Source organism: Aulonocara stuartgranti (assembly GCF_965226115.1).
Source record: "Aulonocara stuartgranti genome assembly, chromosome: 12".
Lineage (NCBI taxonomy): Eukaryota > Metazoa > Chordata > Actinopteri > Cichliformes > Cichlidae > Aulonocara > Aulonocara stuartgranti.
This window is the reverse complement of record NC_138948.1, coordinates 37,973,186-38,087,865: the sequence shown is the minus strand read 5'-3', so window position 1 is coordinate 38,087,865 and position 114,680 is coordinate 37,973,186. Positions and strand designations below refer to the sequence as shown.

General features: G+C 43.9%; 3 protein-coding genes across 9 annotated transcripts; 1 reads left to right on the top strand and 2 right to left on the bottom strand.

Moving 5' to 3' along the window:
• Positions 1 to 3,778: 3,778 nt before the first annotated feature.
• On the bottom strand, positions 3,779 to 75,737 carry LOC309718541 (whirlin-like). Of its 2 annotated transcripts, none has more exons than XM_082553900.1 (11): positions 74,655 to 75,737; positions 41,738 to 41,914; positions 37,294 to 37,419; positions 28,880 to 29,154; positions 26,996 to 27,032; positions 18,050 to 18,235; positions 17,755 to 17,946; positions 12,705 to 13,413; positions 10,490 to 10,665; positions 9,793 to 9,924; positions 3,779 to 7,845 (listed from the first exon to the last, which is right to left on the bottom strand). In XM_082553900.1, the coding sequence occupies exons 1-11, from the start codon at positions 75,354 to 75,356 to the stop codon at positions 7,669 to 7,671; spliced, it is 2,889 nt and encodes a 962-aa protein (XP_082410026.1). In that variant the 5' UTR covers positions 75,357 to 75,737; the 3' UTR covers positions 3,779 to 7,668. The 2 variants fall into 2 exon arrangements, with proteins under 2 accessions (XP_082410026.1, XP_082410027.1); XM_082553901.1 differs by having other exon boundaries at positions 9,793 to 9,921.
• Positions 75,738 to 81,251: 5,514 nt separating this feature from the next.
• On the bottom strand, positions 81,252 to 101,315 carry noxa1 (NADPH oxidase activator 1). 6 transcript variants are annotated; one of them, XM_082555466.1, is made up of 17 exons: positions 101,152 to 101,315; positions 99,915 to 100,040; positions 98,745 to 98,919; positions 98,285 to 98,367; positions 96,837 to 96,945; positions 96,203 to 96,337; positions 95,530 to 95,637; positions 94,809 to 94,868; positions 94,695 to 94,732; positions 94,446 to 94,584; positions 93,270 to 93,338; positions 92,893 to 92,980; positions 86,812 to 86,900; positions 85,636 to 85,796; positions 85,342 to 85,450; positions 82,166 to 82,289; positions 81,252 to 82,025 (listed from the first exon to the last, which is right to left on the bottom strand). In XM_082555466.1, the coding sequence occupies exons 2-17, from the start codon at positions 100,010 to 100,012 to the stop codon at positions 81,916 to 81,918; spliced, it is 1,695 nt and encodes a 564-aa protein (XP_082411592.1). In that variant the 5' UTR covers positions 100,013 to 100,040; positions 101,152 to 101,315; the 3' UTR covers positions 81,252 to 81,915. The 6 variants fall into 6 exon arrangements, with proteins under 6 accessions (XP_082411592.1, XP_082411587.1, XP_082411590.1 ...); XM_082555461.1 differs by lacking the exon at positions 101,152 to 101,315 and adding an exon at positions 100,582 to 100,661; XM_082555464.1 differs by lacking the exon at positions 101,152 to 101,315 and adding an exon at positions 100,420 to 100,575.
• A 231-nt stretch (positions 101,316 to 101,546) lies between these two features.
• dpp7 (dipeptidyl-peptidase 7) lies at positions 101,547 to 109,797 on the top strand. The gene is made up of 13 exons (XM_082554692.1): positions 101,547 to 101,732; positions 103,662 to 103,782; positions 103,862 to 104,001; positions 104,244 to 104,407; positions 105,021 to 105,156; positions 106,350 to 106,431; positions 106,636 to 106,802; positions 107,288 to 107,348; positions 108,043 to 108,161; positions 108,684 to 108,840; positions 109,258 to 109,322; positions 109,400 to 109,470; positions 109,555 to 109,797. The coding sequence occupies exons 1-13, from the start codon at positions 101,562 to 101,564 to the stop codon at positions 109,664 to 109,666; spliced, it is 1,566 nt and encodes a 521-aa protein (XP_082410818.1). The 5' UTR covers positions 101,547 to 101,561; the 3' UTR covers positions 109,667 to 109,797.
• The last annotated feature ends 4,883 nt before the right edge of the window (positions 109,798 to 114,680 follow it).

Here is a 114,680-nt window from a genome sequence, read left to right as displayed (position 1 = left end):
TTTTTCTTTTCATACCGCGCCCCCCCCTGCAATGGCTCTGCGCTCCCCCTAGCGGGCGGGCCCCACACTTTGGGAACCTCTGTTTTATACAGTCATTGGTCTGAATCTGCTGAATTTGAATTCACCAATCAGGAGCAGCTTGTGTCTACTCAGATTAAGCTGTTTGGTTTCTCCCACCAAAACACAGAAGAATTTGCTGCTGAGATACCAAGAAACAAATGGTTGCCACGCACAGGTCCCACTGTCAACTTTCTCCACTTCTTCTGGCACAAGGATAGTGACGTCAGTGGCATTTTTGGCTGTCTCCTGCCGTGCAGCCTCCAGCCTACGATGAGCCATCAGAGAAGCAGCACAGAGGCATGGTGTTGATACAGTTAACTTTGTGGAAGGCATGTATACGTGGATGATGGTTTAGTGTCTGTACCAGCTAAAGATGATGCAGCTGACCACTTGCAGTGAACAAAGAACTCACTTGCTGATTCAAACATCTGTCTACACAGCTTTGTGTTGAATAGACAGTCAGTTACAGAAGAGTTTTCTCTGGAGGACAGCTTCAGTGACCAAGGATCTAGATTTCAAAACAGAAGCAACACTAAGCCGTACCAGATCAGATTATTAAGACTCTCTTTCGTCTCCTATTTCCAGTGCCACCACTAACAGTCCTCTCCCTCTGTTTCAGAAAACCACGCTTGAACCTCACGCACCACACCTAAGTGTGTAGCTCCACACTTGAGTATCCCATCAACCTTATCCCCCGTGACTCTTATTATGTTCTGTAATAAAGTCTTGTTGAATTTAAGAACAGGCTTGCAGGCCTACCATTGACAGTGCGAACTTGAATGAATGCACCCAGATCTAGATCCAGCCCGAGCAGCCATCTCAAAACAGGATTCTGTTCTGGGCGCCCATGAACAGTCTATTCAGTTTCTAATGATGCGATGGTCGAGAGAAAATTCTCACTTCATAACAAAGCCTTCAACCCGTTTCTGTCCCTAATGCCATTCCTTCCGCACCATTGTCCCTCCCGTCTTGATCCCCCTCAGTTATCCAATTCCACAGAGTCGCTATGGGCTTTTCTTTTTTGTTTTTTTCTCCACGCTCATTTCCCAGCAATGACGCAAAATTATCTTACCTGGTGGGCAAGTTGAGGGGGAGGGCATTGACGTGGGCCAAAGCTTATTTATCCACTCAGTTGGTTCTCAGTCACACCAGAACCCATGCTGATTGGCCGCTCCTGGCTCACTCGCGAGACACGTGAACATTTTCACGCATTTGAGTGATTTTATTGTGGGTCCTCCGGCCATTTCCTGGCTAATTGTCCCAAATGTCTGCTGTTGTGATGATTGTGATGTGATGGCTGCTCTTAGACCCACTAGGCACTAAGCATTGAAGTGTGCTGCCCCTCCCTTCCTTCCCTCCCCATCTCCAGCTGCCTCCCTCTTCCCGCTCCACCACAACCACCCACACATGCAGGACCTTGGAGTAGGGGTATGTCACCAGGGTGCAGGGGAGGCATCCCCCCCCCCTCTGTCCCCTTCTGGCTGCCTCTGCCTCAATTTTATCCCACAACTTAGACATTCACATTACTCACACTCTCATTACACATACATATAGGATCTTGGGGGTGGGCACAATCACGGAGTCCAAATTACCATCAGGGTGTACACCTCACCCCTGGCATCGTTGCCCACCTCTCAATTTTAAATACACGTAGACATTGAGGGCTAGCAGGAGGGACCATGCGCTTACCTGCTGCTCCTTGGCAGGTAGCTCCATGCCCTCCTGGGTTTTAATTGCACCTTAGAACACACATGCATCAACACTACAATGAGCGGGTGGAGGGAGGTTTGGAGTCTTCTCTCACCCCCGTTCTCTGCGGCCTGCTGGAGCGGGGGGGCTAGGAGGAGGAGTTGGCCGTCCGACTGCGGTCTGGAGTGTGGGGCCTCCCTGCTGCTGCGGAGTCGGGGCGGTCTGCCTCTCCCCACCGCAGGGAAAAGGGTAACACCACCTGGGTCTGGGTGCAGTTCCCCCCTCCAGGGGCAAGGGTACCTAGACCCGGTTTGTAGAGTACGCTTGGGGAGTGTGATCGTGTGTACAGCGTCTCTTTATGTCTGTCTCCACGTTGGTTGAGTGTGGAGTAAGTGCATATGAGAGCATGAGGGTGGGAATGGATGTTTGTGTCTGTGTGTGCCTGTATGTCTGTGTCTATATGTCAGGTTGGGTATCAGACGCCACCTCTCTGGGGACATCTCAGGCCCTCCAAGGTTTGGAGGCCTATCTCCCCCCACCACCACTTCCCCTGCCAGTGGCGGACTCCCTCAGGTGTCGGTGCGTTGGTGGTTCTTTGTGTCTGGGGGTGGGCGTCCAGGTACACACCGGCTCACTCCTTGGCGGCCGCTTGTCGGGGCCTGGAGCCTGGGGCTTGCTCGGGCCACTTCGGAGGCGGGGTGCCCCCGGCCTCTCGGCCTGGGGCTCGGTCACTCAGGCACAGCTGGCTGCCGGCGGAGCTCACGGGCGCGTCACTGCAACCCCCCTGGCTTCTGCTCCGCGGCTGCTGAGTGAGCCCTCATCTGGGACTCTCCTCAGCTCTTTCTGGGACAGTGGCTGCCCCTCTGTGGGTCTTCCTTGGTCTCTTGTGTTCTGGGGGCCTCTGGATGTCTGGAGTCTTGATCTCCTCCACACCTGCTTCATGCCCTGGAGGACGGGGCTGTGGCCCCCCCACACCCTCTAGCAGATCATTACATGAAGGAACCTTTTAAAAAAACAAGCGCGTCCATGCTCACAGGTGTACACATGGGTGATCACACCCACAAACTACACCCTTTTTGGCTCCTACCTCAAAGCACACTGTGTTCTGTTGATCTTATGTGCTGCACAATAATGTTTAATATTTAGTATTTACTGTCATATTCCCATATATCATTGTGATGTTGTTTATTCTATTACTCTTGTTCTCTTCTGCTTGCTTTCTTTTTTCTTTCTCAGCAGGTGATCCAGGTGATTGATATATGCATTTTTTATTTCTTTTTTTTTTCCTGCCCGTTCTGTTGGTTTTTGTCTTTTGCCCTTCTCCCCCGTCCCTCTTCTCAGCTGTTTCTCTTTCCCTCTTTCTTTCTCCCCTTCTTTCCTCCAGTCAAGTCTGTCCCGTATTCAACAAGTGAAAATAAAATAAACAATAAAAGGTGAATCAAATGGACCATTACGGCAAGGCTGGGATGGTCAATTTGGTAAAGTAAATCCGTTGGGCATCTTTCTTTGCATTTAGACAACAATTCTGATGCAAAAGAGCCAAACGGGACAGGCAAAAAAAAAAAGAAAAAAAAAAAGAAGTGCGTCATTAGCTGCTAGCTAACTGGGTAAGGGCGTCATGGGTCTGTGGGTCTGTCCACTGTTTTAGAGAACGTTTTAAAGTAAGTAAGTAAGTAAAGTGACTCACTGATGTGAAGGAAAACAGACAAACAGAGACACCACCTACAATCAGGGAGAGCGTGACAGAGCAGAGGGAAACGTAGCTGACACTAATCAGAAAACTGAACATAACACACATGAAATAGACTATCAGAATAAAACAGGAAGTACAAACACAGAGCCCAAGACCAAGATACATGGGCTTGACACAGGAGCTGGGGAGAACACAGACAGACATGGGTACATGACTGGGAAGGCTGGAAGATGCAGAGATGTGACTATGGAAGACTGAGGTCAAGAGACACCAAGTAGAACATAAACCAGGACCATGACAGCTTTTAATCTGTTACCTTAATTTTATTAAGTAAATAGGGTGTATGTTTTATTACAGTGCTTATTTATTAAGTCTTCAAGATAATTTAAGAGTATTTCAATCATTTTCACAAAGAATACTGCGAGATCCCTTATAGACAAAAACAAGTGAATTGTTTTAAATAGTTATTGATGGTGTAACAGCTGTGATTGGACAAGGGCAAGAAAACTTAGAAGGGATGTTAGCAGTTACATCAGCCACAAAGTAATTACATAATTGTGTATATAAGTCCTTTATCCTTTCATCACTTACTCCATATACACCTTTATAAATATATGTGAAGTCTTTTCAGACAACATATACATATGTATATGTATATGTTGTCTGAATAGTTTGCGCTCATGATTAAAAACAAGCAAACAAAAACACGATTTTTATACGTTATTCAAATTGCACAGTATTCTAATCAACACTTCATTGATAAATCCAGACATTCAAACCCTACACTCGCAGCAGATCTTATCACTATACTACTGTGATGGGATTATAAGATTACAAAAATACAATAAAGCCATAATAAATAGCACTGGCCAAGACCACCATGTCTTATGGAATTAATAAACACTTTAAATAGAACATAGCAAAGTCCCAGATCTGACTGAGTCCTCTACTTTTTTCTACAACAGAGGTTTACAACCACTGCTCCAAAACTATACCAACTACGGTGTATTGTTAGTGTCAGCTAAATTTATAAAAACTGGAAGTTCCTGTTGAATCATCAATCAATTGGTTGAATCATTTTTGTAACTGAGAGACTATAAAAGGTAAGAATGTAACCAATATGAAAGCTTTCCTATTTGAGTGCTGTCTGAATGCCACTACTGTATAGGCCATTTATCCTCTTTTCTCACCTTTGGCAATAATAATAATAATAATAATAATAATAATAATAATAATAATAATAATAATAATAATAATAATGATATGGACATTTTCATGTCAAGCACTCCTCCTCCCCTAAGGTCAAGTAACAATAGGAAACAGCAGATCTTTTACAGGAAAATCAGCCACAATCACCTTTTTCTACAAAGGTTGAACACTGTGTAAAATGTCTTTAAAAACAGTATAAAGTCAATATACTTGAACTGAGACACAGTTTGCTCTCAGTTCATTTTGGTTTCAACACACACACACACACACACACACACACACACACACACACACACACACACACACACACACACACACACACACACACTTCATGACATCTGTGACAGCAGCAAAACCAAACCAAGCCAAGAGAACAACTGGGATATGTGGTGCTTGTTTGAAGAATCTACGAGTTACCTTTTCTTAACTCTTTCCGATTTAATTTTTTATTAGCTCAGGACATAACAAAGTCATTTTGTGTCTGGCAAGTTTTAAAATTAGGTCATGATTTTGCAAAGATGTGCAAATCTCAAAAACCCATATTTTTCAATCTTTAAAACAACGGTTTTCCATCAGGACCAGACCAGATCTGAAGGCATCCATTAAGCATGTACCAAAGTGAAAGCGAAACCTTTCATGTTTCACAACTGCTTCTTGTCTGTTTGCTTCCATTGTTCACATTACTACCATTTTCTAGCTGAGACTGGCTGTTGTTGCTGAAAGCTGCTCTTGCCTTGGATCCCATTTTTAAAATAAAGTGTTTCTTGATTTCACAGGTGTGTAAGTGTCTCCTTAACAAACACTGGAACCTGTCAAGCTGAGAAGGCTTTTTCTGGTTGTTTGTGCATGCACATTGTGGATAAACCTCCGGTCTTTGATGGTAGACTGATGGGAGATGAGTGTGCAAGACAAGCTGCCACTGACCTTTTGTTATGGAAGGGCGTACATGTTTCAGCAACACAATGCTAAGTGGCACACTGTGTCTATTAAAACAGCAAGGCTTTATAATAAAAGACGTCTGTGTATCGGCTGCCTGAACAGGTTTTCTCTCCCAAAAGTCCAACAACTAGTTTCCTACGTTCCCAGACATTTATGGACTCAATCATTTTGGTACAATTCTCATAGCAGAAAAATCACTCATATTGCAGTTTTCTCTGCAACTCACAGACTCAACAAAAGACAGCAACAATCGAAAGCTTCACCATATATGTCAAAACATGAGTCAGTCAGTCCCTTCAACTGATGAATGATTGAAAACCTTTCACAACCATTTTAAGACTAAGACATTGAAATGATTTTTACTTTTTCAGAAGCATCACTCTTTTCTGTAGCTATTTCATTATACAATCATTCAATATTTCATAGTATTTATCAATGATAAGAACAGGGATGATTTTATCTTTTATAAATATTAATCAACTTTGTTAGTATCCCCAGTAAAGCCAAAGCACTTTATTTCAACAGTTTTGCAATAAATCCATGTAAACTCTAATTAGGAGTGATGCAGTTCACTGTTGATGATGACGTCCAGTGATTTTATATCATTTTTAGATGATTTTCAGCAACAGCTGTATGGGCAAACTGTGAGTTCCTCCATTCAGTAAGTAGTTGGTCAAACTGCTTTCTGTATAAACATGAATATCATAATCATATATGGTGATTCATGTCAGACTCGCACTGATATCTACAGTATATGTGTTTGGACATGGTTTCATGGTGAGGATGGCACAAACATATACAGCTGGGTGAAAAAAAAGAGTTAAAGGTGGAGTAGGATTATAATAATATAATAAAGTGTTATTATAATATTTATTAGAATTAAACTGTTTTAGTTTTTCATGTAATATGTACAAGATAGTATTCCATTTGTATTTGTGTGGAGCTATTAAATACTGTAAAACTAGTGTCACTAAAAAAAGAAAAAACACTTATTACTTATTAGTCTGCTTGAGTTGCTTGGTCATCTTTAATTGTAAATTGGCTTTTATCACTAAATCCTGCCAGTTGTGATCACGTGGTACTCATTATGTTTATTACTGGAAATCTTAGAAGCAATTAAAATGGACCAAAATGGACTGAAGCATTTTTCTAGTCTGACTGACAGCTCAGTAAGCTTTCACTCACTAAACAACAGCTCGCTATATAGGAATCAGTTCATTCACCATTTACCATAATGCAAAGTACAGAAATGCATGATTGGTTGACATACAGTGCACAGAACCCCAACCTCAACCCCATCAAACACTGTTGGGGTGAACTAGAATGGAGATTGTGACACAGGTCCTCTCTTCCACCATCAGTGGCTGATCTCAGAATTGCTATTCTAGACGAATGGGCAAAACTTCACACAGACACGTGAAAAACCTTGCAGAGAGGTTTCCCAGAAAAGTGGAAGCTGTGGAAGCTCAAAGGACAGACCGACTCCATATCAATGCCTATAACTGTGGAATGAGATGTATTAAAAGCTACTGAAGATAAAGTGTGTAGGTGGCCCAACATTTTAGTCCATATAATGGATCTTCTAATTAAGCAATTAATCTGACCTAACTGTATGCTTGTATTGAAGTTCTACATGCTAAGTTGGTAAGTGCAATAATACTGTTGCTCTTTGCCATAAGAGACTGTAAACAGTTCTGTTTCTCTGGATTCTCTAAACAATGAAAAGCATACAAAGACCAGGTTCACTCACTTTGGCATGATTGGCTGTTGTCAGTATTACTTGCTGTAGCATCAATTAGTGCTAATAGCTCTTCTAGTGAAACAAATAAAATGAAAAAAACTAAACAACTGCAAATAGCACAGGTATTTATAACAATTGTTATCATACTACCTACTTTAAATTGTGCAAATTTCTGTAGAGTGCAATCAACAAGTACCTGATACATCAGTCCAATAATCCTTTCCCTGAAAATAAAATATGAGCCTTGATTATAGGACAACACCATATGGAGTTTAGCATCATTCACGTAAAACAGTGTTTTCTTAAACCAAGCTGCATAAAGTGCAAAGTTCCAATACTAGAGCCCTGGCTCAACTACCAGGAAGTCAATGTGTCCCTTTTCTTTTGTCTTGAAGGCTTCAGCGATGATCCTGGCAGCATCTTTGTGTTCCCGGCCTTGCAAGGGGATGCCATCAACCTCCAGAATGACCTGGCCAGTTTTCAGCTGGCCGCAGTTATGAGCCGAGCCTCCTTTCTGTCAGCGGGAACATGAGAGAAGAATAGAAAGACAATAATGTTAGCAGGATTAAGGCGCTCATGGACAGAACAGTTTGTTGTTCTTGAAGTTACAGTACAGTCCAAGGCAACTATAGCTTGAAACACACTTGGACTGAATTTAAGATATAAATAAAAGTTTATGATTAGTTCAATAAGGCAGATGTGTAATCACACATCTGCCTGCTTCCCTCGTGTCTGGTGACTAATTCATGCGTCACGCTTTCCCATGCTTTCAAACTCGTTGCTGACATCACTGGTCCAGTCAAATCATCTTTCAGCCTTCTTCAGCCTCCACTCTGCGCACTTTAAATCTCACTGTTCATCTGTTCGTCTGCCTTGAAGATGTCTCTCCCATATAACTCAGGCTCCATTCAAGCCTCCATCTTGATCTCCACCACCTGCATCTAGACGCCAGGGTTTCCTGCGCTCATTCCTATCACTGCTGGAATTCCATTCTGCTGTGACGGGACATTACTTGCCAGTGAAAAGTTTGTTTATAAGATTGGGGAAACCTGCAGTCAGCTGAGACTGAAGAAGTCACCTGGGTGAGTGATGAAACGTGACTATGGTGAACCATGTCGGGGCTTGGTGCTGTCCAGCTCTTCACTCTTCATCTGGGATGTCTGCCACTGTGATGATTACTGGGCCCTGTTCAGCGAGGTTGCTGTGGTCTGTTCTTAGATCCACTAGTCACTCAGCATTGCTGTTATGGGTTGCGTCCTTCTCCCAGCACAACGAAAATAAACTCCACCTAAACTTGGTTCATATCTGACCCAGATAGACTGCAGGTCATAACTTCTTACCTGAAGTTCAGTTCACCTGACACTCGGACCGGCGGCCGCCTCGCGTCTCTCCTCCTTCTGCCTCCCCTTCCCTCATCCACCCACTGGCCTCTGTGGAAGCTCCGCTACAGCCACCACCAAACAACTGACTTATTTTTACACACCGGCCAGATCCTGACCAATCCACCACCTTTTATTGTTTATACCACTACAAAGAAAAAACCCAAACCCCCCAAAACAAAAAAAATCATCGGCCCATAAAAACAAAAAATCACATCGCAAATGCCCGGTGGGCCGATTGCCAGTCCAGCTTTGGTTGTACCATCAGTTAACCCTTCACATGTCAGCTGTGGCACACATGCCCAGGGTTGCCAACCCCTGGTCTCCAGCCTTGGTGGTGCTGTTCTCATATTGTTACCTGCCACTGAGAGTACACCTTGGCTGCTTCTGTGAAGAACGGCTGGTTTATTCTGCAGCCTTCTATTTTTCTGGTGTATGTCTTCAAGCGGCTGGCCAAGGCTGTGAGACTTTGCTTTGCAGTTTCCAAGGCCTCAGTTATGGACAGCTTGCTGCACTTCTTGGGCACCTCCTTTGTTGCACCTTTCAGCAGCTCCGATAGTTGGCTACCCCCCGTTCTACCTTGATCCTGGCCTCTAGTCTCCTTCTGCATGCAGGGTACTGCTCCTTGTTCAACTTGTAGCTAAGCTTCTCACTGATTGCTGCTGCCATGCTGTAGATCAGCTTGTTAGTCTCAGTAATGGTGGTGGTAGATATCTTCCATAGTGCTGCATTCACATCATCTACTAGATCTTCTGAGGGTACATAGCAATACCGAATGACAGCAACATCAGGAAGAAGGAACACAAGAAGCTTGAAAAGGGCTCAGAGAAGATAAGAGGGTGGAGGTAACAGTGGTCCCAGTGGTAATCGGAGCACTCAGTGCAGTGACTCCCAAGCTAGATGAGGGGCTCCAGCAGATCCCAGGAACAACATCTGAAATTCACACTTGAAGGATGGATCACCCACAAGGGCGAGAGAGGATTTTCTTTTTATGTTTTACTGTTTTTTGCAGTTTCAGTACATTTTGTTGCTTGGAAGACTTTAAACAGTGACTTACTTGAAACCTTCTAACGCTTTCTTACCTGAATGGAGACTATGCGAGGCAAAGGTTGGCGTGTACTTCCTCCACCCTCTATTGCGATGCCCAAGGTGTTTGAATTTTTCAACACTCGCACCAGCACAGCAGTAGGCACTGGTACAGGTGAAGGAGACTGCTGGGAAACAAAGCAAGGAGAGCTAAGAAAAATATATTTGTGAGCAAGAAGTAGCATCTTACTGCATGCAATTTAGCCACTAGCTTGTAGGTGAACATCTGAAAATCTCAATATAGTAAACAACATTTCATTTTCTTCAGGTGATGGAGCCTTATTTACACATCAATGCGTCTGAGTCTAATGTTACTGTGTTCCCTTTGTTTTCCCTCGCGTGTTCTAGCCTAATGCTAATAACAAGATTTCCTTTGAATTCAATAAAGCTTTTAAGAGTTTTGTTTAGGTGCCCACAAAGTAACTTCAGGTCTTAAGATCACAATCATAGACAGCTGTATAAACAATCACCAAGGAGATTACTTTAATCTCCCTCTGCTTTTGTTGGTAAGAACTTGTGGTTTTACTTTGCAAACTTGACCGATTAAAATAGAAATTAAAGCAACAAAAGAGGTGATCCAGTGAATTCTGAAATCACAAACTAAAACTGGGTTTACACCAGCACTAATTTGCTTGTTTTGAACACATTAAAAGATATGCTACTGAAAGATTGCTTAGTAATGAAAACCCTCACTTGTCTGCCAATCCCTGGAGAAAGTGCATGAAATCCTGGCTGTTCCAGATGGGTCCGGTGAGTTTTGCTAGGTCGTGGGCTGCCATCTTTACTGAAGCCTCCTGCCTCTGCTATATCCACCCCGCTGTCCTCACTCAGAGTCTGGCCGCTGTCTGACAACTGTGACAGGGTGGCCCCTGGGGGGAGGAGTTAGCTAGCATACACTGAATTTAATTCAAATTTAATTATATAGAAAAAAAGCGCTTTGGCGACAGTGGGAAAGAAAAACTCCACAGGAAGAAACCTCCACCAGCACCAAGCTCGGGGAGGGGTGGCCATCTGCCACAATTGTTGGGGTGAGGACAAAGACACACCGTGGAAGAGAGCCAGACATTAATAGTAACTAATGTTTATATGCAGAGAGGTTTCTAAACACACAGTGAGTGAAAATGGTGACTGAAGAAGAAACACTCACTGCATCATGGGAATCTCCCAGTAACCTACACCAGTTCCAGCAGAACTAATGGAGCATTGAGGATCATCGGATCCAACCTAAACTCTGTGCTTTATCAAACAGGAATGTCTTAAGCCTAATTGTCATGGTCCCTGTGTCCCCGGCTGGCTCAAACAGGCTACAGGTATTTGTTGTTGTTTTTCCCCCTCGCTCTCTCTAGCGATTGCTCACTTGTGGCTCATTATTCCCGCCTCTCCTGGCCAGCATTCAAGACGTTGGCTCGGTGTTTCTCGTCACTGGAACGTTAAGCAACTATCCTAGTGTTGCCCGGCTGTAAAATTATCTCCAGTGTTTCCTTCGTGGCTTTCCTAGTGTTGATTCTCTCATCTGTCTCCATGACTAGATTCCCTGGTTTGTTTGTGTTTCCCATCCCTGGACTACCTGCGCGTGAGTGTGTGTGAATTACAAGTGTGGCGGGGCAGAAGAGGAGTGTGTGTGGAATTTCCCTCACCATTGCTCTGCCTCCCATTCTACTTTTAAATACTCTAGGAACAACAAGTAGGCCTGCAGCGTGAGAGCGAAGTGCTCTAATAGGGTGATATGGTACTACAAGGTCATTAAGATAAGATGGGGCCTGATTGTTTAAGACCTTGCAGCCAGGGAGGCAGAAGAACATCAAGAAGGCCCTGAGTAAATGTGGTTATCCCAGCTGGACTTTTGTCAAAGCTGGGAAGGCTCCTACAGAAAGCTCCAGCCGATCCAGGAGAGAAGGACAACCGCTGCCCAAGCGAAAACCTGTAGTGATCCCGTACGTGTCAGGAGTATCAGAGCAGTTGAGACGCATTTTTTCTAAACACCGGGTCTCTGTGGCTTTTAAACCCCAAAACACGCTGCGCCAAAAACTGGTCCACCCCAAGGATCGGGTCCCCCGACACAAACAGAGTAACATAGTGTGCGCTGGTAAGTGCAGGAGGATTGGCAGGATTTATACATCGGGGAAACCAAACAACCTCTGGCTAAGAGGACGCCACAACACAGCAGAGCCACCTCGTCGGGCCAGGACTCTGCAGTCTATGCACACCTACAGGCCAGTGGACACTCTTTCAAGGATGAGGATGTATCATCCTGGACAGGGAGGAACGCTGGTTTGAGGGCCGAGTCAAGGAGGCCATTTACGTGAAAAGGGAAAGACCATCTCTGAATGGAGGAGGGGCCTAAAGGTACATCTGTCACCATCTTACAATGCTGTGATTGCAGCCATTCCCCAACTCTCTGTGAATGGGACTCATGGCCATTGATCAGAGGTACATTGTGCAAATGTACTGTTTATAAGGTTGTGTAAACCTGCAGTCAGCTGAGACTGAAGAAGTCACTTGGATGATGATGAAATGTTTCTCCCACTGAACATGTCCAGATGAACAGAACCAACTTTTGGGGATTTCCTCCCCTGGATGATTGAGCACGCATCAAGATATAAGCAGGGCAACCGCCTACATGTTTCTAGTCACAAAACATGTGTTGTTCTGGTTATTACTAATACATTTTACAAGTTGAGTGCTTCTCTGTACTGAGAAACAACACAAACACACAGAGACACAGACTGTGTACCTACTTAACTCCAAGTTACCCCCAATGGATCCATCAGAGAATGTTGGTTAAAAGTGCTTGGGCATAGACAAAAGCTTTTAAACAAAAGTGTGTCTGAATGGGTGAATGAGACAAGCTTTAAGAACATTTGTGTGCTCAAATACAGCAGAAAAGTATTACATACACACCATTTACCTCTTTGCTGTGGTCTGGCATCTGCTGATAGCCGGTTCATTTCTGTTACAATGACTTTCTGTGTGAGAGCAGGTGAGCAGCGTTGGTCAGCGCTAAAGGATGGAGCAGCAGGCGTGATGAGAGAGGGGCACGGGGACGGACATGGTGAGGGATGATGAGATGGTTGAGGGGATGGCAGGGGAGTTGCTGCTTTTGAAGAGGATGCAGACATTGACAAGACGGAAGACTTTTCATAGGAGCGGGATCTAGAAGAAAACTTGATAGATGCCTCTGGTTTAGCAGAGCTGGGCAAGTCCCGGTAATGCAGGAAACCTGGGCAGGTGTGGTGACCTGAAATGGGCTGGCTATGATGGTGGACATGGTAATCAAAATGGGGATTATTGTGGTGTTCAGAATCAGAGAGCTGGAAGGAATTCTGGCAGGTGTGTTGAAGGGAATTAAGGGAAGTGTAGTGGGTGGGACCAGGGCATGCATGGTGGGGGGAGGCTGGTTTTGGCTGGTGTTGGCTGGTGGGAAGGGATTTGATAGGCTTGTGGGGACAGTCCTGGAGTAAATGGGTGGGACCAGTGACGAGCAGGCAAGAAATGGGCTGCACCACTTTGGCTGAAGGCTTGCAATTGAACTCTTTCTCCGGGAATGGTCTTCTTTGGGCCTGGACAGAAGCAGCTCTGAAGGGTGGAAGAGGTTCACTTGAAGCCTGCGTTTCATCCTGTCATTCAGAAAAAGGCAGTGACATACAAAAATCCAACATGAATAGTGAATGTTGCCTCTTTAATCATTATCTTTAAGATTTTAGATCTTGTATATTTAGAAACACAGCTTGTCACGGACTAATGACTTTTTCAGAAAAATAAAATGAGAACATCTGTAGCCATCACATGGTGCATGTTGAGTACAGAGAGTCAGAACAAGGTTAGATTAACGTAAAGACAGAAAAACATGTATTTAAGAACTGTTAATTATGTAAAGGCGGATAAACTGTTAGATATTTGTACAAGCAAATGCAGTGATGTGAAAAAGTTCTTGATTTCCTGTTTTTTTTTGTATGTTTGTCACACTTAAATGCTCCAGATCATCAAACAAATTTAAACAGTAGACAAACATAACACAAGTAAACACAAATTGCAGTTTCTAAATGAAGGTGTTTATTATAAAGGGGAAAATATCCAAACCTATGTAGTGAAATCTAAACTAAAAAAAGGAACAACTGATTTCCACCTAAACCTAATAACTGCAACAACCTTAGCGGCAACGACTGCAATCAAGCGTTCGCAATAACTGATATTGGATCTTTTACAGTCCTATGGAGGAATCTTGGTACACTCATCTTTGCAGAATTTTTGTAATACAGCCACACCTGAATCTGATTGAGATGTTGTGTCATGACCTTAAAAATGCAGGTCAGGTCTTTGACTGGCCACTCCAAAGTATTTATTTTGTTTTTCTTAAGCCATTCATAGGTGGACTTGCTGGTGTGTTTTGGGTTATAGTCCTGCTGCAGAGCCCAAGTGCACTGCAGCTTAAGGTCATAAACAGATGGCTGGAGATTTTCCTTTAGGATATTTTGGTAGGCAGCAGAATTCATGGTTCCATTTACCACAGCAAGTCTTCCTGGGGCATCAAAACAGACACAGACCATCACACTACACTTTATATATGTAACGTTAAAGTATGAAATCTTCACATTAAAGGATGTATTTGAAATGCAGGCATACACAAAACTGTCCACCAGCATGAGTTAACCATTCATTCATCCATCCATCCATCCATCCATCCATCCATCCATCCATCCATCCATCCATCCATCGTCTTCCAATTATCCAGGGTCAGGTCGCGGGGGCAGCAGCATAAGCAGAGAAGCCCAAACCTCCCTCTCCCCAGCCACCTCCATCGTAACTGGGGGAACAAAGATGTTTCTAGGCCACCCAAGATATAGAAGCTCTCCAGCATGTCCTGGGTCCTCAGGGGCTCTTCCTGGTGGGACATGCCTGGTACACCTCACCAGGATGTGCCCAGGAGACAATCCTAATCAATTGGCCAAACCATCTCAGCTGGATTCTTTCGATGTCTAGGAGTAGTGGTTCTAACTCTGAACCTGCCAGACGGATGAGTTCCTCACCCTAAGGGAGAGGCCAGCCACACTTTGGAGAAAGCTAATTTCCATTGCCTATATATGCAGTCTTGCTCTTTCAGTCACTACCCAGAGCTAGTGACCATCAGTGAGGGAAGGGATGTAGAGTGACCAGTAAATTGAGAGCTTTGGTTTTACGCTCAGCTCTCTTTTCACCACAATAGAGCGATAGAGCGTCTGCATTACTGCAACTGCAGCACCAATCCGTTTGTTGATCTCCTGAAGCACTTCCCACAGTATACTCCAAGCGACACAGTCAAATGCCTTCTCTGGGTCCATAGATCACATCTAACTGACTGCACGAACTCCAATGCAACCTCATATATCCTTGAGAGGATAAAAAGCTGGTCCAGTCTTCTGGGACCAGGACAAAAACTGTTGTTCCTCCTGCATCCAAGGTTCAACTAACAGACTGACTCTACTTTTCAGCACCCTGACATAGACTTTCCCGGGGAGGCTGACAAACTATAGTAGGAGCCTGCCTCCAGTCGTTCTTGGGAACCACCACCCCTGTCTGCCAAGTCAGAGGTACTGGCCCTGATGTCCACACAACTTTGTAGAGGCATATCAAATAAGACAGCCCTACAATATCCAGACTCTTCACCTTTCATTGGGAACCTACCCACCCCAGGGGTCCTGCTACCAAGAAATTATTTGACTGCTTCAGGGTGGTTTAATCCCTGGCTGCTCCAGCCTACATGCCAAATATCCTTGCACAAGAGTTTAGTAACAGAACAGCTTAGGTTCAGATCAGGCAGGCCTTTCCTCCCAATCACACCGTTTCAGGTCTCACTGTAGGCACAGCAGGACAACAGCATTTCCAGGGCGAGCACCCTCGAGTACCCCACCCAGGGACTCTAAGAAGGCCAGGTACTCTGAGCTGTTGTTTGTTGTGTAAGCGCAGATGACAGTCAGGACCTGTTCTCTGATCCGAAGGGTCTGGGGCACCTCTCAACCTCACGCACCTGCTCAGGCTCCTTCCCCACCAGAGAGGTGATGTTCCATGTCCTAATTGCCAGCCTTGGTAGCCAGGGATCTGTCCACCAGGGCCTCTGCCCTTGGCCACCACCCGGCCCACACTGCACCCAACCCCTAAGGCGCATCCTGCGGGTGGTGGGCCTATTGGAAAGGTGGCCCATGTCCCTTATTTGGGCCACACCAGGCCAGGACCCATTGGCTAAGGCCCTGCCAGCAGGTGCTCTTCCTTGGGCACCCTCCCCAAGCCTGGCTCCAGGGGGGTACCCAGGTAATTCTATCTCGGGCAGAGTGAACTGTTCCCTTGATTGTGTGCACATAATAGAGATGGACCGATCCGATATTACGTATCGGTATCGGTCCGATACTGACCTAAATGACTGGATCGGATATCGGAGAAAAATAAAAAATGTAATCCGATCCATTAAATATCACGAAAGCACCTCACAAAACTTGCAACACGCCGTAACTCACCTCAGAACGTTAGCACGTCGGAGCAGTATGCATCACGTGATAGAGCAGCTGTGGCATGCGGGACCTGTCGGTGGTCTGGATAGCATGTGGAGCTTCGCTAGCAACCCGGCATTTCATCTCCGACAAAGTTATCCCCGAGAGAAGTAAAGCAAGTGTGTAAGTCCATCTCTGAATGTTTGTAAAGCATTCCTGCGTTAAGCTTAACAAGCGACTGCCTCTCGCTCTCCGGCTGCTACTTCAATCATGAAACTGCTTAAATGATCAGCTGATCGGCTTTTCTGTCGCGAGTCCGTCTTTGTTTTTGGCCCACTTTGCACCAGAAAGAGGAAACCAGCGGCTGAACAACAGCAGCACGTTTAAGCTTGATCAGCTGTTGTTAGAATTTATTTAATATTACTTTCTACTCGAGGATCTTTTTCTACGTAGCTGACGGCTGGTAACTGTGCAGGGGCGGATCTAGCAAAGTTTAGCCAGGGGGGCCGATAGGGCATTAACTGGGAAAAGGGGGCACAAAGACATACTTTTCTTTCTTATTCTCATTTAAAATGTCTAGCTTTTAATAAATAATTATCTGACACACAAAGTTTTAATTTGATGTAAAATGAATAGAAGTCAATTACTGTATATAGTAACTATTAAGTCTAATATATATACCCTAGTAAGCTATAGTACTTTTTCCTTTGGGAAGGTACCATCTGTGCAGTCTGCAATTTTGTTGAAGAAAGATGTTGAATCTATTTAATATTTCTTGAAAAATAATTGATTTCTGTGCATTTTTTTTCACACTGCATCAAATTAAGGTTGATTACGTCGATTAAGCATCATGAGGTGGAGCGTGAGGGGTGGTTCCCTATTTTTTATTTATTTATTTTTGTTGTTGCTGGGAGTTGGAACCCTATTAGTTAGGTTGCTTAATATTTACGCTAAGTACTCTTTAAAATACCAGAATAGGGAGGATGGTGTAGGTCTAAGTTTATTAGATTGATCAGTATTGCTGAACTATGAAATATTTTTTTTGTATACAGGTATAACAGAATAGCTTTAGTGTAGTTGTCGTTTTAAACTTGAGTATGAACTTGCAGACTTGCAAAATGCAGCAAGATATTTTAAAAAACAGTTTTGTTGATTAAAAAACACTATATCGGATTCATATCGGTATCGGCAGATATCCAAATTTATGATATCGGTATCGGTATCGGACATAAAAAAGTGGTATCGTGCCATCTCTAGCACATAAGGGTCTAGTGAATCACCCTTTGTGTGGTTCCTCATCCAAGACCAATTTGCCATGGGAGAGACCCTACCGAGGGGCAAAAGCCCCCTATCGACATAGCCCGGGGGATTCCTGGGACACACAAACCCCTTCACCATGATAAGGTAGCGATTACTTCACTTCACTTCAAGACAAATCAAAAGATTAAAGGCATTACACCACACAATGTACTTAAAATAAATAAATAAAGGACCAACCATAGCAGGGATGGTTTGCTCTGCATCATGGATCACAGGGGCTATATGGCTACAGTGGCCCTGAGACTGCCACACTTCTAGGCCTCCACGCCAGGACTGGTGAGACTCCCTTCCATGTTGCAACACCAGTCTATCATACACGTCCAGATCCTGTGGCGCCACCAGTCTCCTCATCTCAGACAACATGGACAACTGGCAGAAAGAAGAAGACAAAACAAAAAAAATAAGATATGATTATAGTACAGTGAAGAAAGGATTATACAGACATGGAGTCAGGTGATGTGTAGCGATGTACCTTTGCATGTGTATTGAAAAGCTCAAACAGAGCCATGGTCAGAGACTCTACTCCTATATGTCCTTCTTGGTACTCCTGCAGGTAGTAGGCCATGGTTTGCCTCTCTGGATCTGTCAGCAACATGTAGGCCTGCTGTTCCAGTGACACCTGAGCACTGGGTGGGCCCACACCTCTGTATCCTGCTGGCTGGATGGAGCAATAGTTTGACAAGTGAAAAATGATGGAATCAAATATAGGAGAGATGAAACATGTTGTCATTGTGTCTAATACTACAAGGACTGTGACATGCAATGGAAATTCTTCATATACTGCTGAGTTATAAGAAATACTGTTTTCAGAGTGTCATCACCTTATTTGTCTTATTAGAAAAGAACAGAACAGACTGCGCAGGAAGCCAAGGTCATAACTCAGGCTCACTGAGAGAGAGAAAGAATGTGGATGTTTAGGTTTTAGGACGGGGGGGGGCTGAAGCTATAAGAATGTGAGGAACGCTCAGACACTTCGAGATCAGGCGGACACCCTCCCGCGCTCCCGGATGGTTATTGCGCAAAAGTGTTGTATGGAATAATGAGAATTGTATGGAATAAAATGATTGTGGATTTATACACCGAGTGTTGTCCTTCCTTCAGCCCAAAGATGAAAGAATTGGGAGGTTTTAACAGAACAACACAGGTTGACCAAATGTGCTTATAAATAAACTGATTGATTGATAAGTTCAGTTCACCTCAATTCAAGTTGATTTGATTTATACAGCACAACAGTATACCAACATATGCCTCACAGGGGTTATTTTCCAAGGCTCTATAGATTGAAGGATTTGTTGTGACCAGTCATCAGTACTTGTCATGACCTAATATCTTTTAGATGATATTAGGTCATTATTAGGTCATAATTACAATGATTTCTTAACCTCCTAAGACCCAAACTCTTTCATGGCATTTTTAATTTCTCTTTGCTATTTGGGCTGATCTGGACCTGAAGAATATAAATAAAAGAAATTACCAGATTATCTTATTTTTAAAAATGGGATTTCGATAATACAGTAGCAGTATAATATCAGGCCCTTGTAGAGCAAAATTTTGTATTTTGGTCTAGACAACCCAAATTGTGATGTCCACATATGTGGACGCCAGGTCCTAGGAGGTTAAAGAAGCACCCAATCATTGCTGGATTCTGCCTGCAATTATTGTCCTCCAAGGGCTGCTGACATGGAAGTGGTTTCTCAAAAGGCAAATATGGCAGAATACACAACAACACTATATTAGTGAAAAGAGTAAAAGTGCATTCCTTTATAGAGGGAATAAAATATAGGAGAAGGTATTTTGCTCTTTTTTTATCCACTTTCTTCTTATTCTTCTGTCAGCTAGGGTTGCTGACAGAAGAATATGAAAGGAAGCAGATGATCTGCTTCCATCTCACCCTATCCAGAGCATCTTCTCTGTTACACCAACCCTCTACATATCCTCCTTTACTAGATCCATGAACCTCCTCTGACGTCTTTTTTCTTTTAATATTGACTGGCGACTCTATTTCCAAATTCCTTTGTCCAACATATCCACTTTCCTCCTCCTCCATGTCCAAATCATGTCAGTATGCTTCTCTAACTGTCTCCAAACCACTGAAACTGAGCTGTCCCTCCGATATGCTCATTTCTAATATAGTCAATACTGGAACTCTTGATCTTGAGATTAGCCACCTAAAACGTAACTCTTTGAAGGCCATTTATACCACTTATTTTTGTGTAAAGCTAACTGAGCCTTGCATAATATAATATAATATAATATAATATAATATAATATAATATAATATAATATAATATAATATGGGCTGTCAAAGTTAACGCGATAACAATGTGTTAGTGCAAAAAAATGTTAACGCCTTCTTTTTTTTTTGACGTGGAATTAACGCACTCACACACCTGCGGTCTGTGACCTTTGGCACAGTTACCTTTTACCTGTGACCTTTGGCACGCCCAGTTTTTTTTTTTTGGAAATCAGGAAGCGACGCATGCAGCAGTTGTAGATGTGAGCAGAAATGGATAAAGAAAAAGGTCTTTTGAACAGCAAGTTCAATTTTAAAGCAATGCCATATGGTTGTCTTGACAAGACCAAAGTAATTTGTATTTACCGTTGATGTGAACTGTGTTATCACCGCAGTACGTCCAGTCTCAAATACCGCTTGCTAGCCAAGCAAACAGCTAACGCAGAGAGCCCTCCTCCCTCTCGCCAAAGGCAGACCACGCTGGACAGCTTTCAAAGGAGACGTCTGGACAATTCTACAACTAACAAACTTTCAACAGCCACAGCAAAATGGGTGGCTACAGCTTGCAGGCCGATTAACATTGTGGAGGAGGAGGGGCTACTTGAAATAATTCGCATAGCATCCAACAAATCCACGCATGAATTGCCTTCAATAGCTACCACTGTAACCAAGATACACAACTTGTATGAAGATGAGAAAGTCGAGGAGGCTTTGGGGCAGACCAACACGGTTGCACTCACCGGAGGCCATTGGACTTCTCTAGATATTCACAGTTACCTTGGGGTAACAGCGCATTATTTTTCACCACAGAGGGAACTTCAGTTGCATGCTTTGACTGTTATAAAGATGGAGGAGAGGCACTTCACTGACACGTGCGCTGAGCACTTTATGCAGCTAGCTAGACAGTGGGGAATTGAACATAAGGTCAGCACGCTGACCACTGACAGTGCACGCAACATGGTCGCAGCGGCAGGCAGCTGCCGTTTGAGCACATGCCTTGCATCACACACAGCCTCCATCGAGCTGTCACAGTTTCTCTACAGAACAGTCCATTTAACAGCACACTGACAAAATGCAGAAAGGTCAAAGGCCATTTCAAGCATAGCCCACCAAACGTACTGGAACTTGAAAAACAGCAAATTGCACATTTTCATAAGAAAGAGTCACTCAAGAGTCACACAAAGGCTCTAAACAGTACCCTGGAGATGATCAGGCATGTTTTAAAAAATCAAAAACCACTGAGAGATGCACTGGCACTACATCCAGCCAATGTTACAATGCCAACAGCAGCTGAGCTGGAGAAACCGAGGAAGCTGGACACTGTGCTGGAACAGGTAACTTATTAATACTTACTCTTACCACTTCTGACATAGGAAAGTGTGTGTGTGTGTGTGTGTGTGTGTGTGTGTGTGTGTGTGTGTGTGTGTGTGTGTGTGTGTGTGTGTGCGTGCGTGCGTGCGTGTGTGCGTGCGTGTGTGTATAAAGCATTTTACCCTTATGTGAGTGAATGTAGCAAATTCTTAATGAAGTGTATTTCTCTATAACTGCAGGTATATAACTGAACTTTTGGGAGAAGTTTGTCTCCTGCTCAGTGGTGCTGCCAACTTTGTGTCACCTGTCGCGAGTGATGGAGGTCTCTGAGGATGACCCAGCTTAAGCTGGGCTACACTGTGCAATTTTTTCAGCCGCGTTATTCAGCTTCTGCTCAAACTGTACGATTGACTCGCAGGGGTTAGAAGTTTGTAGGTCACGATGCTCTGATGCAACCCGAGTGCTCACACTGTGCGTCCATAAAAATGAAGGTAATCTGTCGCTCACTCTCCCTCTCAGTCTTTCACTCACACAGACACACCACCACCATCAACTTTGCTAAATTGCTAATGAAAAACATGATCAGGCAGCTGTGATTGAGCAGCAGTGTAAATCCAACTATTTTCACGGTTGTTGTGGTCGTGATCATTTTGTGAGGCCACATCGAAAAGGCTCGGATGAGCTTTCCAAAGTTCTACAAGTGCCTCCATCGCTTGTGTCCAGATCACACGCTGCACTGCCGTGCTGCTCCGTCTTTTTCACCGACGTTTATGTGTTTACATGGTTAAACTCGAGGAGACCTTCAAAGCAAAAATGAAGAAGAGCAAGGAAAAAAGTAACATCGTACGGCTCAGGGTTGCGACAGCTCTGGATCCTCGGTTTAAGGATCTTAAGTGTCTAAGCATACCTCACAGGGCTGAGGTGTGACGCTTGATCAGCGCGTTGCCGAGGGAGAAGCAGAGGCCTGCACAGCCTGAACAACCAGCAACATATAAAGGAATAAAGGCTCACTTTTCTTTAAAGTTTAGCTCCACCTCGTTCGTCTGCATTTGGGTACGCACAACGCAACCTCCACGCAGTCTACCATGGCAGATCATGACAGTACAAACTGACCAGAATGGAGCCAGCAGACTCTGCATGGAATCTGCAGCATGCGGTTTCAGACGTTTGTCTCTGTGAGGGCCTTCACACGTCCAAACTGGGAGTGCTGCAGCTGTTCCTTTGTTTTCTCTTTCACTGGCAACAAGTCCTGAGGTCTCCAGCTCTCTGGCCCCGCAGGAGGGGTGCGTGGCAGGAGAATAAGGATTGTGTGGCTGAATTCTGCGGGCTTACTCTGCTGCAGTGCTTCACTCTCTTTTTGGGATTTCCAAGCTCAACTGCCATGCTGCCACCTGCTCAGACACCTGATCAAGCGCCTGCGGCTACCACACCACCATTTGGTCCTCTATGCCAGAGGTCATCACAACCGCACAGCCTGCCCGTCCACGTCCTGACTGTCCACGGCCTGCATGCCCTCATACATCCACCAAACCACACCAACAACAGCCCTTCTTCGCCACTGTTGCCCTCCAGCCCTGTTTTTCCTGTGCTGCCACTGCTTCCCATGTGGTCGGCCCTCATAACTGTTTCGGCGCAGTCACCTTCCACGTGGTCGGCCTCCTCAACTGCTGTTTTTGTGTTTGGACTGAGTTATTTTAGATCCAGAGTCCACTACAGCTACAAGAGAAACTGATTTATAATCACCACAATTCTTGGAAGACATCAAATCTGGAAGTCAGGATTCACTAGTAAATTCTATCAGGGTTCCTACTTCAACTTGCAAGCCTGGTTGCCATAACAAGTGTCCATAAAGTGTTGCATCTCTCCACAATACAAACACTCACTTACCACGATTCTTCTGTTATGCTCATTGAGCGGCAGGTGAGCTCAGTTTTAATAGTAGGTCTGGTGGAGTTGAGTTAGGAAACCCCAAGTTTAATCCGACTCACCCAAGAAGGCAAGGGAAGGGATTTCTGCCGACTCCAGAGGCTGTGTAATTGATTTTCAAATGGTTTCAGTTGAATTAGACCACTATCAATTTTCAAAAATATAACTTCATGATCTATAATAAAAAATACATCAGCGATAGAACAAATGTTCAAAAATGATATGGAAGTTCCCTATCAGATGTTTCTTTGTCTCAGTAATTGTAATGTTCTAATTGTGACAATTGTGATTTGGCTAAATATAGATTATATCAGTAATTTGCTTATAATTCAAAAATTGATTTTGGGGAAACTGTAATTTTAACAAATCTAATCTATATGCAGACAGACTTCAGGTCGAAGTCACTGAGATTTGAACTTTTCAGTATCTGCACCCTGATTGACTTCCTCTCTGCATTCACAAGAATTTCAGAAAACTCGGCCTCTGACTTTGAGATTGAGGTAAATGAGAGTCAAACTTATCCAAGATTTTTAGTAGATATAATTATGGTACCAATTTGAATCTCCTTGAGTTACTGCGTTCACAATGTAGGTGTCCACCCCAACAGCCTTTTACGGCTGAGGGGTAAAAATCGAATAGGTGATGAAAACAAAGATAATTAGCGTGATGATCAGTGTCATTTCCTATTAGATGAAGTCATACAAGTGACCGATATCTACCATAAGTCACGACTTAGCACTACATACAGTTCGCGTGAGGATGGTGCAAGACGCTTATGTTAAGTATGGATCTAGGAACATGAGAATATGAAGACAGTGGTGAAGTGTGCAGAAAGAGGGACAGATGGGTTTGAGGTGTGGGTAGGATTACACCATCAGCTCTGAGCCCTGTCTTGTTTGCAACGGTGATGGGCAGACCGACAGTTAAGGTCAGGTTGGAGTCTCCATGCACTGTGATGTTTCCAGACGACATTGTGATCTGTGACGAGAGTAGGGAGGAGTACTGGAGGTATAAAATGAAGATAAGAGGAATGAAAGTCTGTGGACAGATTACATGTGTGTGGATAGAGGGAGACAGAAAGGTGAGGATGGAAGGAGTATTCAAAGCAATGGACAATACACAAGAAAGGTGAAGTGGCAGGTTAGAGTGGAAGTTCATGGTTTCAGTGAAGGAAGACAGAAAAGGGTGAGATGGAGGAAGATGATCCACTGTGGCAACCTCTAAAGGATGCAACTAAAAGAAGTACTGATCATATCTCGCTTGGTAAAATATGTTGTGCCAATATTATTTCAAGGGTGTGACAACCTATACAAACCTAAGAGTAAAGAATATTTTTCTTGGGTAAAAGTTAAATGTCAGGGCCTTCTATGGCTGTTTATTTTAGTTGGACCGTGCCGTACACTTCGTGATGTGCTAATACAAGATCAAATTGAACCCACATAAACCATTTTAAACAAAGAAACTCCAAACATGTCTTACATACACTAATTTTAAGTGGTTTTTTTAACTTATAAATTGTAACTTAAACCTCACTGGGAGGCAGTGCAGATGCTTTAACAATGACATGAGATGAGAAAATGTATGAATGGATTAAAATGTTGTAACAGCATTTTGAACAGATTGAGGGATTTGCAGCTCCTACAGACAGACAATATGAAAATAATGCCCTGATTTCCTCCTAGTTGGATTAAAGTAATGCACTAAGTTCACTATTTGAGATCATGCTCTTGAGTTTAGCAATATTTCTTAAATGAAAAAATCAAAAGCTGGCTGGAACTTGAAGTCAAGGACTGATCGAAAGAAAGAAAGAAATGGTTTTAAAACTACTCATAATGTGACTTAACTGGATAATGTACACTGAAAATAATGAGGGACCCTAGGGGGGCCGCAGATGCTGTGGAGGAAGCACACTTGGAGGCAGGGATTCTCTTCACCCAATGTGCCATTTATTTACAAAAAAAGCCAAGCTGGGGGTACGAACAACAAAAACTAAACTTGTACAACCAAACTTAAAGCAGGTCCAAACGCTAGGCTCATGCCTAGTGGGATGCTACCCAGCCTTTAGTCTTACAGCACCACCTTGAACTCAGCATTAACTCTGCTTTTAAAGCTTAAACCCCTCCTCAAGAACAAGCCATGCAAGGCCTTCCTCTCTTTCTCACACTACACCACAAATCCTGCCAATGATTCACTTCCTTATAAACATTGAATCAGGTACTGAATCAGTGACATACTGAATGAAGCTTTGTCCCTGATCATGTGAATCTGGCTAGATGAACCAGACCACAGTGCTTCTGAAGTGGTGTGATGTTTTTTTGACACATGCGCCGGAGCTTCAGGTTCAAATGGACCAGCACTAGCAACATGAAACAGAGAAACCTCCAAACATTTTGGTAATACTGATAATCTAACAGTAAATGGTTTTGAATACATGGGCCCACTGCATAACTATTTCATGGTATGAAACTTAGGAGCATTTTATTTCACTTCCTTAGGACATAAAACAAACTAATGAAGGAATGGTCCACATCAGCATTAGGCTCACATTCATAACTAAAACAACTCTATGAGGATGGTGAGGAGTCTGCATATCGACAGGAAGTTGAGCGGCTGGTACTCTGGTGCAGTCAGCACAACCTGGAGCTGAACATGCTTAAGACTGTAGAGATGACAGTGGACTTCAGGAGACATCCCTCAACACTGCCCCCTCTCAAAATATATCAGACAGCCCTGTGTCGACTGTGGAGATCTTCAGGTTCCTGGGTACCACCATCTCCCAGGACCTCAGAAAGACCCAGCAGAGGATGTACTTCCTGAGACAACTGGGGAGGTACAGTCTTCCACAGGAGCTGCTGATCCAGCTCTACACTGCAGTCATTGAGTCTGTCCTGTGCTCCTCCATCACAGTCTGGTATGGAGCAGCCAGTGAACAGGACAGGAGCAGACTGCAGTGGACTGTACGGGCAGCAGAAAAGAATATAGGCGCCCCCCTGCCCTCCATCCAGGACCTGCACCTCTCAAGAACCAGCCAATAAATTCGATTCTGATTCTGCATCTGGAGCTCATTGAGCCTTGGTCCCTCTAGGACACTGTTATTGAGTATGGGGGGACTCCCTCTATGCTGCTCCCGACTAGTTGTTGTCCCCCCTCCCATGGGACTTGGGCACTTGGTGGCTCTGTGGGTTAGCTGACTTGGACCTCTTCATTGTGCAATGGGGGCTCTGCCAGGTGTCAGGAAGTGAAGGAATTTCTAAAGAGTTCCTGAAGAATGGATGAAATGACTTGTTTGAAATCGAGTGACGGTTAGACGCAGCCATATTGGCAATGGCAAAGCAGCTCCAGTTAATACAGTAGGGACTCAGTTTCAGTGAGTGAAGCACACTGCTTCACACCACTAAACTGTGAGATGATAATATAATCAATAACATGTTCTGGAAAGATGAGCCTGAGATCAAACTTCCTGATGAGGCCAGTGAACAGAACAGCAAGACTGTTCCAACAAACCCTGGTTGGTGTGTCCAGGAAGTTCCAGCAAAATCTTCGACTGTCACACTCAACTCGGGATGAATCAGAGCTTCAATTATGAAATTATACAAGCTCAGTTGTATTTGTTCTATTTGGCTTGGCTTTATTCTGCAGTTTGTTTGTTTTTAATTTAAGACAGGTTTTCTACAGTTCATGTTCATTTAACCACTTTTGCAGTAAAATACTTTTACAGATTCATAAATGAGTGAAACAAAAGACCTTAGAGAATATGAAAAACATTGTTGTGATCTTTCTACTTCTGGCTGGGACATCTTGAAATTTCGGTAGCATTTCCAGTGTGCCGTTTTCCTTGTTTGGATGGAGAAATAGGATGTATGCGTACGCAATGCTTCAGTGAAGCAGTGTACAATTTCAGGTAGACCGTGTTTACAATAGGCAGTAATGCAAAGCTGCCATTCTTACCTTTCCTAATACAGGTGTAGCTCTGGCTGAAGACGGTCTGATAGAAAGAACACAACAAACAACAAACAATGCTTAGCATATTTAAAAAGTAAACACACAAATGATTAGTTATGCTTATAATTGGACTGAGACCAACACAGTCAACTTGTTAAAAACCACAACGTCAACAACATCATCATGAAGTGACGAGCTGAGAGTCTCCGTAATCTTCTTCTCTGTCGTGACGATGCACTTCCTCATGTTTTCCCATGAAGAACTATAGTGAGAGCTCAGGTTGGTTTGTGGTTTGGGTTACATGCACTTCCATATGTTAACCACATATGAACTAAAAATGTCTCGTCACATCTATTACCACCCCAAATTCATAAAAATTGGAACACTGTGGAAAATGTAAATATGCAATGATTTGCAAATCTAACCCCATCAGAACATGTAACACACGTTTTTAAATGTTTTTACACATAATGTTCAAACTGTGACATATTACTATTGCATGAAAAGTATTAGCCATTGGTACAAAAAAAGCCCAATTAATCAAGTTAATTGGGTAAAAAGTCCCCACAATCACCTCCACACTTCTGCCTTTTCTTCTTTCTAGCTGCGTGCACCCTGTTCCTGTGTCTTCAGCCATCAGCAGCACAGTTTCCATCTGACTGATCTGTTAGGAAATCTCACCTCATGTCTGATTCGGCAAAGATTTTATACTGGATACATACAAATGTTGTGTGTATCCAGTTTTGTAGGGTTACATGACTTTGCCACAGTCGTGTAAACCTGGGCCTGGCATTAGGAGTATGGTTTGTGGCACCGCCATAGCTGGAATATATACTTTCAAGGGTAAATCAACCTTTCCATTTCTCAAGGCTCATTCATGATTTTTAACATTGTATAGATTTTACAGTAGTTACCTGCTGGGAGCAGGTTGTGATGTTACTAATATTAGGCATTACAGTGAATAACAGCTTAAGAAGTTAGTTGTCAGTTTAATTAGAAATGGCGATAGTGTAGAGCAGCGGTCTCCAACCTTTTTTGCGCCACAGACCGGTTTATGCCCGACAATATTTTCAAGGACCGGCCTTTAAGGTGTCGCGGATAAATACAACAAAATAAAACTAGTACCGGTACCGAAAAAAAGAAGATTTATTCATAACACACGTGAAAAGACCCAGGAAAACAGAGTAAACGATAAAAACGATAACAAAATAACGCTGACAACCGATAAAACCCCTGAAAACCAGACATTTCACACCTGAGCCTCAACTCTCGCGGCCCGGCACCAAACGACTCACCGACCAGTACCGGTCCGAGGCCCAGGGGTTGGGGACCGCTGGTGTAGAAGCTTCAAGGTGGAGGGGCATTAAGTCCTATGATAAGGTGGGTAATGAGGACCACGTGAGACAAAATAATATGCAGTATCTCAGCCAGGGTTGCCTTCATGGTCACTACAACAACATTAGGCTGGGTTGGGACCAGTGAAGGGAGAATTAAGTGTAAACTACGCTTTCTCCTCATCAGTTTGAACAAATCAGACAGACGCACATTCTCATATAAAACTTTGTATTCTGCTAAGCAGGGTACTCGCTTGACTGCAGCTGTTTTACAGCATGTGGTTTTCTGAACAAACGGGATCCACGTACATGATGCTTTATAATCAGTCAAGGCCTTGTAAATAAATGTATCAACAGAAGAAGTGTTTTGGCTGCTGCTTCCTCGAGGTGGATAAACAAACACGCTAACACAAACCAGCGCTCAGTACAATTAAAAGGAACTATTCAGATGATGAAATAAGAACAAACTGGTTATCAATTAAAAACACTCTAATTCCACACAGGGACAAGTATTCACATTTCTAATAATCATTCTCAATCGCTCTCATATACTTACCTTGTACAACAGTTACTGGAACTGCCACTACCATGGATGCCACTGCTGATAGTGGTGTTGGGGACAGAACTGGGGTTAGCAGGCGCACTGGACTCGATTATTCCCCGACCGCTGATACATTTGGGCTCATCCACCACTGTGCATGCGTGAGGTAGACGGGCAACATCCCTCACGTTCATCAGCAAGTTGTACCCTGTTTTTAGGATATGAACCGCCTCATCGTGGGAGATGGTCACAAAGCTCTGACCGTTGACTTCCAATATCTGATCACCCACCTGCAACAGAGAACTCTGGTTATGCACTACATGCTTATCTATGTCTCATAACACCTTCTGTACATAGTTCCTACACGCCTGCATCTGGGAAGTATTCACAGCGCTTCACCTGTTCCACATTTTGTCATTTTACAACCCAAAATAAATGTAATTCATTTTTCACCTCAAATTTTCTACACACAACATAATGTGTGTAACATTTTTGCCATAATTACAAAGTGAAGAAATTTGCCTGAAATTCTTGCAAATTTCTTCAAAAAACAAAAGGCATGTAGAGAAGCATTCACAGACGTCCATAAATGGAACAAAGCTGGGACCCTCAGGAGTCTTCATAGAGGTGGCCATCTGCCCACCTGTCGGTAAAAGGTTTGGCAAAAGGCATCTGAAACAAAGTTCTCTGTTCTTCATCATCATCACCTTCATTTATAAAGCACTTTAAAACAACCACAGCTGACACAAAGTGCTGTACATAGGAACTATATAATAAAAGTACATAAGATATAAATAATGTTGGCCCTGCGACAGACTGGCGACCTGTCCAGGATGTACCCCGCCCCTCGCCCTATGACAGCTGGGATAGGCTCCAGACCCTGAAAAGGATAAGCGGAAGCGAATAGATGGATGGAAGATATAAATAAAAGCAAAAGAAAAGAAAAAGTAAAATAATTAATTAAATAACTAATTTCATTACAAGAGAAACTAAGTCTCACTGAGGTTAAAAGCCAACAAATAAAAATGGGTTTTAAGACGCGATTTAAAAGTGGAGAGGGCTCTCTAACGTGCACGCGCAAATTATTCCATCATTTAGGACCCACGATAGTATAGGCCTAGTGGGTACTTTGCTAGTACAAACTAACACAATGAATATATTTTATAGAATAGAATAAACAAGGGGAAATTTGTGTGTAACAGCAGCAAAAACAAAACACAACACATGTATGTACCACCATGTGGACATCGCTGTGTGATTCTGACTATTTTTTCAATTCAATTCAGTTTTATTTACACAGCACCAAATCACAACAACAGTCGCCTCAAGGCGCTTTATATTGTAAGGTCGACCCTACAATAATACATACAGAGAAAACCCAACAATCATATGACCCCCTCTGAGGGGAAGAAGACAGGATCAAAGACATGCTGTGGAAGAGAGCCACAGTGTGTCTCTGATTAATAATAAGAAATGATTCAGCGCAGAGAGGACTCTATCTATGGGCGAATTTCGATCCCCGGGCTCTCTGTCCTGATTCCTTGGGCAAGACACTTCACCCTACCGCCTACTGGTGTTGGTCAGAGGGGCCGATAGCACGATATGGCAGCCTGGCTTCTGCCAGTCTGCCCCAGGGCAGCTGTGGCTACAACTGTAGCTGCCTCCACCAGTGTGTGAATGTGAGAGTGAATGAATAGTGGCATTGTAAAGCGCTTTGGGTGCCTTGAAAAGCGCTATATAAATCCAATCCATTATTATTATTATTAACACATAGTGAGTGAAGAAGAAACACCCAGTGCATCATGGGAATCCCCCAGCAGCCTACACCTATTGCAGCATAACTAAGGGAGGATTCAGGGTCACCTGGTCCAGCCCTAACTATATGCTTTAGCAAAAAGGGAAGTTTGAAGCCTGATCTTAGGAACAACAAGTCAGCCTGGAGTGTGAGAGTGAAGTGCTCTAATGGGGTGATATGGTGCTATAAGGTCAGCAAGATCCTGATAATAATGAATTACAGTCTATTATAGAAGTAATGGCAGATTTTTTTTACTCATGTCAAGCAAAAATATCTTGTATTAAGTGAAAAAATCTGCCAATGGAACAAGTGAAAATTCTCCAGATCCAAGATGCACCGTCTAAAAACAAGCTCATATATGTCAGTGAAATGTTACTATGTAGCTGACTCTGTCTTATTTTAAGTGTGGTGAGATATGTTTGACTAGAAATGAGAGAAATATACTTGGTAAGATTTTGAGTTTTTGCAGTGAGGCAGAAGAAAGAACAAACAACAAGAACAAATACAGGCCTGCGGCCTACTACTGCCACCCTCACTGCTGATGAGGCCCACAAGCCCACACTAAGGCAACAACAACCCCAAACTGCAGCACGGAGCGTCACACCACAGGACCTCCCCTCCCTGGACAGCAGTGCAAGGACAAAGAGACAGACAACCCACACCACACAGTTCTCCCCTAACCTACATAACATATGAGGGCTGAGCAGGTGCAGACTGAGAGAGAGCAGCACCCACACACTCCCACAGCCTCACAGGATGGAACAGTAAAATGATCCCGAGCCTGTATAACTGGGAACATACTTCACTGCATGACAGAGTTAGAAAAGCCACATCAGCTTCCCTGCAGCTGAGTGTTGGACATCCTGAACCAACACTCATGTCAGTTACATCCCACTTGGTGTCGTGTCCTGTGGACTGTTTTGAGTCCAGTGAGAGACACATTTCTGGGAACTTAGCAGAGCTGCTGCTCAAAATGGCAGAGTGGGCTGAGGAAAACAGTGCAGTGGTACTGACAATGCAGCTAACACGATACCTTAAGCAACAAACATCCTGCGTTACTTGTACATCCTTCATCTTTTTGTAAGAGACGTTCTGACGGTGATGAAGCCCACTGTGGGAGCACAGCAGTCACAGGGGAACGACACATGGGCATGCCTCAGTCACTCAAACAGGAGTGTATTACAAGCAGGAACTCAACGTTTCATATTCTCAAACATGGATCCACTCATCTCTGCGCTGGCTGTTATGAATGCACTGATGATCTTTGGGAGACACTGCAGCCATGCACTGTTTGGAGCCATTTGAACACAGCAGTGCAGACAGGTGTACAAATGTTTTATTATTGTTATTATTGCATCATTGCTATGAAAGGCAGAGCAGACATGAGTGGAAATAAGTTTTAAGAGAATATAACAACAACCACCATGCTTGACCCAAGAAAGGGGAAAAAACGCGACCTTTAATGAAAACAGAGCAGCTGATGAAAGTTTTCTGAGAATAACTGCAGCAACAGTAAAATACAGCCAGCCAACTCCACTGCCAGGAGGAGAGGAGGCAACAGAGGAGCAAGAGGAGTCACAAGCTTCTAATGTTTGGAGGTTCAACTGGAGACACTAAGAGAAGGAATCCCTCAGCTGATGCAACGCGTGAGAAGCTTCTATTCCACTGACCCGCTGAGCCCAAGGCTACAATCCATCCACGTCTTACACTGACATGAAGACTGTGCGTGGTATCAGTCCCCTCTGTTTTATCTCCTTTAAAACAGAGAAGAACCACGATTAACCCCTCAAAGCTGAGGTGCACGGCTTTTCTTAATGCCAATCGTCACTAAAAGCTAAATCTGTTACCTGCTGTTTTATTTGTTTTACAGATTTAAATGCATATTTTGTAATGTGATTCTGTTTTACTGTAAATAGTTAAAAGCGTATAAATATTAAAGATACAATCAGAGACTGAATCTTTTGTCACTTTGAGATGGGTCTTTGTTTTGTACTATTTCTTTTTCCCAGCACTCTGTTCCATGTTTAGTGTCATAACTCATAGAAATAATAACATTCGTTATAATATGTGGTTTGTACATTAGTCGTTTATTTTATACAAACATTTACTTAAATCCATCCATCTTCATCCGCTTTGTCCGGGGCCGGGTCGCGGGGGCAGCAGCCTAAGCAAAGAGGCCCAGACCTCCCTCTCCCCAGCCACCTCCTCCAGCTTATCCAGGGGAACACCAAGGCGTTCCCAGGCCAGCCGAGAGATATAATCTCTCCAGCGTGTCCTGGGTCTGCCCCGGGGCCTCCTCCCGGTGGGACATGCCTGGAACACCTCACCCAGGAGGCGCCCAGGGGGCATCCTTGTCAGATGCCCGAACCACCTCAGCTGGCTCCTTTCGATGTGGAGCAGCAGCTGCTCTACTCTGAGCCCCTCCCGGATGGCCGAACTTCTCACCCTATCTCTAAGGGAGAGGCCAGCCACCCTTCGGAGGAAGCTCATTTCTGCCGCTTGTATCCGCGATCTCGTTCTTTCGGTCACTACCCACAGCTCGTGGCCATAGGTGAGGGTAGGGACGTAGATCGACCGGTAAATTGAGAGCTTCGCTTTTACACTCAGCTCCCTCTTCACCACGACGGACCGGTGCAGCGTCCGCATTACTGCAGCTGCAGCCCCAATCCGTCTGTCGATCTCCGGCTCCCTTCTCCCATCACTCGCGAACAAGACCCCGAGATACTTGAACTCCTCCACTTGTGGCAGGAACTCATCCCCGACCCGGAGTGGGCACTCCACCCTTTTCCGGCTGAGAACCATGGCCTCAGATTTGGAGGTGCTGATCCTCATTCCCGCTGCTTCACACTCGGCTGCGAACCGTTCCAGTGCGAGCTGGAGGCCCTCACCCGATGAAGCCAACAGAACCACATCATCCGCGAAAATCAGAGATGAGATTCTGAGGCCACCAAAGCGAAAGCCCTCCACCACTTGGCTGCGCCTAGAAATCCTGTCCATAAAAATTATGAACAGAACCGGAGACAAAGGGCAGCCCTGGCGGAGCCCATCACCCACCGGGAACGAGTCCGACTTATTGCCGGCAATGCGAACCAAGCTCTTGCAACGGTTGTATAGGGATCGAATGGCTTAAATCCTTTGTAATAAATTGATCTGAAGAGCTGCTTGGGAGCCAACAGAGCCGACTCACTGAGCCATAAGAAGCAGCTCTCTTATTAAAAGAGCCAGAATTCAAATCACTAATAGTTTCCATCACTGTTGAATGAGCTGGCAAAACGTTACAGAGAAGCACTGTGTGACTGTCCAACAGTTGCTAATGGTTTGAATTTACACCTAATATTCACTGAGTGATGTTAGGCACCCACAGTGACATATACACTGTGTCTGTACTGGAAGCGAAACAAAACAAATACCAACAACAGCTTTGCAACATGTACTTCTGTCCATATACTGCCAGTAGTTTATAGTACAACAGTCAGTTATTCTGTGTATCCACAAACACAATCAGACCTCCTGCAGGACAAAGGGTGAAGATGAAGTCACGGCATTAGATGCTGAGTTTGAGCAAAGAGACTAGAAAACTTTATGTTTCATTATTCTGATGCAAATTTGAAATTATAAAAACTGTTCATTTATTTAACAATACAAATACTTACATTTTGAATTGTCTTTTAATATTTCTTTTCCAGGGTTAGAAAAGTGACTCTAACTGAATGAATTTAACCCTTGTGTGGTGTTTTTGTTACTCAGCCGGTGTTCATGGGTCTGGTGGACCCGCTAGAGTTTTGGCTTTCCAATTAACACTATCAAACAATTTTATGTTAAATTACTCAACAGATGTTTACTTCATCCCAATTACGAGCCATGAGAACAGAAAACATGGTTAATTTTTCCCTTCACCTTTGTTCGATCACATTTATGAATTAATGTGCTTCTCATTTTTTTAATAAAATGTTAGAAAAAATAAAATAAAATCAGTTATAATCAAGTGTAAATATCTTTATACCATATTTTGCAGGTTTTGATGGTATATACTGCCTAAAGGGGCAGCGGCCTCCACTTGGCATGGGTCTCACAGACCACCATACAAGGGTTAAGTAGATTTCTATCACTTTCTAATGCATATGTAAAATAACGAACAGGCGACACAATCGGTCACACATGTAAATACACATATACACACATATAAATGAGTCAGGTCCTTTCATATGGAGCTGTGATGACGACTCTGCTAGTCTGAAAACCACAAGTTTAAACAGTATCTGAGGCTACGCTGCCTCTGGTGGCCACTAGCTGTATATGCCATGTGATCCAGTTCACTAGCCAAGCCTCCATCTTATTAACTGCAAAAACAATTTCTGACAGGGACGAAGGATGGATGCACAAAGAGGAGGAAGGAAAGGTTATCGATTGATTGATTGATTGATTGATTGATTGATTGATTGATTGATTGATTGATTGATTGATTGATTGATCATACTTTATTCATCCTGAGGGAAATTGGGTTAAGGCTGCCAGCTGTGCCAGCGCCATAATCCAGCCTCTTGGTCCAGCTGCTGATCCCACTATAACTGCAGGATCACGCAGTCGGCTGCTGCGTGACCAGCACAGCAGACACACACAGATCCACACACACTAGCAGCTTATTACACAATCAATGAATCACTGCAGAGTATCAATGAATGAGCCTTATCTCGACAGTGAGGACGGAGCTTCTTCATACCTTTATCAACATCTTCTCTGTTGTTGTGGCTTTAACACTTTTTTTCATAGTGTGTAAAGTATGCCAGTCCCAAAAATAGCTCTTTATCTCTCTGTTAAAGTAGTGCAGCAATATCTCCCACCATGCTTCTTTGAAAAGTTTTAAATTTGGCTTTTTCTCTTGTTTTTAGCTGTCCCAATTATTTCAACACGTAATCTAGAATGCTGCTTTATTTTTATCTCCAAGTCAGACGTGGTGTGACAACATCAAGAAAGCCATGTTGTTCACAGGCAGGAAGCAGTTTCTGTTCTCCTCCCCTCAGGCAGGTTGAAAAGGCCTGAGTCAGAAGACTGACCTGAAAGCACACAGCGACCTGGAACATATATATAAAAATAAAATTCCCATCTCGCCCCTGCGGGCGGTTTATCCTTCAAGCTCGGGTCCTCTACCAGAGGACCCGAGCTTGAGGGTCCTGCGCAGTATCTTAGCTGTTCCCAGGACTGCGCTCTTCTGGACAGAGATCTCCGATGTTGTTCCCGGGATCTGCTGGAGCCACTCGCCTAGCTTGGGAGTCACCGCACCTAGTGCTCCGATTACCACGGGGACCACCGTTACCTTCACCCTCCACATCCTCTCGAGCTCTTCTCTGAGCCCTTGGTATTTCTCCAGCTTCTCGTGTTCCTTCTTCCTGATATTGCTGTCATTCGGAACCGCTACATCGATCACTACGGCCGTCTTCTTCTGTTTGTCTACCACCACTATGTCCGGTTGGTTAGCCACCACCATTTTGTCCGTCTGTATCTGGAAGTCCCACAGGATCTTAGCTCGGTCATTCTCCACCACCCTTGGGGGCGTCTCCCATTTTGCCAGTCTGGTCCTGCAGTCTCGGCTGACTGCTTGGTCTGCCAGTAGCTGGTGTTTTGCGCCTCTGGTATTCTTGGCTCCCCCTTGCCGTAGCATTTATGTTGTACCTCGTCAATCTCTAGCTGTGAGAGCAGTCCCTTCTTTCGAATGTTGGAACACTGAGCTACTAGTTGTTTCGCCGTCATTGTGGATGTTGGGTATCGAAGAATCCATAGGTCCCTCATCCTATTCATGTAGCCCCTTCCGCCGGGGTTACTTGCGTAGTAGCATTCCAACAATGCCCTGTTTTCGTCTCTTGCCCACCGATGCCTTCTTGTTCCAGTAGCCCACTTCTCATCACGGTGCCCTGGTTCCTCAACACCTGACGTGGACCTTGTTGATCCGGGCGACGTCCGAGCCGGCATGCCTTCATACTTATCTGTCTCGCTTGCTTAGCATAGGGGGTCTAGCCTTAGGACCTTTACTGGATACAGACGCCCCAGGCAGGAATCGAACGCCTGGGGCGTGTATATATATATGTGTGTGTGTGTGTGTGTGTGTGTGTGTGTGTGTGTGTGTGTGTGTGTGTGTGTGTGTGTGATATTTAGTGTATAATTTCTAAGGAGTAGAAGGTGGAGTAGAAAGAGTAGGTAAGGAAAGGGGCAGACGGCTTGCTGCTTTAACTACCAACAAATTACGGCACATTTCTGTAGCTCACATATTTGAAGATAAAGGACCTGAATCTCAGAAGCGGGACCACGCCTCCAAACATGCTCCTTTCGGTTCTCATCTATACATGTTCCCCCAGTTCTACAAGCTCCTCAAATGAGGACGCGGGCCCAGCAGTGAATGAACAGTTACCACTAACATAACATTCAGAGATGATACTGATCCCACTGCTTACAGAGGGAGTTTACAGACACCATCTTACTGCATCACATTCACTAAACTCTTTCACAGATGTTTGTAAAGCAGACTGAAAGGCTCGGCGCTTGATTTTTATATACCTGCAGTAGTGGGAGTGCAGTGTGGGTTTGTATTGTGTTGTGGTGTAATACAGCAATGCTCTGAAGGACAGATGAGACAGGCTACCTTTAGTCCACCAATGTCTGCAGCAGATCCAGGGTCCACTCCAGTAATGTATATGCCCAGTCCATACTCAGCACCACCCCTGATCATTAGACCCAGAGATCGACCTCCTTCCATGTTCAGGTTCACCTTTAGGAAAGACAGGGTATTCAGATCAATCTGTGTTGTTAGTAAACAAAGACTTACAGAAGAAAAGTTTGGAGGCAGAATAGTCAGAATAATAAACAGAGTTTAAAGAAACGTTCTTTCCTTGGAATCAACACATGAACAGCTGTGGTCAGCCTTTATGAGCCGTGGCCAGAGTTAAGATCTTTATTTGGCTAAAAGTAAGGATTTGTTCACTGGACTGATGGGAACCAGGCATGTTGTATAGAGTGCTTTGAGTACTCCGGGAGAGTAGAAAAGCGCTATAAAAGAATCAGTCCAATTATCATTTACCATGGATTCTGTTTCTGATTGGTAAGAGTTATTCACACCAGTGGCCTGCGAGAGGTCATCCTGCAGGGCGATCCTCATGCTGTTGTTCCTTGCACAAGGACGGTTTAGGTTCTGTAGGGTTCAGGTATCACCTCATACTAGGAGTAGGGACACTGACCCTAACCAAGCACGAAAAAAAGAGTCAGAAAAGAGAAAGGTGGGTAAAGTGTCAGTGGCTGCAACCTGCTAAACTATTTCAGGTTTTGAGGTTGTATCACTGTTGCCTCTGTAGTGCACCTGTTGTTAATTTCATTAACTCCAAAGCAGCTGAAACCGGTGAACAGTTCCCTCTGCTACTGATCTGACTGGGTCACTATCCTGGAAGTTTAATTCACTTCATGCTTTACTTTGATTAAAAAGTGTTCTTTTGTTTTAGCAAAAATATATATAGCACCAATTCACAGCAGTCACCTCCAAGCACGTAATGTTGTACAGACTCTGCAATATTAGAAACAACAACTTTCCCACCCATCATTTCAATACAAGCTAAAACTATATTAAATAATTCAGATGACATTATCTTTCCTCCATTTTGCCCCCTGCTGGTGAGATACCTGATTTACTGGCAGTGGATAGTTTGAGTGCTTAGGTAGAAAAGCTTTATTTAAATGCCAGTCCATTCATCTTTCACACTTGTTACAATGTTTAAACCAGTAATCATTCAATCAAAACATCATTTATAGATTTCATATATGTGCAACATGATGCAGCAATGGGTCTCTATTTGAATTCCACAGGCCACACATACACACACACACACACACACACACACACACACACACACACACACACACACCTGTCTTGTCTATGTATTAGATTTTGTTTTCATTCGGTGTTCAGATTACAATGGTTGGGCATATAGTAAGTGATCAGTTTATTCTGCAAACCAATATAATTTTAGAGACCATAAAGACCACCCAATTCAACAGTCTGCCACTAAGGAAGGGAGACCATTCAAGCTGACACAAGATAAAAAGTGGGGTTATAGTAGAGATGGACCAATCTGATATACAGTATCGGTATCAAACATAAAAAAGTGGTATGGTGCCATCTCTAGTATAAAGGCTGAACAGGTCAAATCGAACATCAAAACTTGTGACAAAAAGCTCACAGCCACACTGCACTGCTGTGCTTCCTGCTACTACTAATACTGCTGCTGGAGGGCAAAAGATTACTCCTTAAAGACGCCAATACTGGACAGTCTGTAGTACTACAGGACAAAAAGAGTTGCTTTTTTCTTTTTTGCACCCGTGTTGATCCAAAACTATTTGAGTCATCTATCCATGGAGGAAAAATGAAGATGGGAAGAGAAACTTTTGAGATTTGTGACTGATATTTTGCCCCAGCAACTTTATTTAAGAATATCAACGTGTTGATTTGAATTACTTACATAGTAATTGTGAAGGTAGGGCTGTGCGATATGACCAAAATCTCATATCCCGATATAAATCACAACAATGTAACATTTCCTGTAAATTCTGTGAATCTCGGGCAGCTCGACTTGCCTGAAGTGTTTCCAGCTCTGCATCCTTCACCCGGAGTCGAGCGTTTTAACAGATGCATGAAACTATACATTTTTAGACATAAGCCGTATTTATTACACAGCGTGCTGCGGGGAAAAGCCTGTTCTAACGTTTGAGTCTAAGGTTTATTTTTTAGCACCTGGCGGCTCTTTTTTACTCTTATTTACTTCTCATCCGTAAATAATCTTTCACGTGATTCAGTTTATTTTGAAAAGTCTTGATGCACGTGCAATCATCCAGGAAAGTAAATCTCCAAAAGTTGATTCTGTTCTTCTGGACGTAGCGTTTTGTGGGAGAAACGTTTCGTCACTCATCCAAGTGACTATTTTGAAAAGTCTCAACAGGATCTTGAGCTTTATTGTGAAAGGTTTATGTGGAACATAAACAAGCGGACACGCGGTGGTGTTACCGTCGTTGTTGCTAACGACAACGCATAAAAACAGGCGCTTGTCTGTCCGTAGTGTGGTTATATTAAATATAAGAGAAAGAGAGAACTTTAAGAAATGAATATAACCACTACAGTGTCCATCAGAACCATGAACAAATATTGCTGTAAACAGTTTATTTTGCGACACCACGAAACAAACGACAGCGTAAAATGAAACGATAGATGTTTTTATATCGTCATCCGATATATATCGTTATATCGAACAGCCCTATGTGAAGGTGATTTCTATTCATCCTCACTGATTTAAACCAAAGAAAACTGAATGACAGATACTCTCTGAAAGGTTTGAATTCTACTGATGCCTCTTACATCACCGAGAGTCCATTTCCAGTGTTTGTCCAATGCAGTGCAGCTTTTTCATCACACTGGTATGAGTTGGTGTTTGGGCGGTGATTCGCTTCTATGGCAGGTGCACTCTTGCACTTCGTGAGGACACTGCGTGCACTCACTCATGAGGACGGAGCAAAATGATCACAAACAGCTCTTCTACTGTCTTTCACCATGATGGTGTTAAAAGCTCCATCCAGCATTTTATTTTTCTGTGGTCTCTGCATTTCTTGTATTCACGAATAATTCCCATTGTGGAGAATGTAATAGTCCAGGATCCTTCCAGACTCCAACCGAAGGCCTTTTCTAGGGTCTTCATCAAAAGGAAACAGACCATAATCTGAAACCTGTCCATTTTGAGCTGGTCTCTGATGATCAGTAGGACTGTAGACAGCCTGCTGTCAAAGCAACTTTCTTGACAAATTTTCTTGCCAGGCGATATGGACCTCCACCTTATCCATCCATCCACCTCCAGTTATCCTTTTCAGGGTGGCACTGGGGGCACTGGAGCCTATCCCAGCTGACTTAGAGCTAGACCTTATAGCTGAGAAAAATCCAGCCTTGGATATCTACTGTAATAAATGTAATATTGCAGGATAAATACAGTTGGTGACAGTACAGGTTGTTCTTACACATATTACCAGGATGAGTAACTTGACTGTGAAAACACTCACCTGATGAGTTTACTTTGTGCTCTCAATACATCTTTAGATTTGTTTTGAATTCAGACACGAGATCGTCTTTCACTCTCTGCTGCAGGCTGGATGCTTTAAAATAGCAACATTTGAACTTTGTGACTCTGTGGCTCCAATGTAAGACTTTGAATATCATGTAATCCAAGGTTAGTCCAAGTATGTACATCTTTACTCATAGTGTGAAGTGAACAACATAAAGTAATTTATTTCTCCTTTCATTTATTACGTTTTCTTATATTTCTACTGATTGAGGAACTTTTGGATAATTTGTCTATACGTAGTTGATTTTCAATGCTGCCATCACCCACATGTTGCCTGCATGTGTGTAGACCTGAAGACACTGCATGACGGCAGAGACCAGAGTTCTGAAAGATTCAGTTTAAAGACTTTCAAACATGAATGTCTGTTTTCCCCGAGAAAGCATCTTCAACAATGGTGTTCTCTATAAGCGAGAGCTTTGACAAACATTTAACATCTTTCAGTAATTTCACTGGTTTTCTTTCCAGACTTTGCACATAATTACACTCATATAAAAGTGACATCCTCTCAAATTTGGTCTACTATGGGAACAGCAAATGACAATGTAGAGTTACAATGCAAAGTAACAGGATTGATTTTTTGGTGAGTCATTTTGAGCAAACCTTTTCTTTGCCAGCAGTCACTGGATGAAAGACCTGTGCTGGGTGATTTTATTTTAGGATGAGTCTGTCTTTCAAAATGTCGGCAGCAAAGGTCATGAGGACCTTAGAGGAATATACTGCAGCCCCAAGCTGACTGCTGTCAGACGCAGGAGGAGGACCACTGCAAAAACCTGGTAATAAATCCTTGATGATAAATAGTTCTGGATCTGACAGCTGCTTTAAAAGAACTCTCGCAACATCTTTGTTTCCAGTGACAACAGTCTCAAGTGTTTGTATACTTCAATCTGCTGGTCCTCCATATTTCACCACCAATACACAATTCCACTTTGTTCTTACCGTTCGCTCTTCCATCCTGTGCCCATGCCTTTGACTGTCTTCCTGGCTATCAGGTGGCGGGGAGACACTCCGGCCCTGCGGGTCCACCCAGCTGTACAGATTATTGGTGATGTAGCCGCCAGGAGTCGGTCCCATGGAGCACACAGACATGTTCAGCGTCTTGCATCCTTTTAGCACCTGTATTCCAAGGACAGTGACGTTGCAGATTCCATTAACGTGCAACAGCAGACTTTATACCCTCACATGTGTGTTATTTCATGTTATTTTGACGCTCAATAAACAGCGACCCTGAATGTAATATTTTATTGCAGAGAAGTTTGGCCTCTGATTAATCAGGGCTCCGTATGCTCTTATTTCACCCGTCCAATTCCACTAGTCACCGGAAAAATACATTTTAAGGAATTTGACATCTCTGAAAACATTTGGAGTCAAGTAAGACGAAAGAAAATTGATAATTGACTAATCAGCTATTTGATTTGTATGTAAACAATGCCATACTGTTAGCTTTTTGTTGTTTGTTTGTTTTACTGTAGATTACGCAAAAAGTGGCAGATAGAGGACAAATGAGACCTTGAAGCATCAGTTGAAGAAGTTCAGACTGTTCAAGATGAGCTTTTGTTTGGTGACATTAAAACACACCGACAACTGACAGGAGCTGAGACCAGAGACGGAGAAAAATGGATCCAAAAAATGGATTTAAATGTTCATTTTTATAAGACCTACAAGAAGTTCAAACTCCATGGGCAAGAACACAGTTTGTATAACTGAACAACACATTTGCAAACAGGGCAAGCTTCTCATACACAGTGTGCAGGTGAAAGACACAATAACATGATGCTGTTTGAATATTTCAACAGCGCTTGGTCTGATGGAGGTTAAACTATGTATATGTTTGAACAGGAAACGGGACAAGACCAAATATGGAAGCAAAAACATTAAAGAACAAAACATGCATGTACATGAAGGACAAATAATGGCTTTTATGGCCAGTTTTCCTTGTTTTAACACTCTGTTTATCTTCACTACAATGAAATCTTTTGTATTTTCTGAGTCATGTATTTTCAGTGGCTGAGCACCAACAACACAAATACAGACAAAAGTTTGCATTATTACTATTTTATTCAATATATTTTTGCTACTTTTTGCTACTGTGGACCCTACACAACTAAAAACTGTATACATGGGACTACATGTCTACATGAACTTAATGTTACCAATGAACTCTCTTAACAGGAAGAACCAGGCAGCCATCTGCTCTGACTGATGGAGGTGAGGAGACGTAGACAGCGGAGATTCATAATAGAGATTTACAATAGCTAATGATTCCATTCAAAGTGATATATAAACATGAAGGGGTGAGTGAAGGAGAAACACTGGGAAGCAACTGTTGTTGTGATTTGGAAACATAAACATTACAAAACAAACCATCATAAACAATATAACTTTATATAAAACTGAGCTGAATTCAAAGTCCCCTGCAGCTCCAAACTACTGTGCACTTTTTATGTTTCTTCTGCCTTTTCGTTGCATCCTCCTGCAACGCACTGATCACTTTCAGTCATCGGGAACTAACAGGCATCGTCCTTTGCCTGAACCTAGACTTTACTTCAGATTGGACCGACCGGGCGCTCCATTTGTTATTTCAGCAAGTGATGCAAACAGTGCAGGGAGAGGAAACAAGAGCAAGGATGAAGAGCTGTCTATCCAATCCAGCGGCGAAACCAAACCAGGCCATGTCCATTCAGCGCAGGCGATTTTATCTACCTCATGAGCTAACACTAACCATAGTTACCATTGTTTACATTCGTCCGAATGCTAACGTTAGCACCCAACCACTTCCAACTTATTATAAGTGAACAGCAGAGAGGGACCTGTTGGGCGTCCATGTTGTTGCTGGGAACTTTAATAAGCCATGTTTGAAATCTGTACTCCCCAAATTCCACCAGCATGTTTAAGTGTCCTACCAGTGGGGACAGGACACTGGACTGTGTGTACAGTAGCATCAGTGCAACATCCCTCTGCCACTGTGGACAATCTTACAACCTCTCTCCACTCCTCATCCCTGCCTCCACCCCCTCAAGAAACAAACCTCTACAAGCAAATTAAAACATGACCAGATGATGCTCCAGCTACAGGACTGGTTTGAGCTGACAGGTCCATCTTTGAACATCTTGACCTGGAGACTTTCACTCAGTCTGTGCTCTTCTACGTTAAGTGCTGTGTAGAGAATGTGACAGTGACTAAAACCATCCAGGTTTTTCTTAAACGAAAACCTTGGATGACGAGTAAAGTCCTGGTTCTGATCAGAACACATAACTCAGCCTTCAGGCTGAGGGACAGTTCTCTCTACAGCCAACCTGAGGAGGGCTTCCTCAGAGACAACAACCCCCACCAGGTGTGGAGAGGCATCCAAGCCCCCTAACCCCCGACAGCAGCCTAAAACTCACAGAGGAGTGCAACACCTTCTTTGCTCAGTTTGAGGCTGATACAGACTGGTATAGACATCCTCAACTACAGACCTGTAGCCCTCACGTCTGTAGCCAGGAATTGTTTTGAGCAGATAGTGTCTCAGCATATCAGAGGCTGTCTAAACCCCTCCCACGACCCTCATCAGTTTGCTTACAGAGCAAACGGGGATGCCACGACCATCATCCTTCAGTGAGAGCTGACCTATCTGGAGAACAGGAAGATCTACATGAGGATGCTCTTCGTGGACTACAGCTCAGCTTCCAACACCATAGTACCACCAAACTGGACCATCTTCACCTGTCACCTGCTCCTGAATCAGCTTCTTAACAAACCAACATGTAAATTTTTTGCCTCAGAAACTTTTCTTACCACACCTTTTCTCTTCATTCAAGTTTCCACTAATGTGTTTTGATACAGGACTCTGTGAACAGCCAGCCTATTCAGCAGCGACCATCTGTGGGTGATGGAGGGTGCTGATGTTTGTCACCTGCACAGCTATCAAGTTAGCAGACTTCCCCGTGATTGCAGATGTGTTTACTGAACTAGGCGAGAGATATGTGGTATTTATACTGTTGATTTGCTCTGACTGGGCTATATAAAAGCTTTCCTTTTTGAAATAAGTTACAGAGAATTATTTTTCTTTTTTTCCTTGTGCATTAGTATTGTAACGATGGTTAAGTGTTACTGAACAGTGACATGTTGGTTTTCTCTGCACACTGTTGTTGTTCCTTTAAGATTCATGTTTGGTTGGGCTGCAGGAAGTAGTGAGGGTGGTGTACAGGAAGGGGTGGGGGGACCTGGTTGTTCTGTGTGTGTGCCAGGCTGAAGAGAGGTGTAGTTCGAGAGCGCTTCCCCCTGAGTTAACAACCCGCTTGCTTATGTGCCGAATAAACGGACAAACTGAGACCCCAACCGTCTGGTTCTTGTGAACGTTACATTGGTGTCAGAAGTGAAGAAAGAAAAAAGAACCCCAGAACGCCCGAGACCCTGTTGCCGGCGACGCTTGCCGTTACGAGACGAGGATGTTGCCGGGCAGGATTAAGAAGGAGACGGAGGAGAGGGAGGTTCGTCCGCGCTCGCCCGCCCATGGAGTGAGGGAAACGGCGCTGCGGCTGTCTGCCGAGGCTGGATTTTCTCCAGGTTTGACTAGGCTCGGGAACTGTTCGCACAGCGGCCGCGATTCCGGCGGGAAGGAGTCGACCTCGCTTGGTGCGCCGTCACGTGATGTAAACAAACATGGCGGCGCCCAGCAAGCTGCAGCGAATATAAAAACGCCTAAGTTCAGCGGCAAGACGCCATGGGAAGTGTTTATCGCACAGTTCGAGCTGTTAGCTGTTGCAGCTGGCTGGTCTGAGGAACATAAAGCTCTCCAATTGGCTTTGTGCCTGTGTGAGGATGCAGCTGCATGCCTGCTGCTGCTGACCGAGGAGCAGAGGGGAGATTATAATGCTCTGGTCGGAGCACTTCAGAGGCGCTTCGGGCAGTATAACCAACCAGTGCTGCTGAGGTCGGAGTTCCACAACAGACGCAGATTGCCAGGTGAGCCCCTCCGCATTTTGGCCCATGAAGTCGAGTGCCTTTGCCGGAGGGCGTATGACAGCATGCCACCATCAGTGCAGGCGGAGTTAGCTCGGGACCAGTTCCTGCAGGCCCTGAGCCCTAAAGAGCTCCGCATGCAAACTCAGCTTGCTCGGCCGGCCACACTCAGTGCAGCCCTGGAGCTAGCGTTGGAGAGGGAGATGCTTGCAGGATCCTCTGGGGGCGCTGACGACGCACACGTGGTGAGGGCTGTGTCAGCACCTGTGGAACAGATGGAGACGCCAGCGGGCCTGTGCAGTTTGGTGCAGACAGCTTCGCTGCAGTCGCCTTCCCCTCGGGCTGGCCCACACCGCCGACCTCAGAGCTGCTGGGGATGTGGACAAGTCGGACACCTCATCAGGCAGTGCCCCAAGCTTGCAGCGGTTCAGGGAAATGCCCACGGGCCCGTGTAGGCGGGAGTACACGGGCCTGGGAGAACGACATCCCCACACCACCGCCACCTCCACCCGGTGCGGCCATCGCTGTGGGCTGGACCCAGGTTGGCGGCTTTTGCCATGTTCCAGTGACGATTGCGGGGGTGTCCTGTACGGCCCTGCTGGACACGGGATCCAATGCAACGCTGGTCCGACCCGATATTGTCCCAACCGGAGCTGCTGTACAACCGACTAACGTGCAACTTAAGACTGTGACCGGTGATCTGGCCCCAATGAGAGGGAAGGGAGTGTTCCAGTTCAAGGTGGGGGACCTCGGTGTGTCTTATGCTGCCTGGGTGGCTGACGTGCAGGACGCCTGCATCCTTGGGCTGGATTTTTTACGAGCCATTGGTGGTGTACTGGACTTAGGCAAAGGCCTCCTCGTACTCCCTGATGGGAAGAAGGTGCCGCTTATTCCTCCCCCGGTCTGCACAGCATCTGCCGCGGCGTCCACCTCCACCGCAGAGACCCCTGCAGACCCGCCAGCAGAACAGCGAGCGGAGGAGGAGGAGGAGGAGAGGCTCTCAGCAGTGAGGAGTATCTGGTCAAAGAACTGTGAGGGGCTGACTCCACAGCAGCAAGAGAGTCTATGGCAGGTACTAAAAGAGTTTAGTGACATTTTTGCCCTGAAAGAAAGTGATGTTGGCTTGACACACTTGGTAGAGCACGTCATTGAGACCGGGGATGCCCAGCCTATTAAAGTGCACCCCCGCCGCCTGCCCCTGGCTCATCAGGAGGCTGCAGACAGGGAGCTGTGTGAAATGATGAAGGCGGGCATCATAGAACCATCTGATAGCCCGTGGGCCTCCGCGGTGGTGATGGTGCCTAAGAAAAAAAGTCCTAGGATGCGTTTCTGTGTGGACTACAGACCACTCAACAAAGTGACGAAGAAAGACTCTTACCCCCTTCCCAGGATTGATGAGTCTCTCGACTTAGTAGCCGGGTCCTCCTGGTTCTCCACCCTGGACCTGCGGAGTGGCTACTGGCAGGTGCCACTGTCCCCGGAATCCAGACTGAAGACAGCCTTCTGCACTAACAGGGGACTATGGCAGTTCAAAGTCCTGAGTTTTGGCCTTTGCAACGCTCCTGCGACCTTCGAGAGGCTCATGGACAGTGTGCTGGCTGGCGTCCCACGGCAACGGTGTCTGGTTTACCTGGATGATCTTCTAGTGCACGGGAGCTCCTTTGATGCTGCCCTGGATGCCCTGAGACAAGTGTTGGAGAGGGTGGCGGCTGCAGGCCTGAAGCTGCATCCCGACAAGTGCCACTTCATGAGGAGGGAGGTGGAGTTTCTGGGCCACAAGCTGGGTCGTGAGGGCATCAGCACTTTGGAGGAAAAAATTCACACCATTACCGAGTGGCCCACACCAGCAGACCAGAAACAGCTCAAAAGCTTCCTAGGACTGGCGTCTTATTACAGGAGGTTTGTGAAGGGCTTTTCCTCCATAGCCGCACCACTCTTCCACCTGCTGCAGAAGGACCGTGACTTCATCTGGACCCAGGACTGTCAGCAGGCGTTCGACACCCTCCGCAGATCGCTGACAGAGTCCCCAGTCCTTGCCCCCCCTGACCCCGCCCTGCCTTTTGTCCTGGACACTGACGCAAGTAATGTGGGGCTGGGAGCGGTGTTGTCGCAGGTTGGACCGGAAGGGGAGAAGGTGGTGGCGTACTTCAGCCGGGTCCTGAACAGGAGCGAGCGGCGCTACTGTGTCACACGACGAGAGCTGTTGGCTGTGGTGGCGGGGGTGAGACACTTTAAATACTACCTGTGCGGCACAGCATTTGTTGTCAGAACTGATCATGCTGCCCTTCAGTGGCTGATGTCTTTCAGGGAGCCAGAGGGACAGGTGGCTCGCTGGCTGGAGGAGCTCCAAGCCTTCAATTTCACCGTGGAGCACAGAGCAGGGACGCACCATTCTAACGCAGACGCCCTCTCTCGCCGCCCATGTGCTGCAGCTGGCTGCCGTTACTGTGAGAAGCGAGAGGAAATAGAGCGGGAACTCACGACAATAGACGGAGCAGCACAGCTCGCCTGCAGGGTTCTTCTGGTGGTGGATGCAGCGGAGTGGAGGGCACGGCAGGAACAAGACACAGACCTGCTGCCGGTCCTGCAGTGGCTGGAGAAGGGGGAGCAACCCCTTTGGGATGAGGTCACTGGGTTTTCCATCTGTACCAGGGGGCTGTGGGCCAGGTTTGCAGCTCTCAGGCTGAAGGAGGGGGTGTTGGAGCGTGCCTGGAAGGATCCTGCCACGGGGGAGGAGAGGTGGCAGGTTGTGGTGCCAAGGTCGCTGAGGTCAGCTGTGCTGGGAGCCTGCCATGGGAGCACTGGCTCTGGCCACTTTGGGGTCTCCAAGACTCTTCGCCGCCTCCGCCAGGGCTATTACTGGGGTCAACAGCGGAGGGATGTGGAGGACTTTTGCCGCAGCTGTGATGCATGTTCCTCACACAAAGGGCCACAAGACCAGTCCCGGGCTCAGCTTCAGCAGCAACCAGCAGGAGCCCCAATGGAGCGAGTAGCTGTGGACGTCATGGGCCCATTTCCTCGCACAGACAGAGGAAACCGCTATGTTCTTGTGGCCATGGACTATTTTACCAAGTGGCCGGAAGCATACGCCATCCCAGATCAGGAGGCTGAGACGGTCGCTGATGTATTAGTGGAGGGGATGTTCAGCCGCTTTGGAACAGCAGAGACCCTCCACAGTGACCAGGGGCGTAACTTTGAGCCCAAGGTATTTGCTGCCATGTGTGAACGCCTTGGGACTAAGAAAACCCGCACCACCCCACTTCACCCCCAAAGCGATGGGCTGGTGGAAAGGTTTAACAGGACGCTGGCCCAGCAGCTAGCCATCCTTACCTCAGAACACCAACGGGACTGGGACTACCATCTTCCCCTTACCCTCATGGCCTACAGGTCGGCAGTGCAGGACTCCACCCAATGTACGCCTGCCCTGCTCATGTTAGGGAGAGAGCTGAGAACTCCTGCAGAGTTGGCTTTTGGGAAACCCCCGGACGCGCCAGAGGCACCACCGGGCCGGGACTACGCAAGGAAGCTGCAGGACCGGCTGGATTCTGCACATTCCTACGCCCGAGAGCAGCTGGCGAAGGCAGGCCTGCGCCAAAAGAGGAATTACGACATCACCACTAAAGGGAGGCACTTCCGTGCTGGGGAGCTGGTGTGGGTCTACAGCCCAAAGAGGAAGAAGGGACGGTGTCCTAAACTGGATAGCAGCTGGGTGGGGCCTTGCAGCGTCCTAGAGCGAGTGGGGGAGGTTGTTTACAGGGTGCAGTTGCCTCCTAGGGGGAGGATAGTAGCGCTGCACAGAGACCGGATGGCCCCCTACAGAGGACAGTCCCTCCCCTCCTTTCCAGAGGGACGTGTACAGAGCGTCCATGACCCTGCTCAGAGGGGCCCCCGACCGGGGCTGCGTTCCCCCCCCTCGGACTCTTCACCCCAAAGCCCCGAAGCTCCTCGTCCTCCTCAGGGGCTCAGGAGGTCAAGGAGGGAACGTAGGCTACCGCCCCGCCTCAGAGACTGTGTCGTTCCCTCGGGGACGAGGAACTTATTGCTGGGGGGGCAGTGTAACGATGGTTAAGTGTTATTGTACAGTGACATGTTGGTTTTCTCTGCACACTGTTGTTGTTCCTTTAAGATTCATGTTTGGTTGGGCTGCAGGAAGTAGTGAGGGTGGTGTACAGGAAGGGGTGGGGGGACCTGGTTGTTCTGTGTGTGTGCCAGGCTGAAGAGAGGTGTAGTTCGAGAGCGCTTCCCCCTGAGTTAACAACCCGCTGGCTTATGTGCCGAATAAACGGACAAACTGAGACCCCAACCGTCTGGTTCTTGTGAACGTTACAGTATGTTCACACTAACAGAAATGACTGAATAACACAACACAGGTTAAACTGTTATACTAACGGGGCAGACCATAGCAAAAAAAGGTAATAACAGTGGGGGGAACCATAGCCCTGCCCCCCATGACACAAAGCTGACGTGTACCGTAAACCTACGCATACAGGTCAGGATTTAAGGTTTGACTCTCATCATCCACTGGAGCACAAACTGGGCGTCATCAGGACGCTACAACACAGAGCGAACACCAAGAAGAAGAAGAAGTCACTTCGATAAGTGATGAAACTCCAGACGTCCAGATGAACAGAATCTATCACATATGAATACACTTAATGTTTCATTCAGCTCATGCAGTTTATCTTCAGATTTGTCCTCACTTCATTCTTACATGAACATCCATGTCCACATAATTTGGTTTTAATCCAGTTGCACAGAAATGCTTTCTTCGACCCTTTCTCTTCAGAACTCCGTGTCTGCTGATCAGAATATAATCAATGCAATTTATTTTATTAAATCATAACTTTAAAGTCAGACATTCTTTTAGATTAGTGGCTTCTTGGTGTTTGCACATGCTGCACTCTGTTTTAGCACTCTGTACCACTTTTAACAACAAGGTTGGATGTTAAGATCTTTTAGTCTCTTTCAGGTGCGATAACAGGTAAGCCATGGGTGCTTCAGTCTGTCTGTTATATGGTGTTTCATGGCTTGCAATGTTCTGCTAGTCCTAAAAATGCTACTACCTTCAATCAACTGTTCATGGAGCTGTTCTCTTGCTTGTAGACTGACAGTATACGCCTACTTCTTCGACAGTTTTTCAACTTGACTAGATGAGTAATTAAGTATTCTTAAAGCAAAAAAAGAATATGTTTTCAGAAACTTTAGTTTCTGACACAAAAAGTAATTAACCAGGGAGGCAAAAGGAACAACTTTGTTTTCCCTTATGTGATAACTTTATAAGATAAACTCGAGAATTTTCTCCAAGTGTCACAGTGAAGTTCAGAACCAGCAAAGCCCTCAGATGAAACCCGTTCCTCTCCAGGACAAAGCACAACCTAAACCATATAGTGTATGCTGTGCAACACAGTGGACCCTTAAAAAGATCAAACGCTAAGACCTTTTACCCTCTCTATAAACTTTCATAGACATGCAGGAGACCAGGTCAACAGGGCAGTACATCAATGCCCAAAGGAGAAAGGACACTATTTCAAGCATGCTAATATTCCCATTAGGATCCAGTGGAAAACAGCCAGTGGAAACTGTGCCACCACTGGCTGAAGACAAAGGAAGAGGAAGGTTTGTTAAGTGGGAAAGGACATTTAAAGTCCCTGATGATAGGAACTATGACTATGATAAAGGGAAAGGGTTGGCTTACATGATGGAGAGAAGAAAACTAAATATACTGTGTAAAACCAGATAAACGGGAGGTAAGGCCAGGAGCACTGGAGGCAGATTCAAGCTGTTCTACCATGGTGTTGGTAGAAGAAAGAGGATATAAACAGGATTGTGACGAGAGTGTCCAAAAGGCTCATGAGTTTGAAGCTGGAAATTGAAGGGATAATATTAAATGTTGACAGTAAATATGCCCTTCAGGTTGGATTTGTACCACAGGGACCACCGTTGCCTTCAAATTCCACATCATCTGTAGGTATTCTCTAAGCCCCTGCAGTTTCTTCTAATGTTCATTTTTCCTTATGTTGCTATCACCTAACTGTCGCTACGGCCTTCGTCCTCTGCTTGTCCACCAACACTACATCCTGTTGTTTAACCATTAGCAGGTTTTCTGTCTGTATCTGGAAGTCCCTCAGGATTTTGGCTCGGTCATTCTCAAACACCCGAGAGGTTAGTCCGTGGGCCATATTTGGCAGAGATGTTCCTGTACTATGCTAGTCACTTAGTTCCATGTAACTCCCTGCTAGCATCTTGCACCTTGTTTTTATGTGCTGGATTGTCTCAGGGGCATACCTGCACAACCTGAACTTGGAGTCTTGCCTGGTGTAGTAGCCTCTATTAATCTTGTGCTTAAAGCTTGTTCCTGTGATTACTCTCTGCTGTCGTAACTTAGTCTGTATCTCAGTGTCAGTAGTTTCCCGTTTTATTTTGGTATCTGTTCTTCCCTGTATCTTATGTCTCTATTGCCTCAGCCTTCCCTTGCTTTTTGTCACATTCTCCTGTGTGGTTGTGTCCTCCCTCCCAGTATGTTTTCCTTGTTGAGTTCTTTTTAAAAATGAAAAATGTCTTTTTCATGAGTGATCTGGGCAAGAGGGAAGAAGATAACCGTTCTATGCAAATATCTGAAATGGACGAAAATTACTGTATTGACTATAATGCAGAACAGAAAAGTAGGTGCAATAACGGGTTATAAAAATATTTGCAAAACAGGTAATTTTTTTATAAGCGAACCCCTTCATAACTTCATTTTCTTCATAACCTTTATATAAGCTAAGCCCTTCGTCTGTTTGAGTACAGGCACAGGAAACATAAGCAAAGACATTAGAGATAATAAAAAAAACCCAAAGAAATATCTGAAATTATTTTTGGCACACATTAACTTTTTGGCAAAGGTGAGTGTGTTATCGCTGGCTGTGCTGTGCAGCTGAACTGGGCAGATGGTTCAAAACGCATCTAAACATTAAATAAAAAGTGAAGGCCTGAAAAGCAGTGCGGAGGAAGTAAAGGGCTTTAAAATGTGTTTCTTCTGTTTTTGTAGCCAGCTGTGAAACTAGTTTTATCATTACAAACTTAACCTCTTCAAAAAATGGTGTCTTTGCCATTGCTGCACGTTACAGGTCCGGGTCAAAATGAAACCTTCTGGCAGTGCTAGTGTTAAATGTGTTATCCTGTTACTGTTTATATTAGTCTGCTTGAAGCATCTCACATCTCCTTGTAATGAGTGAAGCAGTGGTAAAGATTGGAATCAGTCACCTCACTTCCAGTTTTTCATTGTGACATATTAGGCCTCAAACGTTATCAGTCACATGATCACAATTTGATACAAGCCGCTAAAAAAGCGCGAAACAGGCTTCGGAGCCTCAATGTCCCATCGATAATAAAACCTCTTTTTACTTTACTCCTCTTGTTACTCCTCGAGTCCTGCTTTCTGGGTCCAACTCTCCCAGCAACACAGCCAGCCCTGACAATTAGACTTCTCCACAGACAATAAAATAACTGACCCAGTTAAGCTACAGAGATTGATAGTGGTCTGCAACTAGAGCTTCACTAACAAATGGCAGACAGAAAATGCTGGATAACAAAGTATGTCACCGCGGGCGAGTCACTTTTCTTTGTTCAGCCTTGCATCATAGCAGTGCTGAGGCAGAAGTAGCTGTTCTATTCTGAGCTCAGTGTTTCTGCAAGCTCAGAGCCATCCAGAGCAGGAAAGAATCAAAGATGGGTGCTGTAACAAGCAGAGACAAGTGGCACTCAAGTGCAATTTGAGCTATATATGCTTCCCCACAATGCTTCAACTGTGAGGGAGTGGGTGGAAGAGGAGCTCTTAGCAGCCCTTGCATGGGGCTGGATGGGTAGGTGGTTAAAGAGAGAAAAAGAAGGGAAATGTTTCTATGATAAAATGGATTTATTTTTATGCTGGAGGCGAGGTGATTCACAGGACAAAATGACAGTGCCGAGGTCAGCACTGGTCACTCAGATTATAAGGGCCACAGTGAGGGCCCTTAATTGTGACTGAATCACTACTTCTGCCTCTAAGCATTGCTCATGCTTAAGTGTCGGTTTGTTTTCTACTCTTTCTGCAGAATAAGAAATCTGAAACGGTCCAAGAAAAGTCCAAATCATTTAAATCCTTTTTTCATCAGGTTTCATGGTTGATGGTTTTTTCATGCTAGCCTGGAGAAAACAAAACACAACAAATAAACAACTTGATTCATGCAGGATTTAATTATTTTTAAATAAATCTATACCAGTATTATTTCATTCATAATTATATCGATTCGCTGGCTCAGCTCAAGTTGTTACTTGCATGTTAAATTTAAAGCTTAATCTAATGAACATTAGTAAAACATGTGTAGTGTGTTTGTGTGTACCAACAGCAATACACACACATGTGTAAATCTTTCTCAATAGTCTAAATTTGTAGTCGGCTGCTTTGATTTGGTTTTCTCTTCTGCTACGTGGCACTATCTGTTTGTGTGTCTGTGTGTGTGTAGATGTGTCGACTGTCATCTCTAATCTGCCATGCCAGCTGTTTTCCTGCACTTCTTCTATCATAGTTGCTGCATCTGAATTCTCTTTCTCTTGCTGCCTCAGTCTCTCTGAAGCCCACAGACATGTATGTGTACCTGAACTGCAGATTCAATTCAATTCAATTCAATTTTATTTATATAGCGCCAAATCACAACAAAAGTCGCCTCAAGGCGCTTCATAGATACAGAGAAAAACCCAACAATCATATGACCCCCTATGAGCAGCACTTTGGCAACAGTGGGAAGGAAAAACTCCCTTTTAACAGGAAGAAACCTCCAGCAGAACCAGGCTCAGGGAGGGGCGGGGCCATCTGCTGCGATTGGTTGGGGTGAGAGAAGGAAGACAGGATAAAGACATGCTGTGGAAGAGAGACAGAGATTAATAACAGATATGATTCAATGCAGAGAGGTCTGTTAATACATAGTGAGTGAGAAAGGTGACTGGAAAGGAAAAACTCAATGCATCATGGGAATCCCTGGCAGCCTACGTCTATTGCAGCATAACTAAGGGAGGATTCAGGGTCACCTGGTCCAGCTCTAACTATATGCTTTACCAAAAAGGAAAGTTTGAAGCCTAATCTTGAAAGTAGAGATAGTGTCTGTCTCCTGAATCCAAACTGGAAGCTGGTTCCACAGAAGAGGGGCCTGAAAACTGAAGGCTCTGCCTCCCATTCTACTTTTAAATACTCTAGGAACAACAAGTAGGCCTGCAGAGCGAGAGCGAAGTGCTCTAATAGGGTGATATGGTACTACAAGGTCATTAAGATAAGATGGGGCCTGATTATTTAAGACCTTGTATGTGAGGAGCAGGATTTTGAATCCTAAATATTCAACATTCGGACACCACGGCGCCAGCTGCAGGCCCAAGGCTGGAGCCCACCAAAACAACTCCCTGATAAGGACTGTGTGATGACTATTCTTCCCGTCCCATGAAGGCCACCTGGGTTGGCTGGCAGACTGTTTACTTAGCCTGATAGTGCGAAGGACACTGTCTCCGCTGAACTCTGGACACACACACACACTTACACTGATATGTACACACTCATCCCCCCTCCCTTTCCAACGCCTTCGATGCTTGTGCCCTACCGGGGAAGATAGCAGTCAACTGGACCAGCGCAGATGCTGCAGGACCGGATGCGCTGTCTACGCCGGCTCTCTCTTACCCTTTACCCGCCCCTGTTGCTTGTCTCGTGTTTCTATGGTGTATTGATAGTCATGTGCTTTTGTGCTGAGGTGTTTTTTCTTTTATCAAACTGTTCTCCCACCAGGAGCTCAGTCTGAGTGGAGTTTTTTTTCTCCTCCTCTTACCTCATGTAGTGTATTTTCGTTGTTTTTTCCTATCAGCCTACCTTTCTGACATGTCTCCCCAATGTGATGTTTGTGTAAAGTTGGTCAGAAGGTTCCTTTGTGAGTGCGCATGCGCCATTAGCGTGCTGCCTGCTGTAACCCTAATTTCCCTCGGGATGAATAAAGTATTCTGATTCTGATTTCTGATTTCTGATTTAACAGGAAGCCAAAACAGGAGAAATCTGCTCTCTCTTTCTAGTCCCTGTCAGGACTCTTGCTGCAGCATTTTGGATCAGCTGAAGGCTTTTCAGGGAGTTTTTAGGACTTCCTGATAATAATGAATTACAGTCGTCCAGCCTGGAAGTAATAAATGCATGAACTAGTTTTTCAGCGTCACTCTGAGACAGGATATTTCTAACTTTAGAGATGTTGCACAAATGGAAGAAAGCAGTCTTACATATTTGTTTAATATGTGCATTGAAGGACATGTCCTGGTCAAAAATGACTCCAAGGTTCCTCACAGCGTTACTGGAGGCCAAGGTAATGCCATCCAGAGTAAGAATCTGCTTAGATACCATATTTCTAAGCTTTTCAGGGCCGAGTACAATAACCTCAGTTTGATCTGAATTAAGAAGCAGAAAGTTAGCGGTCATCCAGGTCTTTATGTCTTTAAGACATTCCTGCAGTTTAACTCATTGGTGTGTGTTATCTGGCTTCATGGACAGATAGAGCTGGGTGTCATCAGCATAGCAGTGAAAATGTATGCTATGTCTTCTAATGATGCTGCCTAAGGGAAGCATGTATAATGTAAACAGAATTGGTCCTAGCACTAAACCCTGTGGAACTCCATAATTAACCTCAGTGTGTGAAGAGGACTCTCCATTTACATGCACAAACTGGAGTCTATTAGATAGATATGATACAAACCACTGCAGTGCAGTACCTGTAATACCTACAGCATGTTCTAATCGCTCTAATAGGATATTATGGTCGACAGTATCGAACGCTGCACTGAGGTCTAGCAGGACAAGCACAGAGATGAGTCCACTGTCAGAGGCCATAAGAAGATCATTTGTAACCTTCACTAAAGCTGTTTCTGTGCTGTGATGAGCTCTGAAACCTGACTGAAACTCTTCAAATAAACCTCTGCAGATGATCTGTTAGCTGTTTGACAACTACTCTTTCAAGGATGTTTGATATAAAGGAAGGTTGGAGATTGGCCTATAATTAGCTAAGACTGCTGGGTCTAGAGATGCTTTTTGAGTAAAGGTTTAACTACAGCCAGCTTGAAGGCCTGTGGTACATAGCTGATTATTAGAGATAGGTTGATCATATTTAAGATCGAAGAATTAATTAATGGCAGGACTTCTTTGAGCATGACATTCCCAAACAAATATTTCTTTGGTACGTTTTCTATAACAAATAATATATAAACTAATAAATATGCATTCACACCTAGTCTGCTGTGAGAGTGCCGGCTTGCTGCTGCAGTTCCTGCAGTTTCTTGTGTTTTTCTACATAGTTTCTTATAGTTGTAGATAATGTTTTTAAAATGTTAGTTTTTAAAAACTATGGACCTTAGTCAATTTTTCTGTGCTTTTATGGTGCTCACAGGCTTTTTTCATGGGGGTGGGGGGACCAACAGCTGATGAAAACTGACTACAAGCTGACTCTGGTGCTACTCTTAAAAAGCCTTTGAAAAAAGGTGTGTTTTTAAAAGTGATTTCAAGTGTTGGGGCCAGCCTAATATGAAGGGCAGTTTATTCCATAATTTGGGGGCCAAAACAGCAAAAGCTCGGTCCCCCCGGTGTTTCAGTCTCAACATGGGGACAGCAAGGAGTGACTGGTCAGTTGATGTGAGAGACCTTTGTGGAGTGTATCGGTGTAGGTCTGACAGGTAAGAAGGAGCCATTTAAAACTTTAAAAGCAAACAATGAAATGTTACAATTTTAAAATGATTCTAAAATGGACAGGCAGCCAGTGTAAAGACGCACTGATACCAAATATAGTATTAAAGTGACATTAATACCATCCAACCACAAGGTGCTCAGGATGGGTGTCACCACTTCTACTGTCTCCTGGATTGCTGACTGTAAGAGAGCCCTCAGTTTGTACAGCTGGGGGAGGGGGGGGGGGCATCATTCTACATTCCTAAGATTTCATACGATTTCCAGTGCAACAGCAGAACATCCTACCTGGAGAATTTCTGTGATGATACTGCAGGTGGGCAGGAGTTGAAATACAGGGAACTGGTGAGAAACTTTAGTGAGTGCTCCAGCTACAGGACTGGTTTGAGCTGACAGGTCTATCTTTGAACATCTTGACGTGGAGACTTTCACTCAGTCTGTGCTCTTCTACATTAAGTGCTGTGTAGAGAATGTGACAGTGACTAAAACCATCCAGGTTTACTCACAGAGGAGTGCAACACCTTCTTTGCTCAGTTTGAGGCTGATACAGACTGGTATAGACATCCTCAACTACAGACCTGTAGCCCTCACGTCTGTAGTCAGGAATTGTTTTGAGCAGATAGTGTCTCAGCATATCAGAGGCTGTCTAAACCCCTCCCACGACCCTCATCAGTTTGCTTACAGAGCAAATGAGGATACCATGACTAGGACTGTGCGATATGACCAAAATCTCATTTCCCGATATAAGACATCTATCGTCCCGATAACGATATAAATCACAAAAATTTAACATTTTCTGTAAACTCTGTGAATCTCGGGCAGCTCGACTTGCATGAAGTGTTTCCAGCTGGGCGTCATGTAGCTGGAGTCGAGTGTTTTAACCGATGCATGAAATGATACATCTTTAGACATAAGTTGTAACGGCCGCCGTTTCTTTGTGAGTATTTATTACACGGCGTGCTGCGGGGAAAAGCCTGTTCTAACGTTTGAGTCTAAGGTTTATTTTTTAGCACCTGGCGGCTCTTTTGCTTCTCATCCGTAAATAATCTGCTCTTTCACGTGATTCAGTTTATTTTGAAAAGTCTCAACAGGATCTTGAGCTTTATTGTGAAAGGTTTATGTGGAAAATAAACAAGCGGACACGCGGTGGTGTTACCGTCGTTGTTGCTAACGACAACGCATGAAAACAGGCGCTTGTCCGTCCGTAGTGTGGTTATAGAGAACTTTAATAAATGACTACAGCCACTACAGTGACCATCAGAACCATGACACAATATTGCTGTAAACAGTTTATTTTGCGACACCACGAAACAAACGATAGCGTAAAATGAAACGATAGACGTTTTTATATCGTCACCCGATATATATCGTTATATCGAACAGCACTAGGAGAAGTGTAGTCGGATGGTAACGAAGAGAGGGAAGGTAGTCAGAACTGAGGGGATCGAAATACCAGAAGGCAATGTTGCAGACATAGAGGACAGCTACAAGTACCTGGAGATCCCACAGGCAAATGGGAACCATGAAGAGGCCGCTAGGAAAGCTGCAACCACCAAGTACCTGCAGAGGGTCAGGCAAGTCCTGAGGAGTCAGCTGAACGGTAAGAACAACATCCGGGCCATCAACACCTACACCCTGCCCGTGATCAGGCACCCTGCTGGGATAATAAGGAGGCCAGAGGACGAGATCAAAGCTACTGACATCAAGACCAGAAAACTCCTGACTATGAATGGAGGGTTTCATCCCAAGTTCAGCACCCTGTAGGCGAGTGGCTCCAGCAGATCCCAGGAGCAACATCGGAGATCTCTGTCCAGAAGAGCGCAGTCCTTGGAACAGCTAAGATACTGCAGGACCCTCAAGCTCCCAGGCCTCTGGTAGAGGATCTGAGCATGAGGGATAAAGACTACAGGAGTGAGAGGAGTATTTTTTCTATATATATATTACAATAAAGTTGTCAGATGGTGGGTCTGTGACAGAGAAATCTGCAATAGATTGCTTTTTTAAGCATAAAAATTCAAACCTACAAAAACATTTAGTTTTTCATGTCTAATATTTGAAATAAGTCCTACAAAAAATGTTCTGTAGAAAACAACTGGATCCTGGAGATCACTCCGCCTGTGCTGATCACACAATCGTGCAATACTGTGACCACGGTCCTGCTCTCCGATCTCTTGTAGCAACAGAACATGATGTCAGACTGCTGCCTCTCTCTTCAGGGAACTGAATCAATTCGGTTTCTCCCACACACTGATGTCTGTTACTTAGAATATGTGCTTTGCATAGAGAGCTGCATTCAAGGGCCCTTGACAGTAACATAACTTTGGGCTTATCAAGCTGACAGCAAAGGATAACTTACTCCTCCTCCTCCTCCATTTGAAAAGCTGCTATTTTGGGAGCTCATCGAAGGCCGGTGCCTGTGAAGTCATCTGATTGTGATTATGTAATGTTATTTCTCCACATATAAGTAGAATGAAAGAGTCATTGTTTAAAAATAAATTCAAACACTTGCCAAAGTTAGACATGCTGCTGCTCTCAAAGATCACTACAAGCTGAACACACAGAAAATACTGCAATAAAGACTCAAAGTGCTTTTCACAGATTTCACAACATCTGATCTGCTGTTAACGTATAATAGTTTTGAGTCCACAAAAATGGATTCCCTCTGATGTTTACTATGAGATATACAAAACCACCACAGCATGTTTAAACCAGCGAAGAACAGTAATAAATGTCAAATAAATGTCAAATAAAATAGTGGTTTTATTGTGTGCAAACCCTTTAAGAAAATGCTGAATTATATAATAAAAAACAAAACAAAGCCTGAGTCACATACTTTTCTGAAATTAATCTCACTTAATAGGTCAAGGTCGAGTTTATTTATATAGCACATTACCAGCAGTCTATGCTGCATAAAGTGCTTAACAATGTAACATGCCACTAAAATAAATAAAATGCACAACAATGATGCAGTAAAATATAGATAAATAAATAAAATAAGTAAATATAAACAACTGAAACAAAAACAACAAATAAGGCTTTTAAAACCAAGATGTTTTATTACCAAAATATTTAGGACGTGTGTTAAAAGCCAGAACATAAAATGTAAATAGCCTGTATTTATATAGCGCTTTACTAGTCCCTAAGGACCCCAAAGCACTTTACACCACATCCACCCATTCACGCACACATTCACACACTGGTGATGGCAGCTACATTGTAGCCACACCCACAGCACTGACAGAGGCGAGGCTGCCGGACACTGGCGCCACCGGGCCCTCTGACCACCACCAGTAGGCAACGGGTGAAGAGTCTTGCCCAAGGACACAACGACCGAGACTGTCCAAGCCGGGGCTCGAACCGGCAACCTTCCGATTACAAGGCGAACTCCCAACTCTTGAGCCATGATCGCCCCAAAATGTGTCTTCCGTAACAATTTAAAACGGTCAAGTGGTTGTGCAGATCTAATAATGAGGGGAAGACTACTCCACAGTCCAGGGCCTGCCACAGAGAAGGCTCTGTCACCACGAGATTTCAGTTTACACCGTGGAAAAGTTAAGGTTAGTTTTTGACCTGGACTTCACCGTTCTTCCTGGAGCATAAATAAATAGGAGCTGAGACAGGTACGAAAGGGCTCGGCCGTTAAGTGATTAAAAAAGTAACATTTTAAATTGGACCCTGTGCAGAACAGGAAGCCAATGTAGAGAAGCCAAAACTGGGTAATATGCTCCTTCTGTTGTGCCAGTTAGCAGATGCTAAAGACGATAAATAGAGGCCTGGTCCAAACCCAAGCACAGAGAATTGCAGCAGTCCAGTCTGCAGTTAATGAACAGATGAATACTGTAGGTGGGAGTAGCTCAGGAGATGGAGCAGGTCATCTAATGTTAAGATGGTTGGTGGTTTGATCCCTGGCTCCCCCCAGTCTGCATGCCAAATATCCTTGGGCAAGATATTAACCCCAAGTTGTTACTTACTAACTATCATTCACACTCTGAAGCATCCATCAGAGTGTGAATGATAGTTAGCACTTAAAGAAAGTATAGAAGGCAGTGCTTGTGTGAATGTGGCATGTTGTAGAGCACTTAGAGTGCTCTGGGAGAGAAGAAAAGCACTATATAAGAATCAATTCATTTACCATGAATAACATGTTCAAACACGTTAGCTGGAAGCTATGATTTTACCTTGGCTCGATGTTTTAAATGAAAAAAGCTTGATTGAACTACTGTGCTCACCTGCTTACACAGTTTAAAGGAACAGTCAAGGTTTTAACATTTGACTTACAATAGGAAGATAAAGGGCCAAGAGCGCTGTCAATGTGATTATTAACGAAGGTGCCAAATATGACAACTTCTGTTTTGTTTTAATTTAAATAAAAATTTACAGACATCCACATGTCCCTGCGTTTAAAGATGGATAGATCTCCAAGTCATCTGCAAAACAGTGAAATGAAAATTTTTTACCGTGAGAAAATAGACCCCAGTGGCAACATATACAGTGCAAATAAGGCAGGACCTAAAAGAGAGCCTTGAGGTACACCATAATTAAGAGGGGCTATTTTGGAGCTGTGGGGGCTGTCAAGGGTAGTGTCGTGGATGAGAGAAGGAGGACCCAAACGCTGGACTCACAGGCAGGTAGGTGAAGGTGGATGTTTATTGCCGAAGGAGTGAGCAAACAGTACAGAGGGAGGAAATGGCTGGCTGACTGAATGAATGAACTAAGGACTGACTGACTGACTGGACATACAGACGACATCAGACATACATCATTAACATCAATGACACGACAGAGAACTGGTGAAACCGAGGAACTTAAATACACAGGTTGAATGATGACAATGATTGGAAACAGGTGAGTACAGGGCTGAACATAATCTGACTAATGACACGGGAGACAAGCTGACACGGGAAAAAACAGGAAGTGAGAACATTAATGTGGCGAACCAAACTGAACATGAACAAACTGAAATCACTGGGTCAACGACCCAGGAACCCTGACAGTACCCCCCCCTTCAAAGGCCGGCACCCGACGGCCAAAAGAGAAAGAAAAAAAAACCAGAACAGGGCGGGCGGAGGGGGCCCAGGACGGAGGGACGGAGTCCACACCAAGACAGTTCAGGTGGGCGCCCCCGTGGCCCGTGGCCGAGACGAGACAGTTCAGGTGGGCGCCCCCGTGGCCCGTGGCCGAGACAGTTCAGGTGGGCGTCCACGCGGCCCGCGGCCGAGACGAGACAGTTCAGGGGGCCGACCGTGCGGACGGCAACGGCGACAGCACTGGTCCGGGGGCCGACCGCGTGGAAAGCAACGGCGGCGACGTGGGCACAGTTCGGGGGGCCGGCCGTGCGGAAGGCGACGGCGGCCACTCAGGCGAAGAGGGTCTGTGGGCCGCCCACGACGGCGATGGCGCCCGGCCAGTGGCCTAGCCAGCGGTCTAGAAAATGGCCGTTTAGCTCCAGACCCAAACGAGGCTGGGCCAGGCGAGGCTGAAGGCTCTGAGGCTGCAGCGGACGAAGGCTCTGAGGCTGCAGCTGAGGCAGAGGCCGGGCCGGGCGTGGGTGCAGCTGAGGCAGAGGCCGGGCCGGGCGTGGGTGCAGCTGATGCAGAGGCCTGACCGGGCGTGGGTGCAGCTGATGCAGAGGCCTGACCAGGCGATGCAGGCGCGGAGGCCTCTGGCCGGAGACAGGCAGGGCCAGTAGGCGCGGAGGCCCCTGGCTGAGGAGCGGCCGGGCCAGCGGGTGCGGAAACCCCTGGCTGAGAAGCAGGAAGGCTCACAGCTGGCTCTGGGTGCTGTGGCTGCAGGTCCAGGAACTGGACGGGATGGTGGACAGGTGACTGGGAAACAGGAGGCGACTGGACTACAGGGCACTGGGCGGCAGACTGGACTACAGAAGAGTGGAGGACAGGTGGAGACTGGGCTACAGGTGACTGGAGGACAGGTGGAGACTGAGCTACAGGTGGCTGAACTGACTGGAGGGCAGCAGGAGACTGGACAGCAGGTGAGGGAACTGATTGGACTAAGGAGACTGACGGATAAACAGAGGCCGGTGAGGCTAATGGCTGAGCTAAAGAGTGAGCTAGTGACGGAGATAAAATTACGGCTTGGGCTCGTAAGGCTGGTGCCTGGGCAGGGGACAGTTCAGCTAGTCTAACCAGTGATACTGCGAGGGCGTGAAAAGCTGGATCAGGAGGTGGATGAAAGGGTGAAGTAGTAGGTGGACCGGTTAGCTCTTCCAAGCCTCCAGGGAGGTCAGGCTGGGTTCTGGCTGCCCTCAGCCTGGGCGCTGGGACAGGCACAGAAGGTGGCTGGACACCAGTCACCCCCACCCGAGAAACAGGAGCGGGTGTGGAGGTAGACTGGGTCGCAGCTGCCCTCCTCCTGGGAGCTGGCACTGGAGTGGGTGTAGGCTGACTGATAGGAGTGGAAATAACGACTGGGTGAGTGACACTGACAGGTCTATCGGGTTGTATTCTGGTCTTTCTGCCACCACTATTTACAGTTTTTGACTGAACAGTCTTTGGGGAGCCAGAGCAGAAAAAATCTTCCCAGTCCACATCATCCTCAAGGAGGGAAACTCCCCATGAATCAGAAAAGAGTCTGTTGTGTGTTTTAAGTGGATAATCAGATGAGGGGTGTGGAAAACAGTCACTGGAACTCACCACCGGGAGTTGCTGAACAGAGTCCGTTTTATGGCGGCGTGTGCGCCGCTTTCCCCGGGAAGAGGAAGCGGGCCGGGTAAACGGCTGAGCCTCTGGCGCGGTAGCCTCCGCTGAGCCGAGATGGGAGGTGTAGCCGCTGTGCCGTGGCGAGGCGGAAAGGCTGGAGAGTGAAAAGGCTGGCGGGCGAGCGAGGAGCGAAGCGGCGGGAGAGCGAGCGGCCGAAGCTTGGGCTGTGACGCCCACTCTCCGCGGCGAATGCTCCGGTGCAGCTGAGGCAGCAGGTGGGGGAACGTGGCGTCTCCGAGGCCCGCCCAGAGCCAGGCGAGTCCCCTCGAAGACGTGCTCTCTCTCTGCGAAGAGCCGCTGTTTTCCCCGAAGCCCCTCCGTCCAGCGAAGGAGCGCTGCCTCCTGCCGCTCGAAAAGTTCAGGGTCCGCTGGGTCCACAACGCGGGGTCGTGTCATTCTGTCAAGGGTAGTGTCGTGGATGAGAGAAGGAGGACCCAAACGCTGGACTCACAGGCAGGTAGGTGAAGGTGGATGTTTATTGCCGAAGGAGTGAGCAAACAGTACAGAGGGAGGAAATGGCTGGCTGACTGAATGAATGAACTAAGGACTGACTGACTGACTGGACATACAGACGACATCAGACATACATCATTAACATCAATGACACGACAGAGAACTGGTGAAACCGAGGAACTTAAATACACAGGTGGATGATGACAATGATTGGAAACAGGTGAGTACAGGGCTGAACATAATCTGACTAATGACACGGGAGACAAGCTGACACGGGAAAAAACAGGAAGTGAGAACATTAATGTGGCGAACCAAACTGAACATGAACAAACTGAAATCACTGGGTCAACGACCCAGGAACCCTGACAGGGGCACATGTTGACATAAAAGGTTTTTCCAGATAAGTAGGACTGAAAACACTGAAGAGCAGACCCTTTTAGGCCAGCATATGATTCCAGCCATGAAAGCAGGATATCATGATCGACCATCAAAGGCTGCTGTCAGGTCCAACAACAAGAGGGCAGCAGGGCTGCCACAATCTAGAGTTAAAAGAATGTCACAGTCTGGCAGACGCAGACTGTATGTGTTGCACTCAAATGCAGACCAAAAACAGAATGTGAAACGTGACATGGATTAACAGAAAACGAGCAGTTTTAGTTCATGGGTGAAACTAAACAATAACCTAAACTGGGGGAACTAAAACATGAAAAAACCTTAAACATGGTGAACTGACATGGAAACCTGAAGTGGATGAGCAGACGACCTGATAAGGAATGAGTGGAAACACACGGGCTAAATACACACAGGAGGAAAATGAGGGAAGTGGGAACACATGGCGAAACAGCTGACGCACATGAACATAATGACATCACAAGGGGAGAGTAAAACTGAACACATTGAACATAGCAACACAGGACCTCTTCAAAATAAAACAGGAAACATAATGAGACACAAACATGAAACACATGAAGGGCGAGGGAGACTTAACAGGGGCTGAAAACACAAGGGGGACTAACAAGCAAATGAACTTAGATAAGCTAATGAACTTAAACAAACCATAAACATCAAAATAAACTAAAACGCTGGGTCAAAAGACCCAGGATCGTGACAAAGAATATCATTAAAAACCCTTAAATGTGCCGTCTCAGTGCTGTTGAGCTGAGCACAGAGCTGCTGCATGCAGACAGGCAGTCCCTGGAGTGGAGCGGACAGGAAACATGCTACTTCTGTGGAATAATTCAATTTGGGGAATTTCAATTTTATCTATACAACGCCAAATGCAACTTGAGACAACAACAGTCGCCTCAAGTTGCATTATATTGTAAGGTAAATAATGCAAAGAAAACAGAAAAAAAAACTAACAATCATCTATGAGCAAGCGCTTTGGTGACAGTGGGAAAGAAAAACTCGCTTTGAACAGGAAGAAACCTCCAGCAGAACCAGGCTCAGAGAGTTTTTCCAGCGTCACTCTGAGACAGGATATTTCTAATTTTAGAGATGTTGCACAAATGGAAAAATCAAATCACTTTTTTATTGTCACATCACATGTGCAGGTACATTGGTACAGCACATGTGAGTGAAATTCTTGTGTGCGAGCTTCACAAGCAACAGAGTTGTGCAAAATACAATAAAGTAAACAAGCAAAATACAAGAATGGCTACATCTGAAACTAATAAATATATGTACAATATATAATAGTATATGCATTTCTGGATGTGTATACTAAATATTTTTCTACGTGTGTGTGTGTGTGTGTGTGTGTACACATATTTTACAAATTAAATAGAGTAAACAATAAATAAAATATATAAAAATATACAGAGTTGAATATGTGCAAAACAGTGGCGTTACTGTACAGTATGGAGTGCATAATGTTGAAGTTCCAGTAGTGAAGCTGAGGTGTCTATGACGTGTTCAGCAGTCTGATGGCCTGATGGAAAAAGCTGTCTCTCAGTCTGCTGGTACGGGCCCGGATGCTGCAGAACCTCCTTCCTGATGGAAGCAGTCTGAACAGTTTATGGCTGGGGTGACTGGAGTCCTTGATGATCCTCCCCGCTTTCCTCAGGCAGCGCTTCCTGTAGATGTCTTGGAGGGAGGGAAGCTCACCTCCAATTATCCGTTCAGAGCACCGCACTACTCTCTGGAGAGCTTTGCAGTTGTAGACGGTGCTGTTGCCATACCAGGTGGTGATGCATCCAGTGAGGATGCTCTCAATGGCACAGTGATAGAAGGTCCTGAGGATGCGGGGGCTCATGCCGAATCTTTTCAGTCTCCTGAGAAAGAAGAGGCGCTGCTGCGCCTTCTTCACTGTTTTGTTTGTGTGTACTGACCACGTAAGATCCTCAGCCAGATGTACACCAAGGAACCGGAAGCTGCTCACTCTCTCCACAGCAGCGCCGTTGATGGTGATGGGGGTGTGTACTTCTCTGCACCTCCGGAAGTCCACTATCAACTCCTTTGTCTTTGCGACGTTGAGGGTGAGATGGTTGTCTTGACACCAGTGGGTCAGGGCGCTGACCTCCTCCCTGTAAGCCGTCTCATCACCGTTGGTGATAAGACCCACCACTGTAGTGTCGTCCGCAAACTTCACAATGATGTTGGAGCTGTTAGTGGCTGTGCAGTCGTAGGTGTAGAGTGAGTACAGGAGAGGGCTCAGTACACACCCCTGTGGAGCACCAGTGTTCAGTGTGATGGGGGATGAGGTGATGCTGCCCAGTCTGACCACCTGGCGTCTGTCAGACAGGAAGCTATGGATCCAGCTGCAGAGGGAGCTGCTCAGTCCTAGATCCTGCAGTTTCCTGTCCAGCTTCGAGGGAACGATGGTATTGAATGCTGAGCTGTAATCTACAAACAGCATCCTCACATACGTGTCTCTCTTCTCCAGGTGTGACAGGGCAGTGTGTAGTGTCAGGGCTATGGCATCATCAGTGGACCTGTTGTGGCGGTATGCAAACTGTAGAGGGTCCAGTGAGTCGGGTAGTGCAGAGCAGATGAAGTCCCTGACCAGCTTCTCGAAGCATTTGCTTACGATGGGGGTCAGGGCTACAGGTCGCCAGTCGTTCAATGAGGAGATGGTGGAGGATTTGGGTACAGGGACGATGGTGGCCATTTTGAAGCAGGCTGGGACTACAGACAGAGAGAGGGAAAGGTTGAAGATGTGCGTGAACACTCCAGCCAGCTGAGCCGCGCATGACCTGAGGACGCGGCCGGGAATCCCGTCCGGACCAGTAGCTTTGCGTGCGTTCACCTTCCTGAAGCACTTCCGCACATCCTCCTCAGACACAGTGTGCGCACTGACGTCATCCGCGGTGCGCACACTGTCCGGTCTCATGGTGTTCGCTGTGTCGAATCTAGCGTAGAATACGTTTAGATCCTCACACAGAGAGGCCGTGGTCTGCGGTGTGCTGGTTTTCCCTCTAAAGTCTGTGTTACACCCCGGCCTAGGCAACCGGAGTGCAACACGAAAAAAGTAAAAATAAAGGAAAAAAAAAACACACACAAAAAAACCCCACTAAAGCTCACCACCAAAATCCCGAAACGACAGTATCGACAAATCTATTTACAACAAACTATTTATTTACAACAAAACACCAAACTATTTACAACACGGGGGAGATCGCGACCATGACACACTGAAACACAGGGTTTAAATACCTAGAGGGAGCAATCAGGAAAATGGACAACAAGAGGGAAACACAGCTGGGGTAACTCAGAACTGACGAGACAGGGAAACGTAAACTGAAAAGACTAAGATAACACAGACTTTCAAAGTAACACAGGAAACACATAACAGTCACGCCAAAAACAACACACTGACAACACCGAAACGTAACAGTTCCCCCCACCCAAAAATCAAACATTTAACACCAAGTGAAAAGTTTGATCCAGACAGACGAAGCCGATGAAGGCTGGAGCGGTCCCACTGACCCTCCAGCAGACGACGAAGGCTGGAGCGGTCCCACGGACCCTCCAGCGAAGGCGGATGAAGGCTGGAGCGGTCCCACGGACCCTCCAGCGACGACAAAGGCTGGGGCGGTCCCACGGACCCTCCCCTCAGCGAAGGCAGACGAAGCTGATGAAGGCTGGAGCGGTCCCACTGACCCTCCAGCAGACGACGAAGGCTGGAGCGGTCCCACGGACCCTCCAGCGAAGGCGGATGAAGGCTGGAGCGGTCCCACGGACCCTCCAGCGACGACAAAGGCTGGGGCGGTCCCCGGACCCCCCAGCGAAGGCAATCCCGGACGAGCCCCCATATGTTACACCCCGGCCTAGGCAACCGGAGTGCAACACGAAAAAAGTAAAAATAAAGGAAAAAAAAAAACACAAAAAAACCCACTAAAGCTCACCACCAAAATCCCGAAACGAAAGTATCGACAAATCTATTTACAACAAACTATTTATTTACAACAAAACACCAAACTATTTACAACACGGGGGAGATCGCGACCATGACACACTGAAACACAGGGTTTAAATACCTAGAGGGAGCAATCAGGAAAATGGACAACAAGAGGGAAACACAGCTGGGGCAACTCAGAACTGACGAGACAGGGAAACGTAAACTGAAAAGACTAAGATAACACAGACTTTCAAAGTAACACAGGAAACACATAACAGTCACGCCAAAAACAACACACTGACAACACCGAAACGTAACATCTGTGATCGTGTTTAGTCCCTGCCACATACTCCGAGGGTTGTCAAACTGTTGCTCCACCCTGTCCCTGTACTCACGTTTGGCTGCTTTGATCGTCTTCCGGAGTTGGTAATGTGCGTGTTTGTAGTCCGATGTGTTCGCGGAGGCAAAGGCGGTGCTCCGTGCCGCGCGAACATCTCCGTTAATCCAGGGTTTTTGATTTGGGAAGGATTTAACTGTTCTGGATGGGACGACATCTTCCACGCATTTCCTGATAAATCCGCAGACTGAGTCTGTGTACTCATCTACTGAAAACTGGTGGCACCAGTGTCCGGCAGCCTCGCCTCTGTCAGTGCGCCCCAGGGTGGCTGTGGCTACAATGTAGCTGCCATCACCAGTGTGTGAATGTGTGTGTGAATGGGTGGATGACTGTGTATAGTGTAAAGCGCTTTGGGGTCCTTAGGTATACAAATACAGGCCATTTATGTCTCAAGACAGCATCCTGGAGAGTCTGACCTCCATACCTCATTTAATGAGGATGAAATTCCAGGCTAGGATACAGTTATGTAAAAGAAGGAAGGGAGGCAGGGAGGAGGAAAGCATGTGTAGTGGTGTAAGTCAGAGAGGGTGAGCCAGAATCTTCTCGTGCACCTGTAAAAGCACACTGTGTTTACATGCGTGTTAGGTTTTCTGCCTGAATTGCTTTGGACACACAGGCAGCACAGAACATGCTCCACATGTCTTACGTTGTCTGCATGTCCTGGACAAATATTAACATAAATGTATAAATTGCCAAACTTTCGGCAACAAAATTAATTTCATGGCTGCAAAGTAATTGTAAGTTACCACAACAGCAGTAGGCATGCTGTTCAGAAACACTGGTGTTTGTGTAGCCATAAACAATTCAACTTTCAATTCTATTCAATTTTATTTATATAGCGCCAAATCACAACAACAGTCACCTCACGGTGCTTTATATTGTAACGTAGACCTACAATAATACATACAGAGAAAAACCCAGCATCTGTCCTCGCTTGAGAAGCTAGTCAGAAAGACACTCTAAGCCCCAGAGGCCTTTGTTTTGCGCGCGATCAATCATCTACCTGGAGCCCCGTTGCTGTCCAGCTGTCTGAACAAACTATGTCGACCAATCATGTTAACATTATGTGTTTGCCTGGGTGCAGCAGTCTTTTGTCTCTGAGCCACAGAGAGCAGGTCCATGGTGCTATGTAAAATTCATTTCAAATTCTGTTTTGATAATAAATTGAGAAAACTGATAATTGGAGTGTGTTTGTCTTCTCTGTCTCATTAAAAAAAAAAAAAAAAACCCTACACCGACCATAAATTAATGTTTCAGTCTTAAATATGGTCAGTCTGTTTCTATTAATGGCCTACAAAGCACAGACCTTCAAGCTGGCAGTAAACAACCATCAGCTGGCCCAGCTGTCTTAGCTACTTGTTGGACAAACTGAAAAACCTTTGAAAGAGTCGTTGTAAACAGCTAACTGATGACTGACTCTCCATCAGGCTTCAGAACTCCAATAATATTATTATGACCTCTGACAGTGGACTCCGCTCTGTGCTTGTCCTCAGTGCAGCGTTCAATACTGTTGACCATAATATTTTATTACAGGCCTTTGTGTCTTTGAGTTACAGCAGTTTCTTGGCGAATGATGAAAACTTGACGTGCCGCCATGAACATGCCGTTTCACAAAACCTTAAAACCTTCGCCATTTATCATTAAATTCAAAACGTCTGACTTCCTGTTGGGTTTAACATGTGGCTCCAAGAGACTGTTTTGCATGTCTTGATATCGTACATCAGGCGGTCAGAGGATGGGCCTTATCTACCAAGCTACTAAATTTAATCCAGTTAGTTACCGAGTGCATCTAGAGGATAGCTGACCGATAGAGCCGAGGGAATAGACACTATCATTTCTGCAGAATCAATTGCTACAGACTTCCGAACTTCATATAAATATCAAACTTGGCTCAAGAACAGCGCATAAATAGCTTCGTGGAATGGGCTTCCATGGCCTAGTGGCTGCATCAAAGCCTTACTGTACATCACCAAGCACAAAGCAAAACATGCAGCCACTGGACTCTACAGCAGGGGATATGTGTTGTCTGCAGTGATGAATCATGCTTCTTGCATGAGTCTTTGCCAGGACAACAATACCTGTCGGTAAAATAAAGTGGAGCAAATGCACTTATATGTGACCCACAATGTTTTAAAATTGTTCCTGTGCTTCTGGGCTGGTTTAACCTTCGCTAGAGTTGAACCAGTCTTTGTGGTTTTAATTTAGTGGAATATGAGCTCGATGGAACAACAGAGTCCAGGACTGCAGTGTAAGTACCATTAAACAATGGATCTTGACAGTTCAGTGTAGAGTCTTGGCTCTAGCTAACAGATCTGCAGTTGTACATGTGATTGGAGCATGGATCACGGGTGTGGCTGTGGCATCAACTTCAAAAACGACAGGCATTGGTCAGAAAAAGTCACATCCTCAACACTACAGCAACAAGATTAGATCAAGCATAAGACCCAGCTCGTGATTGGATCCAGCAACCGTGATATTAACATAATCAAGAATTAAATACTATCACATTTAGACTACTTTAGGCTACGTTCACTCTGCAGGTCTTGATGCTCAATTCAGATTTTTTGATCAAATCCGATTTTTTTGTCTGCTTCTTCACACTACAAATAAAATGCGACAGCAAACGCGCTCTAGTGTGAACGCTCAAAGCAGCGCAAAAGAAGACGTCACACACAACGCGCTCTGTTTAGACCCAGAGCAACAGTGTTGTTTGACTGATGGACCTTAAGACTTGTTTCGGACTTTACGTTTCCCAATTTTTGCTTTAAGTTATAAAGTTATCTACATTTGGCCTAATAATGATCCTTATTGCTGTTTTAGAGGAGCGCTGCTTCAAAGGATAGCTGCAGATTTCTGTCAGAATCTGCAGATTATACAGTACAAATAAAATGTTCACGTTTCTCCAACGTTGTTCCCAACAGTTTCACCGGATGGTCAGGAAGCGTTCGCGATGTCTTCTCCGGCGCTGATAGTTGGCGTCTGTCTTGTGTCAGTGACGTAAAAGACGGATTTAATGCGACGTGACCATCAAACAGCAGTCGCAGATTTGTATCGTATTCAGCACCACATACCAAAGTGACCCAGGTCTGATTTGAAAATATCGGATTTGTGCCGTTCACACTGTCACACCATGATCGGATAGATGGTCGCAGAGGGTCAGTAAAGTCTGATTTGGTGCGCTTTCGCCTGCAGTGTGAACGTAGCCTTAGTTAACAATTCAGAAAACTCCAAGATAAAATTATTATGTCCTTAATTTGGCCATACATACCGATTTGTGAAATTTTAGCTTCATATTTCAAATAGTTTGCAAGAGGCGTGTTTTTAAATGGACCAAATTCCAGCATGTTATTCTTACGTTTTAAACTCTGAAGCTATGTTTGAACATAAGTATCTCAAAAACTAAAAACTCCAACATGAAATTAATACAACTGAATAAGTATCTGTAATTTATGAAAATTCAAGCCGTCCTATGAAGCCTGATATTTGAGGACACACTAATACAGAAAAAAGAAAATCACATTTCAAACGACACCTACTGACAATTTCTGATTGGTATGTATATTTGTATTTTGCAATAATGCAAAATTAACCTTTTAGAATCATTTTTACACTCTGCCAGTGTGAGCCAGGTATACGGTCACGTTGCTTCTGAGCTGTTCAGCCCTTGCTGAAATGATTCACTAACCCTTGCACAGGCAGGTAAAAGTGTCCTTTTTTCTGTTAAACAACACGTTACCCAAGGCCTGAGCCATTTTACCTCCACACAAAAGAGTCGTTTCTTTTAGAAGATATCTGAAAGTAGAGTGCAATTCAAACTTGCAAGGTCATAAAATCATTCATCATCAGCGCATAAAACATGTATGCATAATAATTAAACAGTCCATTAACAGTCCATATTTGTTCATTCAGCTTAAGTAACTTTCCTCCTACATCTTTTCATCTTCCACAATGTGTTTCTGCTGCGTGAAGCAAGAACCAAAATCTTAGAATCTGGCAACTACAAGCTACAGTTTTAAAAGGTACAATGGATTTTAAGTGCTGCAAAGATTTATTTAATATGTTTTTGCTGTAAAGTTTGCACTTGGGTCTGGGTGTAATTTGTGTCCATCTTTCCACTAAGTTCGTTTTCAATAGCATACAAATTATTTTCATCCACATCCATAGGAGCAGGAGCTGGTCAAACTGGGGTCAGTTGGACCAGCAGTTAACCCATTACAGAATAAGTGACTGCAACCGAGATGGTGTAATCAAGAGTCCAATGTCAAACAGACGGAAACAACTCGAGATGTCAGAGATGAGCCAGCGCATTCTATGCTACATTTTGCTCTTATTTCATCCTGACTTGTTCTAATGCCATGCACAGAAAAAACTAATAAGGTGCTTGTTTGTCTGCATTTATTATAGAAACTTTGCTTATGCAAAACTGCCATGGAGATTTGTTTATTATAAACCAGCTGATTGCAAAAAAATCCAATGGCTGCTAAAGTGTTTTTAAAATTGATTTAAAAAAAAAGCTCATAACATTTTTTTTACTATAGCAACCATACCCAAAAGGTTTTTACCCCGAACAGTTTTGTAGGTCTAAGCCTGAGGTATATCCATCTGAAGCTAAAATGATCTAAAACTGAACTAAACTAGATGTGAGAAATATTTTTAGATATTTTGAATTTAAAAAAGATCTAAACTAAAAAGCTTTACTAAACTGCATACTAGTTTAATAAAAAAATCTATGCAAATTGAAATCAAAATCTATAGCTAATATCTTTTGCTGTATTCTTTGGTAATGGGGTTAAATCTGTCAGCCTGCCTGATCAGGCTTCAGTGAATGATCACACAAAGTGTTGTTAGTACTGTATCTAATTTTAGATAATTGTGTGGTGAAGCACATTATCTCCACATGCAGTGTAGTGTTCCCTCAGAATTATCATCATCAAGGATTCCTGCTGTATGGATCATGAAATAAGAACTTCAGCCGGTCTACTTTACATTTTAGTTCATGTTGGTTCCCAGCCTGCAGCCAGATGTCAAGTGGTGTAGAAGATTAAAAAATAAAGAAATAATAATAAAAAGTTAAACTAGAGGTAGTTTAGCATTGGACCCGAGGGCTGGCACAGAAAGCAGCAGTGAAACAACGAGTGTGTTTTTAGGACAGCCGTGCATGGCCCAGTGCCTCCTTAGTAATGTGTGCTTTCTCTGCCTACAGCATACACGGTTTGAATCTGCACAAAACCTGCAGTGCACACACCACAACAGTCGCACTCATAAACGCCAGCATTTGCGTCAAGTCCTACCTTCACCGCCTCTATGTGAGTGACATTGTCAAACAGGATGTCATTAGCGGCCACTATCTGGTCCCCGACTCTCAGTCCTTCTCTCTCAGCCGATGAGCCTGGCTCCACTAGGGACACATAGATGCCTACGCCGTGCTCTGAACCACCTCGAACGCTGAAGCCCAGACCCTCGTGGCTCCTGGAGCGCGTGAGGGTCACTTTGCGCGTATCTCCAAAGGGGCCCACGCAGAACGGTGGGACCACGCACGCAGCGAGTTCAGCAGCTGCGCTTAAACTGTCCGGGCAGCCCGACGACGACAGGACCTGCTCAGGGATGGAACTGGCAGCTGAATCTACCTCACCCGCAAAGTCCTCTGCGATGCCGTTGCTGGGGATGAGGTCCGACTTCAGATAGAGCCCCTCGGACGTGTACTGATCGAACAGCAGCTGGTCGGACCTCGGGATGACCAGGCGCAACATGGGCAAGAGGTGCCGTTTGTCTGGCGTGTTGAGAATCACTTTAAGAGTTTGAACCAAGTCGAAGACGTTGCGCTTGGCGTGGTAAACATTGAGACAGTGGATGAACTGCTCTCTCTCCCGGTCATTGAGCAGAATATTGAGAGCTTTGTGCAGCCTTCGGACGTTAGTCGAGAGCGCACGGCCGCCCAAGACGATCGAGTTCAACGACGTGTTGAGCGAAACGCTCTCGAGGTCAGCGCTCATCCTACAACATAACAGAGCGTCATACAGATACGAGGTTTGACCGTGAATATGATCAAATTCACCTCAAGTCGGCACTCCCCCTTAAAAGTAAAACTTGAAACGCGCATCAGACAGTTTCAGCAAGTGCCACGCACACGATGTGTCACCTCGAAACAAAACATTTCCACAGCCGATGCCCGTATTCATCTGGCTCTGAACAAAGCAATATGTCCCCGCGTGTTTTATTCCATGCACAGCGCGAGCTCCACCGCCGTCCACGGAAAGCTCTCCTTATCAATATACACAATCTAACTGCACCTCATTCCAACATTTGATTCATCTTCCCTGCAGCTCGATCAGTTCCCCCAGCAAACTCAGCGCGCAGAGTGGAGCGCTGAACTGAACGCGCTGACCCTTTATATAGGAAATGACGCAGGTGCGCGCGTGTGTGTTGCTAAGAAACTGACAACACTATTCACCCTTATTTAAATTATTATGTTGGGCAATTCATTACCTAATATTTTAGGCCACAGTGTAGATGAGCCGACCTGATGAACAAAAACAGATCCCTGTTCTGTCCAATCGAGATTTATCCAGACAACTTAAAAACAAAGTGTAGGCTGGATCATCCACATGCATATAATAGTAGGTGTCGACTTATCAGTCTTTAAGCTGATAAAGCAAATATCTCTCAGAGGCATAACTAAAGCTTTTTCTAAGCAGCAGTTTATAGGAGCCTCCTCATGAGAGCAAGACTGTCTCACAAAACATTTGTGTTGCACTATTGTGCTGCTGAGGGGACACTGACAGCACAGCATGACTCCGTCCAGGTAAACAAAAGATCATAAAAGCCCCTTTGGCATGAAATCAGCCCCGGGTTCCCTGTGTGATCCTACAGAATAAATGTGTACCGCCTACTGTTTTCCACATAGTGGCTGATCACGGTAAATTTATTTATTTGTTGAACAGTTGTTTATTAAAATAGACAGCAATAAACGTTTAAGACATGAATAGAAACTTCCATTGGCTGACACTTAAAAAGAAGAAAAAGTCAATTTAACTTCTGGGATATTGATCTGGTCCATTAAGTAGCAGCAAGGGTCGTTAAATCGGTTTCAGCTGCTTCTGTGTTAATGAAATGAACAACAGAGAGACTAGAAGGACAACAGCAGGATGGCTGTAGCTCAGGGAGTAGAAGGTCGTCCACTAATAGGAAAGGAGGGAGCTCAGTTAGCCTTGTATAATATTCAGGCATTTTACAGAGAAGGAGACACAAATTGCAGTGTAAGTCATTCTATGGTGTAAATAATGTTAAGTAGTAATTTCATGGTAATTTAAGGAAAACCAAACAATATTTCCAAATCTTACAGTGTAAGCTGCACTTTTCAGGACACAGGCCATATTATGGAGTAACTTCATCTTGTTATCCAGGTGTATAATGAATATTCTACTAATCAACTGTCTTTTTATATGAAATACAAAATAACACTGTGATGAGAACTTTTCTGCCCTCTTATTTGATTTTATACATTGATACATACAATCAACCTTTGCAGGACTCACCTGAGCATATAATAATACAGACAAGGTGAGTTTCATTAACCTTTTTAATTAAAAACAAAAACATCAAACTGAACAACTGAACTTTGTGAGCGAGGATAGCACACTGAAGCTTTCTCCTTTCAAAGGACAACTGACAACAACATGAAATTAGAGTTTGGCACAGGATCCTTCTGTGACCAGTAAGAAAACAGGCCTGGACCCCTTTTTTCTTCAGAGCTGTCTTAATTCTTTGAAGGTCAGATTCAACAAGGAGCTGGAAACATTCCCCAGACAAGACATGAGATGCCATCTGAATACTAAATGTTCAAAGAACCAGTTTGAGATCTCCTGCTAGAAGCATCCACACCGACAAGATATTTTCCCACAGAGAATATTTTCACACATCCTCAGGGTGGTTATGGGGGAAATGCCAGCATATCTGAACAATCATGCAATACTCGGAGTCCTTGAAGTGACTTTTCTTTCCCATTCTTACCCTTGGTTTGAATATCAATAGGCTGTTTTGACCTTGTCTACATGCATGCAAACACACTGAGTTGTTCCTGAGGTCGTAGGTTAATGGCTCAGTGCTTGGTTAAAACATATTTACATACTACATTTACTTTTGTATGAGAGAAGAATGACAAAGTCAGTAGAAATATTTTTTAAGTAAATGTTAGGGCATTACACTCTTTTCATTTTATGTCAACAAGGTGAATAGGTGAGGTGTTCTCTCAGTGACATAGTGTCCCATGTCTCTCTTGAAACTTAAATTCCTTGGTGTCTGTTTCATTATAGACAAAGCTGTTTTGACTCTGAATCCTGCCAGGGGATGGTGAAACAAATAATAAAACTCACGGCGTTCATTAAACCCTCTTCCCCCACAGAGGACTCGGATAGCTCAGTAGGTAGAGTGGTTGCCCCATGATCGGAAGGTCGGGTGTTTGAATCCACTGAATGGCTACCCTGAGGTACCCCAGAGCAAGGCACCGTCCCAACACACAGCTCCCCGGGTGCTGGATTGGTGGCTGCCCACTGCTTCACTGAGTGAATGGGTAAAATGCAGAGGACTAGTTTCCCTATGGGGATTAATAAAGTATACATTACATCATATTATCCCCCATGGAGGAACTTACAGAGGCAGTAACTGAAAGCTGATGTTGGATGACGCAGCTTTTTGAGTGGCAGAAAGTTGGATGACAAAGCGCTATAAAGCCAGATCAGCTCAATCTACGCTGGAGGCAGCCAGATTACAGAAAATGTCGAATCCTCACGTATTTCTGATCCCTCGCCGCTGTCTTCTGCAGAGTCTCTTGGGGAAGGGACGGCAGGGGAGAAATCTAGAAAGGGGGGGAGGAATTTCCATCTTTAATAAAACCAAATAGAACAAACTGTGCAACATTGAAACATTGAAATACAAATTACCAGGAAAACTGAAGCCAGAGCATGGACCTGAGTGAAGGGAGGGAACTGGGTTTGGGGGTAGGCGGAGCTCCTTCCACCTCTCTTCTTCCCCCCAGCTCACAATCCACTCCTCTGGGAGACCATCCCTTACTGACACTGCAATTCAGTGAGGTGAGAGATATTCCCCCTCTCCGTACGATTTCTCCTATTGTTCCTGTAAATAGCAAACAGACAGCTACAGGAGACCTGGACTCCTTCCGGATCCCTCCGGCTCCACAACTGCTACACATAAGTCCTTCTAAGTCCTTCTTTACCGTCATCCCATCCTCTCACTTCTCTTCTTCCCCCTTCAACCTCCCTTCCTGCGCCGGACCAAAGACAGGGGGAGGGGAAGAGACCTGGGAGGGTGAAAGCTGTGTCTCTAACCTCCCATATGGATTTTGTCCAATAATACACAAAAGAGGCAATGAACCGGGACCAAAAGCCATTCATTAAATCAAATTAAAGGCATTCACTCTAATGTGTCGGCTTTTTTAGGAAACCACCAAAATATCAACCTGCAGTGACGGGTCCAAGAGCACCAACCAGAGTCCTCCTCCTGTAGTCAGAGCTCTGGATGACTGCAGGGGCGCCCCCTGGGGGAGGTCGGGGAATGGACTCAAATCCAAAGGGTGAAAGGAGCTCATGTAGAAAAAGGTGGTGGGAAGTGACAACAGCATGATGATAGCAAGGTCTGTGAGCCATAGTATGGCTGAGTACAAAGTGGCGGCGACCTCATCTGACCCCAAAAATATCCACCCCGCTGAGCCTCCAGCCAGACCCGCCTCCTCCCAGGGGAGAACCCGAGAGACGACAGAGGGTGAGAAGGAGAGACACAAAGGAAGAACAGTGAACAGGGCATAGGTATCATCCCAATTATCATAATGCTAGAAAAGGGAGGAAAATTATGGATTGGGAATTCTGAGGGAATAAACCAATTTGGTTTATTAAAACCAAGTCTTCATTTTGTGTTTCTTAAGCCATTCAGAGGTGGACCTGCTGCTGTGTTTGGATCATTGTCCTGCTGCAGAACCCAAGTGAGCTTAAGCCTGAGATTCTCCTTCACAAAGCTTTGGTAGACGGAATAATTCATGGTTCCTTTTACTACGGCAACACTTCAGGTCCTGAGGCAGCAAATGATGCTCTTCTGAAATGTTGTGGTACTTTTACGCCAGATGTCATAGAGCAGCGGTCCCCAACCTTTTTTGTGCCACGGACCGGTTTATGCCCGACAATATTTTCATGGACCGGCCTTTAAGGTGTCGCGGATAAATACAACAAAATAAAACCAGTACCGGTACCGAAAAAAAGAAGATTTATTCATAACACACGTGAAAAGACCCAGGAAAACCGAGTTAACAATAAAAACGATAACAAAATAACGCTGGAAACCGATAAAAACCCTGAAAACCAGACATTTCACACCTGAGTCTCAACTCTCGCGGCCCGGCACCAAACGACTCACGGGTCCGAGGCCCGGGGGTTGGGGACCGCTGTCATAGGGCACACACCTTCAACTTTTGCCTCATCAGTCTCGTCAGAATATTTTCCCAAATGCGTGCGTGTGCGTGTGAGAGAGAGACGTGCTATGATGCATGATTGAGACATGGCACTGACAAAAAGACTGCAGTTGGCAAAGCTGAAGATTTTCAGTTCAATGAAATTGACATTTTATTTGCACCAAATCACAGCATCAGTGGCCTGGAGGTGATTTATACTGTAAGATCCTACAGTAATATAGAGACTACCCGAACAATCAGATGACCTCCTATGAGCAACCACATGGTGACAGTGGGAAGGAAAAACACTCTTTTAACACAAAGACATGGTTAGACAGCGTGTTTCTAATATTTATAGGGGTGAATACAATAACCACAGTTTTATCTGAATTTAGAAACAGGAAATTAGAGATTATTCAGGCTTTTGCATTTTTAAGACTTTCCTGCACTTTAACTGGTTTATCCCCTCTGGCTTCACTGATATACATAGCAATGAAAATATATGCTGCATCTTCTAAAGCTGCATAAGGGCAAAATACAGTATGTGTACATTTGGATCAAGGCCTGCTTTTGGTATATATGGTTATTACGTCGAGTTCTACAAGAACTTTTGAAATGTGATTACTCCCCTGACTGATTTGTCAGATCATGTTAATCTTTCGAGCGCATTTCTGAGTGTCAGGACTCAGATCAGCCGAGGCTCTGATCGCCCCTGATTTTGCTTGAGACCGATAGCAAAGCTCAGGGTACAAGCACAGTAGTTTTGCAGGTGTCTTTGACAAGGCCGTGTGCTATTTTTCACAGAAATCCAAAGAACACCACACGAACCACAATAAACCCTGTGTTACGTTTGTCACAGCAACATTTTGAGGTGTGTGTTGGTTTCAGCTCCACCCCAGCTGTTGCAGACACTGACTACACCTTGTGTTCCTGCTTCTGCTGTAAGCCGACAGTCAGCATGTTGTGGGCTGGTCTATACCGCTGGAAAAGGTCAACATTGAGATTCACCATCTGAAAGGGACTGATGCTCGGTGCCATGTAGAGTTGGGTTAAAAATCTTAAGTTTGGGGTCCTCCGGGTGATCCACAGCTTTTGTATCATGTTTGCAAATATCGTAAATGTGTATCTTCCTCTAAAATCAGCGATAGATGCAGGAGTGGAAGTTCTTTTTAATAAACGGTTTGTTATAGAGACAGATAACAGAGCTTTTGGGTTTTGCCAAGTTTGGTAGAAAAAAAATGGGGGGGGGGGGTAATATGATGTCATCACTGTACTTGTACTTGTCTCTCTCATGTTTTCAACTAAGGCTTGTTTATATAAATCTACATATATGTCTGTGAACATGTGTATGCATGCATACTGTATACATGTGAATAATCATGTGATGCTTTGCTGTATGGTGGGCAGGATGCAGGACCCCAACACAGGAAAATTAACTGAAAGCAGCAGCTTTATTGCTGAAGTCACTATTATCAGTATAAAACAAAACTAGAAACAGAAAACTCACTACAACACTAGAAAATAAACCAGGACCTGAGAATTAGAGTTACTTGGAGCACAGAGGACGAACCGCAGCATTGCGAGGGTACGACACGACAACTAACAGAGACAAACACGAAGGGCGAAGGTAATGGGAAACAGGAAGGAGGCACAGCTGGGGCTAGTCCAACATAACGAGACAAAGGAAGCAAAGCAGGATACACGGACATAGGACAGGAAACACAACACACATGCAAGACAGACTCGGAGACACAGGCTTCACACTGAGACGTGACTGACTCGGGAACAGAAGCTCATGAACCAGGAAGTGTCTGATATCACACTTGAGAGTATATACGTTAATAATATTATACAAAGGATTATTTATCAAACATGCAATAAAGATTATATGGTAATGACGGATACACCAATATGATTGTTTTCATGTAATGTTCTTAAACAAAAGTTTCTGTTAAAAAGATCTTCAAAGCATAGTGAAGATAGCACTTGGTGCACTTAACAGCCTCGTGCCTGTTTGCTTGTTCCAAGCCTGTAAACTGTTACAATTCATAGAATAATAGGTGCTTTAAAAAATTTATGCAACAATGAACTTTTGATTACAAAATCTCTGAGCTCGTAGTGATATTGTTATTCTCCCTGTAGGCGAAGCAGCCGGGGAAAATCCCAATACTTCCTGCACAGTGTCCCTCCAGCCACTCCTGGTTAACTACAAACGAGCGTAACAGAGAAACAAAGAGGAAATTAATACTTTTTGCATCTAAACAGATGACCCAGGAATGTAGCATCAATTCAAATTGCAGACAAAAACAATGATTAGAAGTTTCACTTTGAGCCGTGGAGCCTCACCTTCACCGAGGATGTCAATAGTGTCACCTTCACTGAACTCCAGGTCTTCGGGCCCCTGAGCATCATAATCATAAAGGGCCACCATCTGGTAGAGGATAGTACGGCTGGCCAGGGGATCTTCTTTCTGCAGTTCAGTAGCACAGTGTGAGTAAGAGAGTGAACCTGTAAACTAGCTGAGATATCATTAGAGAAGCATCTTCACATTTTTTGGTGTGTGTTACAATTCGACACAAAAAGACAAACAGTTAAATGTAAATAACATTTTCTTTAAAAGTGTGGCAAAATTTCATGTTCGTGTTTTATTTTTGCATCATTGATAAATATAATATTTAAAGCTGAAATAATTAAGACAAAGTTACTTGCTGTCTTTTGCAGTGTAAAGTATTTTGTACTAGTATGTGCTCAAATATGGGACCTAACGGGACTGCTTGATTTTTTTTAAATTTCAGTAAGTCGTTACTGCAACATTTCAGATGTATCTGTTCTAAATTACGTCCTGATTTATTTTGTTGGTGAGAAGAACCTGTGAATATCTGAAGCCTTTAGCTTTGATAGTTTTTCACACATTTCTGTACAAACACTACCTCCACATTTTTGTGCACATTGAAATGTACACATGGAACAAAACGTATGAAAGTTTTGTAGAAATAAAAATAAGAAAAATTATTGAATGAGTTAGTACACACACATGCATATATAAATATATGCATGGAGGGGAAGAGCTACGCAGGACCCTCGAGCTTCCAGGCCTCTGGTAGAGGACCCGAGCTTGAAGGATACAGACTGTGGGGAAGACAGGCAGGCAGACAGACAGACAGGCAGGCAGACAGACAGACAGGCAGACAGGCAGGCAGACAGACAGACAGGCAGACAGGCAGACAGACAGACAGACAGACAGGCAGGCAGACAGACAGGCAGACAGACAGACAGACAGGCAGGCAGACAGACAGACAGACAGGCAGGCAGACAGACAGGCAGACAGACAGACAGACAGGCAGGCAGACAGACAGGCAGACAGACAGACAGACAGACAGACAGACAGGCAGACAGGCAGGCAGACAGGCAGGCAGGCAGACAGGCAGGCAGGCAGGCAGACAGACAGACAGACAGGCAGGCAGACAGACAGGCAGACAGACAGGCAGACAGACAGGCAGGCAGACAGGCAGGCAGACAGACAGGCAGACAGACAGGCAGACAGACAGACAGGCAGACAGGCAGGCAGGCAGGCAGACAGACAGACAGACAGACAGACAGACAGGCAGGCAGACAGACAGGCAGGCAGACAGGCAGGCAGGCAGACAGACAGGCAGACAGACAGACAGGCAGACAGGCAGGCAGACAGACAGACAGGCAGATTGAATCAGTTTATAGACTAAAATGTATTCTAACCTTTGAGTCACCAAAGTAGCACCTTTGGCAGATAGAGCAGCTGAACAAACCTGTGCCAGTCATTCTACAATAGAAATCAAATATTCCCCATGAATGTGGACCTTGTCGCTGCTTTGCTTTCCCTCTTCTGTCCAGTTCAAACCAGCTGGATGGGCTTTAAGTCTGCAGACTGTGCTGCACACTCCATGTTTCCAAGCTCACCATCTTGTTCTTTGTTCCTGAGGTAGTTCTGGCACAGCTTGGACTTACGTTTGGGTCGTTATCCTGCTGTAGGATGAACCCCTGACCAACTGCACACCAGAGGGTCCTGCATGGAGTGCTGTGGTAGCTGTTTTGGTTCAGGGAGCCTCTCACTCTGTACGAGTCACCGACCCTGGATCCAGCAAACAGCCCATCACACTTCCTGCTCCATGTTTGACAGTTGATGCCTCATACTGTGGATCCGTCCTTTCACCTACTCGACAGCGCACAAAGATCCTGCGTGATGAACCGAATATTTCAAATTTAGTTTCGGTCCATAAAACCTTCTTCCAGTCTTCAGTAGTCCTGCTGTTTTATGGCTCAGGCAAACCTCTTGTCTTATTCTGACGTCTGGCTTTCTTGCTGCAGCTCGTCCTGTCAAACCTGCACCTCAAAGTCTTCACAGCTGAAACTGAGACTTGCTCACTACGACCACTATTAAGCTGCTTGAAGCTGTTGTCCTGTGAGCCGCCATCACACAGCTGTTAACTCTCAGAAACTTGTCCTCTGAGTCGTGTCTTTGGGTCTGCAGACGTCTTCCTGTCACAGTTTGTTTCTGAGCCTTTGGATGGTGAAGGAAACTGGACTCACTGACAGCTGCAGTTTCTCTGTAGGACAGACCTACTTTTATAAGTGTTATGATGGTCTGTCTCTCTTCCATTGTCAATTGCCTTTCCCCCCATTTGTGTAGCAACACTCTACTTTCTGCAGTACAATACTGTTTAACTGATGCTCACGAGCGTATGGCACCACAGTGTGTTCAGCACTGCTTCTATGCAGGCAGAGGGGGGAGTAATCCAGAAAGTTGGAACAGCTGCAGGAATTAGTAGCAGCAGCTTTCAAGGCTTGGTCAACCTGCATTGCTGCAGAACAGATTTAACCTGTTAACCCTTGTTGTCCCTGAAAAAGGCTTTTTGTATGATTCTGAAATGTACATTATTTTTCAGTTTTGAGTAACTGCACCTTTGTTTATCCTCTGGCAGTTCACCCTCACCTTTGTACCATTTCAAGCTGTTCATTGGACTGAATGACTTGTAATAAATAACTGGAATAATTCTGAATTTAAAAGTTGTAAAACTTTTGACTGGTAGTGTAAATGAATGAAGGTACTAGTAGTTGTGGTCTTTCAGCTGTCCATTTGGAAAGTGTGCAGTATATGCAAGCACTGGCTCTATAGACAGGGACACTGTAGCTAACTACTATGCCCTTCGTGTCTGATTCTGTTCTGTTGCTTTTAGTTATTCCACAGCAGATCTTCTGGGTCAGCGTCACCCTTTCCGAGCATCCTCTTCTGTCGCACCAACCTTGTGCATGTCCTCTTTCACTACATCCATAAATCTTCCTCTTTTGTTCCTGCCTTGCAGCTCCATATTTCAATCCTTTGCCCACTATAATAACTATAATCCTCCCTCCTCTTCCCGTCCAAACCATTTCAGGCTTCCTGCCTTGTTATGAACATAAACTAACACAACATTTATAACGTGTGGGGAAGCTGGTGGCAGTGTTGCTGTGACACCTCCACCACCATATTTAGTTTAGATACAAACCTGGCACCACAGGGTAGCTCTGCCGGCCTCAGCCAACTGTTGCACAGTGTGAGCCGACTCGATTTCCCCGTCCAGAGGTGTCAGCACGCAGGAGCCGTGGTGCTTACGTCTAATGAGAGAGGACGAGGGAGTGAGAGGAAGTGGTGGATCAGCAGGAAAATAGATGAAAAACTGGCAGATGAGCAGGAAAATACAGAAAATGAAAATCTTCTGCCTGTTCATGTTTGATGTCTGTGCACACTGTAACATTCTTACTCTGATGGAGGGCATTTGTTTGTCAGCTTCTGCTGTTACCTGAGGCGCAGATGAGATGCCGGCTGGTCCAATTTCTCTGCGACTCGTTCCTTAAGTTCACTGTATGTCGTGTCCAGAGGGACAGACAGAGCCACAGTGTAAATGTAGTGAACCTTCACCACCACAGAGTCTGCCTCTGCTCTCTGAGCTGAGCTGGCATGCTGCGAATACAAGAGCGTCTAAAGATAAATCATTGGAAAACAGGTTTTTTAGATATAATTTTTTGTCTATTTTTTGTTAAGGTTTGTGAACTAAAGCTGCCTGTGTAGCGGTGTGGTTGCAGCCAACCAACTGAATAGCCCTCATTCATTCATTATGTCATTATATCATTCACCTGCAGTCGTCATTTCAAACATAAGAGACATGAGGCCCAGTATGTACCCAGTGTTGGGTTTGTCCTTCCTCGGCTACTGCAGACACACGATGAGCTCCATGGAAAGGCTGGAGCTATACACTGCTGTAACTGGTTGTGTAATTTGCTGTTCGCTGTCAGCCAACTGATGACGTACTGGACATTTCTAAATGCTGTACGGGCAATTAAATTGTTAGCTAAGTGACTTATTTCATGTTTCTGCAAACTGCTTCGCTGCTGGCTGGTATGTTAAATAAGTTTGAAAAGAAACTCAAACAAATAAGTGATTAGTTTAGATTTGAGTTTTGTTTTAGCTCAGAACAGATGTGACAACATACCAGTGTCACAAACATCTGCAGCACTGCATGCATGCGCTGTGTCGCGAAATCTCAACAAACCGTCTAACGACTGAAGATCTTTTGATTTTCAGGAATCTTACTAGGTTTTAATGTTTTGTGCTTGTTGTTGTTTGATTCAAAGACTTCTCTCTACTCACCTGAATAATTTAGCAAAAAATTCATATCAGAGCCCAAAGTGAAACCTTCACAACGCTGTTTAACCAGCAGCACCAATATTCACGTGTCAGAACAAGAATATTTACTCCAAAATCAAACACGTCTGCTGTCCTCCAGTGTCACAGTGACTTAACTGGAACAAATCAACATTGCGCTGTTAAGTTCAACTTTACAAAACGGTTTCTTCAAATGCACAAAACTTATTATATTTAGATCAGGGAAAAAGTGTGTGCATTTGTGTGTCCGAGGCAATCAGCTGTGAGTCCTTCTTTCAGTGCATCGGCTTTCATCTTTCGAAGGAGGATTTACCTGCTCTCGTGCTTTGGCTGTGCATTTGGGAGTCTCAGAGTGGGTGGCAGTAATGTAAGATGGAGGAGGTGTGTCTGAGGTAAGATGTCCTGCAGGGAAACCACAGTAAAGGTGCATATCAGCAAACACAAAAAGGATGAAAGCCACTAGAACCAGCAATGATTTTTTTTAATCGTTGTTTTATCTCCAGTCTTCAGTGCAGGCTTTATCTTCCAACAATACAACTAAAAAGAACAACTCACCAAACACATATAACCAGTAAAGTAGATTTCATGGAAAACCATCCTAAGAGCTGCACAGTGTGTGCAGTAGCATCATCCATTACACAAAGGCACAGACAGTCTTCCATGATACTGTGTAGTGCATCAAAATATTCATGCATTTTTCTGCATTCACAATTTTATCCATTTTGACGAGACCCTCAACACCACTGGCTGAGATGCAGCCCCAAATCACGAGACAGCCTCCACCTTGTTTTACAGATGTCTGCACACGCACACGTTGCACCTCTCTCCTGACCTTTACTGAACATTGAAACAATTTGAACTCAAATCTGACTGTTTATGACAAGGCTTCAGCCAACAGTCGATGGATTGTGGCTCAGTTGTGTTGCAGTGGGTTCGGTGCCAGGAGGCTATCAGAGGGGACTGATTGTGTAATTGTGCGCTCTCTGTTCTAACAGGCAGCTGGGCCTACACTGTAAAAAATGATGGATGTTACATTTACAAAAGTTTAACTTTCTCCGAAAGTTGATTCTGTTCATCTGGACGTTTTCAGTCACTCGTCAGGTGACGTCTTCAGTCTCAGCTGACTGCAGGTTTCAATCTTATAAACAGCACATTTGCATAATGACTGAAACCAGCCCACTGAAGGAACAATGGGCTGGGAGGTCAGTCTTACAGTTTTTTACAGACGTTAGGACACATTTCCCAATACTTAGGTCACTTTTGCAAACTCTTCACACAATCCTCCTAACTGACCGTCAGCTTGGCAAAGCAGTTCATTTCACATTCAAAATGCACTACAACTACCAAAACACTTCATTCAGGTCTCAAATAACCTCATTCTTCCAGAACACTAGCAAAGGTTGACAGCCGACAAACACACTTTGTCACCCACAAAACAATGACCTAAAAAACACTAACAACATGTTACACAGTGTTTTCTTGTGTAAAACAAGGACACATCTCTGTTTATAATTTCAATATATGTTACTGGAATGAATCAGACATCATGCAGAATTCGTTAATATTTGTTTATGTATTTTTTATTTTTTTGCACTAAGTAATCCCAAAATACAAGAATTTGTATACACACCATCCACTGATACACATACAATAGTAATGCTAATCTACTCGGTCTCCTCCATTTGGCCACAGGTTCTCATCCACATCACATCTTATGTCATCTAGGGCAACACACCTAGGAAAGAATCTTCTGGCTGCCAGAATTGAAGGAGTTGAAAAATTGAAGGAGTAACACCTGTGCAGATGTTCATCTACAATGAGAATCAGCTGTGGCTGGTTAAACTGCATTTTTAGATTTAAAATATGTTTCAATAAAATATTGCTGTTGCATGTTGCTGTCTTTTCAAGTTTTGCATTGTGTTATTGTTTTGGCCATAAGTTTAACAGTTTTGAAAACAGTATGTAAGCACATGCAAAATGTCCTGTACATACAAAGATTTTTGGCAGTTGTTGTGTCTGAGTGAGAAGATAATTCATGAAATTTGAGAGATGTAGTCATTGAATGCATTTTGTGCCAAAACAATGATAACTGGTCCTCAGTTTAGCCCACATAGACTTCTGTTGTGCTCACTGTGTGAGGAGTTTTGCAAACGTGACCTAAGTATTGAGACATGTGTCCTAGCATCTGTAAAAAACTGTAATTATGCAAATTCTCATGACCACTTGCATCCCAGTCACGGAAGCGTTGGAGGCGGTCCGTAAGAGATTACAGGATGACCCCAACCTCAGCAACAGGACCGCTCTCAGCATCCACCAAGTGTGTTTGAACTGTGTCTTCATTCCACCTACTTCACATACAAGGCTCAGTTCTACAGGCAGAAACATGGGTGTGCCGTGGGCTCCCCAGTTTCAACCATCATGGCCAATTTGTACATGGAGGAAATGGAAAAGAGGCCTTTGCTATCCTACCCTGGAACACCACCAAGTCATTGGTTCAGATATGTGGATGACACCTGGCTGAAAATCAAATCTCAGGACGTACCACATTACCACATTAACTCTGTGGACCGACACATCAAATTCACCAGGGAGGATATGAAAAGGGGCAGGTTAGCCTTCTTAGACTGTGAGATTTCCATCAGTAATGGGGGACATCTAAAGCTGACGTGTACCGTAAACCTACACATACGGATCAGTATCTAAGGTTTGACTCTCATCATCCACTGGAGCACAAACTGGGCGTCATCAGGACGCTACAACACAGAGCGAACACCATCCCCACTGACACAGCAGCCAGGGAGGCAGAAGAACATCAAGAAGGCCCTGAGTAAATGTGGTTATCCTAGCTGGACTTTTGTCAAAGCTGGGAAGGCTCCTAAAGAAAGCTCCAGCTGATCCAGGAGAGAAGGACAACCGCTGCCCAAGCGAAAACCTGTAGTGATCCCGTACGTGTCAGGAGTATCAGAGCAGTTGAGACGCATTTTTTCTAAACACCGGGTCTCTGTGACTTTTAAACCCCAAAACATACTGCGCCAAAAACTGGTCCACCCCAAGGATCGGGTCCCCGACACAAACAGAGTAACATAGTGTGCGCTGTTAAGTGCAGGAGGATTGGCAGGATTTATACATCGGGGAAACCAAACAACCTCTGGCTAAGAGGACGGCACAACACAGAAGAGCCACCTCGTCAGGCCAGGACTCTGCAGTCTGTTTACACCTACAGGCCAGTGGACACTCTTTCAATGATGAGGATGTAACATCCTGGACAGGGGGGAGCGCTGGTTTGAGGGCGGAGTCAAGGAGGCCATTTACATGAAAAGGGAAAGACCATCTCTGAATGGAGGAGGGGCCTAAGGGTACATCTGTCACCATCTTACATGCTGTGATTGCAGCCATTCCCCAACTCTCTGTGAATGGGACTCATGGTCTTTGATCAGTGGTTGTTGATCAGTGGTTGTTGATCAGTGGTTGTTGATCAGTGGTCATGAGACTTTGCATAATTAAGATTAAGGAACTGCCCTCCCAGCCCATTGTTCCTTCAGGGCTGGTTTCAGTCATTATGCAAACGTCCTGTTTATAAGGTTGAAACCTGCAGTCAGCTGAGACTGAAGACGTCACCTGATGATGACGAAACGGTTCTCCCACAAAACGCTACGTCCAGGTGAACAGAATCAACTTTTGGAGATTTACTTTCCTGGATGATTGAGATGCATCAAAAGTCTAACTTGTAATTTGAAAATAATTTCATGTTTCTATGGTGAAGGTAATTAAATCATGTAGGATCTTTATGAAATTCAACAACTTAATTTGTTCTTGTTGAGATGACGTGATGCAATCTAGTGAGAGTGGTTAGGTGCTGGACTCAAGAAATTCACAAGATCGCACGAGATTTCAAACTGCAGGAAAATCCCTGGAGTTTTAAAAGGCAACTACACACACACCATGTATGCTCGACACTATTTATTGTGGTTTGACCTGTCAAGGACAAAAACATACGGAAAAATTCTGCATCAAGCCTTGAAATCATAGCCTTTCCTACATTTGTTGAGCCTAGATTGACAGCTTGGTGGCGTGGTGGTTAGCGCTGTTGCCTCATAGCAAGAACATGGGTTCAAATCCACAATCTGGCTAGTTTGCAGTGGGTTCTGTCTGAGGACTCTGGCTTCCTCCCACAGTTAAAAGTCATGCAGTTATTAGAGCTAGGTTAATTGGTGATTCCAAATTACCCTAAAGTGTGAATGTAAGTGGTTGTTTGTCTCTATGTGATAGACTGGTGAGCTATCCAGGTCGCACTCTGCCTCTTAACCTGTCACTTCTGGGTTATACCCCTGCAACCCGGACAAAGCTAGGAGGATGGTAGTGGCTGTAAACCCATTCAGCTTTTATGTTAACCAGAATCTACACTTTGTTGAACGTTATGTATGAAGACAAATGTAATTATCTAAGTGCCCAAGTAGTACTGGGGTAAAAGTTAATGAATAGTGTTGGAGTAAAATGACAAAATTGTGAAGGATTAAAATATTTCAAGAGCTCAACTTACTTCATTTAAACATGTTTCAATCACGTTTTATCAACACAACATGCACAGGCTTACTGAATATGAATAAGTACAGACGTACCTTAACAAGCATTGGCTTTAATGATCACCACAGGGTGATACTAATAGTTTGTTTTGGAAAAGACATTCCTGATTAGTTTATGGCAGAGGCGGGCAATTGAGTTTTCCAATGAGCCTGAAATCAGGTCAACAAGAAACTTCATAAGGCCTTCACAGCAGACCCAGTTTGTCATATCACCTGGTTACACATCAGATCATGACTGATTTCATGAAATAAAAGAAGTTCTTTCTATAAATTTTGTTCATTTAAAGTGTCAGAAAGGATTTTCTCTTTCAGGATATGACCACTGGCTAATGACTTGTGTTTGTCAAGTCACTGGTTAGTGAGCATGAAGTTTAACAGTCAAATGACCCCTCGCCATCACATCTATTTTCAGAACAAGCTGGCAATGGCAAAAGCCAACTAGCATAGTTTCTATTCAGCATAGTTTCTATTCAGCATAGTTTCTATTTAGCATTGTTTCTATTCAGCATAGTTTCTATTCAGCATAGTTTCTATTTAGCATAGTTTCTATTCAGCATAGTTTCTATTCAGCATAGTTTCTATTCAGCATAGTTTCTATTTAGCATTGTTTCTATTCAGCATAATTTCTATTTAGCAGTGTTTCTATTTAGCAGTGTTTCTATTCAGCAGTGTTTCTATTCAGCATAGTTTCTATTTAGCAGTGTTTGTATTCAGCATAGTTTCTATTTAGCAGTGTTTCTATTCAGCATAGTTTCTATTTAGCAGTGTTTCTATTCAGCATAGTTTCTATTTAGCATAGTTTCTATTCAGCATAGTTTCTATTTAGCATAGTTTCTATTTAGCATAGTTCGCCCTGCTTTGTTTCCCTGATTAGTTCCAGCTGTGCTCCATGGTGTCTCCCCCTCCCTAATTATTTTATATGTGTTTACATCCTTTGTCACCCTCAGTCCCGTTTACGTTTTCATCACACTGTGTTCTTTAATCTGTAGTGTACTTATGATACTGTTAGCATTCCTCTTTCTTACTGTTCCACAGTTCCTCTAGTTCTGTTCCCCAGATCCTCCAAGTGTTTCCCTGGCATTTCCAAAGTTTCTCATGGAGTTTGGCATTTTTACTGCTTCCTGTTTAGTTGCTATTATGCCTCCAATAAAGGGCCGTTCTCGTTTTATCCCTGCCTGCTCTGATCCTGCGTTCTAGGTCCTCTTTCACCAGCAAAACTGACATAAATATGGCTGCTGTGTTTTACAAAGCTTTACTTTTCAGTACTAATTCAGTCTGTGAGGAGGATGCACCTTCATACTTCATCTGTGGTGCAACTCCAGGTATCCAAAAGTTAGTACTAGCACAAAACAGCTATACCAATTTATGTTGCCATGTCAACAGACATTTTAATATTTTATCCTTGTTCATCAGAGCATGAAACAAACTGGCGGCTGTTATTGTTCATATACAACAATTTGGCAGAAGATTTACTTTTAAATAAAAAAATCACACCGTAATCCTTTTCCTGGTTTCATGTCCGTCTTGTTAACAATGTAATACAACTGCAAATCTTAAGAGTACTGTGATTACAACCATAGTTACAAGTTTCATCATAAAGATTTTGTATTTTTATATTTTATGTTAAGAAAATCTTAAGAAGATTAAAATTACAGGGCCATCTGGCAAACATGAAGCCACGAGACCAAACAGAGAAAACATTACTGTAACGTTGGGATGATCTCTCACAGCGGAGAGTTGCTTTGAAGGAGCAAATGAAATGAAAAAAGGTGAAAAGGTTTAAGATAAACCAGAGTGTGAGTGATTTTTACCCTGAGGAGGAGCTGCAGGACTATGCTGAGACTGTGGGCGAGTGGGTGGCTTGAGTCCTGGTGGGAGGGGAATCCCACTGGAAATTCTCTGTGGAAGGAAGCAGAACAGGAGAATAAATAATGAAGAGTTTTCTTTCCACAATGAAAACAGATTTGTCACAGAGCAGAAGCTTGTGTTTTTTGTTGAAATTGCCTTTAATCCATTTAATGTCACCAGACACAACAGTTGTGTTGTCTCATCTCGGTGGGTGAAGCAGAGAAGAACTTAGCAAGAATGTCATTTTGATCAATCTGTAAAGTGCCTCCATTAAAGCTCTTAAATGGGCGGCATGAACATGAATACTGTGTGTTGTGTTAGTCAAAGAGAAGTATATTACAGTGTCCTTTTTGCCTTTGGACGTCTTGACATCTGCTGGTTGAAGAAGGGATGCTGGCAGAAGTCCTCTCTGCAAAAAACGACTAAAAATTAGATTTGTAGCAATGAAAATAAAGCTTGTATACAGAAATTCTCAGTATTGTGACAGCAAAAGAATACATGCTCAAGAACCTGAGCAGGAATGAATACATATTAAGATTTATATAAAATATAAATAATAATAATAACTTTATTTATAAAGCGCTTTCAAACAAAGTGCTGTACAACTATCTGAAACTAAAGCGATAAATAAAATAAAAGCGATACATAGCAATACAAGTTAAACACAGTAAAAATGTAAAAACTCAAAGCCATAGAATTAAGACATGTAAGACTTTTAAAGACCTGCACAGAGCACGCCTGCCTAAGGTCTTGAGGGAGGCTGTTCCACAGAGACGGGGCACAAAAAGAAAAAGCTCTCCAGTTGTCTTTTTTCTGGCTCTAGGAACCTTTAGAACAGGGGTCCCCAATCCCAGTCCACGAGGGCCGGTCTCCCTGCAGGTTTTAGATCTCACCTGGGGTCAACACACCTGAATCACATGATTAGTTCATTACCAGGCCTCTGGAGAACTTCAAGACATGTTGAGGAGGTAATTTATCCATTTAAATCAGCTGTGATGGATCAAGGAGACATCTAAAACCTGCAGGACACCGGCCCTCGTGGACTGGGATTGGGGACCCCTGCTTTGGAAGGCCAGAGTCAGTCTGTTTAAAGTGATAATCATATTTATGATCAAAATAATGTTAGAACATTGGGAGAGGAGTGATGCTGGCCTGTAGTCTTAAACTGTGGTATAACTTCACACTTTTCATTTCATTTGGAAATGAACCAGTTCAAAGAGATAAGTTGCAAAAATAGGTTAAGAGCTCTGAAATACCATCAACTACTTTTATCAGTACCATTGCAATCAGCACATAATTAATTTTTGCACATATTAACAAAGGTTTTGACTTCAAACTCATCCAGAGAGAAACTGAATACAGATTATTTTGAATTAAAGTTTCACTTTTATTGTCTCTTCCATGTTCTTGAATCTTTGCTGCTTAAATAAAAGTGATTAAATCCACTTACTATAATATTCATATTGTCAGATTCAAAACCCTCTTTCATTGTTTCAGATTGCAGGTCACTCCTCACCTGTCCATCATATATGACAGTGGCCATCCCATCTCTGTTCTCCTCTCCAAATAAAAACACCGTCGCGCCTCCAGGCACCGTCAGCTGTCCTGGTCCTCGTGCCATGTAAGGGACACGCACTTGCATGTATCGAGAATCCCTAACAGGTAACGGACAAAATAAGCTGTAAATCTACAAGCACGGCTTTGCTGTAGCCCTGTAGTAGCATCGGCCACACACATGTTCTGTGTCATCACGTAACAAACTCACTGAGCTCCATCCACATTCGGCTCGTAGAAGCCAGGTTTCTGTGCAGAGGACAATGACAGTTAGCATCTGCAGCAGCTCACAGTAACGTCACACATACGCTGTGGTCAGGCTCACCTGCTGCCTCAAAGGCTCAAAGCCTCCAAAATCATCATTGGGTATCATGGAGGAAATCACCTGCAAAGGGAGAGCATTACACATGAATGAATATAAAGTGCAGTTTAAATGATGTGTTTTAGTCATATTTCAACTGTCATACATTTAGTCAGGGCCGATGTTTATATTTATTTTAATGAGCTACACTTATCGGTTTGTTTGGGTTAAAATAACCTGATACATGTGCCAGGATTCATTTAAGCTTATTTTAAGAGCACATCTTAATCATTTCAATAATCAAATTGTCATAGTTCAGCATTTTGAGTTTGTGGACTTTTGAACCTTGTTGTCTTACAGTCATTTATGTCGTTGTGTTGTATGTCGCTCGATGCTGTCCTGGAGTTGGTGACTCAGTGTTGATGTTTCGATTAATATCATCTTTTGTTTCAGTTTAGTTCTTGTTATGTTTCTGGTGAATTTCTGCTTCTTAGGTTTTGATGCTTCCTCTGTCCTCTGTCTGATTGATTCGAGCTGCGTCTCCACCTGTTGCCCATCCTCTCGTTATCTCGTTAAAATTGAACTGAACTGTTAATTGCTGATTCTAAACGTGTCAGCCCTGCAACAGGCTGGCACCGTGGCCAGGGTGTGCCCTGCCTTCTCACTGTGTGACGGCAGGGATAAGATGGTCAGAAGAAAACGAATGGATGGATAAACACGTGTACCACAGGCACTCTCTACGTACCGTTGCTTTTCCCAAGAAGTCTCTTTGCTGCAGCTGCTCCACATCCTGTTTCCTGGGACGAAACACCACACCCTCAGGTACCAGGAGAGGATCCAGGGCCTGCTTATTCTGTTTTTAAAGTTATAGTAAAGAGTCTCATGATCATAAACTGACTCCCAGCACCGTGTTCATGCAGTGGTGCTGGTGTCAGTCACTGTGCAAATATCCCGTTTATAAGGCTGGAAACCTGCAGTCAGCTGATGATGACGAAACATTTCTCCCCCTGAAAACTCTACGTCCAGATGGACACAATCAACTCTTGGGATTTACTTAGCGACAGCAGAGTCTTACTGTAATATTACTTTAGAATAATAAAATCACCACTTGTACTTAAGCGCCTATATTTCATTTTTTAAGTCTAGGCTTTAGACGTCATTGTAAGTCTTGTTTGGTGAAATATTTGTTTTATTTAAACCAACAACAGGTGACTCCATCGGCACTTTCTGCAGTCATTTGTCATGTAAAATTCTCACTGCTGGTCCATTTGATTGGATAATAATAAATACCATGGTAACCATAAAACCTGAGGAAGGCTTTGTGACATGTTCGGTTTTCCAACAGGGTCTTTTTTTCAGCTAAACCAGGATCGTACCAAGTAGTCTTTAACCTTAAACCTAAAAACAAATGAACTCACCCTGATGCTCTCCAAAGCTGCCTCCATGCTCCCCCCTCGTCCTGGTCCTTTCTCCTGGGAGGCTGACAGCAGGACGTCCCTGGCCTGCTCCCACTGGCCCATCTGACAATACACAGCTGCTGCATTGTATAACACCTTGGAACATATCACAGTTACCCGTTTTAGTGCATTCAAACAATTTCTGGTGAATGACAGGTTGTTTCTCCAGAATAGATTTGGCATTTAAAATGAAATGAAACTGCTTTATTTCAGATGTTCGCTGAGCAGCAGCTGAGCTGGTAAACTGGATATGTATGATTCTTGTGGACGATTGTCTGGACAACCACCACAGCTGTTATGTAGTTTACGTTATGCTGACTGTATCTGATGATGAAATGTTTAAAACTCACAGTGGCACACACAGTTGCACTGTTGTTTGGAACCAGTAACAAAACCATCACGTGTGTCTTCTTCCATTAACGAGGCTTTGACAGCTCACAGGTGTGTGGCTGATATTTGAACTACACAAAGGTGGTGATGAGACCGCACGGGGCTGAATTTCCTTTTTATGGCGTTTTAATGTGCACTGAACCGAATCCTTGATGATGGTGTGTCCTTGTGTCGAGGTGTGTGTAGGTGAGGCTGAATGTCAGACCTGCCAGCTGTACAGTTTAAATCTCAGTCCCAGCTGTTTGTAGTCGATCACTACGTTCTCTCGCATATGTTTCTGTGCCCAGATGTAGTCAGACAGAGCCTCTTCCAACCTGGAGAGAGAAAGAAATGCGGGCAGTATATTTAAAAACCTGAATAGCACACAATGTATAAATAATATAATCACATAGATACCACACCAGCGCCAAACTTTTCTGTCATAATTTGTCATGTTTTAGTAATACATGAACATCTTTCGTAGTTTCGTGTTTTCATATTACATCAGTGTGGCGGGGGCGTGGTCTGCGGTGCCGCTGTGTGAACTGGGTCCTGCTGTGGTGTTGTTGTTGTCAGTGTGTGAGGCTGAAGAGCAGGTCTGCCGCGGTTTGTTACAGTCTGTTTATTTGGTTTGTTTTTACAGTTTTTCTTCTTCATTGTCTGTGTGGAGCATATGATGTAACGTTGGTGGTGATGCGAGGTGCTACACATCTAAGTGGTTTTTTTATTATTATTATTATTATTTTATTATTATTTTTATATTTTTATATATATTATTATTATTATTATTATTATTAATATATATTATTATTATATATATTTTTATATTATATTTATATTATATTTATATTATATTTATATTTATTATTATTTATTATTATTATTTTATTTTTATATATTATTATTTATTATTTAGTATTCATTAGTGAAGAATGAAGTAAATGTTCTTTTAGTTTTTCAGATTTTCCAATAAGCTGTTTTCAAATTTAACGTAATCTCTGTTTCTTAGTTTTAGATGTTTTTCCTCAGTTGGTCCACTGAGAAATGAGTTGCCAGGAACTAATCCCAGCCCACCTCCCACACCTGTGGGTCTCTGGTGTATCAGTACAAAGGAAAATTTCACAATAGTTTTATTGTCTGTTCCAGCTTTCCACCACAATGGTCCACAGGCCGTCTCCCATACTCCTCATAATACACCCTTTAATGTATTTAGTGAATTAACATATGGCGTACTGCATATGATGGATGAATTATATGATTTTTGGTTATTTTTGTGTATTTAAATTGTGTATTTCGGCACATCCTGTTCTCTGCCTCTTTGTTCACATTTATCGGGCAAAATCTTAAGTTGTCATGAAGTCGAGCGTTAGCAACTATTACCAGATTTTATGTTTAGCTCTCATTTAAATCTTATTAATAATCCATCATATTAAAAAGTAAATATTGTTTGTCTCTTTGTGTTAGCACTCAGATGGACTGACCTGTTCGGACTTTAGCTGAATAATCAGGATTTATTACTGGGTGAGTGCTCCTGGAAGCGTAGCCTTCTGTCAGTCTGACTCTCTCGTATATAAATCATCACATCTTGTTTATGTTGACACTTTACACAGCGTCTTTTTGAGAAATGGTAATATGTACACAGACTACGAGTTAGTTTGAAATGGTCCTTCTTACCTGCCCATCTCCATCATCACTGCTCCTCGCTGGAAGAAGGCGACAGCAAGGCGTTCATCCTTAGCAATGGTTAAGTCTAAAGCCTGGATAGCAGAGAGGGGAAAGACGACATCAAAGCTTTACTGTACGTGTGTGTATACTCACGAGTGATACAGTAAATAATAATGCATGTACAGCTTTTTATTGACCTTCTTTGTATGTTTTTCTTCATCTTCACTCCTCCTCTTTATCTCTCTCTCCCTCAAACAGTCACACACACACACACACACACACACACACACACACACACACACACACACACACCAATGATCCACATACGATGCTCAGTTTGCTCATTTACAGCCTGGAAAGTCCAGGACGTTTCCTGATTTGACAGCGTTTGTGAAATAACCAGTAATCCCTGACAGCCACTGGTTAAAGATTATAGACGTTTCCATTTCAATCATTTGGAGTGACTCACCTTCAAGGCCAAATCCAGCTGCCCCAGGGCCAGGTAACATGAGGCAGTATTAAACAGCGTGCGAGAAGTGGGCTCACTGATCTCATTGAGTTTGGCCAGAGCTGTTGGCCAGTCCTTCGCATCCACAGCCTCGACCGAATTTTGCCACAGTTGCAGTAACTCAGTGTAAAGCATCCTGTAAGCCAGGAGTGGAAATACAAGACAGAGACACTCTGATATCAACAGGTGACATTTGATTTGATTTTTTTGCATTTCCGTGTTTACTCTCAAAGCAGATGATTTTATCACAGTTACTTAATGCGGTTATAAAGTTATTCATGCATAGAAAAATAATTTATACATATTCTAATTTTTCTTTTTTGACCCAATACGAACAAAACAGGAAACCCTTAAAATCTGATAACAAATGTCACTTTTAGACTCTCGTTGTGCAAACACAATATTTATGTCTCACATTGGTGCATTACATTAAAAATAGGTGTAGACATATGAGATATATATATATATATATAGTGTGTGTGTGTGTGTGTGTGTGTGTGTGTGCCTTCATCCTATCATGGTGTTGTTTGAGGCTCTCATATATATTTGTGAGGGTTTATCTTACTGACAGTAAATGTTGGTCGCTCTAAAATGTGTTACACTTCAGTGAGAGCAAGTCTGAAGATTTTGTCATTATTCCCACATTTTCGGAATATCGATGACAATAATAACTATTTGTGTTAAGAACAATAGGAACTTCTGTCAGGCTGAAGAGAAACTGGTGTGAATGTGAGCACAGATGGTTGTCTCTGTGTTAGTTCAGTAACAGACCGGTGACCGGTGCCCTGCCTCTCGCCCTATGACAGCTGGGGTGAAATGTAAAAGGATCAATGAAAGGATGTTTAAGGCAGGAAAGAAAGAAGTAGTCTGATGGAGAAGAGTACGGTGATGTAAAAGAGGAAGACAATTAGACAGGTATTAGAGAAATACAGAATATATCGAACGCAGCAAAAAGAAGGAAAAGATGCAGCTGGAGAGAAAGTTCACTGATCTGTAACATTCAGCACAATTTTCCTGGAATACTTCCTTGTACCATATGCAGTGCCTGTTTGCCCGTGCTGCTTACTTCACTTCACACAAGTTTAAATGCTTCTCTCTGAAATATCACTCCACACTCAGACTGCTGCTTACCTTTTGTTCCTGAATGAGCGGCTGCTTTGAGTTCTGTCAGTGTTGGTCTCTCGTCCTCTGGACCTGTCTGTGCTCACAGGGAAGTGTGAGTAAGACATACTGGTCTCCTCAGAAGTCTCCACCCAGCTGCAACAAAGAGGTTCTCTATTCACATTCCTGAGATAAAACCCACAGTGGCACAATGACTGTGGAATTCACCTGTTAACGCTGCACGTACCGTAAGAACGGCCGTTACAAAATACTTGAATTGCCCATGATTTACGCATACCTGTTTGACATTATGTCCTGATTCTAGTCATATATCATTTATAAGTCTGAGTCAGTGGATTTATGTTTGTTTTAATTTATACAGCTGGTCCCACTGAGGCTCAATGTCTGATCATTAAACTAACAATGAAATACCTCACATTGTCCAGTGTTTACAGTCATATCATATTGCCTATAACTATGGTGTAGCTTACATTATATCTCCAAGCAGTTCTGAGCTGAATCTATTCACACTGACCTTTGACCTACCTTTACCTGAAATATTTCACAGAAGGAAACGAGGAGACAAAGTCATCTGTTTTCCAGAAATCACAGCTCTGCACAATAGAAAGCTAACAGAGGCATTAAAAACTGCCACAAAGCTGCAAAACAAGGAAAAGGATGACTTTTTTATTCATACCTTACTGGGTCAACCGGCTGCACTGGTTGTGTTTTACTGTTTATGTGCACCACGAGTCTTATCATGGCCCTGCCCATTAAAGAAATATGTAAGCACTTTGTTGCAGTTGCTGCTGCTGCTAAAAGTGAGGGAAGTTTAGGATATCTCTGCATTGGACATCCTAAATTATCTGAGACAATCATCATCAGTATGTAAAAGTCAGGAACAGGAAACAGGAAACAAAAAAAGTCACTTTAAGGGAGAAACCACATATTTCTTCCCGTCAGTAAGACGTGAAGATTGAGACCCCTGATCTACAGCAATCTGCAGTTTTTTGGTTTTTCAGGTGTGTAATTTTTCAGCAAGAAAATGATCTAGAAACCTCCCAATGCAGAAAAAAACCTGCACAGAAAATACACAATGTAGCTGTGAGTCATAGATTAACCTCCCACAACCTGGATTTCAGCATTATTCAATCAGCATGAGATCATCCTAACAGATAACAGAAGAAAAACCCAAATTCCCAAAGAATCTACTCGAAAAAGCTTCGAGAAATGTTGGATAAATTCAAGAAATTATAAAGAAACTTACTAAAGAGAATTCAGGCCCTGTTGGTCACGCCAAATATTGACTTTCGATCTCTTTAGAGCTGTCAGTAATTCAATATTTTTCCCATTTCTCAAGCAGAAATATTTAACCAGAAAACTGAGAAGTGGCTCAAGACTCTTTCACGGTACCATGTATACGGTGACATTTCATTTTTGTTTATTTTCATTTTGCTGTCAGGTAATTTTAATGCAGATACTGACTAGAGTAGAAGGGTATTTAGAGTATTTTGAGAGAGTGTTTTTATATGTGTTAAATCTTGTCATGTTACTTCTACAAAGAACAAACGTATTCTCGGAGATTTGTTTCCGCGTACTCGGGTACGGGACTGTGAACCTGGAAATTCCGACTTATTCAAGAAGGCACTTAAACACATCACTGCGACGTTGGATCATATGACGTGCGACGCAGGCGTAGTCGGGAATTTAAAAACTAAAGGACTTTCTGGCCAGTTGTACTGTGACGTGATTTTGGTGACATCCGTGGACATGAGATTCATTTTGTCCTCCGTGGCGCTCGTCTTGTGTGTTGACGTGCTGCACAGTCTGCCGCACACGTATTTGCAGGTAACGTGACACAATGTTTTCATCATGCCTTACTTCCGGCCAGAGTCTCGTGATCCAGTTAGCCTAACTGGCTGCTCGGTCTGTGTTCATGTAAAGCGCGTTTTTAAACTACAGCCGGAAAATCAGGTGAACACCTGATGTTGTAAGTTTGCTCAGGCGCTGATTTTCATGGTTGGAGATGAATTGCTAAAGCTGTGCGGTCAAATATTAAAACGTCATTTCATGCTCCATCGTTTATTTCGTGCTGAGCGACCTGCACCGTTACAATAATTCATGGCAATATTTTTGCTTTAGATTGACTCTGTCATATAAAAACTCGGGAAGACCAACACCCAAATTATGAATGATCATAAGCTGACCTCCCAGCCCAGTGTTCATTCACTGCTGCTCGTTTCAGTCACTGTGCAAACGTCCTGTTTATAAGGTTGGAAACCTGCAGTCAGCTGAGACTGAAGACGTCAGCTGATGATGACGAAACGTCCAGATGAACACAATCAGCTGGTGTTGCTTATGTGATGTGTTTTTCTGTCTGTCTCTCTTATAATGAAACTACCATAAAAAATTAGAGACTTTATTTTTTGTAACTGAGCAATGTTGCAGAGTCAGCAATAATTACTTCCCCTGCTATGTTTTGGTTCTGCAGTTAAACATGAAATTCTCTGAGTGTTCACAGATTTGAAGAAGGGCGAAAGTCACACTACGATGGTTTTTAGCAGACCTGGTTTATTTTTCCACAGGAAATAGTGGGCAAACATGGATTTACTAATGCCAATAATTGGATTTGTGCCCACAGCAAATTTCCAAGGAAAGATATTCATGATTAAATAAAAACTCTTAATTTCTCAGTAGTTGGTTCTTAATTTTTGTTATTCTCACCAATGTAAGTGTCTGTTGTAGATATCTGTAATTCAATTACAACTACTGATATTTTATCATTAAATAGTTTAACTCCATTAAAACTAGGGATGGGAACCAAGAACCAGTTCCTTGGATTTCTTATTGATCCCACTTATTGGTTTTTGTGAAATCAGTTGATTTCCGTTTGTGTGTCAGAGGAGGAGAATAGCAGCGCAGTATACATCGTGCACATGCACATTACTTTTAAAGGATGAGGCGCAATGGTAAAGTGGAGGCTCCATCCCAGGACAGCTGGGTTATACTCTACAGACAACATGGGAACGTTGGGAACGCCAAGAGCCCAGAGTGATAAAGCTGAGTGTTTTGTTGACTTCGGCCCAGCAGAGCTTGAGCTTCAACAGGGATTTGTTTGTGGTGTGTGGACTGGAGCCTACAGGTTTATATGCTTCTCAGTTCCCAATTATAACTGTTGTAAGTTTTCATTTAATAATTCAAATATCTGAAAATTATTCAGATATTCGATCGTGGCTCAAGAGTTGGCAGTTCGTCTTGTGATTGGAAGGTTGCCGGTTCGAGCCCCGGCTCGGACAGTCTTGGTCGTTGTGTCCTTGGGTAAGACGCTTCACCTCCCGCCTGCTGGTGATGGCCAGAGGGGCCGATGGTGCGATATGGCAGCCTCACTTCTGTCAGTGCGCCAGGGCAGCTGTGGCTACAACTGTAGCTGCCTCCGCCAGTGTGTGAATGTGAGAGTGAATGAATAGTGGTGTTGTAAAGCGCTTTGAGGGTCTCGAAAAGTGCTATATTAATGCAATCCATTATTATTATTATTATTATTATTATTATTATTATTATTATTATTATTATTATAGTTGTCACTGGTGAGAATACCCATTTTCTATCTAGATGGTTTCCATACTACAGATATCAGACATGGATTTGAAATGACCATTAAATGCCTGATTGAGGAAAAAAGTTACCAGTTTGTGCACAAACCAGTAACAATAATTCACAATGTAAAATGACACTCCTGTTTAAAGTCTTGATCTTTATGCATTTCATTCCTTTTTCTAGTCACGACAGCATCATGACGCAGATCCACGGTTCACAGAGAAGTTTTTCACTCAGACTCTGGATCACTTCAACTTCAACAGTATGGGAAATGGGACATTTAATCAGCGCTACCTGATCACAGGTGAATGTAGTTCCCTGTTAATAATATAAGACATTCAGCAGCAAGTGATCCGTAATATCGGTCTCTCCTGTCCTCTTAGATCAGTACTGGGAAAAAGGCTTTGGACCCATCTTCTTCTACACTGGCAATGAAGGAGACATCTGGGAATTTGCCCTGAATTCTGGATTCATCACAGAGCTGGCTGCACAGCAGAGGGCGCTGGTCATATTTGCTGAGCATGTAAGAAGATTCTTTTACAACTCAGACAGTGTTTGTGACCAGTCTATTAGTGGCTCAAGACTATTTGCACCTCGTGTAACAAAAAGGCAAGTAGAGTAAAGCTGAAGCTAGAGTAAAGCATGAGGATGTAGGAGGACGTCCTCATGCTGGACCTGTGAGCTGCAGCAGCTGGACCGTGGCTGCCCGTCTTCTGATTGTTGCTTAAAGCTTGAACTTCTTGTTTGCTTGTTTCTGTCTAACAGAGGTACTACGGCAAATCGCTACCATTTGAGAAAGACTCCTTCAACATACCTCAGATCAGCCTGCTGACGGTGGAGCAAGCCCTGGCTGACTACGCCATCATGATCACTGAGCTGAAACAGCAGCTGGGAGCCACAGACTGTCCAGCCATCGTGTTCGGTGGCAGGTACGATGCCCCTAACTCACACCGACATCATTGTTCTCTGCTTGTGTGACTTGCCTTTAGCTATGCTTTACACTGTAGGTATTTATTTCTTTACTTTAATATTTGGGCATATCAACAAAGCCTGTTAAAGCCGGTTTAAATGAATGTTTATGTCCTGCCCCTAGACATAACAACTTTTGATTCCAATTTCTAATAACTTGCTTTAATTAGATTTTTCCTCATTCTTGAAATAATTTTTTAAATTGGATATTAAGTAGAGATGGACAGGAAATGTGGTTAAGACATGCAGCAAAGGTCAAGGGTCAGGCTTGAACCCAGCTGCTCACGCACTGAACTAAAGCAGCAGCCTGCAATGAAACAAGCTTCTCTGTTCTGACAGTGTAAGGTTACTAAAAGACATTTCCAGGATAAATAGTGTTTGGGAATCAGACACCAGATCTAACAGGAGCCGCAGAGTGCAAGCTTCAGTAACCTCTGTGTGTTCCTGAAGTGTAAAATGATAAACGAATAATAAGTTGACAAGTTTAAACACACAGGTATTTACAATTCTGGCATGTGTGAGTCTTCTTTATGATATATGCTGATCTGTTGTTTATTGTATCTGCTCCTGCAGTTATGGTGGGATGTTGTCAGTTTATATGAGACTCAAATATCCAAACATAGTGGCTGGAGCTCTGGCCGCCAGCGCCCCCATCCTGTCCACTGCTGGCCTGGGAGACTCCAGGCAGTTTTTCCGAGATGTTGCGAGTGTAAGTTGCTTCCTTTCCTTCTCTCCCAGCTCGTGACGCTGTATGATTGAGAGGCAAACATGGAAAGACTTTTCTGTATCCACCCACTTTAAAGTGATCTTTAACTAAGCTGCAAGTATGGACAAACCAACCAAACAGAGCTTTTAAACAGGCCCAGTGTTGTTGTTGAAAAAGGAAGTGAGCCCATGTATTTACTTCATGTATAAGCTTCACACGAGGATTATCCTGCCCACTGCACTTCCTCAGCTGAGGACGTTTGCTGACATGCAGTGTTTTCGTGTTGTTGTTGCTGTTTTAATGCGTTATGGTCTTACTGGGTTGGACAGAATGAGCCAGGATTAAAGAAGAAGAGATTGCAGAGTCAGAATCACTGCACTTCTGCTCTGATACTTGATTATTGGGTTTAATCAAAAGGAACCTGTGTTGCTTCCATTATTTACTTATATGAACAATGCGCTGACTGAAACTCATCCCAGGCTCTATAGTAACCATTGCATTTTCCTCGGATGTTGGAGCTGGCATCGAGTTCATTGTGTTTCAGTAATAAAGCTGACAAAGAAAGGAGAAGCACAGTTTGTGTTGTATTGTGAAGACTGAGTAATATGCCACCTGGTGGTACTTGCTGAGTGACCTCGGGGCTAAAGAACCCCTGATTTACAGGCAAGCCTCCACGTACATTTGCAGATCACTGTGGATCTGTCATGTCTGAAGTGTGCAGACTGCAATACACACAGTAGTTCTGCTAAAACTCTTGGACCTCCTGATCTAAATCCAACTGAGATCCTTTGTGGATGGATGGCAAAGTTTACAAAAACAGTTCCAGGCAGTAGATGCCCTTCATGCAACCGTCTTCACCACTTGGAGAAATTTTCCCACTCACCTCATGGAAACGCTTGCATCAAGCATTGAAGTGATCAATAATAACGGTGCACTCATTACTGGGTTCATGTTTGATTTCTGTGTTTGGGGTTTACGTGGTTTGTGGAGGTGCGGCCCTTTGATCAGGACTGTACATAATGATTATGTGCTCTCATGACCATCAGCTAGGGGATGTATGTTAATAATGGAAACCATGTCCTGCAGGAACTTTCAACCCTGTGTCAGTTTTCTTTGGCTCCTCAGCTACTGAAATGAAAGTGTTTTCCTACCATAGCGTTGCAGTAACCGTCAAACTGATCTTTCTTTGGCTCCAGGACTTTGAGAGTGTTTCCTCTGACTGCACAGATGCTGTGAGAGGAGCTTTTCATCAGCTGAAAGAACTGGCTGAATCGCAGGGTAATGAAAAGATGGCTTTAATTTGAACTGCTATTTAAATATTCAGTGACGCAGTGTTGCTATAGCAGCACATCGCACAAAAGGTTTATTTTCTCTTTGTCGAGGACTTCTGATAAAGAATATGTGGTGCTACTTGTAGTTGGAAAGTCCTGTAATAAAAAGTAAAGTAACTGATAATGAAAAACTCTCTGTTGTTGTCGCCAGAGTATCGTCACATTCAATCAGCGTTTGCCCTGTGCAAGCCTCTATCATCTGCCCGGGACATCCACCAGCTGAATGGTTTTCTAAGGAATGCCTTCACCCTGATGGCCATGCTGGACTACCCTTACAGTACTCACTTCATGGGGAACATGCCTGCCAATCCTGTCAAGGTACACAGGCTGAAGAAGGACGTGTGGCGTCTTTTCCAGACTATAATTTGACAGAATGCTATAAATAACACTGTGTTACAGAGAAATCCGAGACCATAATAAGTCTTTCACTAGCAAGGATACGGTTACTGGTCAGGGCTACCGGTTGGAGAAGACCTCTCTGAGGGCCGATGACAGATTTCATTAAAGTATAAACACATTTACAAAGGATGCCACACCAACAGAAGCCATAGTGTTATAATAAGATGCAATGAGGCCGTCTGCTTCATGTCATTAGATTTTGTGTTATTTAAATGATAAGCCGTGCTTGAGGCTGGTCGAGCCTTGGATACCCTCCCCAACACGTTTCATTGATATCAGGGAGCATGATAATGGAAGAGCTCACTCCTAGAAATGTTTTATTATAGAGTAAAGGTGATCATTGTGAACAACTTAACACCAGCATGAAGCCCCCCAGACAAAGGTGACACAGCTTTGTCTTCCAGGTAGCCTGTGAAACCATGCTGGGAGGATCGGACCTGCTGGGTAACCTCAGAGACACTGCAGGTGAGACTTTCAGTGATGATCAAAACTTTGTTTAAACAGCACAGCTAGGACAGAGCATAGGGACAACAAGGAAGTAGCACTTCTCACTCCCGACATTCATTTCCATGTGTCTCTATGGGATTCCCCTCCCTGCGTATTTCTGCCCATCCTGATTGGCTGGTGATTGTAATGACCGCGTCACGCACAACCAACCCTTAAATAACTTGCACTATTATGTAACCATTGTTCAAACACCTCTTCTCACTGCAGCCTGCTTTAGACTGGCTCGCTTAACTGTACCTAAGCTTCAGGTTTGCTGATGATGTGGTGGAGAGGCCTGAGTCTAGGGGGCAGGCTAGAAGCATCGTGGTCCAGGATCTGGAGGTGTCTGAGAAGTTCACGAGTGAACTGCTGTCCATCATGGACCACCCGTTACACCCACTCCATGTGACACTTTTTGTTTTCAGTAAATAATTCAGACCGTTCTCTATAAACTGTACCAAACCTTGCTGCTGGTTTTCACTAATGACGTTTGCACCACTGTATGATTAGTTCTTCAAATTCCTTGTGTTAATATTTTATTTGATCACTTTATGTCACTTAATGAGGCCTTCGGTGTGGACCTTTGGTACTTTTAACAATGTTGGGCTTTTGCGTTTTCTCTCTCTCGCTCCGAAGGTTAATAACACGGCTGTATGTGTCTTTCATCTTTCAGCGATCGTATACAACGCCACCGGGATTCTGCCCTGTTTTGACCTGTACAGCCTGTATTTGGAGTGTGCTGATCCCACTGGGTGTGGGCTGGGCTTCGACAGCCTGGCCTGGGACTACCAGGTACTCCAACACCCACTGGTGAATTAGTAATACCACATGTGTGACATTACTGATCCACTGTGGCAGAATGGGTATTTTCAGGGATGCCACAGTCGTAGTATGTTTCGCCGACCTCGTCTCCTCCTGTTGCTTCCAGAGCACTAAAGTGAAAGTTATCCCAGTCACCAGTCTCCTCTGATTAAACATGTGCATTTTTTGCCTTTCCCCATTCATAAAATGATTCAGATTTATCTTTGTGCTTTGGTGAGTCCAGTTTTAGTGACTCTGCACAGAGATGTTTGGATCTGGCTCCAGATGTGAATCCAGGGGTGGAACAGTAGATTAGTAGACATGGGTTTGAATCATGTAAACATGGATCTTAAAAGACACAATTTGTGGAATTGTTGATACCGATAACAGAGCAGAAGAAGCCCCGAGGCAGTACTACAGTGCTTTGGAAAGTTAGATTTAGATCATTTTAACTGTGAGTAACTGGATATTATCCTTTCTGATGTTGATGAACCTGCGTCTGTGTCGTTGCAGGCATGCACGGAGATCGAGCTATGTTACGAGAGCAACAATGTGACGGACATGTTTCCTCCGATGCCTTTCACTGAGGAAGACCGCAGGCTGTACTGCTCCAAACGCTGGGGTGTGGTTCCACGACCGGGTTGGCTCAACATCCAGTTTTGGGGTGACGGTGAGAGCTGAAGACCAACAGACTGATGAGACTGACATTTAGAAGTTATATTGCACGTGGCTCAATAAAGGAAATGGTTTGTTGATTAGAGCCACAAACTACATAGTAAATGGACTGTGTCTTATATCGCGCTTTTCTACATGCCTGCCTGCAGCACAGACATTTCACCAGTTCTGCTGGGCTGGCTTGTAGTTCAGGAGGTCAAGCAGGTCGTCCCCTAATTAGAGAACTGGTGGTTTGATCCCAGGCTGCATGCCAAAGTATGAATGTACGTTAACATTAGATAGAAGTGCTCGTGTGAATGAGCCATGTTGTATAAAGTGAAACAAGAAGTACGACGAAAAACTTTTTGTTGCCTTAAAGTTTGAATACATTTGTCTCTCGGTTAGTGTTTCTAATGAAGTCTCGTGTGTGCAGCTCTCTCCACAGCCAGCAACATTATTTTCTCCAATGGAGACCTGGACCCATGGGCCAACGGAGGGGTAAGTGTGTCAACCAATTAGCTATAATTCAGTAAAGCTTCTGTTTCATGTGTGTTACTTAGCTCTTTGTGCTTTAGGTGCGCACATCCCTGAGTGACTCACTGATAGCACTCAACATATCTGGAGGAGCCCATCATCTGGACCTGAGGTACAGCAAGAGCATTTTTCACTTTTTATAGAAACTCCTGAAACCTCCCAAAAATGTGCAATTGCTTCATATGGTTTTCTGCAGGGGTTCTAATGAAGCTGATCCAGTGTCAGTGATTAGTGCCAGGAAGACAGAAGCAGACCTGATTGCACATTGGGTGAAGATGGAGAGGACCAGATTACAAAAGTTTGTTTGAGCACGTTCACACAAGAATATTCGAACTGCAGTTACAGAAGAATCAGACTGCAGCTTTTTGAGACTGTTCAATGTTAAATAAATTTATTTTTAAAAATATTGAAATAAATAAAGTGAAATGTAAAAATGAAACACCAGTTTGTAAATGTATTCATTGTAATTTCATTTTAAATTTGTACTTTTTTCAATGCATATGTTAGTAAATCAGGATCATTCCAAACCAGCAGTGTTTTGGAATCTGCACACATCTGCATACTGCCCCGCCCCCATTTCTCTGAACGGCGAACACATTTACCTCCAGGTGAAGAAGCAAAAGCAGTGAACTGGTGACGATACGGTAAGACAGAAGCTGCACCTCTAAGGCAAGAAACAAGAAGGCTGACTGTGAAAGTTAAAGATAATTTTGTCTGAGGTCCAAAGAGGAAGCTGGAAGACTTGAAGCTTTTCAAAGTGTTTACATGGGAGTAAAGTTCAGTTAAAAATAAATGTTTGAAAAACATTCAGGCTAAAATAACAAGAGTGCTGAGTGTGACTGTATCTGAGACACTCATTGAAATAAACAATTGATATGACAAAGACCAGCAGACTGCAAGAGAAATAGAAATTCATAAGAAATTCACTGAGTTTTCTAGTCTGAGCACTCATAGTTGAACTAAATAGAATAGAATAGATCCTTTATTGTCACTGTTACAAGAACAGTGAAACAGTTTGTCATCTCTCCGTTGGCAGCATGTAGATTTACATTCAGATTCATACATAGCAACATATCTACACAAAAAAGATTTGTTATAAGTTATATACACGTGCATGTGTGTGTACACACACACACACACACACACACACAAACAAACACTGGTTGCTACTGTACAGTCATATAAATAAAGGTAGGAATGTTGGTTGTATTAAACTGTAACAAATACTGTTTATAAATAAATACAGTGCAAGTGTCCATGAGTGTTAACAGCACAGTTAATCTTCAGTCAGGGTGGAGGTGGGGCATGTTTGACAGGCTGTGGGTCGAAGCTTCTATTGAGTCTGTTTGTCTTGACCTGATTCCCATGATGAGTTTTTCCTTTCCAGTCACCTTTCTCACTCACTATGTATTAACAGACCTCTCTGCATTGAATCATATCTGTTATTAACCTCTGTCTCTCTTCCACAGCATGTCTTTATCCTGTCATCCTTCTCTCACCCCAACCAATCACAGCAGATGGCCCCGCCCCTCCCTGAGCCTGGTTCTGCTGGAGGTTTCTTCCTGTTAAAAGGGAGTTTTTCCTTCCCACTGTCGCCAAAGTGCTTGCTCATAGGGGGTCATATGATTGTTGGGTTTCTCTCTGTATCTATTATTGTACGATCTACTGTACAATATAAAGCGCCCTGAGGGGACTGTTGTTGTGATTTGGCGCTATATAAATAAAATTGAATTGATTGATCTGTAGCGTTTACCAGCGGGAAGGGGGGAAAAGTGAGTGTCCAGGGTTTGAGGGAACCTCGATGATGATACAGGATTTCTGCTGAAGTCTGCCAGTATAAATGTCTCTGAGGGGGGTCAGTGATGTGCCAATTGTCTACACTTCTGACGTGTTAAGTCCACCCAAAAACCACCTATCATAACCTTAAAAACATATTCAGTCTTCATAACTAACAAAAATATTAAATGATTTGCAAATAGTAAAACTTACATCTGCAGAGAGCTATGGCGGTATCTTTTGGAAGCTGTTTACATAGTTAATAATGTAGACGTAACCATGGAGACAGAGTCACGTTAGCTAGCAGCGAATGTTTACTGCAGTGAATGAGGTGATTGTGCACACATCCTCCACACGTTGCACAGGTTAAAGACATTAGTTGAATATTGTTCTAAAATCTAGGTTTACTTTCTGTTGCCCATCACCTCAGGGTGAATATTACAGTTTCAGCCTAAAAATGTTTCACTGTCTAAATATTAAGACATTTGAATATTCTTACAAACGTTCATGTCTCAGAAGCACAGCTATTCATGTTTGCTATTACAGTTTTATTTGTTAAGAGAATTGTGAACTTTACATTATATATCTAATCAAATTAAGTAAAACGTTATTTGTATAGCACCTTTCAAGATAAACATCACAAAGTGCTTCACAGAAGCTAAAACATTAACACAAAAAGTCAGTTTAAAAAGATGAGTTTTTAGCTGTTTGTTTTTTTTAAAGCGACCACAGCCTTGTATGATACACAACCAGCAAGCCCTGATCACGTGACCTCAGGGACCTGTTGGGGATGATAAAAGATCTCTGATGTATGTTGGTGCTTGCAGAGCTCTAAATGTCAAAGGTCATAATCTGAAAGTGGAGCCAGTGCAGCTGGATCAGCAGGGGTGTACTTGGAAGTACTTAGAAATAATATCAAACCTATAAAAGCTGTTTAGGGTCATCATTTTTACAATTTGTAATTGTAAAAAAAATCTAACAAGTGAACTTTTCTGTTTGTGATGCATATCAACAGCAGACCTCTTAGACTGTAACCTCTAATTAGGCAAAACCAAAAACTGAGTTGTTACGACAAATGTCTTATAAGAACAAGAAAAAATACTTCAGTACACGGCCTAAATATTTCTTCCCCGACTTCTTCTGAATTCCATCAGTTTTGTCTGTTGGTTGGACTGTTTGGTTGGTTGGTTGGAAGACAATGAGCAACAAAAAAAGATGATTTAGTAATTTTATTTCCAACCTGCTGCTTGAACGTGTTGTGTAATGAGGCCGAACACCCATAGTTACCCCTCTCCTGTGTCAGGAGAAGGACTGTACTGTACAGCATATGATTGTTATGTGATGAATGCTTATGTAATATGATAACAGGCATCTGGTCTTACATCATCAAAATATAAATAGCAGATGGTGAATATACTAAATAGCTGGATGACCATGAAAAATATGTTCATTACTGCAAATGGCCATGAGAGTCACTAGAATAACATTCAACTGGACACGTGAGGAACATTTAATAATGTATTTTAACTAGCAGAACAAATGAAGATACTGTTAATCACTTACATAAGATGTACTCAGCTACTTCCACAGTTTGATCATTGGATCTTCTCATCCTGGGGACAATAATGCACATGGATGCAGATTTGTTGTTAACTTTAGGAAAGGTTTATTTATTTATTTAGCTCCAGCCCCACTGTGACCCTGAACTGGACAAGCAGTTAAGAAAATGTGTGAATAAATGATCATACATCAACTAACTGAAAATGAGACTTTAACAGTTTCTTCTATGTAAGATTGTCTTCTACTGATATATCTGCAAACTTGACAGGACTGCTGTTTTTCAGACTACATGTTGTTGTACATACATCACTGTATGTTGGGTTAACACAGTTCATTACTCCTTATGTCTGTTTTTTCATTTTTCTAACTGGTCATTACTTACATTTTGATTCGATCATTTCAGTTTGTAAATGATCACCCAACTGAAATACAATGTATCCAGTTCAGGTTCGCAGCGGGTGACTACCCCAGCTGTATAGTCCTGTATAGTCTGTTAACACTATTGGAAGTAAAAATAACTCGAACTCCAATTTTGAAAACAAACTTTTTTTAAAAATAAAGCTCAGACTTTATTATGAGTCTGTGTGAAGGTCCTGCTGTGGTCTGGGAGAGTCCTGCAACTCTCTGTCTGCAGAATACAGTATATAATGACCAATGCTGGGCAAGTTACTTAGTAACGAGTATAATTTATAATTAGTAAAAGTAATTATAGTTATTAGTTACTTCTTCAAAAAAGTTACTGAGTTAGAAACTGAGGACAAGTTTTGCAAACAACAAAGTTATATGTAGTTATTTATCTAAAAATGCAGCCAAGGTGCGTTTTTTTTATAACCATTTCAAACTATTTACAGAACAATCAGCTGTTCTGCATCAGATAAGAGTCACACAAATTATTTGTAACACTCCAAAAAATAATTTATGTCCACTGTAAGATAAAGGAGAACATCACAGGCCTGATACCTGCAGGACTGAGAGCAGCAGGTGTGTCACTGCTCCTGTTCTCCACCTGGAGACAGCGTTTACACTGTAATCTGCCTTTGGTGGCTTTTTGGCAGCAACTGCGGCCGCAGCACCAATCCAAAAATGATTTAGATAAGTCTTATAATAACACATTAAAACATAGTATGCCTAATTTGAACTTTATTTTAGTATAGTAATGAAGTGTTTAGAAAATGTCCTCTGTAGTGGACATTTGTAGTCCTTTCCTCCATTTTGTTCTGTTTTTTCAAATGACCAGAAAGGGAGTTTTCTTCAGAAGCAAAAATAATTTTATTGCATATTGTTGAGGGAAACTCAGATCTTGAGTTGTCTGATGAAGAAGATCAGCGTGCATGTTTTAGCCGGAAGCAGAGGAAGATGATTCAGGGAGCTCTGAGGATGAAATTCAGGCAGGGCATGCAGATACTGAGGAGTCAGATCAAGCTGAACAGTCCAGTTGGCGTCCACTGTGGAGCAGGAATTCAAAGTACACCATGAGTTTAAAACAATACCTCCTGAACTTGTTGTCATTAAGTGGTTGGACACCAAGCCAGTTGTCATGGCGTCCTGTGCTATGGCATTGAACCTCAGGACACATGTTTGTCCAGGTGCCAAGGCCACTGGCAACTGCTGAGTACAATACCAACATGGGTGATGTGGACCTTGTTGACCTAATGTTGAGTTTCTACAGGATGGCCCTCGCACTCGGAAATGGACAGTATGTGCAGTTCTCCACTTTTATGGTCTGGCAATCACCAACACGTGGCTTCAGTATAGCAGTGACTTGCAGTTTCGGGGGAAGAAACCATTGAAGTTCCTTGACTTCAAGCTGCTCCCTGGTGAAGAGTTGATTACTCAGGCTCAAGCAGGAAGTGCAAGTGACAGTGAAGATGAGTATACTCCCCCACATCAAAAGTGGAAACAACAGCTAAACGAAGCTCTGATATACTATGGTGCCATCCACCTTCCAGAGAAGGTGGATGAAACACATCTATCAAGATGTTGCAG

Bases quoted from the DNA above. Each gene is read 5' to 3' on its own strand.
- LOC309718541 (XM_082553900.1), bottom strand. From the start codon at position 75,356: ATGAGCGCTGACCTCGAGAGCGTTTCGCTCAACACGTCGTTGAACTCG. The intron at 37,420-41,737 runs GTAAGAACAAAG...TCTTTCCTAAAG, and splicing joins ACAGGATGGAAGAGCGAACG to GTGAACCTGAACATGGAAGG. The intron at 27,033-28,879 runs GTAAGTATATGA...TCTTTCTATCAG, and splicing joins TCCAGTAACTGTTGTACAAG to ACCGTCTTCAGCCAGAGCTA.
- noxa1 (XM_082555461.1), bottom strand. From the start codon at position 100,658: ATGGGCAGGGCCATGATAAGACTCGTGGTGCACATAAACAGTAAAACA. The intron at 94,869-95,529 runs GTACGTAGAGAG...CTCCCTTTGCAG, and splicing joins ACTTCTTGGGAAAAGCAACG to GTGATTTCCTCCATGATACC. The intron at 82,290-85,341 runs GTTTGTATCTAA...ACTGAACTGCAG, and splicing joins GAGCTACCCTGTGGTGCCAG to AAAGAAGATCCCCTGGCCAG.
- dpp7 (XM_082554692.1), top strand. From the start codon at position 101,562: ATGACGTGCGACGCAGGCGTAGTCGGGAATTTAAAAACTAAAGGACTT. The intron at 104,408-105,020 runs GTACGATGCCCC...CTGCTCCTGCAG, and splicing joins GCCATCGTGTTCGGTGGCAG to TTATGGTGGGATGTTGTCAG. The intron at 109,471-109,554 runs GTACAGCAAGAG...GGTTTTCTGCAG, and splicing joins GCCCATCATCTGGACCTGAG to GGGTTCTAATGAAGCTGATC.